General features: G+C 34.4%; 4 protein-coding genes across 5 annotated transcripts; all 4 read left to right on the top strand.

Moving 5' to 3' along the window:
* The first annotated feature begins 9466 nt into the window (after positions 1–9466).
* LOC141300648 (uncharacterized) lies at positions 9467–13546 on the top strand. Its single transcript, XM_073830943.1, has 2 exons — positions 9467–9665; positions 10218–13546. Exon 2 carries the CDS (start codon positions 10936–10938, stop codon positions 12142–12144), a length of 1209 nt encoding a protein of 402 aa, XP_073687044.1. The 5' UTR covers positions 9467–9665; positions 10218–10935; the 3' UTR covers positions 12145–13546.
* A 25764-nt stretch (positions 13547–39310) lies between these two features.
* Positions 39311–48743, top strand: LOC141300748 (cryptochrome DASH). Its single transcript, XM_073831046.1, has 14 exons — positions 39311–39464; positions 40159–40331; positions 40417–40510; positions 41696–41826; positions 42453–42601; positions 42846–42934; positions 43691–43764; positions 43853–43942; positions 44036–44115; positions 44242–44301; positions 45648–45805; positions 45891–46010; positions 48035–48211; positions 48292–48743. Exons 1-14 carry the CDS (start codon positions 39402–39404, stop codon positions 48391–48393), a joined length of 1560 nt encoding a protein of 519 aa, XP_073687147.1. The 5' UTR covers positions 39311–39401; the 3' UTR covers positions 48394–48743.
* Positions 48744–50693: 1950 nt separating this feature from the next.
* Positions 50694–56694, top strand: LOC141300094 (myeloid differentiation primary response protein MyD88). The gene is made up of 5 exons (XM_073830403.1): positions 50694–51220; positions 51460–51582; positions 51667–51847; positions 52689–52780; positions 54657–56694. Exons 1-5 carry the CDS (start codon positions 50917–50919, stop codon positions 54821–54823), a joined length of 867 nt encoding a protein of 288 aa, XP_073686504.1. The 5' UTR covers positions 50694–50916; the 3' UTR covers positions 54824–56694.
* Positions 56695–58059: 1365 nt separating this feature from the next.
* LOC141300095 (serine/threonine-protein kinase OSR1-like) lies at positions 58060–134710 on the top strand. 2 transcript variants are annotated; one of them, XM_073830404.1, is made up of 19 exons: positions 58060–58272; positions 77642–77754; positions 89960–90068; positions 109724–109865; positions 120382–120437; positions 122295–122404; positions 122729–122830; positions 122963–123096; positions 123760–123808; positions 124514–124579; positions 126049–126171; positions 126340–126408; positions 128183–128218; positions 130489–130611; positions 130728–130786; positions 130880–130932; positions 131766–131834; positions 133342–133406; positions 133492–134710. In XM_073830404.1, the coding sequence occupies exons 1-19, from the start codon at positions 58203–58205 to the stop codon at positions 133564–133566; spliced, it is 1623 nt and encodes a 540-aa protein (XP_073686505.1). In that variant the 5' UTR covers positions 58060–58202; the 3' UTR covers positions 133567–134710. The 2 variants fall into 2 exon arrangements, with proteins under 2 accessions (XP_073686505.1, XP_073686506.1); XM_073830405.1 differs by lacking the exon at positions 126340–126408.
* Positions 134711–135924: the final 1214 nt, after the last annotated feature.

Below are 135924 nucleotides of genomic sequence, written 5' to 3'. Positions count from 1 at the left end.
CACATAAACAAACAGTGTTCCAACCAATCAGCGTCAGGGGTTTGGTGTTGTGGACTTCAGGTCAGCTGAAATTGACACTTTATGTTTTAGGCTAGAAATCGCTGATACAACCTTTAAACCAGTTTCAGGATCTCATCGGTATTACAAAAAGGTAGAGACAACAATCTGCTTGGATATGAATAATTCAACATTTTTTGTCTTCATTTTAGCATTCATCTTCTTTAGTACAGCCCTAAATCTTAAACATGCATCTCTATGAAATATGTGATGTATTGATATGAAGCGTCTGCAAACAAACCTATAAATTACTATGAACTGTTGCTGCTCCAAAGTTATATGCTGCATACATGAGAGTATAAAGTGTGAAAAAAGGTCTGTTTTACTGGTGTTTACTTGTAAAAAAAAAAAAAAAAAAAAAGCAAATGGTCAAGAACCGTAACCACTTAGTTCTCTCCTAAATATCACCCGGCACATGTCGATAGGGGCCCTTCAGAATATAAAGGTCACTTGTCAGCACTCTCGGGCGACATGCCTCTCCCGCGGTGGGACACCCTGCGGTCACACACGTTACTGATGCAGCAGCTGAGATTGGAAATGTATTTATTGCTGAGACAGCCTCGTTTCTGCAGCCCTTGTGCATTGAATTGAAACAGCAAAGTAATCACATTGAGCCACTAGGTGTATTTTTTTGTGAATTAAAGTTTTAGTTTATTAATATTTTGACAGTATTGCTAATCATAACGGACAGAAAAATAATTTAAATGTAAAATGTATGTTTTTTATTTTTTATTTTTTTTGCATGTTTCTCACACTTTAATGTTTCAGATCATCAAACAAATTTAAATATTAATTAAAGATAACACAAGTATTTTTATTATGAAGGAAAAACAAAATCCAAACCCACATGACCCTGTGTAAAAAAGTGTGGTCACACTTTATATTAGGTGGCCTTAACTATTATGTACTTGCATCAAAAAAATAAGTACAATGTACTTAATGTGGTCATATTGCATTGCAAATCACTTTTGCTTCTATTAAGGTGGGATATGGGTAAGGTTAGGGACAGGTTTGGTAGTATGGGTAGGTTTAAAGAAGGGTTAGGGTGTAAGGATGGGACAACAGTGGTAATTACAGAAATTAATTACAAATGTAATTACATATAGGTTTAAAAAAAAAAGATAAGTACAATGTAAAAACATGTATGTACACAATAAGTACATTGTACCAAATGATTCATTTAAATGTAAGTACATAGTTGTTAAGGCCACCTAATGTAAAGTGGGACCAAAAGTGTTTGCCCCCTAAACTTAATAACTGGTCGGGCCACCCTTAGCAGCAAAAACTGCAATCAAGCATTTCCGATAACTTGCAATGGTTCTGTTACAGCGCTGTGCAGGAATTTTGGCCCACTCATCTTGGCAGAATTGTTGTAATTCAGCCACATTGAAGGGTTTTCGAGCATGAACTGCCTTTTTAAGGTCATGCCACAGCATCTCAACAGGATTCAGGTCAGGACTTTTACTAGGCCACTCCAAAGTCTTTATTTTGTTTTTCTTCAGCCATTCAGAGGTGGATTTGCTGGTGTGTTTTGGATCATTGTCCTGCTGCAGAACCCAAGTTCGCTTCAGCTTGAGGTCACGAACAGATGGCCGGACATTGTCCTTCAGGATTTTTTGGTAGACAGCAGAATTCATGGTTCCATTTATCACAGCAAGTCTTCCAGGTCCAGAAGCAGCAAAACAGCCCCAGACTATCACACCACCACCGCCATATTTTACTGTTTAACTTTTGTCTCATCAGTATTTTCCAAAAAGTCTTGGGGATCATCAAGATGTGTTCTGGCAAAACTGAGACGAGCCTTTATGTTCTTTTTGCTCAGCAGCGGTTTTCATCTTGGAACTCTGCCATGCAGGCCATTTTTGCCCAGTCTCTTTCTTATGGTGGAGTCATGAACACTGACCTTAACTGAGGCAAGAGAGGCCTGCAGTTCTTTAGATGTTGTTGTGGGCTCTTTTGTGACCTCTTGGAAGAGTCGTCGCTGTGCTCTTGGGGTAATTTTGGTCGGCCGGCCACTCCTGGGAAGGTTCACCACTGTATCATGTTTTTGCCATTTGTGGATAATGGCTATCACTGTGGATCACTGCAGTCCCAAAGCTTTAGAAATGGTTTTATAATCTTTTCCAGACTGATAGATCTCAATCACTTTCTTTCTCATTTGTTCCTGAATTTCTTTGGATCTCAACATGATGTGTAGCTTTTGAGGATGTTTTGGTCTACTTCACTTTGTCAGGCAGGTCCTATTTAAGTTATTTCTTGATTGCGAACAGGTGTGGCAGTAATCAGGTCTGGGTGTGGCTAGAGAAACTGAGCTCAGGTGTGATAAACCACTGTTATGTTTTAACGGGCAAACACTTTTTCACACAGGGCCATGTGGGTTTGTTTGTTCTTCATAAAAAAAACCCTTCATTTAAAAACTGCATGTTGTGTTTACTCATGTTAATTTTGATTATTATTTAAATTAGTTTGATGATCTGAAACATTAAAGTGTGACAGACATGCAAAAAAAAAAAAAAATCATTAAGGGGGCCAACACTTTTTCACACAACTGTATTTACGGTATTCACATCACTGTAATTTACAAAATGTCTTCATGAAATAAAAGATCTTTACTTAATATCCTAATGATTATTGGCAGAAAAATCAATCATTCTGTGTATTTTTTGCTACAAATATACCCGTGCTACTTAAGACTGGTTTTGTGGTCCAGGGTCACATATTTAACTTAAGTGCAAAATTGGAATATTGCATAAAACATTTGCGAATTAGCACCATTTTCATCCAATGAGTCAAAGAGAATTAAATTGTTACTTCTTAATAAACTGGCACTAAATATCACTAAGAAAAGTTAGAGAAGCCAATGAATATAATACATTCAATATATAATAAATTACTTGCACCATAGAGCGAGCAGACTAAACAGTCATTGTTTTTGGAGGTGGGTGCCTGGTGTTTGGGAACACCGTTGTGTAAGACAGTTCTGGTAGACAAATATACAGAAATACTTTGGTGACAGACTTTGCTCGGGCATTTAAGAATGACCATGACAGCATGTCAGATGCTGTGCAACAAGATAACATGACTTTTTTGATTGAATTTATTCAATAAATGCATTTCCATCTCCCATTATTCACATTAACCCTTTTTCGCACAAGTCAAAAAACACCTCAAGTGAGCATATTTATTTATCTTTTTTTTTAAGTAAGGAATTATTTTTCGAAATTTGGCTTTTCGATCACTTGTTTCTGATGTGATACCTCAAAATGCGAGTAAAAACAGGGTGATGGAAACAGCTAATGTCTCATTTACATAATTGTAGTGGTGTCCTGCATGGAGACCAGCAGGCTTTGCATTTCAGGTCTTATAGCAACATATCTAATCACACGTGGAGTGCTGAACGGTACGGTACAGCCTTCATGCCTCCTCAGCACATTGACTCTGACTGCAGAGGGATATATGACCCGCGGCAATAAATGGATTGAGCCATCAGCTCATGTTGGTCTCTGCTGGTTATAATTCTGAAAACCATTTACTGTAGCAATACAGCTTTATAGGAAGGTTTCATAACGAGATAGTCTGAAAGGACCTTTTATACAAGACTATTTGTTTTTAAAGGTGAAGTGCATGATATGCATATTAATCAGTGCATATTATTAAAAAAAAATTAGATTTACTGTATATAAAATATAAATAATATATTTTAGAATATCCCAAAATCACCCTTGTCTTCAAGTGAAACTCCCAGTCATGAGAATTAGAGTGTCTGTGATCCTCATTCTGATTGGTGGATTTCACTTCAGAATTGTGGGTAGTGTAGTACTAATGTACCTGAAATTCTGCTACTGGAAATTTAAGTTTCTTTTTGGATTGATGTCACCCAGGTTTCTTTGTTTGATTCAACTGATCAAATTCATCGCAAGTCCTGCATTGACTTCTTTCTGTCCGAATATCCAGTTTCACTTGGACTTGGGCTTGCATTACATTACGGAAGTAATTTAGGTTGTTAATTCAGTTTCTCATAGACTTCAGCTTCACAGAAATCACTCTCAAATCGAGCAGCTGTTTGTTGGTCAATGCATCGAATTTGAATGACCAACTTGAACATAAGTGAAATGTTTCGACCAGAAGTGAAACTTTTGAACGTGCAGATTTGTAGTGGAATGACTGGATTTAATTTGCGAAATTTTGCCGAGCAACCTTAAAGGACTAATTCACCAAAAAAAGGTGCATTCGATGAAAATACTCTTACCCTCAGACTATCCAAGATGTAGATAAATTTGTTTCTTCATCTGAACAGATTTGGAGAAATGTAGCATTTAATCACTTGCTCACCAATGGATCCTCTGCAGTGAATGTGTGCCGTCAGAATGAGTTCAAACTCGTCATTTTAGCTGTAAGCAGCGGCTTGAAGTCAAAGATGTCAAGCTTTTTGCTTCACAAGGCATTAATTGTGTTTGGTGTGTTAAAAGGTGTAGATTACTTGTGGATTATTGTGACGATTTTATCAGCTGTTCAGACTCTCATTATGACGGCACCCATTCACTGCAGTGGATCCATTGGTGAGCAAATGATGTACTGCTACATTTCTCCAAATCTGATGAAGAAACAAACTCAGCCACATCACAGATGGCCTGAGGGTGAGTAAATGTTCAGCAAATTTTCATTTTTGGATAAACTACTCCTTAAAGTCACACAGTCCCAGTTTTGACGTTGACTGATTTCTCTGTTACTTTGTGCTCACTGACTAGAGTAACCAAACAAATTAAGTAAAGCACCAAGCATTTTTATCAGGCCAGCATGAACCAGAGTGAACGAGGCCAGTCAAGGTTACTGTCTGCCCCTGCAAATTACCTTGGGATAGTGAATATCTCCCCTCATTACTCAGACACAAGATCTGAAGGTAATAGCTCAGAAGAGACAGACTTAGGAGGGAGCGAATGAGATTTTAAGGAGCTTGTATTTCCTTCATCTCAGCTTAGAGACCAAACAGAAACCCAATCATTCCCCTTGAAACAAAGTTTGACTTTGAGAACAGAAGGACATTGGGGAAGACCTGACACAAAAACAAAAGGCCCCATTCACGTCAAAGAACCAATGAAGAACTTGCCTTGGATTCATTTCGTACAGGTCGGTCAAGGACTGTCTGTCTACAACATGCAATCATTGTAGAGGCCTCACTGAGTTGTGGAAGAAAGATTTGAGTACTTGTATAACAAATGTATAATTTAGTTTGGCTATAATAACTGATCTGATCAGTATATTGGTCTGTCACCAACTTAAAGTTGCAAAGGGTGAAAATATAAGGTTGCTATTCTGCGGTGTATGGAGTCAGGCTGGTTGACAGGGATGGAGGCCTGGCTGTTCTTCTGTCACTTCAAGCTTTCATCCACACTCCCCATGAAATCACTACAAAGAACTCAATTAGCACTTGCAGCTATGTTCTCTTCCTTCCCAGCTGAGGAAAGCCTTGGGATGAAAGCGTGGAGATTACGGGGGTCTCGTGTGGCTCAGGCTGGAGGATGGAAGGAGAATATTCATTACCATTTGGTGTGGCTGCTTTTGGAATTCTTGAAAGTCTTTTGGGAATCATGAGGCCAACTGACAGCAGGAACTGTAGATATTTGGATTAGATACAAATCTATTTTTTAATTTCTTGCCAAAGATCTAGTAATGCCCTAGCAACATAAACAACCACCACCCAGAATACCCTAATAGGATTTGCCTAGAAAAACCACAATTTCACTACTTGTCAAAAAGTCTTTGGTGCCATTCAAACACAGTAGCGTCCTAGAAAAAGTAGATGTTTAAATTTAATTTTAGGGATTTAGGTTTGATTTTTGTTTTAATGAAACTATTTAATTAAAACAACTGAATCTTCTATTCTTCATTGTTATATACAAAAGTGGGCACATCGGGGTCACCAAAAGAGAATATATGCATCTGAAGACCTCTGACGTCTTTGTACATATGTGTTCTAGTTTGTTGACATTTCTGAGGGCTCTTCTCCCTGTGCTGAATTTATTATCTTATGTGTCATCCCCTTGGGACGTGTGGAGAATGTTCTTTGCAGTTTTTTTTTTTTTTTTTTCAAATGTCATGTATGTTAAATACGTGACTGCTTTAATGTGCAGGTGCGCAGTGTCCTACATATGAATAAGTAAATAGCATATGAATGGGGAATAAAAATAGAATCAATTTGCCTGGCTAACCTATATCATGTTATATATCAAAGTTGTCAGTTTCACTTCTTTTTTTTCTTTTTTTTTAATCTGTAAAGCTCGTGGTTGGTGTTTTAAGATGTGTGTATGTTTGTATATTTATTTTCCCACATATTTTAGGATTTCTTTCTTTATTCTTTTCCATACATTTAGAGTGAAAGGAGATCACTGACAAAATGACACCATTTAATTATTATTAAAATAGCTCATGATTTTGGAATGTCAGATATTGTGGCATGTCAAAATTTGGAATCTCAAATATTTTTAACTGTCACAATTTGGAATGTCAGATATTGTGGAATGTCAAATATTGTGGCATGTCAAAATTTGGAATTTCAAATATTGTGAAATGTCAAAATTCAGAATGTCAGACATTGTGAAATGTCAAAATTCGGAATGTCAGACATTGTGGCATGTCAAAATTCGGAATGTCAAATATTGTGAAATGTCAAAATTTGGAATGCCATATATCTTATTATGACAAAATTCAGAATGTAATATATTGTGGAATATGAAAATATTGTAAAGATATTGTAAAATGCGAAAATTAGGAATAGTTAATATCGTAAAATGTCAAAATTTGTAATGTCAGATATTGTAAATGCCAAAATCGGAATTTCATATATCGTAAATTGTCAAAATTGGGAATCTCAGATATTGTAACATGTCAAAATTAGGAGTGTCAGATATTGTTAAATGTCAAAATTCCGAATTTCTGATATCATAAAATTATAAAATTAGGAATGTCAGATATTGTAAAATGTCAAAATTTGGAATGTCAGATATTGTAAAATGTCAAAATTCGGAATGTCAGATATTGGAAAATGTCGAAATTCGGAATGTCAAATATTGTCATATGTCAAAATTTAGAATGTCAAATATTGTCAAATGTCAAAATGTGTCTTTTTTTGTGGCACACAGAACAAAGAACCTCTTTTTCTTTTGGAAGCGTAAATGACAGAATTTACATATTTGTGTGAACTATTTCTTTAGCACGCTGTACTCTCTCCTGCCTCGACTGTGTTAATAATAAGGCTTACATATTAATGAGGTGCTAGTGTACTAATGAAGCTCCATCAGCCTGTTTCGAGGGGTCAGGGGTCAACCTCTGCTCTCTTGCTGCTAATTACAAAAAGTACATGCCGTGCAGGTGAAAATCTGTTCCTCTGGGTATGTATTAGGAAATAAAATGAGGTTTTCTGGAGCACTGAAAATTCTGATCAATGTAAGTCCAGTGATGCATACTTCGAAAATACCTTAAGTAGGCACTTTTTGACATTGGTGGACCAGGCGTTCCAACAATTCACTAAAAAATGTTTGGCTGTTAGGCTCACTGACTTAAACTGAATTAGGATAAGAAAATAGTGTATTTTATTTCTCAGTATCGTACATGATGACGATGATAATGAGTTGTATAATACATTAACTGAAAAAAAAAGAATTCAATCAATCCTTAATTTCCTTAATTTAAAGTACTGTCTCTGTAATTCAGAGTTGGTTTTCTGAATGTGATGACATTGTTGAGAAGGAAAAACAGTGGCTTTGACTACACTTTCACTCTGGAACATCTTTTAGGAAGTCGTAATCTGTCAAAATTCTGAATGTCAGATATTGTGGAATGTCAAAATTTGAAATTTCATATATTGTGTAATGTCAATATTTGAAATGTCAGATATTGTGGCATGTCAAAATTCGGAATATCAGATATTGTGGAATGTCAAAATTCGGAATGTCAAATATTTTGAACTGTCACAATTCGGAATATCAGATATTGTGGAATGTCAAAATTTGAAATGTCAGATATTGTGGCATGTCAAAATTCGGAATATCAGATATTGTGGAATGTCAAAATTCAGAATGTCAAATATTGTGGCATGTCAAAATTCGGAATGTCAGATTTTGTGGCATGTCAAATATTTTGAACTGTCACAAATCGGAATGTCAGATATGGTGTCAAAATTCGGAATGTCAAATATTTTGAACTGTCACAATTCGGAATGTCAGATATTGTGGAATGTCAAAATTCGCAATATCAGATATTGTGGAATGTCAAAATTTGAAATGTCAGATATTGTGTCATGTCACAATTCGGAATATCAGATATTGTGGAATGTCAAAATTTGAAATGTCAGATATTGTGGCATGTCAAAATTCGGAATATCAGATATTGTGGAATGTCAAAATTCAGAATGTCAAATATTGTGGCATGTCAAAATTCGGAATGTCAGATTTTGTGGCATGTCAAATATTTTGAACTGTCACAAATCGGAATGTCAGATATGGTGTCATGTCAAAATTCGGAATGTCAAATATTTTGAACTGTCACAATTCGGAATGTCAGATATTGTGGAATGTCAAAATTCGCAATATCAGATATTGTGGAATGTCAAAATTTGAAATGTCAGATATTGTGTCATGTCACAATTCGGAATATCAGATATTGTGGAATGTCAAAATTCGCAATATCAGATATTGTGGAATGTCAAAATTTGAAATGTCAGATATTGTGGCATGTCAAAATTCGGAATATCAGATATTGTGGAATGTCAAAATTCAGAATGTCAAAATTCGGAATGTCAGATTTTGTGGCATGTCAAATATTTTGAACTGTCACAATTCGGAATGTCAGATATGGTGGCATGTCAAAATTCGGAATGTCAAATATTTTGAACTGACACAATTCGGCATGTCAGATTTTGTGTCATGTCACAATTCAGAATATCAGATATTGTGGCATGTCAAAATTCGGAATGTCAAATATTTTGAACTGCCACAATTCAGAATGTCAGATATTGTGGAATGTCAAAATTTGGAATGTCAAATATTGTGGCATGTCAAAATTCAGAATGTCAAATATTGCGAAATGTCACAATTCGCAATATCAAATATCGTGAAATGTCAAAATTAGGGATGTCAAATATCATTACATATATAAAATTTGGAATGTCATATATTGTTAAATGTCAAAATTTGGAATGTCAAATATTTTGAACTGTCACAATTCAGAATGTCAGATATTGTGCAATGTCACAATTCGAGTGTCCAATATTGTGAAATGTCACAATTCGCAATGTCAGACATTGTGAAATGTCAAAATTTAAAATGCCAGATATCATATAATGTCAAAATTCGGAATGTCAGATATTGTGGAATATCAAAATTTGGAATGTCAGATATCATGAAATGTTGAGAAGGAAAAACAGTGTATTTGACAACACTTTCATTCTAGAATATCTTTCAGGAAGTCAGCACACAGTGTATTCGCTTCTTAAATGGATTTAATCACGATCTTTTCCTTTTACAGCCAACCAGCGAGGATGATCTCTGCCCGATCTGCTATGCACACTCCATATCAGCCATCTTCAAGCCCTGCTCACACAAATCCTGCAAGTGAGTTGCTGCCAACATCCTATCAACAGCTCCGGTCTTCCATTCACTTCTCCATTTAAGAGATTAACACCATGCCGTTAAATGCTTCAATGGCCATTACTTATATATACCACAAACACTGCCTAAAATACTAGGGTCATGTTACCGTTGTAATTAGAATTACTGTAATGTTGCATTACAGTAATTCCACTGGCAGTGCTGGGTATATTACAAATTGTAGTCCATTACTGATTAGAAATTGCATGACGGAATTTGTAGTTTGTAATGTAATCTATTGGATTACTTTTGGTTTAACATGTAATCAGTTACTACCCAGTACTGTCCACTAGTAACGCTGTGGTCTCAGGACTACATTGAATTTGGTGCAGTGCCAATCATATACATCAAAACTGCTCTAAACGAATCATTTTGTTTTTGAGTTGCTTGACATATATCATGAAGAGTAGCACAGATAACTCACACTGTGACGTGACTCAGCACTCTTTAAGTGATTAAATGTCACTGACGGACCAGTCTCTCGCTCCCTCACTCACTTTGTCTTTTATATTTCAGGGCCTGTATCAATCAGCACTTGATGAATAACAAGGACTGCTTCTTCTGCAAGGCCACTATCACTGGAGTGGATGATTACACCAAACCAGCCAGCTCTTAGTGTGCCCTTCACACACACACACACACACACACACACACACACACACACACACTCACACACATGTACACGCGCACATATTTGGTGTTCAAAAATCCACATTATGTACACTTTCCCCAAAGACTTCACTTCAAAAACACATATTCAGGTTGGACTCATTGTTTCCACTCAGTCCATGTATGGTCACCATCCCGTCGCTGTTGGTTCTGCCAGCATTGCCCATCTGCACTGGTGTATCATAACACTTTGTCCTCTGACGAATGGAACGAGGCCTTGCAAGGCAATAGTTCTTCCCAGGCGTCTTTGTGATGAATGGATGAAATCCTGTTTAGAGCCACGCGCTCATGGTGCTTCTGAAGGAGCAGCAAAAAAGCTGATGGTGATGTCTCAATCCTTTCTCATTTCTTCTCACCTCATTTTCTCCTCTTTGCTTATTTCTCTTCTCTTCTATAGGCTCCTCTTTTCTCTATTCCATTTTTCTGATCTCTTTTTCTCGCTTCACCTCATATTGTCTCATTTCGTTTCATCTCAATTCCTCCTCTATATTCCTATCACCTTGTATTGTCTCATCTTCTCTCCTCTCATTTAGTCTTTGCTCATCTTCTCGGCTGTTTTTATCTCATGCTTTTTTGTTTTCTGTCCTTTAAACTCACCTATTTTAGTCTTCTGTTTTCTTCCTTGTCTATTCTCTGTGTTCAGCTCTTCTGTTTTGAACTCTTTTTATGTCCTCTCCTCATCTCTCCTCTCATTTCATCTACTTTAGTCTTTTTTTATTCAGTTTTTTGTCTCAATCTCCTCTCTTCTCATCTCATTCTCTTCTCTTTTTGTGTTATTTTTTCTCATCTCTTCACATTCTCTTCTCGTCTCATCCTCAACTCCTCTTTTCTTGTCATTTTTGTCTTTTCTCGTCTCATTTTCATCTCTTTCTCTTCTCGTCTCATTCTTGTTTTATTCCCAACTCCTCTCCTTGTGTCATTCTTGTCTTTTCTCGTCTCATTCTCATCTTTTCTCATCTCATTCTCATGTCTTCTAATCTCTTCTTTTCTCGTCTCATCTCTTCTTGTTTTCTCATCTTATCTTATTCTCATCCCTTCTCTTGTCTCATTCTCATCTCTTGTCTCATTCTTGTCTCTTCATGTCTCATTGTCATCTATTCTCGTCTCTTCTTTTCTCTTTGTCTCATTCTTGTCTGCTTATCTCATTCTCATCCTTTTTCTTCTCGTAGCATTCTTATCTCTTTTCTTCTTGTCTCCTTCTCATCTTTTCTTGTCTCCTTCTCATCTCTTCTGTTCTTGTCTCATTGTCATCTCTTCTCGTCTCATTCTTGTCTCTTCTTGTCTCATTTCTCATCTCTTCCCATCTCATTCTTTTCACGTCTCATTCTCATCCTTTTTCTTCTCGTATCATTATCATCTTTTCTTCTTGTCTCCTTGTCTCATTCTCGTCTCTGCTTATCTCATTCTCATCCTTTTTCTTCTCGTAGCATTCTTATCTCTTTTCTTCTTGTCTCCTTCTCATCTTTTCTTGTCTCCTTCTCATCTCTTCTGTTCTTGTCTCATTATCATCTCTTCTTGGCTCATTCTTATCTCTTCTTTTCTCTTCGTCTCATTCTCGTCTCTTCTTGTCTCATTCTCATCTCATTTCACGTCTCATTCTCATCATTTTTCTTCTCGTATCATTCTCATCTTTTCTTCTTGTCTCATTCTCATCTCATCTTGTCTCTTCTTTTCTCTTTGCGTCCCTTTCTCATCTCTTCTCATCTCATTCTTGTCTCTTCTTTTCTCATTGTGTCTCCACAAGCTCTGGTTATATTATCATATCAGGAAGTAAGATATAAACTCAGTACTAGTGAACAGTTTTTCACATCACTCTCTGTATTTGCTAATGTTTTTATACTCAGAACTGACAGCCATATTTGACATAGATGACAACATGTAGTGTCACACTAAGCAGAACCTACAGTCGCTTCTGATTGTTGTACATGATTTTCTACGTGAAAGAAACCGAGGAAAAAGAAACGCATCTACACAAAGCTGTAACACACACCTGTCATATAATATGTGATAAATGTCTTTTATTATGGATTTATAAAGCATCATACAGGATAAAGAAGACTGCTTTGGGACATGGACAGTTTACACCGAGACGTAAATGCAATTTGATCTGTGAGACGGTGATAACAGTTTCTGTTTGAGAGAAATGCTTTGATTTCCCACCAACACTTGTTCGTTCTGCTCTCCACTTCATCTTTTCCATTCGAACGGCTTTCACGTTTGATCTGTCGTTATAATGGTGTGCTGTATTTGTGAATGTTCTCAAACAAGCCTCAGCTTTCTTCATACCCATACCCTTTCTTCATTTCCTTCAGTCTGTTCCATTAGGAGTGCCTAGACTGCTGTTTTTGTTACAGAACACCAACAGACATCTAGATTTAAGTGCTTTGCTGTCGTGTGCATGGGGTTATCTTTCCCAGAATCCTTTGCTAATGGATTATGTTGCAGCTTAGGCTTTGCCTGCACTCAGAATCCATTGCCTTGCCACAGCTCCCTTAAAATGATATTCAGCCATTGACAACAACAAGCAATTTTCTACGCCAAATAAAAGTCTAGCAGTGCGACTTAGTTTTAAACCCCACAAAAAACTAGATGGAGTAAGCCAAGACCGGAGGTGGACCTCAGCTTTGACTGTCACAATACAGTACGCAATTGTTAAAAGAACTTGTATAGAATTCATCATACGCTTCTTACTAATGCACACAGACTGTTTATTAACACGCAGCCAATTTGCTACGACCGATGTACCACTGAACTTCCAAACACTGTATAAAACTGATAATAAGTATGAATTATCAAAACCAAAAGAGTATTTAGGTCACTACTTCTCTCATTTGGACTGTTAAAGCATTTCTCACAGTGTGGTGTAATGTTGTTTTTAAAAAGGGGGTGCATGATCTGAATGTAGGACCCCCCTCTATAGTTTACTTAAAGTGTGTGTGTGCGCGTTTGCGGTGAGCGTGTGCCGACGACTTTAATTTAAGGGTTTCCACTCTCAGGCATCTGTTATTGTTGTCAAAGGGAATTTTAGATTAGTTAAGCAATATTTAAAGGACTGTTGATGTTTTTTTTTTTTGTTGTTGTTTAGAAAGAGAGGACATGGCAATTTTTGGTTCTTTCACTTTTTGTGAGAGTGTACATGTATTGATGTAATATTAGCATTAAATTATTTATCCTAAGAGCTGTCTGGTGTGCTTACTTTGTAGGCACTTTTCAATGCATATACATTTCAGTGTGCATTTATTCAAACCTGTTATTGGATGATCTCCCTGTTTAAAGAAAATGTGAAAGTGTAAGTACAAACATATAAGCATTTTGTTTTCTCAATTTGTTTTCTTTAACATAAAAGATTTTTTCTAGTTTTTATGCTAGTCTAAAATGTGGGTAACAGGGTTGAAAAATCGCCAAACTCTTATAAAATTAATTTTATGTTAAAAACGTATAATTATACAATGGATACATAATCATACTGAGTTCATATATAAATATAATATTTTGTTTGACCTCCTGAGTTTGAGAAACAACATTCTTTCACTTAAACATTGTTGTTAAAAGAGTAAAACTGCACATTTTTAAAGAGTTTTAAGTCATATTTGTTTTACATACATGTTTTGTATATTTTAAAGCTGACAGCTAGATAATGAAATCAAACCAATCATGGTTTTATACTATTTATATTTGTCCAAAATATCAGTAACAGAGTTGAAAAAGCACCAAACTCTTATAAAATCAAATGTATTTTACAAATTTTTAATTATAGAATTAAAATGTAAATCACTTTGGGTTTGTATATGATAATAATATTTTGATTGACCTCGCAAGATTGGCAAAAACATTGTTTTACTTAAACCTTGTTGTTAAGAGAAAAAATTTACATTTTTACATATTTTTAAGCAATATTTTGAATTTAAATGCACTCTGAATTTCATTAATGTTTTCGATATTTATGTTTATTAAAGCTGATTTCCAGATATTAAAATCCAGTAATAGTTACTCATATATGTCCAAAATATGAGTAACAGGGTTGAAAAATCACCAAACTCTTATAAAATCAATTTTATATTACAAATATATAATTATATAATCAAACTATAAATCACTTTGGGTTCATTTATAAATATACTATTTAGTTTTGACATACTGACATTGACTAATGACATTGTTTCACTTAAACATTTTTAATAAAGAGTAAATATGCAAATTCTTAAAGATTTTCTAAGCTATAATTTTTATTAGTGTTTTATCCTTTATGTATATTTATTAAAGCTGATTGCTAGAAAATAAAATCAAACCAAGCATGGTTTAAACTACTAAAGTATGTACAACATATGGGTAACAGGGTTGAAAAAAAACCACCAAACTTTTTTTTAAATCAATTTTAAATTGCATATTTATAATTATAGAATGAAAATGAAACTCACTTTAGGTTCATTAATAAATATAATATTATGTTTGACCTCCTGAGATTGACAAACAGCATTGTTTCAGTTACACATTGTTGAAAATGTGAACTACAAAGAATGTCAAGCCCTATTTTGTAGCTTATTTGTCTCCATTATAATAGAGTGTATGACAGAATTTTTTGTTTGACTGTGTGGCAATTGATTTGTACTACTTTGTTTCATCAGCTTATGTTCGTCTCCAACATCACAGAGATCTATCATCGCTGTGTCAGACTGAACTACATCTAATTTTAATGCCAGCATCTTTGGCACAGTAGCTGGTGGGCAAAACATTCCTGCTGTCTGTTCCAAAACAGGTTTTGCCAATTCAAGGCTGTAAATAAGAGATGGTGTTTGTATCCCAAGGAGGATGCCACGCTCTTTTGAACTAGTCTTTCTTCCTGACCCAGAACCCAGCATACTTCACTAATTCCCTTCCCCCAGCATAAGGTTGGTACAGCATTGTATATTAAAAGAAATGTCTGTGTCAAGCGGCTTTGAATTTATTGAGCTGCACGATAATGTTTTTTTTTTACTGTGAGAGAGTCTTTAATAGGTGTACAGTAATGAAGGATCGATTGTAAAAGCCTCCTGTTATGTTGGCTTCACTGGGCCGCGTCGCCTATGCCCCAGAGGTCTTGAATTAAAAAATGCGATTTAACAGCTTGCTTACGTACACCTTGCTATAAGGTTTGAAAAAGATAAGACCTATAAGTCAAATTACTTCTATTAAAGGTTTGTAAGAGTGTTGTGCTGCTTTTAAGCAAAAAAGGTTCAATACCCAACATTAAATTGTATGTACTCAGTGTTTACAAAATGTCTCTTTGTAAAGTTTTCACAGCAATAGCTATGAATACAAATGAGATGACCCTGCAACATCAGTATGGTTCTTTCACTGTCTCTTTCTTTTTATGAGAGATAGATGAAAGATTTGAAGATTTAACTCTTTCAACCTGCAGAGAAAGAACAGGGTCTTGAGTCCACGGGTGGGTTGAAGTGGAGCGTCTTCCCTCACCGCCATCAGTTCTGCAGCTTTCCATTGATCTACAGCCTAGAACCTGAACCCCGGGCCGGCAGGGTGCCGGGGGGCTTATAGATCGCCTTCAAAAATAGCCTGTCCGGAGGGAAGGAGGACGGGATAAAGGGTTGAGAGAGAGAGTCTGGCAACGAGAGAATCCTCGCTCCTCAGGCAGGCCACCGATAGCACCCCGTGTGTATTTATAGATGAACGACAGCAAACCTGAACCTGGATCAATACGCTCTGGGATGTGACACGATCTGCCCGCTGCAGGGCCGGCAACCTGGCTGAGAGTACGGGCCCCTGGGACGCAAAAACAGGGAAAAACCTCAGGACCTGTGAGAGAAAAAAAAAACAGTCAAGGTGAATGGCAGAGAGAAATCTGAAAGATTTTTTTGGGCAATCTCCACGTAAAACTGATTGTGTAGAGCAGGGGTGCTCAACCCTGTTCTTGAAAATCTACCTTCCTGCAGAGTTCAGCTCCAGCCTTGATCAAACACACCTGAATCAATTTTGATCCCAAAGCAGACCCTGTTTGATTAGGGTTGGAACTAAACTCTGCAGGAAGGTAGATCTCCAGGAACAGGGTTGGGCACCCCTGTCGTAGAGACTTGAAACTTAATGCCTACAATGTCACCAAGGCTCGCCACAATCGGCCTGATGGGGGCGCTACAGCAAAGTACGAAATTGCTCATAACTCCTAAACCGTCAGTAGCAGGCTCCAAGTGTCTTATGTCATTAGAATCCTGGGCAATTTTCGGGTATTTTTGGATTTTTTGCAAAACCTACTTTTGCGAACTAGTCCTAGGTTTTCCACCCAATCGGAATCAAACCAGCGCAGAAAGATTAGCTGGAGAGTGAATATAAATAACTACCAAAAAAAAGTTGAACTTTCGACTCACTGTCGCAAAGGGACACCAAAACGTTTGAAAGGGGCCAGGGCCACTTTTAGTAAAATGCCTAAAACTCCTGAACAGAATGAAATATCTTTGCCAAACTCAGAACACTTATGTAAGAGCTCAATCTAAGGTTACAAGACAAAAATTGTGGAGTTTGGTCACATGGTAGTGCTGTAAGGGGGAATAAACATAAAAATGGCTATACCCACGCCAGAGGTCGCGTTACCCAAAAATTGTCCGTCACTGACAGAATCTTTTTATCAGTGACCAAAAAATCTGAAGGCCATCCGTCAATTTGACAGATTACACTGAGGATGATCTATTGTAACTTTGGGTGTTTTGGATTTTTTGCAAAAGTTGCATACTAGTCCTAGGTTTTTCACTCAATCGGAACCAAACCAGTGCAGAATGATTGTCTGGAGAGTGAATATCAATAATTCTCAAAAAAAGTTGAACTTTTGACTTACTGTCGCAAAGGGATGCCAAAACGTTCAGAAGGGGCAGGGCCACTTTTAGTAAAATGCCCAAAACTCCTGAACGGAATGAGATATCTTCTTCAAACTCAGAACACTTTTATGTAAGAGCTCAATCTAAGGTTACAAGACAAAAATCGTGGAGTTTGGTCACTTGGTAGTGCTGTGAGGGGGAATAAACATAAAAATGGCTATACCCACGCCAAAGGTCGCGTTAACTGAAAATTGCCTGTCATTGACAGGATTTTTCAATCAGTGACGGAAAAATCGGAAATCCGTCCATCAATTTGACAGATTACACTGAGGATGATCTATTGTAACTTTGGGTGTTTTGGATTTTTTGCAAAAGTTGCATACTAGTCCTAGGTTTTTCACTCAATCGGAACCAAACCAGTGCAGAATGTTTGTCTGGAGAGTGAATATCAATAATTCTCAAAAAAAAGTTGAACTTTCGACTTACTGTCGCAAAGGGATGCCAAAACGTTCAGAAGGGGCAGGGCCACTTTTAGTAAAATGCCTAAAACTCCTGAACGGAATGAGATATCTTCGTCAAACTCAGAACACTTATGTAAGAGCTCAATCTAAGGTCACAAGATAAAAATTGTGGAGTTTGGCCACTTGGTAGTGGTATAAGAGGGAATAAACATAAAAATGGCTATACCCACACCAGAGGTCGCGTTACCCAAAAATTGTCCGTCACTGACAGAATGTTTTTTATCAGTGACCGAAAAATCTGAAGGCCATCCGTCAATTTGACAGATTACACTGAGGATGATCTATTGTAATTTGTAACTGTATTTTTTCAAGGGCCTAAACGATTGTACATTTGCATTTTTCACACATACACACGATATTCGTATTATATGATAGAACTCATTCTGGACAAATTTGCCTCTAGAACCACTGCTGTCAATCAAATTGTTCATTAATTAAATGATTAAGAAGATGTAAAAACCACCAACTTTTGTGAACTAGTCTTAGGTCTTTTGCTCAATCTGGAAAAAAACAAAACAAAACACTGCAGTACAATTCTCTCTGGGTCAATAATTATCAAAAATGTTGAAATTTACTCTTTGGGATGCTATAACGGGGTCGTTTAGAAAAGGGGACTGTCCAAAATTACCCAAATCTTATAAAGCACAAAGGTAAACTCAAAATATCACAAAACAAAAGTACATGAGACATAATATAAAAAACATAATATTTATATGGTAAATTACCTGTATTTGCCCAAAAAAATTTAATCATGGATTAAGATGGTTTTTCTAATGTGCTTAATGCCTTCAAGTGCTTGATCCCCGATTATTGCTGCTTGCAGCTGTATTTAATATTTATGTTATTGCAGTGCAAATTGAAAGCTAATATTGTAAAAGAATTGTTCCAGTTCTATTGGTCAGTTTCAGCATTAGTAAGATTACTTTGGAAAGTATGTTACACATTACTCTATTTTTTACAGTACTTATTGCATCTATTTTAAAATGCAATAAGTACTGTAGCTACTTCAGTTACTTTATTGAAGTACAACTGATTACATTTTTGATTACTTTTCTAAATTTCTAACAACTGTTAATAAGTTAATCAACTCTCAGACAAATTGTAGCCTAAAGCTTTCAGCAACAATGTTGAATTGATGTAATTGGCTTACTTAAAATGGCAGGAGGCGTCATACACATCAAAAACTTGTGATCTTGTAAAAATATCTACACATCCATCCTAAAACAAGATTACCCAAGAACCTAAACTTGCAAACACAGCATCTTGAATGTAATTGTATTTTGGGGTATTTTAATTAGCAGATTTGTCCTCATTCAGTTCTTGTTTCCATCATGTTTGCCATATGTACTATAGTGTAACCCAATGAGCAATACAAATCTGGGCTTTGCTTCAAGCAGATCTCAGTCCTGAGGCTCTAGAGTTTGTCATTCTGTCCTCAACACAGATGTCAACAAGATGTGTTAAACTGGATAATGCTTCCCTCTAGAGGTAAAGGTAAGACGTTGATCCCTTTTCTCTAGCTGTATGCTCACATTTAAGGCATAGTTGAACAAAAATGAAAATTCTGTCATTTATTACTCACCCCCTGTTGTCGTTCCAAACCCGTGAAATCTTCGTTCAATCTCGTAACACAAATTAAGATATTTTAGATGAAGTCCAAGAGCTCTCTGACCCTCCATAGACAGCAAAGGTAAACGGTGAAGGCACAGAAACACAGTAAGGACATTGTTAAAATAGTCCATGTGACATTAGTGGTTCAACAGTCATTTTACAAAGCTACGAGAATACTTTTTGTGCGCAGAGAAAACAAAAATAACGACTTTATTAACCATTTCTTCTCCTCCGTGTCACATTATAGCGTTTTTGGAGGAACTATACCTTTAATTATACTGCAGTCAAACAACGAATTAGAAAGGCCTGTTGAGTTTTCGAGGCCCAAAACCAACAAAACAAACTATTTTGAATTCCTTATGTATTCTTTTTACATTATTTAGCTAGACGTGTTTAAACCATTGAACTTACATGACAAGTTTGATAACAATAAACGTTCATAAACTGCCTAACAAGTCGCGAGAGGACGTAAACAGCTCTTCTTTAAACTTTTGCCGTTCGAACTGGATTATTATGGGGTGGTTCATCGACGAAATGTAGTTAATACTTAAGAGTATCAATATATAACAAAACTACTTTAGTGTATTTTAAACTATCTTTAGAATAGTCCATAGTTATCCTTAGGTGCTGAGGGAGCCAAAAGACGTCGAAAGTCCCTAAAAGTCACTGAATGCACGTTACAGCAACAAAAGTTTTTTTTAAAAGGTTCAAGTATAAATAGCTGTAGAATGTTATTTACTATTGACCCTGGACCACAAAACCAGTCATATGGGTATTAAAAAAATTATTCATACACCTGAAAGCTGAATAAATAAGTTTTCTATTGATGTAGGCTATGGTTTGTTAGGATAATTGGCCGAGATACAACTATTTGAAAAACTGGAATCTGAGGGTGCAAAAATAATAATAATTATAATAATAATAATGAGAAAATCGCCTTTAAAGCTGTCTAAATGAAGTTCTTAGCAATGAATATTACTAATCAAAAATTAAGTGTTGATATATTTACGGTAGGAAATTTACAAAATATCTTCATGAAACATGATCTTTACTTAAAAGTAGGACAAAACCATTAAACTTTCCTAGTGAGAAAATCAGCCTAGGCTGGTTTTAGCTGGTCAACCAGCCTGGTTTTAGCTGGTCATAGCTGGTCAGCAGGCTGGTTTTAGAGGGGTTTTGGCCACTTTTCCAGCCTGGTCTTAGCTGGTCAGGCTGGAAAACCACCAGCTAAAACCAGCTACTTCCAACTTAAACCAGCCTAGGCTTGTTTTAGCTGTTTTTTTTTCAGCAGGCTTACATGACAAGTTTAATAGACTGCGTGAACAGACACTCGTGAACCGACTGAAGGTAAACAATGCTCTTCTTGAAACTTTTGCCGTTCGTACTGTTTCATTATGGGTTGGTACATCGACAAAATATAGTTAACACTTATTATGTAAGTGTATCAATATTTAACAAAACAACAAGAGTCACTTCTTCAGGTATGAGTAGCTGCTGAATGTTAATTACTACATACATTATCGTTTTACAATGAATTTTATAATGTGTGACTGGAAAACAAGAAGGAAGTCTAATTCTGAATAGAAAATCAATACATAAACTATCTTGGTATATAAATATCATCATTCAGTGCTGGTACTATTTTATAAACATCTGACTCTTTACAGCCCTCTGCTGTCAAACAAGGTGAATCTCACTAATACATAATGTAAGTATTAATAGGCCTATTGGAATCATTCTGTTCAGACACAATGGTTTTTATTAAAATCAGCATAAATGAAAAGCTGCATAACATCTATAAACATAAATGCTTTTTAATTTAAATATTACTTTCATATATTTCATATATGCATAACATGAATGAAAATTTGGGGAGAAATCTGCTAAATTATCATGAAAATAACTTTAATAACCAGTGTAATTTTATTTATGAAAAATATAATTTTGTATGCTAAATGTAATTCTGAGGCAAATTATAATCTGGCTAACTCAAACATGTCAAAAATTGTTATAATGCATAACACACTTAATAGGCTGTATATAAACTAACCTATTCTTATCCATTGTTATAAAATCATATTTCTGACACAGTTCTGTATGCAATCACTTCTGCATGTAGGATAATAAGTGAAAGGGCTCAATATTAGTCTCCAGTAGATAAATAGCAGGCGCTGTCCATGGTGCTGAAGAAACTCACATCATTAAACTTTACACTGATGTTTCTATGCAGGCCAAAATTTTACCAGCATGCTTGAAAACTCTTTTAATCTCAATTAATCACTAAAAGACCTTTATACAAAATTAAATTACATTATAAGCTTAAAAAAACACCAAATCATCACCATCAATGTCATCATGACTCATGATTCACTAGTTTCTTCTTGTTCTTCTTCCTCTGCTCAAATTTAATACCCATGTCAACAGAAAGTATGTCAGTGTTCAGTCATATTAGTGGTGGTAAGTGTTCAGTGAGAGTACATTCAGTGCATGTGATATGTAGTTATTTAGTGGAATGACAGGAAATTTGAGTCATCTTAGCAAATCTCACTTTTGAAAGATGCCAGCCCAAGACCAATGAAGACGATAAAACTGTCTAATCATGACTGACTGCAAAGTACAAACATAAACAGAGCATTGAACGATAAAACCAATGCATTACAACGTCTGAATTTAAAGTTTGTTTGCTCTCCATTTTGACTCAGCATTAGTTTTTATTAAGTCAAAAGAAGTTTGAGTTCCAAGAAGAAATCAAATCAATATCAGTTTATGTATTTATTTTATTTTGTAATTAAATATAAATATCTGTGCTAAATTGACCTTTTTCTGGTTCAGCTCAGCTTTTCAACCCTGTTACCATTATTGTATTAAAAGTATATTGTGTTATTGTAAGAAGAGTGGTTATGTTTTCTTTTGTTATATATTTGTCTTAAATTTACTACTGTATATGTGTGTGTTGTATGTGTACAAGTTGTTCATATGTCCCTTGTTTGTCCTGAACAGTTAAACTGCCTGCTGTTCTTTAGAAAAAATCCCCACAGATTCTTTGGTTTTTCAGCATTTTTGTGTATTTGAACCCTTTCCAACACTGACTGTATGATTTTGAGATCCATCTTTTCACACTGAGGACAACTGAGGGACTCATATGCAACTATTACAGAAGGTTCAAACACTCAGGTTCAAAAGGAAAAACGGTGCATTAAGAGCCAGGGGTGTAAACTTTTGAACAGAATGAAATGTGTACATTTTCTTATTTTGCCTAAATATAATTTTTTTGTTCATTTAGTACTGCCCTTCAGAAGCGTTTCCTTTACAGCTGACAAAAAATAACCTTTGGGTTTTTTGTTATTAAAAACAAATAAGCAAACCCAGCCCAGGTGACTAAAAGTAACACTAAAGTAAAGCAATGTATTACATTACTAAAAAGTAACTAATACAATCAGTTACTTTAAGTAATGCAATGACTTTCTTGTTTGTCTTTCGTTTAAGCAATGAGCTCAAACTGATGCCGTGAAGATCTCCAGCTCCAGACTGAGGCCATCACGAGTGATTTTTCTCTTTTATGTGCCTTTTATGGGAGGGATTATGGCTGTAGGAGATGATAAGTCATTTTATTGCTTTCCACTTCACAGATAATAAGAGAGGAGTTGAATATGATCAGTCTTTAGAGAGCGGACTCAACTGCAAAGATGGAAAAACTGCAAACGTTTGCTCTGGAAGAAGTTACCACAAAACCTTCACGAAAACACTTACATCAGTGGTTCTCAACCTTTTTTTGGGCCAGCGCCCCCCTACCCATTATTCAGGTCCCTCACCGCCCCCCATCAAATAAATCATAGTCTAATTGTCCTCGCTGAATATTAAAGTTGATTATTATTAGTATTTTGTGTTTATAATAAGGACTGTTATTGTATTTATAGTAATTCAAATGTATGGGGTCATTACAATTTTTACGAAATTAATTCAAGGATGCATTGAATTGATCAAAAAAAGACAGTGATGTACTTTTTTACAGTAAATTATATATATATATATATATAAAAAACAGTAATAACATTCATTTACAGAGTTTTTAAGCAAATTGTTGATTTTCATTGCTACAGCTTCAGTGTTGTTGTGATGCTGATATACTTTATTGCCCCAAATTTAAAAAGACTCATTAAAAATTCCTGTTTAGAACATATCCAAAAGGACATTTTTACGTAAGTGATTTTAGTTTGTTCTTCCATTTCTGGAACTCTTGAACACCCTTTTTACTGTTGTGATATGTTTGGATATTTTTAATTAGCTTTCAGTAAAAAAAACAAAACAAAAAATTATCCCTTGGAAAATACCCTCCTTTTTGAGAATTTATAGATATCAGGTATGCCATCAGGTGCGTGATTTCACGTTGAGCCGTATATACTACACACAGCCGTTGTTTACCGACGAGCTGCACAAATCAATGTTCATTATCAGTGTGAAAGTGCGCAGCTCGTCAGTGAACAACGGCTGTGTGTAGTATATACGGCTCAACGTGAAATCACGCACCTGATGGCATTTACCGCTGATTACAGAACCGGCTTTACTGACAAAACGCGCAAGCATGATCGGCCGATTCGTATCGGAGGATTCAGCTGCGGGATCGGAGTGCCACCAGTGCAGAGCTTGCTCAGGAATGGCAGCAGGCAGGTGTGAGCGCATCTGCACGCACAGTGAGGCCAAGACTTTTGGAAGATGGCCTGGTGTCAAGAAGGGCAGCAAAGAAGCCACTTCTCTCCAAAAAAAAAACCCACCAGGGACAGATTGATCTTCTGCAAAAAGTATGGCGAATGGACTGCTGAGGACTGGGGCAAAGTCATATTCTCCGATGAAGCCTCTTTCCGATTGTTTGGGGCATCTGGAAAAAGGCTTGTCCGGAGAAGAAAAGGTGAGCGCTACCATCAGTCCTGTGTCATGCCAACAGTAAAGCATCCTGAGACCATTCATGTGTGGGGTTGCTTCTCATCCAAGGGAGTGGGCTCACTCACAATTTTGCCCAAAAACACAGCCATGAATAAAGAATGGTACCAAAACACCCTCCAACAGCAACTTCTTCCAACAATCCAACAACAGTTTGGTGAAGAACAATGCATTTTCCAGCACGATGGAGCACCGTGCCATAAGGCAAAAGTGATAACTAAGTGGCTCGGGGACCAAAACGTTGAAATTTTGGGTCCATGGCCTGGAACTCCCTAGATCTTAATCCCATTGAGAACTTGTGGTCAATCCTCAAGAGGCGGGTGGACAAACAAAAACCCACTAATTCTGACAAACTCCAAGAAGTGATTATGAAAGAATGGGTTGCTATCAGTCAGGATTTGACCCAGAAGTTGATTGAGAGCATGCCCAGTCGAATTGCAGAGGTCCTGAAAAAGAAGGGCCAACACTGCAAATACTGACTCTTTGCATAAATGTCATGTAATTGTTGATAAAAGCCTGTGAAACGTATGAAGTGCTTGTAATTATATTTCAGTACATCACAGAAACAACTGAAACAAAGATCTAAAAGCAGCTGAGCAGCAAACTTTGTGAAAACTAATATTTGTGTCATTCTCAAAACTTTTGGCCACGACTGTATACTTTATTTATAATACATAGGCTTATTTTAAAAGCATGTAACCTATCTAAACCCATAACACAGCCCACATTAACCCATACATCATTTTATTTCAAATATGAGTCACACTGAGTCAGAATCTTTCGTCTGAATTTTTCGCACGTTCAAAAATAAAAACCTCACGTAAAGTTAATCACACTTGCACACTGCCTCCTTAATTTTCGTCCATCATAAAAAAAATTGGATCGGGTTTGATTTTTTGAGTTTTTCGCATCTGTAGCAAGCATTTTGAGAGGTGTTTTGACAGTTCAGAGCCACCGTACAAGCGAATGCCAAAATCCAGAATTGCGTCTGCCAAGTTCATTCACTTTGTCCCGCAGCACAAGCACTGTAAAGGTCATTGTATGCTGAGTTCGCAAAAAATTAGTGGTCTTCTTTAATATGTGGCTCCAGTAATGCTAGCAAAGCATTAAAGATTACTGACAACCTGAAATAAACTTTGAATCACCAGGGATAATCCCGCAGTTTATTAATAAGGAGGTGCACCTTAAAAGTATTCCCTCATTCCTCTGTTTCTCTTTTTAAGAAGAGAGCGGACAACAACATCGTTCTATTTCGTGTTGTTTTGCATTTTTTTTTAACAACGGATGAATTAATACCCATCGGACTTTCTGTGTGTGACGAATTTTTAGGATTATGAATACGAAAAAACGCACACGAAAATTTCGGACTTTAACACTGCTACACTGGCCGTGAACGGCGCAACAAGTTGCGTTAAAGCACATGGATCCCGTTATAACCTGTCATTCAGTAACTGAGCGCGAGCGCTACAGTAAACGCGCATTCCGTGCGCTTATGCTGCAGACAAGTTGACAAATAGATATAGAAAGTGCACTTTGATGCATCCAGTGTAGAAATGGCATTAGGATGTGGCAGACCGTTTTCTTCTGCAAGTTTCAGCTCAAACATATTCAGTTTAAACTCGTCTTAACCAAACGCCCCCCAAAAACACCTCAACACCCCCCTTTCAAAATTATTGCTTTCAGCGCCCCCCAATGCTCTCCCAACACCCCCTGGGGGCGGTACCGCCCCTGTTGAGAAACACTTGCTGCGTCCCAATTCGCATCCGTCCTGAATAGTATTCGAAAATAGAATTGGTATGTCCCAAATCGTAGTATGTTTAAAAAAGTATTCCAAAGATTCCCGGATGGTGTACTACTTAACTTCGGATTTCGAAGTGCGGATCAATGCACACTCTAACGGCTAATATTGCCCACAACACATTGCGCTGTGAACGAGGATTCGATTAGAACTACAAACACGCATAAAAAGTGTTAAAAAAACTACAAACATGGAGGATATGCGCGACCAACGAACAGGTAGAGAAAGGTTTTTGAGTGATAAATAATCAATGTGTAACCTGATAAAAATATTTATTTAATGTTATCCGCGTTATATTTCATGTGCAGCAACATTATGAACTTTTATAATGATATGTTTGGTTATTAACGTTTAAATGCATCATTATTGCAAACACAAGAGCAGAGTTCTCGGCATGAAAGACTCTTGAAAGAACATGCCTCTTCATTTCTCTCTAATACGGTAGGAAAACAAATTAAACGAAATGTAGATAATGTTAACTGTGATGATTGACAGGGCAGTTTAAATAGTGACAGGATTCAGGTAACTAAGCAACAGAGCGTCCGTTAAAGAAGCAGTTATGACGAAGTAGTATGTCCCAAAGCTTGCCTACTATTCTGCTACATACTCAAAAGTATGTACTTTTTCTTTACAAAAAGAGTACATACTTTTAGTGCATAGTATAAGTAGGCGAATTAGGACGCAGCAACTGACTTACATGAATCAGTAAGTATTACAGTTAATTATGAAAACATTTACCACATTGCATCTTTTGCTCTTCTTTCTTCACATTCTTCTTTTCTTCTATATGTTTTGATCCACAATTGTCTCTGGAAAGGAAATGTGGATTAGAAACACTATATAATGTCAAAACATGTTATTGCAGGGTTGGGGTCAATTCAGGAATGAACTCAACAATTCCAGTTCAAAGAAGGAAATGGAATTGGAATTGGAATTCAACAACAATTACAGGAAACAGAGTTGGAATTGAATTGGAATTACAGGAAGTGGAATTCAATTCAGGGAAATTCCACTGAATTCTGTTTATTGCTGTTTCTGAGCATTTATTTGTGATTACATTTAGAGACATAAATTTGAACTTTATGATGCTTTACAAATACCATGTATTAAATAGAGTTGATCAAATGCAAGTAAATAAAAATGAGAACTGTACATTATGAATTAATAATTGAATGACAGTGGTGATGAGTTTCTGGATGTACTATACATTCAATATATGATTACCACATATATTATGTCTCACTCACAAAAAAATTAGTCATGTTCATTCATGTATTTCATTCACTTTTTATTGCATCGAATTATCATCATTTCCTGAAATTTGGCATGTGAAATGATCACGCTTAACATACTAAACATACAGCACTTTGTGTTTCTTTTATGTGTTTGTTGTTTATGTGATTTACAATATTTAATGTACTATAAACTATTAAGCAAATCAAGTCAAATTGTTTTATTTAGCAACTTTAGTGGAATTTATTTGAATTCAATTCTGTTTCCTGGCATTCCAATTCAATTCCAATTCCATTTCCTGTCAGCTGCATGCAATTCCAATTCCAATTCCATTCCAGGAAGTGAATTGGAATTTACCATTCATTCTCAATTCAATTCATGAATGGCCCCAACCCTGTGTTATTGATCGCCATCGCTTACCGTGAGATCTTTGTCTGAGCTGATCTGAGATTGACGTCATTTTCGCCTGTACAGCATGACAGATATTCACTCAGGACAAAGGATGATTGTAGTGTTAATGCAGTGACTCCCTAAGGGCCGCACTGCATTATGGGTGAAGTGAAATTAATGAGAATGATGTCACAGCTGCCTCAGATAAAGCTGCTGTATATTTAGCTATGAAATGCCACATGACTAATGCTCATGACACAACAGCTGTTCCAGATGTGCATCGCTTCCTCAAGCCTCCTGAGACGTCTCGTTTCAGCTGAATTCAGCCAGCAGAAAAAAATCTATTTACTTTCAATTAATTTAAATCAATCACCCAAACAAACCCGACTGACTCTATAAGAAACCATTTGAACCCAAAAATGACAGTAGTTGAATGAATCTCTTATTAGTTCCCCACTGCGAACTGAGAAAAACTGAGATTTTTGTGTGAAATCTCAGTTTTGGTTTCATCAGTTCATCTTCCTCTTGTTTCCACTGGGACCCCAGCTCATCCTACAGTGACCCACAAGATGCATGTTGACATCCCGCTGCTGGTAAAAGCATCACCCAGCCAATCGCGGTCCGACACGGCTGCGGTTCCAATGTTCTGCCTCACGGAGCGGGACGGCGTCTCTTTCCAGACGGGTTTGGGCCGCTGGGAAGCTGCAGTATTGGTGGCTTCCCTCCATGCAATGTAATGGATAGTAGAGGCTTGAAGACTTCACGCTTTCTGAGCGAAGGCATTGTGTGTGGCCAAAGAGAGGCAATATCCTGCCTGGACACCCGGCTGACCCTGTTGACAGCTGAATGAAGGTGTTTTTAGAGCAGCTGATAGGAGGCTGAGTGGATGATAGAAGCCTGAGACTGTGGATGGGTTGGGACGTGTCAGAGGCTTTGTATTTGGACAGTGTGAAACTGTCATTATTGCTCGCACATGAAGTTAAGCTACTGTAGAAGTGACGGACCATGTCTCAAATTAGTGGTATTGTTAGTCATACACTCTCAAAATAAAGGTGCTTCACGATGCCATAGAAGAACCTTTTAAAGCACCTTCATTTTTATGAGTATACTTAATAAAAACCATACGTTTTTGGCACCTATGATATGAATGATACATTAATTTTTCTGGCTAGGCTGTCTATTTAGATTATATGTGACCCTGAACCACAAAACCAGGCAAAAGGGTGCGTTTTTCCCCCCTGATTTTTGGTGTTCGTCATCCTTTACTATCGAAATGCTTGCTACGGATGCGAAAACGCAGAAAACCGAACCTGATCTTTTTATGACGGACGAAAGTTTCGGAGGCAGTGTGTAAACAGGATTGACACAACATGAGGTTGTATTTATTTTTTAACGTGCGAAAATTTCAGACAAAAATGTCGGACTCAGTGTGCAATGACCTTTAGGATAATATACAGGGTGGGCCATTTATATGGATACACCTTAATAAAATGGGAATGGTTGGTGATATTAACGTCCTGTTTGTGGCACATTAGTATATGTGAGGGGGCAAACTTTTCAAGATGGGTGGTGACCATGGTGGCCATTTTGAAGTCGGCCATCTTGGATCCAACTTTTGTTTTTTCAATAGGAAGAGGGTCATGTGACACATCAAACTTATTGGGAATTTCACAAGAAAAACAATGGTGTGTTTGGTTTTAACATAACTTTATTTGTTCATGAGTTATTTACAAGTTTCTCTTTTTTCACAGCCATTGACATGTCGAGGTTAACACGTGAGGAGGTTAACACGTGAGGAGCAGATCGAAATTGTGTTGATATCTGGTGAACGCAGTAACCGGGTCATTGCAGCAGATTTCAATGCAAGACACCCTACGAGACCACCCATCTCCCATGCTACAGTTAGCAAACTGCTTGCTAAGTTTTGTGAAACTGGTTCAGTGTTGGATTTGCCAAAATGTGGACGCATGAAAACTGTCACTAATAAAGAAACATCAGTGGCTGTCCTAGCTTCATTCAGCAAGAGCCCACAGCGTAGCACTCGCCGCATCTCACTGGAGAGTGGCATTAGTCGAACATCCCTTCGGCGGATATTAGCTACTCATAAATGGCACCCTTACAAACTCCCGCTACTGCAGCATCTCAATGAGGATGACCCAGATCGGCGCACAGAATTTGCAGAATGGGCAAACCAAAAATTGGAACAGGACCCTCAGTTCACGCGGAAGATTTTGTTCAGTGATGAGGCAAACTTTTATGTGAATGGTGAAGTTAACAAACAAAACTACCGCTATTGGTCTGACACTAACCCACATTGGATAGATCCCTCCAAGACTGTTGGGACAAAAAAAGTGATGGTATGGTGTGGTATATGGGGTACAAAGATATGGGCCATTCTTCATCAATGGAAACCTCAAGGCCACTGGATATTTGAAATTGCTACATGATGATGTGTTTCCCTCTTTATGCACTGAAGCTGGCACGTTCCCTGAGTTTTCCAGCAAGATGGTGCACCACCACATTATGGGTGTCAGGTTCTTAGATGAACAGTTTCCTGAAAAGTAGATTGGTCGTCGTGGGCCAGTTGAATGGCCCCCAAGGTCTCCCGATCTGACCCCCTTAGACTTTTATCTTTGGGGCCATCTGAAGGCAATTGTCTATGGTGTGAAGATACGAGATCTGCAGCACCTGAAACTACGGATACTGGAAGCCTGTGCTGGCATTTCTCCTGCGGTGTTGCTATCAGTGTGTGAAGAGTGGGAGAAGAGGGTTGCATTGACAATCCAACACAATGGGCAGCACATTGAACACATTTTATAAGTGGTCAGAAACTTGTAAATAACTCATGAAAGAATAAAGTTACGTTAAAACCAAGCACACCAGTTGTTTTTCTTGTGAAATTCCCAATAAGTTTGATGTGTCAAATGACCCTCTTCCTATTGAAAAAACAAAAGTTGGATCCAAGATGGCCGACTTCAAAATGGCCACCATGGTCACCACCCATCTTGAAAAGTTTGCCCCCTCACATATACTAATGTGCCACAAACAGGACGTTAATATCACCAACCATTCCCATTTTATTAAGGTGTATCCATATAAATGGCCTACCCTGTATATGAATGTCATTGCATTACATAAATTAAATAAAAATAGCAAACAAGTGACATTCATTTTAAAGAAACATGACACAGTCACTTTTTAAAGCAGAATATTTCACAAAAAGTTTTAAAATATTTAAAAATAAAATATATAATGTTTGAAAATAAATTTTTACATTTACAGTAAAAAATGTTCAAAAATATTGTTAGCATGTAATATTCAAAAATCAAACATTACAAAACAGTAAAAGGCCAGTTGTGGTTGTCAGAAATTGACTGTGGCAGTGTTTCAGATATTACAGGATGGTATACAGTGCTTGTATGTTTTATAGTCCTGTCAAATTGATTAATCATGATTAATCACATCCAAAATAATGTGTGTGTACTGTGTATATTCATATGTATATATAAATATATACACATACATACAACTTTTATTTTGGATGCGATTATTCTCGATTAATCGATTTGACATCGACCGCATATTTTAATTTTGATAATAATATTAATATACTACGTTACTCAAAATGCTTTTAACCTTAAATGACAGTTAATAATATATATAATAATGGGTTCAAAATGAAATCTAAAATGTTATTGAAAATACATAATGTAATAAAACACTTTGTTAAATTTACAGTAAAAAATGGCAGCTGTGGTAGCCAGAAATTGACTGTAAAAAATACAGCGTACTTGTATATTTTATCGTGCTGTCAAATCGATTAATCACATCAAAAGTAAAACTTTGTGTTAACATAATATATATGTGTTTACTGTGTATATTTATATGTATATATAAATATACGCACACATACATACAACTTTTATTTTGGATGTAATTCATCGTGATTAATCGATTTGACAGCACTAATATTTAAATGAAAGTTTAATTGACTGTTCATACGCAACATAATAATATAAACAAGAAACCTAATAAAATAGGAATTAAAACTATTTATAGAAAATATAATCATATGCGATGCATCACACTTTTAGTGTCATTTATATGGCATTTCATAATTTTTACTTGCAAAATCCACAGTTTTTGACTGTTTACTGTAAAATTGCATTTTAAAAACTAGGACTGTCACTAATTATTTTGGTAGTGGAGTAATCTGTCGATTAATTGAGTAAAATGGTGATTAATCGAGTAAAACGACTTAAAATCCATATATAAAAGCAATGAGGCAATAATAATTAATTTAAAATAAAATATAGAAATTGTTATCTAACTAAACAGTTAAAATACATAATGTAATAAAACATTCTACTCGTAACTTGTGTATATTATAACCTGCAGTGCATATATTTATTTAGTTGAATCGCAGCCTTAGAAAAGCGCAATGAATAGCACTATGCTTTATTATGATTTTTAAATGGTTTTAATATTTTGTGCAGCCTTGGAAAACATTCTATTAATGCTTTTCATTGATTCTCATCTGTGAAATTCTGTAAAATTAGCTGATTAATCGTCCAATTGACTATTTCTTATAATCGAGTACTAGAATTTAATCGAGGAATCGTGACAGCCCTTGTTAAAACATTTATAGTTTTTCACTGTAGATGGTAAGATCAGGGTTTTTTCAGGGTTTTTTTTTTTTACTATATAATTTTTGTAAAATTGGTAAATTTTTCAGTGATGATTATAGATTGTATAGTGTTAAAAATAAACAAAAAAATTTACAAATTGGTGGGATATCCTCATACTTGGTGTGATTGATTTATTTATATTATTTAGTAATTGTATCAGAATGTTTCAACTAACGTTCCAACAACATTTGCAAAACTGTTATTTAATACAATTACATTTAGATATTTTAAGTTTGTCCAAGGCAACATACTTTCTCTGTCATTCCCATAACAAACTGAAGATCCCCTATTGGAAATATCAACAAGAAGTATGGTCTGCAAAGGAAGGAGTCTCTGTCCTCTCATATTCTGTCTTAATTTTCCGTTCACAATACACTCAGACTTCCAGGGTGTGGAAATCTTGTGGCTGGCGGGAATTAGTCACTACTCAAACAAGCGCAAATCTCACAGGCAACACGGCTAAAGCAACGGAAAATCACTCCGACTAGAAGCGTGGGAAGAAAGAGTGTGTCTCAAACTTCAAACGCCGTCAGCCATAGGCAGCTTATAATTTTATGCAGTTGTCATCATTGGTCAGACAAACATCTCGGCCGGAGTAACTCAAACTACATGTGTTTCCTCGCAGGCGCTAACATTCTGAGGGACTCCTCGGGAAATGTGAAGCTGGGAGATTTCGGGGCTAGCAAGCGCATTCAAACCATCTGCATGTCCGGGACGGGAATCAAATCGGTCACCGGCACCCCCTACTGGATGAGCCCGGAAGTCATTAATGGAGAAGGCTACGGACGCAAAGCAGATATCTGGTGAGATTTCATTCAATTTTAATTAACTATAATAACCTTGCCTAAAACTAGCTAACAGTCCCATGCATCCCTCTCTCCTCAGGAGTGTTGCCTGCACAGTTGTAGAGATGCTAACCCAGAAGCCACCATGGGCTGAATATGAAGCAATGGCAGCCATTTTTAAGATCGCAACCCAGCCGACTAAGCCAAATCTGCCTGAGGGTGTGTCTGACGCATGCAGGGACTTCCTGCGGCAGATCTTTGTGGAAGAGAAATGGCGGCCCACTGCCGAGGGGCTTCTCAGCCACCCTTTTGTCCAGGGCAGCTTCTGATCGTAAAAATTTGGGATTTCTCTGGAATCCCCAGGGAAAACCACACACCTGCCCGCGGACAATCACCACTCTGCCTTCCAGGGTCCGGAGAAACCCACCAACCAGCCAACTAAGAACAAACGCGACCATAACAAAGGGGTGTCTATCTCCCCAACGCAGCTTGAAAAATATCAGAAGGGGGAAAGTATGGACAGCAAAACCTTGTAGCACTTCCCATATTATTAATCAGAGTCAAAGCCCTGTCCCAAATGACGCACTTGACTTGAGACCGCAAGGTGTCTTATTTCTTAATTCATGAGCTACCCACTCTTTTTTCTAAATGAACCCTTCTCACATTTTCAGGGTTTCTCAGAAGCAGACGTTGTCATAGTTGGATGAACTTCCACAGCAAATATAATTCTGCATTAGCTCCAAAAGCAAAAGAAAAGTCCATGATAGCATTTCCACGACTTTCCAAAAGAGGAGAAAATGGAGAGATTAATTATAGCGGTCAAAAGAGAGAATGATGTGAAATGTCAACAGTATTAATTCATGTTTTGTAATTTACCGTCAAGGTAATATAAAAAAAAATTATAGCACTATAAATGTATAATAGTTTTTTAAATGAAAATATGACAGATTTTACTAGATTTGCAATCTAATCATCACAGTCACAAGGGACCATCGTTTACAGCACACTATTACCCAGCATTCCTAGTGACAAATTGCATAAACTTTTTTTTTTGGCCAAATCCATTAATTTATCTGAAAAAATACATTTACATTAATTAATTCAAGACAGGTGTTCTTATAATTAAGCTTCATTAAAATAAATTAAAGTTTTGGGGGGAAAAAACTACTCAGTAGTTAATTAAGTAAGAATGATTAATAATAATAAATAGTGCTGCAAACGATTAATAGTGATTACACATACAGTATATATTTTGAAAATATTTACATATGACTAATATTTTTAATATACCAACATCATTTTATTAAATATATACATGCATGTGTGTGTATTTATATGTACATAATAAATATACACAGTACACATATATTATGTAAACAAAAACTTTTGTATGCGATTAATTGTTTGCCAGGACTAATAATAATTAATAAATACTTGAACAAAATACATCAGGTTTCAAAATGTCAATGTGGTGTGATTTCACAAAACATTAGTATTTGAATAATTTTTGATATGAGTTCACATTAATCACAAATAACTTTATTATGATTAAGATGTGTGCATATTTTAATAAAAAAATAAATATATATTATTAATTGATGGTTACACCACATGACATTTGTGTAGGCATTTTTATTAAATGGTTTAGAAGTTTTATTTTTTAAACCATATGAAACCAACATGAATACATAATAATTAGTGTTGTCAAATCGATTAATCGTGATTAATCGCAATTAATCACATCCAAAATAACTTTGTTTGCATAATATGTGTGTGTGTACTGTGTATATTTACATGTGTATATATAAATACACACACATACATGTATAGATTAAAGAAATGTATGTAATAATAAGTGCTGGCAAATCGATTAATCACGATTAATCGCAATAAATCACATCCAAAGTAAAAGTTTGTTTACATAATATATGTGTGTGTACTGTGTATATTTAAATGTGTATATATAAATACACACACACGTATACATTAAAGATATATATTTAACTATAATTGGTGCTTTCCAATCAATCACGATTAATCGCAATAAATCACATCCAAATTTAAAATATGTTTGCATAATATGTGTGTACTGTGTATATTTATATGTATATATAAATACACACACATACATGTATAGTTTAAAGAAATGTATGTAATAACAAGTGCTGCCAAATCAATTAATTGTGATTAATCGCAATAAGTCACATCTAGTAAAAGTTTGTAAGTAAGTAAATGTTTGTTTACATAATATATGTGTGTACTGTGTATATTTAAATGTATATATAAATACACACATGTATACATTTAAGAAATATATCTAATAATTAGTGCTCTCAAATCGATTAATCACGATTAATCACAATAATTCAAATTTAAATATGTTTGTTTACATAATGTGTACATACTGTGTATATTTATATACACACATGTATATATAAATACACACACACGTATACATATATGGTTAAGAAATAAATAATATATAATATAATATATATTTATATTTGTGTATAATATAAATTACATAAAAATATGAATATATATATACACACATGTAAATATTTCTTAAATATATACTTTCTGTGTGTGTGTATTTATATATACATAATTATATTACAGTACATATAAATTATGTAAACACAAACTTTTATTGTGGATGTGATTAATCGATTTGACAGCACTGATAGAATTAATTTCTAAAAATGTTTATAGTTTTATAAACTACATTTTTAACATTTTGTTTTTTTCTTTATTATGGACACTCCTATTTGTCATTTGGGACAGAGTTTTGGCTTGCAATGCAGTGCCAACATTTAGTATACTGGCACAGATTGGCACATGAAGTGTCACTGCCCAAACAGTACTGATTACAAACGCTTCGTTTACATGCATTACTGCCGGTTGACTGTATCTGATCCCCTGATGCACTTGAAACCAGCCCAAGCGCTCTGAAGCGATACTACAGGGGTTGCTGGACAAATCACATGCGGTCTGCATTTGTCACAGATGTATTAAGAGTGTCATTATAAGGTGGCAAGAGTGGTATTTTGTTTAACAGAATTCATTTGGTCATAAAAGAGAGTTGATTTTGATTATGGCTCATGTACCTCTGTATCCCTGGGTCCAATCCTGAGTGTCGCTGAAAGTACATAGAAAAGACCTCATGGAGCAATTATAATGATATATGTACTGTACAATACTCGTTCGAGTAAGTTTTTGTTAAGATTACTGTGTTTGATGGTTAGAATCTAACCAAATGAGAATGACACAGAGTAAGACATATGCAACCACCAAAGTGGTATGAGACAAGAGAAATGTGTCTTTTTTTTTTTTTGAAGACTGTATAAACACATTTTTTATATCATGTAAAGTTTTAGTTAAAGCACTCTTTACCCAGAGATAATCACTGTAAATACGTTCCCATTGCACTCTTGGTCTCATGCATAGAGCACATAGGATAATCAGCTGAGATATTTTTATACATTTTTTTAAATTCGCGTTTGGAATGACAATACCAAACTTTTTGTATTATTATGAAAATTACCCTAAAGTGTCGAAGCAATATTTCAGAGAAGACTACTACGGCTGGTGTGTTAGCATTTCTTGTACTGTTTACTCAGTCGAATACAACCAAAGAGTGAGATGCTTGAATTACGAATTTGGTCAGAACTGTTGAGTGTTGCTGAAACAGTTGCTGTCTTGATTAGTAACCAATATGATGAGTTTCGTTCTTTTGTTGAATCAAATGGTTTGCTGATATGCAGACATTTCCTTGCCATTGTGAAAGTGAACACAAAGTAACAAAAATGTTAAAGGAATAGTTAAAAATGAAATTTTGCAAGGATGTAGATGACTTTGTTTCTTCATCAGAAAAAATTAAGTGTTTTCACTTGACACTGAAGTGAATGGGTGCCGTCAGAATGAGAGTCCAAACAGCCCATAAAAACACCATAACAATCCACAACATTACAGTAAGGCAAAAAAGCTGCTGTTTAATATTTGAAATAAACAAATTCAATGTTAGTTTTGGACTCATTCTGATGGCACCCATTCACTGCAGTGGATCCACTGGTGAGCAAGTGATGTAATGCTAAAATATCTATTCCTTTCAACATGCATTGTTTTATGTGACATATTATTTTCATCTTGTCCAAATGTAAATGTTAAACTTTAAACATTTGATACTATGATTGCTGTTTTTATGTTCTGAACTCGAGAAATACACCAGCAGCAATTGATGTTGCAATTAGTGCCTTCTCTGATGCCCTTATTCTGAGAGGTCAGTCATTTTAAAAACGGTGGAATGTGTTTTCTGATGTCCTTCAGATGGTTTCAGTATCACGCAATGATGCTGTCAAGGACATTTGCTGAAGATCGTTGATTGTATTGTAAATACATACTGTACCGAGCTGTCATGATGTTTCATTATATTCAAAGTACCTTAGTCACAGTATATTATTATTGTTCTGATTGTGGAGAGGTCTGGATTTCAGATGACCTCAACTGAGGGTGAACAGACCACGCTGGTTTTTGAGGGGCTAAGAATGACGAATTCTGTGCTGCCTTGATGAAAAAGCCTGGAAACATTTATCAGTGATTTTGTACATTTGAATAAATAAATTTATTGTCTAAAATCAGCTTCTGTGGTGGTATATTGCTATTTTTTTTACATGGAAAAATGTAAATGTTATTAATTCCTCAGTAGTCAATAGTAAAATCCTTCTCTATTTGATTTAGCAGCTTCCACACATTTTTTTCTGTGGTTTAGACAGCATAAATTAGCAGAAAAACGTATTCAGTAGTACATTAACCATGCAATCATTGCTGTTTTTTACATCCAAGTAACGTTATCTCCAACATGGCTGTGCATCGGGCTAACTGACCCAACTGTGATGTACGTGCACATTCCTCTATATTCTGGTTCAAATAAGTAAGGCTGGACAAAAAATTGCAAGTCATCCTCTGTCGAAAGCTTCATACGAAGAATGTTTTATGTACAGCTTTGTTAACAAAGAGTAGTGCATCTGGGTTTTATGTCAGTACGTATGAGCTGTGTACTCTCTTGAAAGTGCGTTGAAGTCTGACATGGAAGAAATTGTTCAATAAAGTCATTCGTTTTGTTTTTTTCATGGGCAAAAAGTATTCTCGTAATTTCATAAAATTAAGGTTGAAGCACTGATGTCACACCCTATTTTAACAATATCATTACTACCTTTCTGGGCCTTGAACATAGTAGTTGCGTTGCTGTAAATTTAATCCTACATAATGAAGCATACAGACGTATGTATATATATTTAATTCCACTAGACATAAAACCAGGTGGCATCTGCAAAGTAACAAATGATGCTGGAACTTCACTTTTCTATAGCCTACTTACATCACGGTTTGGTCAGTTACCCGGATGTGCCACCCTATTGGCGATACTCAGATGTAATTCGGTTAATTTATGCCTAAACCACAGAAAAATAATGTGGAAGCTGTTAAATCATATAGAGAAGGGCTCAGTAGGCAGGAAATGGCGCAATATTTTGACAAACTAAAGTTAATAGGCGGTAAAGATAGATACAAGCAGTATTAATTAAGATATTAGCCTAATACTACACCTACCTGACCGGAAATGATAAGAACAAACACGAAGATTCTTGCCCTGGAAATCCTGATTCAGTTTAGCCAACCACAAACACCTTTTGTTCCTTAGAGAGTTTCTGCACTCTTCTCCTTGATTTGTTCTAACTTTTGGCAGTCTATAGTACTCCAAATGTTTTTTTCTGGTCCGATTAGTACAGGGCAAAACATGACAATAATTGACCGTTTTTAGCAGCAATAATCAGCAAAATATGCGAGTTTCGATCGGTTCAGTGCCGCTAGTGAAAACATTAGTTGAACAAATGTTCTCAAAACGATTTTTACCACTCTGAGACACATTTATCGTTTTAGCTTGAACCTAACCATCTTTTTTATTGTATTTTTTTATAATAAATAATCATTATGTGTTACTTTTTGTTATATCGTGTAGACATATCTGTTCACATTTAAACTTTTTCTAAATACTTATTCGTTATTATTTTAAGACGTATTGACAAAGTTAGTTTGGTAAGAAGAGCACGTGATCTTTCAGACTGCGTGTTTGGTAACAACACGCTTGTGTGTTACCTAAACGTGCCCATCGTCACACTCCCACCGCTGCTCTGGACTGTCTGCTTGCCTTGCTCGACATAAACACTACTGCTTGAGACTTCTTTAAAGACCTATTTCCCCTCCAGGATGTCCGCTTCTCGTACGGTCATATGTCTGCTAAGGAACGACCTGCGTCTGCATGATAACGAGGTACTGTAAATATGACAATCTTTCTAATCTATACGAGCGTAGAAGCGTACAGTCTTTGCAAACCACTCTCTAGCCATAATCCATACGTTTAAACATTGTAACATGATATCCTGCTCGAGATTTAGGAAGCCGCAATGATTCTTGTACGAATATACATTTTTTAGACATTAAACGGAACGCTTGATAATAATAAATGGAGTTTGTTACATATATTTGAGTTGTAAAACATAATGTCCATATGAAGCGAAATCTGGGCGCTCATTGGGTGGTTTGTCTGTAATCGTCACGGAGGGGCGTGGTCACATGCTTGCGCTTCTATGGAGGACTAAACAAAAATTTTAAAGTCTCTTCTGCTCACCAAACCTGCACTTATTTAATATTTAAAATAACTGTTTTCTATTTGAATATGTTTAAAAATGTAATTTATTCCTGAGATCAAAGCTACATTTTTAGCATCATTACTCCAGTCACATGATCCTTATTATCATGAATATTTATTATGACACATAGCATATATGTCACATATATGACACAAAGCAAACATTGTTTACTAGTTAATTTAGTAAACAAATTTTAATTCTATGAATGGGGCAAATGAACAGTGATTTTATGAACTGTAGTGCTTGATTTGAAGTTAAGCTTTGTTGAACCTATTAGAAAAACATGACAAACCGGTTTTACCTCATTCATCCAGGTGTTTCATTGGGCTCAGAGGAATGCCGATCACATCATCCCCCTCTACTGCTTCGACCCGCGCCATTACCAGGGCACCTATCACTTCAACTTCCCTAAGACCGGTCCCTTTCGTTTACGTTTCCTCCTGGACAGTGTCAAAGACCTGAGGGCCACACTGAAGAAACGGGGCAGGTGGGAATTTCATTAGCCTACACACTGAATGTACTTTCTGTACACATACTGATTAATATATCTTTGCCTTATATGCTTTGTGCAGCACACTGTTGGTGAGACAAGGGAAGCCGGAAGAAGTTGTTAGTGATTTGATTCAGCAACTGGGCTCAGTCACAGCTGTGGCTTTTCATGAGGAGGTGCGTTTCAAAGCCATCAACAGCCATTATTGACCATTTAAGCTCTGTGGCCACATACAGTTGAAGTCAAAAGTTTACATACACCTTGCAGAATCTGTAAAATGTTAAGTATTTTACTAAAATAAAAGGGATCATACTAAATGCATGTTATTTTTTGTTTAGTACTGACCTGAGTAAGATATTTCACATAAAAGATGTTCACATATAGTCCACAAGAGAAAATAATAGTTAAATTTATAAAAATGACCCTGTTCAAAAGTTTACATACACTTGATTTTTAATACTGTGTTGTTACCTGAATGATCCAAAGCTTTGTTTTTTTTTTTTGTTTTTTTAGTGAAAGTTGTTTACAAGTCCCTTGTTTGTCCTGAACAGTTAAACTGCCTGCTGTTCTTCAGAAAAGTCCTTCAGGTCTCATAAATTCTTTGGTTTTTCAGCATTACTGTGTATTTGAGCCATTTTCCAGCAATGACTGTATGGTTTTGAGATCCATCTTTTCACACTGAGGACAACTGAGGGACTCATATTCAACTATTACAGAAGGTTCAAATGCTTACCGATGCTTTAGAAGGAAATACATTGCATTAAGAGCCAGGCAATGAAAACGTTTTGATTTTGAAGATCAGGGTAAATTTAACTTATTTCGTCTTCTAGGGAAGTATCTTCTGTAACTTCTGAAGGGCAGTACTAAAAAAAAAAAAAAAAAAAGATATTTAGGCAAAATAAGAAAAATGTATGCATCCTCATTCTGTTCAGAAGTTTTCACCCCCTGGCTCTTAATGCATAATTTTTTCCTTCTGAAACATCAGTGAGCGTTTGAACCTTCTGTAATAGTTGCATGAGTCCTTCAGTTGTCCTCAGTCTGAAAAGATGGATCTCAAAATCATACAGTCATTGCTGGAAAGGGTCCAAATACACAAAAATGCTGAAAAACCAAAGAACCTGTGGGACTTGAAGGACTTTTCTGAAGAACAGTGGGCAGATTAACTGTTCAGGACAAACAAGGGACTCATGAACAACTATCACTAAGCAAAAAACACAGCTGTGGATCATTCAGGCAACAACAAAGTATTAAGAATCAAGTGTATGTAAACTTCTGAACTTTTAAACTTTTGCTATTTTTATAAATTCAACTATTATTTTCTGTTGTAGACTAGTCTGACAATTTCTCTCTATTACCTGAAGGTGGCATCAGAGGAAAAGTCAGTGGAGAAGAATCTAAAAGACATCTGCTGCCAAAACAAAGTCAAAGTTCAGACTTTCTGGGGTTCTACTCTTTACCACAGAGATGATCTGCCATTCAGTCACATTAGAGGGTAGGAAAAGTGTTACAGCGTTAGTTTAGATATTTTAAATAAGCTTATTACTTTATATTTTCAGTTTTAATAGTGTTATATGCATTTGTCATGTTTATTAGTTTTAGTTTGTTTTCCATCTAGTATTTATATTTTATTTTAGAATGATGTCAATTACCAAAATATTTAATAGTGTTACAATTCTAGTATTAACTTACGTTAAGGGATTTAATGGGATTTGGTCCGTTCGAACTGTTCATTCTTAGTTCATGTTAACTAAAGAAACTTAAAGTGTTACTGTTTTATTTATTTATTTTTGTTACAATGGTTTAAACTACACAGTTTTTTCATTAAAATAAACTTTGGTGCTGACATATAATAATAATAATAATAATAATAATAATAATAATAATTTAATAATAGCTTGAGCCGATCTATGTTAGTAACTTTAACAACTCATTCAACTTTCCTAGGAAACTTTACAGGAAAGCCCTGGAAACTACTTTGCAACTACTGCTATTGTAACTTCTTGTTTTTTTAGGATTTGATTAGTAATTGCAGTTTCAGTTTCAGTGTTTATGAGGTCAGCTATTTGTCTGTGTAACTTAATTTCCTGTTTACGCTTGTACATTTCTGTCTTTTGTAAGGTTACCTGACATTTACACCCAGTTTAGAAAAGTAGTTGAGGGACAGGGCAGAGTGCGACCTGTCCTTTCCACCCCGGTCCAGTTTAAATCTCTTCCTCTTGGACTGGAAGAGGGCAACATCCCGACATTTGAGGCCCTGGGACAGACAGGTACCTTGATTTTAGAGTAAACTGCACCAATATCTCAAGATCTAAAACGTGACACAGTCAGTAAGACAGTGAAAAGCTTCAGGCTGAATGAGTTACTCATATTTCCTTTTTCTTAATATAGCAATATTACATAAATTGTGCTGTGATTTCCTCTCATATAACTGTACAATCCTTAGAGGGATATTTGAAAGATAAACAGAGTTAATCAGAATAATCCTGATATATTTCCTGTCTGTGGTTTCAGAGCCAGTGGAGGACTGCAGATCGGCCTTCCCAAGCCGTGGTGGAGAGACCGAGGCTCTTGCTAGGCTAAAACATTACTTTTGGGATACAGTGAGGCCTCTTCCTACAGTTTTCCAAAAAAAATATTTAAAGGAATAGTTCACCCAAAAATGAAAGTGGCTGAAAATGTAATCACCCTCAGGCTATTCAAGATGCAGATGAGTTTGTTTCTTCATCTGAACAAATTTGGAGAAATTTAGCATTACATCACTTTCTCACCAATGTGTGAATGGGTGCCGTCAGAGCGAGCTGATAAAAACATGACAATAATACACAACAGGACTCAAGTCAATCAGTTAACATCTTGTGACGCAAAAAGCTGCCTGTTTGTGATAAAGTAATCATTAAGAAGTTTTTAACTTATTAACTGTTGCTTCTGGGTAAAATATGAGTCCTCGATCCATAATATTGCTTTCTCCAAAGATATACAGATCAAGCACTGTTTACAAGTGAAAAAAGGCCTCTGATCTAAACAAATACTGTGTATTTGTGGATTTTGATGTGAAAGGAAAACAGAGCTTTATGGATTATGGATTATGGACTTGTATTTTGACCAGAAAGCAAAAGACTTTGCAAATGGATTGCTTGTGGATTATTGTGATGTTTCAACAGCTGTTTGAGCTCTAATTCTGACGGCACCCATTCCCTGCAGAGGATCTATTGGTGAGCAAGTGATGTAATGCTGAAATCCTCCAAATTTCTTCAGATGAAGTAACAGATTCATTTACATCTTAGATGACTTACGGTGAATTCATTTCCAGCTAATTTTATTTTGGTGAACAACTTGATGTTTTTGTTTTATCACAGAATGCCGTTGCAACTTATAAGGAGACCCGGAATGGCATGATCGGAGTTGACTACTCCACAAAGTTTTCTCCTTGGTGAGTCCTCAAATTGATGTATTCATAATGCATGAGCAAAGTACAGACTAATGCTGAGCAGTTGTGGTTTTTCATCCTCCTCCTTCAGGCTTGCGTTGGGCTGCATATCACCCAGGTACATCTATGAGCAGATTAAGAAGTATGAGGCAGAACGAACCGCCAACCAAAGCACATACTGGTGAATATCATATCGTGGTTAGAAATATGTTTTCAAATAAAATGAACTTGTGTCAGGTTTTTTATGCGATAATACAATTTTTATCTTCACCAGGGTGATATTTGAACTTCTCTGGAGAGATTACTTCAAGTTTGTGGGTTTAAAATATGGAAACAGAATATTTCATATGAATGGTAAGTCTGGATTATTATTATTATTATTATTATTATTTTTTTTTTAATCTATGTTGGCTTTAGTTTCTTGTTGATCATTTGTACATTTTTAAATGATTAAACAATTTCTTCCTTCCTGAATTGAAGGTCTGCAAGACAAGCATGTGTCCTGGAAGACAGATATGACATTGTTTAATGCATGGAAAGGTATGTGACTATACATCTTCTCCTACAGTTTTAATTTTGTACTTACTTACATCAACCAATTAATACACATATTAACTGATTTTCTCTAATTATATTATTATTATTATTATTATTATATATATATATATTTTTTTTTACATTTTATGTTGCTGCCTTATGTTAAACTGTTTTAAATGACTTTTTTCCACATCAACCTACACTCCATGCACCATAATGCCAAAACAAAAACAATAGTCACAACTTCATAAATTTATATTAAAAAAAAAAAAAAAACTGAAATAAGTGCATTGCATAAGTATTCATACCCTTAAGTCAGTACTTAGCTGAAGCACCTTTACAGCCTCAAGTATTTTTGGGTATGATGAAACAAGATTTGCACATCAACATTTGGCAATTATCTGCCATTCTTTGCATCACCTCTTCACCTCTCAAGCTCTGAAAGGTTGGATGGGAATAGACATATACATGGTACTCTGAGGGGATGAGTAGTGCCTGTTTTCCTTCATGGATGATGCTTGGAATTGAGGTTCATCAGACCAGAGAATCTTGTTTCTCACAATCTGATAGTTCTTTAGATGCTTTTTTGAAAATTCCAAGTGGGTTTTCATGTGTCTTTACTGAGAAGAGGATTGAGTGTTGCCAAACCACCATAAAGCCCAGATCCATGGAGTGTTTTAGGGATGTTTTGCTCCATATATGACCATTAGGTTCTTGTTCACCACCATTCTCTATCAATTGCTCAATTTGGCCAGAAGGCCAGCTCTAGGAAAAGTCCTGGTTGTTTCAGACTTCTTCCATTAAGGGTAACAGTGACTACATGCGTCTGTAAACCTTCAATGCAGCAGATTTTCTTCTCAACTCTTCCTCAGATGTGTGGCTTGATGCAGTCCTGTCTCTGAGCCCAGTAAACAGATTTGTTTTTACCTCAGGGCTTGGTTTTTGCTCTGACATACATTTTCAGCTGTTAGACCTTTTATTAAGATGTGTGCGCCTTTCCAAATCACTTCCATTCAATTGAATTTGCCACAGGTTAACTTCACATGAAGTGTAGTAACATCTACAAGCAATATGAATGCTCCTGAGGTAAATTTTAACTGTTTCAGATAAGGGTATGAATACTTATGCAATGGAATCATTTAAGTTTTTATTTTTAGTAAATTTGCAAATATGTTAAAAACCTGTTTTGCTTTGCCATTATGGCATATGGAGCGTAGATTGATGTGGGAAAAAAGTTATTTAAAGCAGTTTACCGTAAGGCAGCACAATAAAAAGAATGTGGAAAAAAATGATGGGGTATGAATACTTTCGCAAGGCATGTTAAAAGTCAATATTTTTCTCTCATTCAGAGGGGAGAACTGGAGTGCCGTTTGTAGATGCGAACATGAGAGAGCTTGCGCTGACAGGATTCATGTCCAACAGAGGACGTCAAAACGTGGCCAGTTTTCTGACTAAAGACTTGGGCTTAGACTGGAGACTGGGCGCTGAGTGGTTTGAATACCTGCTGGTAGGAAACATTTGCTATATTTGATGGAATGGTGCGGTCTGCTTTTGCTGTTGTTTAATGCTCTATTATCTTTTACTGGCATCAGGTGGACCATGACGTCTGCAGCAACTATGGGAACTGGCTCTATAGTGCTGGAATAGGAAATGACCCACGAGAAAACAGGAAGTTTAATATGATCAAACAAGGACTTGATTATGACAATAACGTAAGTAGTAGTTTTTTTCAGGTCTCTTATTGTAATGACACGTTAAACCAAAAACACCTGTATTCTGATTCATACATTTTGCTAGCACGTACAAAAAAGTAAGAAAGCAGTCTAGTTGTCACACTTTTTACCTGAGTGAATATTTTTCAGACTAGATGTATTTTTAAAAGTTTATTATTGTTTTTAAAAGAAATATTAGTCATTTGTATTTTTAAAAAAAGGATAATCTTGAACTTTTGTGACAACCTCTTCTACCAGTTCTTGAATTACAGGTTTAAAAATGCTTAATTACACTGTGATATTAGCAAATAACTTATGTAAATCATATACTTATAGGCACATCCTGGTATTTTCCACTTTTATATATTACGTAGGTTCTACTATCAGTTTAACATGCCTCAAAAGGACTGCATACTATAGGGGTTAGTTGTCACAGTGGAACATATCAATAAATAACCGTAATTTAAATAGTAAAGTAAAATAATTGTTAAAAAATATAAAACACCAAAATTGGTTCGGGAAGCATTAAAAAATCCAACCGTTGTTTTAGAATGGTGTAAATAATATAAATAAATAAATAAAAACACTCACCAACTCTGGAATTAAAAGGGCATAATTTCACATTATCTAGCAAATCAGCAAATTAAATGAATGTTTAAACCATTAAAATGACTATTAAAATTAAATTAACAGCTGCTTTTAGTGTCTAAACACATGTAAATCATATTCATAAAGGCACATCCTGGTATTTTCCACTTTAAAAAAACTCTTTTTCGATATTAAACTGAACAGGTTCTATCGTTTTAACATTCCCTAGTAGCATTGCATACTATAGGGGTAAGTTGTCACAGTGGAACATGTCAATAAATAACCATAATTACAATAGTACAGTTATTAAAAAAATCATAAAACACCAAAAATTGGTAAGGGAAGCATAAAAAAATCTAACCATTGCTTCAGAATGGTTTAAAAATTAAATAAATAAAACGAGTCATTCACCAACTCTTGAATCAAAAGTGCTTAATTACATGGTATCTAATATCACCTAATTAAATGGATGTTTAAACAATTAAACTTATGTAAATCATATTCATAAAGGCACATCCTGATATTTTCCACTTTTAAATACTCTTTTTCTATATTTAGGTGAGCAGGTTCTGCTATCTGTTTAACATGGGGTAAGTTGTCACAGTGGAACATGTCATTAAATAACCATAATTAAAATAGTAAAATATTTTTTTAAAAATCATAAAACACCAAAATTGATAAGGAAAGCATAAAACCCAACAATTTTTTTAGAATGGGTAAAAAAATAAATAAATAAAATAAATCATGCACCAACTCTTGAATTAAAAGTGCTTAATTAGACTCTAATATCAGCAAATTAAATGGTTGTTTAAACAATTAAAATGAACATAAATGACAAATTAACAGCTGCTTTTTGTGCCTAAACATATTTATAAAGGCACATCCTGGTATTTTCCACTTTAAAATTCTCATTATTGTTATTTAAGTGAGCAGGTTATATTATTATTTTAACATGCCTCAATAGGACTGCATACTATAGGTCTAAGTTGTCACAATGGACCATGTCATTAAATAACCATAATTTAAATAGCAAATTAATTAAAAAAAATAATAAAACACCAAAATGTGTAAAGGAAACATAAAAAAATGAAACCATTGTTTTAGAATGGTTTAAAATTAAAAATAAATACATCACCAACTCTTAAATCAAAAGTGCTTAATTACACTCTAATATCAGCAAATTAAATGGATGTTTAAATCATTAACATTACTATTACTATTAAATTAACAGCTACTTCTAGAGCCTAAACTTATGTAAATCATATTCAAAAGGCATGTTCTGGTATTTTCCACTGCTGTTCATTGTCACTTAAGTGAGCAGGCTTTACTACTATGAGTGTAAGTGTAAATATAGGAAGAGGAAGTTACACATGCTTCTGAGAGATGATAAGGCAAATTTTGACACTAAAATTGACACTAATAATGTATCTGTGAAGGGAGACTATGTGCGACAGTGGGTTCCAGAGCTTCAGGGTATTAAAGGTGGGGACGTTCACACACCATGGACCCTCAGCAACTCGGCACTCTCACACGCCCAGGTTTCGCTCAACGAAACATACCCTTCTCCTATCATCATAGCGCCCGAGTGGAGTCGCCACGTCAACAACAAATCAGTAAGATTCTTTGCAACTTGACTTAACAAAGATAAGCTTGTTTTCAAAGTAATTACACAATCTTATTGGTTTCTTTTCAGTCTGCTCCTTCAGGAAAAGGAAAGAAGGGATCATCTCACACACCAAGACAACATAAAGACAGAGGCATTGACTTCTACTTTTCCAAGAATAAAGGTTTCTGAGGAGGAGGTTTAATGGAAAAGTGCTTTTTCTTCTGCTGGGGATCACAAATAGATGCGAGGCATCTGTTTAGGTCACAAGTTACACAGTGGAATGAGGAAGAGGAAATGAAAAATAGCATGGGTTTGTGTTGCTCTTTCTGAATCTGTTTTCACATGCAGATACAGAAACCGCTGCTCACATTCTGAGGACTTTATTACAAACCTTAACTCAGATTTTCTTGTATTTGTGTTGAACACATTTTTTTATTTAAATAAATCCCTGCAAATGTTCTGGTTTGGTTAAGGATGATACAAGTTTTAGAGTTGTTTTTTAGGCTGTTACACCTAAAAATAAAAGGATTGGGATTTTTTTTGGTGACTTTACCCATTCTCAGATGAAACGGTGATATATACTGAATGAAATTATAGGAGATCTAAAAAAGTTTGAATAATGTGCACATACTATTTTTTTTTTTTCATTTATTCAGAAATAGGAAGTGCCAACTGTTTCAGTTTCGTTTTAAAAACTGAGGGAAAACGCTGTAAAAGACAGCTGTGTGTTCAGAATGCTAGTGAAAAGCTATAAAAAAATTATTTGTAAAAAATATTTTCTGTGCGCATGCACCTTTTTTTTCTTCCAAACATATTTTACATTATCATTAATAAATTAACAGCTGTTTTTAGTTTCTAAACATATTTGAATCAGATTCATAAAGGCACATCTTGGTATTTTCCACTTTTTATTTAAGTAAGAAGGTTTTATTATAATTTTAACATGCCTCAATAGCACTGCATACTATAGGGGTATAAAATAAATTAATAAACCATGCACCAACCATGCAATGAAAAGTGCTTAATTACACACTAATATTAGATTGATGTTTAAACAATTAAAATGATCATTAATAATAATTTAACAGCTGCTTTCAGTGCCGAAACTTATGTGAGTAATATTTATAAAGGCACATCCTGGTATTTTCTACTTAAAAAAACCTCTTTATTGATATTTAAGTGTAATTTTAACATGCCTCAATAGCACTGCATACTATAGGGGTAAATTGTCACAGTGGAACATGACATTAAATAACCATAATTTAAATGATAAAAATAATTGTAATAATATTTTATTATTTTTTGGGATCGTTTTAAAAATCATAAAACACCAAAATTGATAAAGGAAGCATAAAATCAAACCATTGCTTTAGAATGGTTTAAAATAATAATACAAAAATAAATCATGCACCAACTCTTGAATTAAAAGTGCTTATTAGACTCAAATTAAGTCTCAAGTCTCAAATTAAATGGATGTTTAAACAATAAAATAATTAAAACAATTTTTAAAAAATAATTAAAAAACAAAATTGGTAAGAAAAGCTAGAAAAAAATCAATCCATTATTTTAGAATGTTTTAAAATAAATTAATAAACCATGCACCAACCATGCAATGAAAAGTGCTTTATTACACACTATCAGATTGATGTTTAAAAAATTAAAATGATCATTAATAATAATTTAACAGTTGCTTTCAGTGCCGAAACTTAAGTGAATAATATTTATAAAGACCCTTAAAAAAAAACTCTTTATTGATATTTAAGTGTCATTTTAACATGTTTCAATAGCGCTGCAAACTATAGGGGCAAGTTGCCACAATGGACCATGACATTAAATAACCATAATTTAAATGGTGAAATCTTTTAAAAAATTCATAAAACACCAAAAACATTTTTTCTTCTAAACATACTTTTGAGACATGAATATCAATGACTTTTCTTAGAGTTACTCCATTCATAATTTAAAAAATCTGTTAAAATAAAATCACTTGTCAAAAACATTGCTTCCTGTGTGTTGGTCAAACCATTGATTTTGTGTGGACAATAATATTAATATTTTACAGCTTCACAATAAGCCAAACTGAACGCAGACAATGCTGCAAACATAATTAGCCAATTATTAACATAAAATTCTATACACTGAACCAAAACGTTTCTGTAAAGAAACCATTTTACGCACTTTTCCTGTGTTGTGCCGAATTCTGACCCCCGACGGATTACTACCCGGGGAGGGGTTAGGATTCGGCAATAAGGAAGCGCTTTCAACGAGAGGGGGCGATAATTTGGCAGGGGTCTGCACTCCGCGAAAACGTTGCGGAAATTGCCCATATTTGGTGTTAAGCCCTGCACCATTGTAAGCAGATCTCAGATCAATGTTTGACAAATCTTTCTATTACGCACAAAATCCTGGCGCAGATCAGGAAACAGCCGCTCCTGCCTGTTTACGTAAACTTCCCCTGCTCATGACTCCATTGGCTGTACGTTTGTTTCGTCATTTCTCTGCCTCACGTTTTTGCGAGCATTTCCTCAATCCTCACTTAAATATATGTGGTTGTTTCGTGTACTGGACTGCGTAGCGTGTTACAGTTCGTGACATTTTGTTTCCTCCAGTTTATCGGTAGCCTCAGAAAATGACACTTCAAAGTTTTTAATTTTTTTGTTTCTCGAGTTAAACGTGGAGATTGACAACTTGAGCTGTGATTTTGCCATAAAAATGGCATTAAAGTTAAGTATGGACTATGAGGCGATTCCAGTAACAGCTTTAAACTGCAGTTTCCGAAAGAAACTCGGTCTGTATTTGAATCCAACAAACACAGTGGCAGCAGACTGGAGGACAGTCGCCGAAATGATGGACTTTACCTACCTGGAGATCAAAAATTTCGAGAAAAGAGACTATCCTTTTGAAAAGGTCCTGACGGAGTGGGAAACTCGTCCGGATGCAACAGTTGCAAATTTACTGGCGATTTTAGAAAGAGCTGAACGGAAAGATGTTATATCAGACCTCAAAGAAATTATAGGTATGTCACATTTATATATATATATATATATATATATATATATATATATATATATATATATATATATATATAATTACACTTACTAAAAAAAAGTCTATTTATTGAAATACTTTATCAGTAAATTACGCCAAAAATGAATGACTAATTCTGAGTACAGGAGGATGTGACCATTTCACATATATGAAAACATCAATCTCCAACTAAGTGATATTGTTGTGTGTTGTGGTGTTTGCTCACAGATGATGACTGCAGAAAGTATTTGGAAAGACAGCAGAGGAAGCCTGTCCAGGTTCCAGTGGTGGACAGCTGTGGGCCCCGCACACAGGAGCGGGAAGGTATCACGCTATTGGATGATCCACAAGGTGAGTTTTACCCTGTTCTGTACACGAATACAATTATTTGTCTAGCAGATACCAAACTAATCATGGTCTTCACTGGACTAACAGGAATAACACCGGAGACCTTTGATGCTTTCATCTGCTATTGTCAGAGTGACTTCCAGTTTGTGCATGAGATGATCAAACAGTTGGAAGAGACGGAATGCAACCTGAAACTGTGCGTCTTTGACCGAGATGTCCTTCCTGGCACGTGTGTGTGGACCATCACCAGTGAGCTCATAGAAAAAAGGCAAGTTGGTTTGGGGTTATTTATCATTTGATGCTCACTTAAAGTTTGTCTTTAAAAAATATAACTGTAATAATAATTTATTAACACCTGTAGTTAATATAGTAATATTTGGCAAATATAAAAATAAATATTCTGTCATAATATTGCTTTTAATATTTAATAGAGGGTTTGCACTTACGTCACGATTTGGTCAGTTACCCGGATGTGTGGCTGTATTGGCAATACTCGGATGTAAACAACAGCACAGATTGCATGGTTAATGTAATACTGAATACGTTGTTCTGCTAGTTTATGCTGTCTAAACCATGGGGAAAATGCGTGGAAGCTGCAAAATCATATAGAGAAGGACTTAATAAGCAGGAAAGGGTGCAATACTTTGACGAACTAAAGTTGATGGTAAAGAAATGCACAAGCAGTATTGATTAACATATTAGCCTAATATTTCCGGAAATGATAAGAACAAACACAAATGTTGTCAAGTAATTTAGTTTGGCCAACCACAAACGCCTTTTGTTCCTCAGTTTTTTGCACTCTTCTTCTTGATTTGTTAAAGCTTTTGGCAGTCTGTAATACTCCAAAAAATTTTACAGGCCAAAATGTGACAATAGTTGACCATTTTCAGCAGCAATAATCAGCAAAATATGTGAGTTTCGTTCGGTTCTGTGGCATTGTTTACGTTCAATGGCGCCAATATGGCCGATTGATGGTGTGTCTTGAAAACACTCTGTGTTTGTGCATCCCTAGTTATTATTATTACATGTGTTTATACATTTTTTTGTGGAATTGTCTAATATTGTTAAATGTTTGTAATCAGTTGTAATAATGTTTTTTTGCACTTTAGGTGCAAGAGGATGGTGGTGGTCATTTCTGACGACTATTTGGACAGTGATGCATGTGACTTTCAGACTAAGTTTGCACTCAGCCTTTGCCCAGGTACAACCTTTTTCTTAACATTTCATTGAGTTGCATTGGCATTTTTATTACTAGCTTATTAGGGCCCTAATCACTGTTTAAAAAGGCCCTATTGTTCTTCAAAGATTTTTTTGTCAAGGCACTAAACAGAGTTGACGGTCATAAATTTGTGTCACACATACATGCTCAAAAAATGGAATTTACTGTGTATAATGCGGAATGTCACAGAATTAGCCACATTTGGGATAAATAAATCGAAAGTATGTCTGTACACTTAAATCAAAACACGGTATGGTCTATTTTCTGTGAATATTAAGCCACAAAGTAACTATTTAAATATGAATCCTGCATGTTCTGTGTGTCTCTGTGAAAAAATGGCACAGACATGCTGTCTAAATACACAACACAGTATTTCAGAAAAATAAATACATAAATAAAATTATATATATATATATATAATTTTTTTTTTTTTTTTTTTTTTTTTTTTTTTTTAATAAATTTAGTTAATTACTAGGGATGCTTTTTGATTATTAAAATTTAATGAAACCATTCAAATTAAAACCATCCTTTTTTTTCTTTAAAGTGGAATCTAGAAAGTTAAAGGAAAACACAAAATCTGATCAAATTAAATTGTATACCTTTTATGATTTCTGTAAATGCTTTTTAACATTTTTAATTTAACCGTTAAAACAAAGTCTAGAAAAATTCAAATGGAAAAAATTGAATTTTGAAAAAAATAAAAATAAAAAATAAAATGGAATTTGAGAAAAAATCAAACAGATTGTATAGGGCCCTACTAAAGGTGCAGTCACATTACCCAAATACAATCAAATGAACTCTCACAGCAGTCACTTAAAAACTAAATTCACATGACCAACTTGAAAATGAACAAAATCTACATGGGTAACTTTTTCGCCCTTATGTAAAACTCCCAGTCACACAGGTTCATTTTGAAATGACTGGATTTCACCTGCAAAATTTTGGCCGCACCTTCATAGCTGCATTTTGCGATAATGTAAACAATTAAGCAGTTAAGATTTGCTATGTAGGATGTATCACTTTAAGTGAGTATATGTGTTGAAAGTTGAAAATGCTTATATATCAACCTTTCTATAGAGGTGGGTGATAATATAGTTTACATTTGGTGATGATATAGGCTAAACAATTAAGCAATTGAAAATCACTATACAGTATATATCAGCATTGAGCAATTACATCAATTTTGCCACGCCAAGGAAATAAATGTACAGCAAAAGAAAGAACAACAGGATGTCTCTTGAGTGATTTAGAGCAAACTTGAGCTGTAGATTTGGTCATGAAGAGCTGATCACATGGACTTTACTATTGTGGGTAACTGTCATAGGGCCACCTGGCAGCAGGAAGTGTGTCAACTGCAACATGTTTCTCATATTTTACCTGCTTAAAAGGATAGTTCACCCAAAAATGCAAATTCTGTTATTAATTAGCCGACTCACCCTCATGTCGTTCCAAACCCATAAGACTTTTGTTCATTTTCGGAACACAAATGAAGATATTTTTTGATGAAATCCGAGAACTTTCTGACCCTGCATAAACAGCAACACAACTGACATGTTCAAGACCCAGAAACGTAGTAAGGACATCATTAAAATAGTCCATGTGACATCAGTGCTATAAAGTTATGAGAATACTTTTTGTGCGCAAAGACAACAAAAACTACTTTATTTAACAATTTCTTCTCTCCCATGTCATCCACGATGCATGTAGTTGCTGTGATAAGTCTCTTCTAAGCTGTGCTAAAGTATGCAGTTCATGTAATCGCAAACAAAGGATGTTGCAGCTATAAAAGCAGCATAGAAACTCTTATTTCCTCTTTGGTTCCTAATATCTAACAGTTTGATCTTTGTCTCTACTGCAGGAGCTCGTTCTAAACGTCTAATCCCTGTGGTCTACAAAGCCATGAAGAAGCCTTTTCCCAGCATTCTCCGTTTTCTGACCATTTGTGATTACACCAGACCCTGCACACAGGCCTGGTTCTGGACCCGGCTGGCCAAGGCGCTCTCAATGCCCTCATGTCCTCTATAGACACTGTTAAAGGTTTACAATGCAGTCATCACTAGGTACATCGATTCTCTGGAGTATAAAGGGAAAATACCTTAAGTGATTCATGCTTGCTTGGGAGAGTTTCTCAGACTCAGTAGCGAGTCCAGCTTGTGAACATTTCAAGAAAGGTACTTTTGTGGTATTTACGACAGACACATCTGCCTTCATCAAAAGGTTGCTCAGCTTTCCAAAGCAAATCCGTATAGATGGTTTCACACATAGTTTCTTGTCTAGTTTGAATATGCATCAGCGATTTCAGTTTATATACGATTTGCTACTGCTAAACTTTAATTAAAGCTTTTTAAAGTGATGTATGTAGTACTATGGGGTAGGGCACAAAAGAAACACTTTTGCTCCGATGGAAACTGTCTTTCATTTTGTGATATATTTTCATGTGAATGAAATATATTTGTGTGTGTTATGTTGGCTCTATTTCCTCAACCTATTTTGTTAAGTTAGCAGGTTAATACAGATTTACAGATCTGGATTTTTATCTTGGTCACACGGTCGTGGTTGGTTAACCACGTTTTTACGTCTTCAACACCTCAGTCTTCCTTTGACGGGATGTGCTTTAATCTGTTAGATCAGATATTGTTTTAAATGAAAGCAACAGAACTTTTACATTGTGTTCACAGCTATTTGACAGCATTGTACAGACAAATGCAGTTACTCAAAAGCAAATTCTAATTTCATAGGTCATTTCTGTGTATATAGAACAAGTTGCCACATTTACCACACTTCCTGTTCGGGGAAACTGTTTCTACTGAAGCAGTGAGAAATTCTTCAGAAAAATATCTTCTGAAGCTGATAAGAAAAACAAACGAGTAGCCTCTGCTGCAAACCTTGCAGATTTTAAGATAGAACGGTGAAACTGTTTGCACTACTAAAACTTAGTATTAAATGAATATGGTGAGACACCAGTTTGCGATATCAAGCAGCAAAACTAGTTTTTTTTGTACAAAAAATAGATGGGCGCGGATGAGACCGGAAACTAGACCCATAAAATGTACAAATGGCCATGCCCACTCTTACAGGAAAAATAAGGTGCAATATGGAAGTTATTAAGGCATTCTTGAGAATATTGTTGTCATTGATCCTCATTTAATAGGATTTTCCTGTGTCTTCAGTTTTACTTTTTATTCTAATCTTTTGTAAAATCACTTTAACTCGCATGACAGTTCCTTATTACAGGAATAGACAAGTTTTGATGAATTCTGTTTTTATTGGCTAGTCTTATTTACCATTCCATCCAGCATTCGATAATGAATTTAGAAAAATTAGTATTATGAAAATCTTAAAGGATAAATAACAGAATTATGTATGTTCTTCGATTAGAAATGTCTACATTTAGCACTGTATATACCATAATCAAGCTGTAATTTATAGAAGAGATTACATTTTTAAACCTGGTTTATGTCTAGAAGTTTTATTAGGGTCATTCTGTGTCAACTCAACCAGAGGTCCCCGGCTCAAATTTTAGATTTTGCTAATATTTTTTTCTGAAGAAAGATAAACATGTATAGTGATGAAAGCCAAAGTATGAAATGTCTTGGATGTATATTAACTGAGTAATCCACTATTTTGTAGAGGGAGGTCAAAATGCCAATTTCCACCTGAGAATTAAGAGCAAATGGACAGGGGGGTAAAAATGACTTAAGAATGATGGCAACATCATAATACTATTTTTTACAGAGAGATTGGTAGTTTTATTAGTAAAATCTGTTGCCTTTAACAGTCTTTGTTACATTATGTGTCAATGATGACCATTCAAAAATAGGGGAAACAGCATTTTTTTTTTTTTCAAAGTTTGCATGTCTGTATCTCAAGACGTATTAAAGATATTTTAATGTCCTTTTAGATTTTGTCTTAACAAACTTTCCTTTTGGTATCTTCATTTTTAAGGCCCTTGAGGTTCGGTTCCAGAGATATTGGAATGTCAATGGTTCCGGGGTAAATTGTTCAATTGTAGACAGTTTCAGTACTCAAAAACCAATTTCAATTTCCAAAAATATGAAACTTATTTTCTTTTAAAGAGGAATGTCTGAAGAACAAATAACATTGAATCTAGAGATGTACCTCGTTTCCTTCTGTCAAAACAACTGCTTTGAACATACCTGTGTACCATAAATATTCTTTTTCCAAAGTTTGCATGCCTATAACATAGGAAGTATTAGAGATATCGCTATATGATTTTAGATTCTAGTTCTTAATGAACTTTTCTTTTGGAATCTTGATTGCAAGGCCCTACATCATTCAGTCCCAGAGATTTGGGCATGTCAATAAGGCTCCATGTTCAGATTGTTGAATTTTACCCATTTTCAGTGGTTGAAAATCAACATTTTTAACACTATTAAGCTGTCATTGTTCTTAGGTCATTTTTAACCCCTTATAATTTGGCTCTGAATCTCATGTGAAAATTGCCATTTTGACCCCGCTCTACAAAATAGTGGATTACCCTGTGAATATTCATCCATGACATTTAATATTTTGGCTTTCATCACTATACACTATACAAAAAATATGAGCAAAATCCAAAAATTTGAGCCTGGGAAGTCTCTGAATTTTGTTAGAATTTACACTGAATTACCTTATATCATTATACGTTTTGAAGATGAAAAATGGTCCATGTACTGTTTATTCCACGAGATGGCAGTAAAATAAACCGTTAAAAATGGGCAGCGGCCATAATGCATTTTATTACAATACAAAATTAAAAGTTTAATGGAACTAGGGCTGATTTGTTAACAGTTATTGCAAAAATTCTACATTAGTAAATGTTGTGTTCCTTACATTACTACACTGACGTTTAGGTTAAAACCGTTTAGTTTGAAATATTACTTGCAAATGTGCTTTCCCCCTGTATTTCACAGTTTGTGTAGTTTGTATACAGAAAAAAAATAATAAATGATATATGATTATTCTACTTAGCTGTTCAAATACTTGTCATCAAATTTTCTACTTAATATATCATAGTTATAACGTTACATTAATATCATAGTTATACGTTAATATTGTAAAATCATATTACAAATAGCACACATTTTTAGGGTAATATTAACCAGTAACCGATATTTTGGCGGAATCTACGGTTACAATGCTAATAGATAAGCGGGTAATTATTCCACACTCAAAATGGCCGACTATCGCGTCCGTCAGTGTGTAGGAATGTGGTGGGCGGGGCTTTTGGCGCTAGTGGCAAAGTTTGGGAATGATAGAAAGGCTGTTGAAGATAATCGCGGAGAGGAGCTGGAATGCTACTGCTTTGCGGATTACAGTAACATTAACACGTTGTTTTCTGTAAGCACCCGTCTCTAGTGCTCGGATTCGGCAGGATATAAACAAAGGTACGCAATCCTGAGACATGTCGGAGGACCTGAGCTCCCAACCCTGGTCCATCAACAAGGATGACTATGAGCTGCAGGAGGTGATCGGTGAGTCAGTGTACCTTTATGATAGCCGGTGAATACATGCCACTGTCTGCCTATAGAAATAAGTTGTATTTTACAGCAAACGCTGCCTGAAAATAACTTGGGATTGTTGTTGTTCGGGGTTACTGTTAGGTTGCTGGCGGTTCTGTAAGTATGAAGCGGTAAATAATGTATTTGAATCGGGATTTGGAGTTTTAAACAAATTAGCAGTTGTTAAAAGCACATGTCAGTGGATTTCAACGCTGGTAAAAGTCTTAAAGGCTAATGGGTTAAATAGGTGTCTGCAAAAGACTCAAACCTCCACCTCAGTTGTCAAGCCTGTCACGTATGCCAATTTCAACTTCAACTCTCTCTCTCTCTCTCTCTCTCTCTCTCTCTCTCTCTCTCTCTCTCTCTCTCTCTCTCTCAATGAGCATATATTTAACCGTTTCACCACCTTACTGAAATTCAGAAGCTGTCGAGGAAGTTTGACGTAAATAGCTGGTTAACATATACTTTGCATTTCAGTATTTGCCGTACAGTTCCACATAGAGTTTGCATTTCAAACTGCCACAAAACAGCTAAATTATCCTGTACTCGACAACGCCTCATTCTGCTGATAAGCCTGAACACGTGCTGTAAGTAACGCTCCTTCAGTAATGACTGCATTTTTTTTTCTGTAATATATATGTGTGTGTGTGTACACACACACACTTATTTAATATTACATATTAAAATTATAAAATACACACACACACACACACACACACACACACACACACACACACACACACACACACACACACACACACACACACCTATTGGTTGACAACATTGTGCAATCTATAATGCAGGTACCGCCCACTTTTGCTGCTGGTTAAAAAACAGCTTACTGACTAATGTTCAGCATTAGTTTAACACATGACTGTTAAAACATTTCGAAGAGTGAGCATAGTCTGCTTAATTTAGAACCGAGTCAAATGTCAGACCGGTGAGAAACCCCCTTTTCATTGTGGGCCTCAAAAACCCACAGAGTACAACATATACGGTCATAAACCAGTCATAAACCTCCTTTTACGAACCTCTGTAACATTCCATTCATAAGGGTTTGACTGTACTTTATTAACACACATACATGGGCCATTCTACAGAATTGGTGCAAAGTCAGAGTTGGAAACATCTTGAAAAAAATGTCGTTTTCCACAAATATTTGTCACCGTAAAACACGGCAATATATAATTTAATAAGAAGGGTTACATTGACCTTTTAAGATTTTGCTTACATCTGCCTTGTTTTGCTATTTCATTAAAAGGTTTACAGAGGTAAATCAATAACAGTTGCAATTTTAACAGTATTTCAAGTAAGATTTATAAGATTTGTTGTATTTTGAAATCAGTTTTTCTATGTAAAAGGCAAAAAGTTGATCAAACTGATTTCAAAGCTAAGGATTCATTAGTTTGTATATACATTGAACCAGACACTTTCATAGCATCTTAGTTGATAATTCAGTATACTTTATTTTTTTGACAAAACATCCCATGTTTCGGTTGTGACTGCACATTTCTGGTAGTGACAGTAATGCTTTGGTAGCAACCACATTACATTACAGGATTTTAACTGTACTGAAATTTAGCTTATTTCCTCAAAATAAATGGTTATGTGTTCTACTTTGTCACTTCCGAAACAGTGATGACATGTTTTGCTCATGACTGCTACAGTAGTGACAATTTTATTGGATAACACCCAAAAAACAAAAACAAAGATGTCACTACCGAAACTTCACCAAATAGTTTCGGTAGTGACAATTTTAGATACTTTTGAACCTAGCTCAAATATGCTACACACAAAAATTTTTTATACTTTTGAAAAATACTATGTTATGAAATATTGTTACAATTTTTAAATACATTTTTATTATTATTTATTTAAAAATATATATATTTTTCTGTGTTGGCAGAGTTGAATTTTCATCATCATTACTCCAGTGTTTAGTGTCACATGATCTTTCAGAAACCAGATTTGGCACGCAGTTATTGTTATTGAATATTATTGCTATGCAAATTTTAATAAAACATTTATTTTAATAATACTTCAAAATATTACTATTTCTAATGTGTTTTTGGTCAAGTAAATGCTGCCTCGTGAGTCGTGAAGCAGAAGAGACTTCTTTCTAAAAATAAAAAAATGTATTCCAATTTTATGAAGACTTTTCTGCTCATCAAGGCTGCGTTTATTTGATTAAAAATACAGAAAAAACAATTAATATTGTGAAATATTATTGCATTTTAAAATAGTGGTTTTCTGTTTTAATATACTTTAGAATAGAATTTATTCCTGTGATGCAAAGCTGATTTTTCAGCATCATTACTGCAGGCTTCATTGTCAAATGATCCTTTAGAAATCATTTAAATATGCTGATTTATTATCAGTGTTGGAAACAGTTGTGCTGCTTAATTATTAATTTTTTTTTTTACCTGTGATCACAGTAAAATAAATTTTTTTCCAGGATTCTTTAATCAATGAAACATTATAAAGAACAGGGTTTATTTAAAATAGAAACCTTTTGTAACAATATACACTACCGTTCATAGTTTTTTCTTTCTTTGTTTGAAAGAAAGTAATACTTTATTCATCAAGCATGTGTTGTATTGATGTAAAGTTATCATAAAGAGTTTTGTTTTTAGAAAAAAAAAATCCATTTTGAATAAATGCTGTTCTTTTGAACATTTTATTCATCAAAGAATCCTGAAAAAAGTATCACATGTTCCAAAAAAATTGAGGCAGCACAACTGTTGCCAACATTGATAATAAATCAGTATATTAAAATGATTTCTGAAGGATTGTGTGACACTGAAGACTGGAGTAATGATTCTGAAAATTCAGCTTTTCATTTGAAAATTCAATAATATCACGGTATTGCCTTTTTACTGTTTTTTGATCAAATAATAGAAACGTTGATGAGCGTGAGAAACTAATTTAAAAACATAAAAAAATCTTACTGATTTCAGACTTTTGAATTACAATGTAGACTGGTGATTAAAGGTTTGGTCTGGAGACTAGAAGGTTAAAGGAAGAATGCACTGAACACGATATTTAACACTAGGTTTCTCCAGAGGGACTTTTCCTGTAATAATAAATGCACCATATGAGGTTTAACAGAGTCCACCACCCCCTTCTTTTGTGGCCATAAAGACAGAGTTATATGCTGTAATTCGTTTTGATGATCCATGACTCTGTCCAGAGAGTGAGTTTTACAGCCAGCCAGTATAACGGCACTACAGAGGTTCTCCAAATCTGCTTTCTAGGCATGATCTACTCCCAAGTGTAACTCTCTTCATTCTCTAAACGCTTTATTGTCTGTATTGTTTTGGTTACTGGTTGATTTAATCTTGTTACATCGCCGAGTTTTAGCATGAGATTACCTCTGTGTTCAGTCACACGAGTGCTGGAAGAGTCATCTGATACCTGACATATTTCTTTCCAGGGCTTTAGACCCCAAAGGGAGCTTTTCCACACAGCTTTTTTACATGTTCAATGTTTGGACAAGGTTTTACTAGTTTTCAAAGCTGTAAAGCTCTTGCCAGAGTAACTCGTAATACAGTTCAAACATTTACCACTTTTAGTATAAAATTAGGGTTATTAAATAATGTTAACTTAATATGCTCCAAAAAGTCATATTTTAAAATACAAAATGCAAAAAAGGGTTATAATAATCTACTGCTAATTGCTTTATTTGAACAAATTAGTAAAATTAAGGTTTTTGGCAACTGCTTGCCTTTTCACAACAAACAGATGTTTTAAAACTTGTCTTGTTAACCAGTGTAATTTAAAAGTAAAACATTAAAAATGTAAAAATTTAATTTGAACAGGAAGATTAAAAAAAAAAAAAGAAGTCTCTTCTGCTCACCATTCCTGCATTTATTTAATCCAAAGAGAGCAAAACAGTACTTTTTTTTTTTTTTTTACCATTTTAAATAACTTTTCTATTTGAATATATTTTAATATTAAATTTATTCCTGTGATGTCAAAGCTGAATTTTTAGCATCATTACTCCAGTACTCTGTCAGAAATCATTCTAATATTCTGATTTGCTGTTAAAAAACATTTATTATTATTATTATTATTATGTTGAAAACAGCTTGGTAGAATTTTGTCAGGTTTCTTTGATGAATAGAAAGTTCAGAAGAGCAACATTGATCTGAAATAGAAATATTTTGTAACATTATAAATGTCTTTATCGTCACTTTTGATTAATTTACAGCATCCTTGCTATTCTTAATAAATAAATAAATAAATACAAATTTTATTGACTCCAAGCTTTTGAATGGTATTGTAGTGTATAATATTACAGTAGCTTTTTATTTGAGATAAATGCTGATCTATGGATCTTTCTATTGATTAAAGAATTCAGCAAAAATTTACTAGACTGTTTTAAATATTGATAATAATAATAGTAAATGTTTCTTGAACAGCAAATTAGCATATTAGAATGATTTCTGAAGGATCATGTGGCACTAAAGACTGGAGTAATGAAGCTGAAAATGCAGCTTTGATCGCAGCAATAAATTACATTTTAAAATATATTAAAATAAAGTGGTTATTATTATTTTAAATTGTAAAAATATATTACAATATTACTGCTTTTGCTTTATTTTGGATCAAGTAAATGCAGGCTTGGTGAGCAGAAGAGTATCTTGATTTAATTAGTGAAGAAAAAACTATGTTTTTAAGTAATAGTAATACTTATATAATTATAATTTTGTGAAACATTTCGATTGATTGTGACTGAACATAAGACGATAACATGATATAATGTACTAGATAATGACACAAATTTCAACAAATAGAAGTGTTTTTTTCTTTAAACTGCTGCGCATTAGGGCCTAGCCTCTGTCTAACATGCGTGCGTGTGTGTGTGTGTGTGTGTGTGTGTGTGTGTGTGTGTGTGTGTGTCTGTGTGTGTGAGAAAGAGATAGAGAGACTGGTCAAACCTGTCTGTGGTGCCTCCTCTTTTGACTCATCAGCTCTAAAGTACCCCACACCTTGAATATTTCAACTCGTGGAGGAAAAGTATATCATCTTTCATGCTTTACATATCTGAATTCACACGAATCAGCTTCGATTAGAATGTAGCCTTAGCCTGGACTTGTCTTTTAATAAGTTCTCTTTCTTTTTAAAGCGTTTATCGCAGTGCACCAATATACAGACCTTAACGTTTCTGGTTTGTTTTGGTAAGCTCTAGTTTCCTCAAAAGATTTACTTATTACCCCCAAATTCTTGGAAGGACTCTCTGTATGTGTCCCTGTGAGGATATGTTTTGCCCTCTAGCATGCACCTTCAGAATTGCCTCTTTGTTGAAACCAGGCATGTGACGTGCCAAAACAGGAGTGCAAGCTAGAGGCGAGTTTGATTGTAGACCTTCTAGTTCAAGTTTAAGCTTGGACACTTTAAGCCTCAGTGCTTTTTTGTCTTGCTGTAGTCTGTACTTTAAACAGTCTCAGTTTTCATTCTGCTTTTGAAGTCAATCCCAGGTGTCTCTAAATATCTAAGCCGTTAAGTATTTAAATATCTCAAAGGGACAGTTTACCCAAAAATGAAAATTCTCTCGTTAGTTACTCACCCTCATGTCGTTACTGTAAGACCTTTGTTCATCTTCAGAATTTTGTTGGAATTCAAAAGCTTTCTGACCCTGCATAGACAGCAACGCAACTACCACGTCCAAGGCCCAGAAAGGTAGTAAGGACATTGATAAAATAGTCCATGCGTACTCTTGTCATGGTACTTTTGTAAATGGCAGCAGAGACTGACCCAGAAAAGAAAAAGTCATTGAATAAAGTCATTATTTTAGTTTTCTTTGGGCACTTGAACTTCCAAAATGCAGTTTAAATGAAGCTTCAAATGTCTCTAAATGACCCCAGCCGATAAAAAGATCTTCTCTAGCGAAGTCTACGTGAACTTTTTTTTTTCCAGTTCAATACGGTCAACACAGTTCGGGTATATCAAAAACTCTCGTCTCGTTTTCTTCTTCAGCGTCCTACAAAATCACATTGCTGTTGCTGTTTTTTACCTTTTTTTGTAAAGGGCATTTGATCTATTTTGCAAGTTCACTTTGTAAACACTGGTTACTTCTGCAGCGATTTATAATGATTTTGAAGTTGGGGAAGAAAATTAGATGTTTTTTTTTTTTGACATACCCTAACTGTATTGGCCAGAAAAAAACAGTACACACAGACTTACACCGCGTTCCAAATTATTATGCAAATCATATCTTTCTCTGGTTTTCATAATTAGTCAATGCAAATGACAGTCAGTATAATTTTTAAGTCATCAACCATTAGGGTATAATTCGAATTTTATTGAACAAACCTCCTAATGATAACAGTATTTATTTCAAAAATAAAAAACTGAAAATGCACTGTTCCACATTATTATGCACAACAGAGTTAAAACATTGTATAGGTTGTAAAGAACTGAAAATGGGCATTTGCTGAATTTGCAGCATTAGGTGGTCATATTTACTGAAATCTAAATCTATTTCAATCAAAAACATCCTAACTGGGCAAGTTACATCTTACCATAGGACCCCTTCTTTGATATCGCTATCACAATTCTTGCATCCATTGAAATTGAGTTTTTGGAGATTTTATGATTGAATTTGTTTGCAGGATGCCAGAATAGCCTCACAGAGCTGCTGTTTTGATGTGAACTGCCTCCCACCCTAATAGATCTTTTGCTTGAGGATGCTCCAAAGGTTCTCAATCTGGTTGAGGTCAGGGGAGGATGGTGGCCACACCATGAGTTTCTTATCTTTTATGCAGACAGCAGCCAATGACACAGAGGTATTATTTGCAGCATGAGATGGTGCATTGTCATGCATGAAGATGATTTTGCTACGGAAGGCACAGTTCTTTTTTGTACCATGACAGAAAGTGGTCAGTCAAAAACTCGACATACTTTGCCGAGGTCATTTTAATACCTTTAGGGATCCTAAAGGGGCCAACCAGCTCTCTCCCTATGATTCCGGCCAAAAACGCCACCTCATTGTTGTGGTTGCAGCCTTGTTGGGACATGTTCCATCCACTACTCCATCCATCTGGACCATCCAAAGATGCACAACACTCATCAGTAAACAAGACTGTTTGAAAATGAGTCTTCATGTATGTCTGGGCCCACTGCAACCGTTTCTGCTTGTGAGCATTGGTTAGGAGTGGCCGAATAGTAGGTTTATGCACAACTGCAAGCCTCTGGAGGATCCTACACCTTGATGTTCGCGGGACTCCAGAGGCACCAGCAGCTTCAAAAACCTGTTTGCTACTTTGTAATGGCATTTTAGTAGCTGCTCTCTTAATCTGATGAATTTGTCTGGCAGAAACCTTCCTCATTCTGCCTTTACCTGCACGAACCTGTCTGTGCTCTGAATCAGCCTCAAATCTCTTCACAGTACAATGATCACGCTTACGTTTTTGTGAAATATCTAATGTTTTCATACCTTGTCCAAAGCATTGCACTATTTGACGCTTTTCGGCAGCAGAGAGACCTTTTTTTTTCCCATAATTGCTTGAAACCTGTGGCCTGCTTAATAATGTGGAACATCTTTCTTAAGTACTTTTCCTTTAATTGGGCTCATTTGGCAAACTATTCATCACAGGTGTCTGAGATTCATTTCAGTGATCCAAAGAGCCATGAGACACAATACCATCCATGAGTTTAATTGAAAAACAAAAAACTGTGTGTTTATGACACTTACATCCAATTTGCATAATAATTTGGAACGCGGTGTAGACAAGATGAGCGTTGCCGTTTGAGGTTAAAAAGTATATAAATTGTCAATTTGTTATGAAAATGGCCGATTGTTTTGCTAGGTAAGACCCTTCTTCCTTGTCTGGGATCGTTTTGAGCCATTTGAAGCTGCATTTAAACTGCATTTTGGATGTTCAAGCTTGGGGGCACCATTGACGTCCATTATATGGAGATAATTCCTGAATTTTTTCCCTCAAGAAAAATAATTTCTTATCAACTGAAGAAAGAAAGTCAAAAACATATTGGATGACAAGGGGGTGAGTAAATTGTCTGTACATTTTTGGTCTTGAAGTTCTTGAAGTGGAATTCTTCTTTAATCAAAAAAGTGCATGATAAAGATATTCTCTCTCAAAAAGAAAGAGCCGGCTCTGAACCTGCCCACAAACACTTCCACTAGTTAGTTAGTCGAGAAGGTGCTGTGTTCTGCGCTGTGAAAGCAAGTTTGTTTTGTTTTCATTGCCAAAAGATGATGATGTGAAGAATGAGTAGTTAAAATTAATTTATTCCACAATACCACACCAATAGAGTTCGAATGTTTTGTTGTGTGCTCGACTGCTCATCATTTTACAGAGGACTGCTTCTCTAAACTTGGCGAGTTTAGTGCGGGATTCCCTAAACGCTTGTTCATGAAAGATAAATCTGTACCTTCTTTGTTTAGATACACAAGTGTCTCCGAACCACAGTTATGTGTACATTTTCAATTGAGTGCTCAAAAAATATTACGTTTTTGCAGCCTTAGGTTTTCAGGTAAGCCACGATATTTCTGAAATAGTTCTGATAATTCGCTGTGAACCCACTCTTTTCTAAGAATGTGTCGATTTAATGTAGACTATCGTTTTAATAGGACAGAATATAGGCATATTTTGGTTTACAAACTGTTCTGTTTCATCAGTTAGTCACGTAAGCACTCAGCTAAGGTATCCACCGTTATTGTTTTGTGAAGCATTTACAGTTTAGCAGCTAAACTTTAGCTGTGGGCACAATTTGCTTTGTTGTATACGGAAAGACCAATCACAACAGACTTGGCCAGCTGACCAATCAGAGCAGAGTAGGCTTATGAAGAAAGGGGTTTACAGACCTTGAACTCAGAACTACTTCAAACGAATTGTTTAGAAAGCATTGCAAAATGATTCTAATATTAAATGTAAGTTCTCAGAAAATTACAATGTTTTCTTACTTTAGATCCATTTAAGCTTCTTGTAGCAGACTCCAACACAATATTAAGACACTTTACAATTCCACATGACCTGCTCTTTAACAATGTCCTCGTATCTTTCTGGGCCTTGAACGTGGTAGTTGCTTTGCGTCTATCCAGGGTCAGAAAGCTAGATACACATAGACTAGGAGTTACTTGCTCTTCTGTCGCTTCATTGGCTTCTTTTTATGGTGCTAAGCACTTCTGTGTATCTGAATCCTTATGTAAACCGGCCAGCGGTGTTGAGCCCAGCTGGAAGCTGTAGTTGCTGACCAGAGCAGCTTTTATGAAGGCCCTGTATTCTTATATTCCAATTATTGCTTCTGCTGGTTTAGAGAAATGCACTGGAAAAAAAGAATGACCTCATGTGAAATAAAAGAAGCAGTTTGTTTTCATCATCCACCTTATAATTATTAATGGTGCTCGCTAAGCAAAGCATTACTATTAGTATTGCTCATACTTGCGGTTGGAGATTTGAACACACCCCTAACAGTAAGTATTAAGTCTTAGTGCATAAATCATCCTGCACCATTTTGCTAGACATAAATGACACTTTAGATAGTTTGTAAGCAATTAGACCACTGACTTTTTAACCTACTTAGACTAGGTTTAAAGGGATAGTTCACCTAAAAATTAAAATTCTGTTATTAATTACCCACCGTTATGTCGTTCAAAACCTGCAAGACCTTTGTTCATCTTCGGACCACAAATTTAGATATTTTTGATGAAATCTGAGATAGACAGCAGTGCAACTGACATGTTTAAGGCCCAGAAAGGTTGTAAGGACATTGTTAAAATAGTTCATGTGACATCAGTGGTTCCGAAAAAACATTCTTCCCTGAAAAGAATTGCAGTGTTGTATGCACTATACATTATGTTTCACCTCCCATTGCTTTTACGAGAAATCATGAGCAGCTTTCAGTTCGCGGAAATGGAGCTCAAGGCACATGTTCTTTCCATTAAAAGCGTGACTTTTTGAATGGAGTTGAAATTAGTCAACGTTTCCTTTTGTCTTCCAGCCAAGGATGGGTTTGTCCGATTCGCTTCGACCCTGTTACTATTGATTACAGACAAAGAGTTGTTTTAACTGGATTCCACTGTATTAAAGCATATAGTCCAGGAGGATTTCCCAGGTACTTCTGTTTCTCCAGTCTCCTCTGGAAAGTTGACCGTGTGAGTTTGGAGCACACTCAGCAGAACCATTGTGTTTGTATCTTCCCAGAGGAATTGGAGTCGTGTTGTTGCACTGATCCTAGCTGTTCTTTCCACCTCAGAGAGCAAAGAGTCTCATCGGACGGAGTCAGACCCATGGAAAATGGACCGTGCTCCATTTCTCTGTTCTAGACTTAAAATGTTTGATTGTTAGAGTTGTCTAAAAGGTAAAACGGAAACTGTGTTTATCACTGTTGACTGAGACTCCTCCTGCTTGTAAATAATCACATAATATGGGCCATTTGATTGATTCAAACGTTAACCCCTGAGTTCGAGAATCTTTTTGAATGATTCATTAAAATGACCAGATAAGTAAATGTCAGTAATTTCTGAATTGGTTCGTAAATCACTTTCTTTGTGAATCAAACTTCACTGGTTGTTCTGTATGCTTTTGGTTCAGTAAAAACAACAGGTTCACAGTCATTTGTTTGTGAATCAGGCTACACTGAACCGCTTAAAAGAATCAGCTCATTTGAGACATTTTCTTCATGAATTAAATTCTGGTTGTATTGCAGTCGCTTTGGATTAAGTTAAAAGGACCGGTTCAAATGAGTAAATTGTTTGTGATTCAGGCTTCATGTGATTCATGCTTCATGAGATTCATGGCCGAAGCAGGAGCAGTAATACCACGCAGCACATGTGCAAATGCTAAACTAGCTGGGAACTCATTTCTGATAATACTCCACCTGCTTCGTACGGTGGCCGACAGAGGCCAACGCGCTGCAAACAAGAAAACACATGCAAACAGAAAAAACGACAACAAATTAAGAAAACATCTCCATCAGTTTGACAACACAGGCGCTGCAAATCCTCGCAACGCAAACACAAATACGGAAACGCGCTGCAAATTCTCACAACACAACCAAACTCAGAAACGCGGTGCGAACACACGAGGGTGCTGCAAACTAACAAACGCGCTGCATATAGCACGGACCACAACGGAAATGTTTCAGGGGGACCTCAAAAAGTGACGAACTCATCTTGGACCTGATTATTTCTATCACTATCACCTTTAAGTGATACTATGCTATCACTAAAAGGTAATAGTTCACCGATAACACCTCTGCTCTGACCAACAGCCACTGAACAAATAATCAGGTCCCAGATGGGTTCGTCACTTTTTGAGGTCCCCCTGAAACATTTCCGTTGTGGTCCGTGCTATATGCAGCGCGTTCGTGTGTTCGCAGCGCGTTTCTGAGTTTGGTTGTGTTGTGAGAATTTGCAGCGCGTTTCCGTATTTGTGTTTGCGTTGCGAGGATTTGCAGCACCTGTGTTGTCAAACGAATGAAGATGTTTTCTTAATTTGTTGTCGTTTTTTTTCTGTTTGCATGTGTTTTCTTGTTTGCAGCGCGTTGGCCTCTCTCGGCCACCGTAGCTTCGGCCATATTACGGCAGCAAACTTCCTTGACTATTACGCCGGAATGGGAGTTTAGTTCCTAATCTTATCAGCCTAGAAACTCGCAGCTTTGCATTTCCGCCGGTCTTAGTACACAATATAACTACACAAGAGTCAAGTTTTAAATAGGACAAATATGGAAACTCGTTGGTCATTTTTGAAAGCGATGCTATTGGTCTCATAGGATTCAATGATCTATGCTAAGCTATGCTAAAAGTGATATCGCCTGAACAGGAGAACGGCTGAATGGATTTCAAAACGGTAAAAATCAACTTATTAACTCGGGGGGAGCTGGAGAATGAGCCTATTTCCAAAAAAAGTGGAGTGTTCCTTTAATGTTTTTTTTTTTTAATCAAAAAGCCTGTCTAATTAATTGAGTTTTACAGTTTTATTTTTACCAAAGTCTTTTTCATTATTTTCTGGATTCCATTTTAATGGTTAATTTTTTTTTTTGGTGAACTAACCCTTTAATTGGACTAGACTGGATACACGGTATGCTTTTGATTCATTAAAGAGCATCGGTTTACGTGAATCACTTGTTCAGGAATTGGACTACAGTGGTTGATAAATGTTTTGCTATTATTTTGTGGTTCAAGAATGTAGAAGGAAGGTTTTGCGAAAAGTACACTTAGTCATGCTACACCACAAAAAAAATCCAATTTGCCCTCAAAGTGAATCTTATGCATTCCTGTGCATCAAGTGCTCCGTCAGAGTGGGAGAGTCTCTAGTACGCAGCGCCCTGAGTGTGACATGTCTCAGTGCGGCCCAGAATAGTGTGAGGAATGCAAGCCCAGGAAATGTAATAAAGAGCTCCTGATGTGAGAGAACAGGCTGGCTCAAGGTAGCACAAACAGACAACTATGCATGAAGGAACACATTCAATCCACTCAGCCTATTTCAGATGCTTGGGCCATCCACCGCAAAACAAGTCAAATTTAACTCTTTGTTTATTAATTAGCAGTTGATTTCGATTCGGATGCATAAAGATTCAATACTTGTTTTTCCAAAATGGACTTACTCCCTTTTAGACCATTTAACTATGCTGAATAATATAATTCCCTCTTCATTTTAACACAAGTGAACCAAATGAACTTCTTTTTTTTCTTGACAAGTGGCTTTGAATTGAAAATAGCTAGTTAATGCGTGATACTGGAAAGTAATTGAAGGCTATTAACCTTTATCTCCTCTTAAACTCCCTCATGAAGTTAACATCCTCTTTACTGAGAGACATCAAGTTGAGGGAGGAAGAAATGAAACATTATTCAGACTTCATAAGACCTTGGATCAGATACATTAAGCGTTTTTTTCAGTCTTCAGGCGCGTATCTCATATCTCAGTTATTTCGGTAAACATTTGGCTGTATATTACTGTAGATCGTTTTCTAATGCTGTAACCTGGTAACGTAATATTGAACCATTCAATTCAGAAACCAATAACAGGCCTCCATAAAAACGTGTTGCAGATGTACGTAGAGACTCTTCTTCTGCTGTATTTTCATTTAAATCAATGGAGTCTGTGACTCTTGAGAACTCTTACAAGACAGCGGCACTTATTGCACCCAACACAACTGCGGCTAATAGCTGACCAGATGAAAATATCTTTGATGTTCACATCTTGAATGTTATCAATACTTTATTGTGTTAATATAATGAAGTAAAATGACTTTATTGTATTTGTTATTGGGTTGCTAGGCTGCTGTTGCTTTTGGATTACTTCCTTCTGTGTGACATATTTGACACGTTTATTGGAGACAGAAGGAAGTTAAGAAACCCTCAACAGTTAGAGAGCGGTAAAACAAGATTAGTTATTTGAAGTTTTTTAGACACTAACCATTCAGAAGTATTTATACATATCTGTTTTCTCTTTTTTTGTAATTTATTCCTAATGCAAAGCTGCATTTTCAGCATCATTACTGCAGTCTTCAGTGTAGGGCTGGGCGATTAATCGAAAAGTCATCGAAATCGACATTCAGAAAAACAGTTGTGCTGCTTAATATGTTTGTGGAAATCAAATTTATGTATGTGTTTGTTTATTTATTTATTTATTTATGCAGAAATTAAGAAATTACTGTGGCATGCAATGTGTTATGTAGATTTAGAATCACAAGCATATTAGAATAGTTTCTGAAGGATCATGGGACACTGAAGACTGATTAAAATATAGTTTAATTAATTAAAATTTAGTATAACATTTTAGTATTCATTAATTTTGCTTTATATTTATGTAAAGCTAGCTTGTGATTATTTGCAAATATATTTTCATAATATATACTATATAATATACAAATTCAAATATATTACTAGAATGAGTGAGCTTTAGATAATGGCAAAGATCTCTTTTAATAAGAATGTAGAACATTAATGTGCATAATTAACTGACCAATGCTGATCATTTAAAAAAGAATACTGATAACAGATATGAAATGAATATATTGCTAAAATTTTAATAAAAAAAAAAAATAATTAAATACAACATTTATATTTATAAAATCCATTTAATTTAATTTTGTTTTATTTTTACTTTTATTTATTTTCGCCCTGTGAAATATATATATATATATATTTTCTCAAATTCTGTTTTATTTTTATCAAATTCTGTTTTCCATTAAATTTCTGGTTTCGATTTTCATGGTTTTATTCAATTTTAGTCATCAAAAGCATGTCTAATTAATTGATTTTATATTTGTATATATTTTAATATTATAATATTTATATATTTATATATTTGTTCCCAGATTCTGTTTTACTTTTTCCCCAAATACCGTTTTTTTTTTTTTTTTTTTTTTTTTTTTCTGGATTCTGTTTTTTTTTTTTTCCGTTTTTAATTTTTATTGATTCTGTTTTTGGTTAAATAAATAAAATAAAAAATATAAAAATGTATAATTAATTGAAATTCTGAAACTTATGCAATTTAACAGCAATTTATTAAAAGTTTAACAAATATTTAGATTATTAATTAATAGATTATTATAAATTAATAGATTATTAATAAAACATAATTTAAATATATATATATATATATATATATTTAAATTATGTTTTATTAATAATCTTAGCAATTACTGTAAATAGTTTTCACCAGTTTTAACTTAAAAACGTAAATTCAGCAGCTGCCTTAAAATGTTAAGTTAAATCCACTTAAGTCATTTCAACTCATAAATTAAATCAACTAATTTTTATTGTAATACATTAAAATGACCTGTAGTTTTAAGCTGATTCAACTTAAATTTTTAAGGCAGCTGCTGAACTTAGGTTTTTAAGTTGAATCTGGTAAAAACTTTTTACAGAGTAGTAGTAGTAGTAGTAGTAGTAGTAGTAGTAGTAGTAGTAGTAGTAGTAGTAGTAGAATTACATTAAGTAATATATTTCTATTTCAGTTAAACCAAACTTTGATTTTGACTGGTTGCTGTGAAGACCTTAAAGTTTCAGTATGTGTGTGTTTGTACATGACATGATATATGTATGGCATAGGATCTCAAATATAGCTCTAGACTCTGATGAACGTTGAACATCCCGACTGACCTGTTACTCACACCTGGCACTGTGAGGGCCGTACTGGGGACCAACATCCTGCTGCAGGCCATAGCATGCAGGCCAGGATGTGATTAATGGGATTGCCATCAGCACATTTTAGTTACATTTTAGCTATACTACTACATATTCAATACAATTCAAAAACTGTATTTTGGTGTACACTAACTAGTCAGGAGCATTCAACACTGTAGTTTGTAACTGAACATGATTTGTTGTTAGCTTTTTTCCTCTCTTCTAATCGATGGTGCCCTGCTGGTGCAATCCAAATGCTAAACAATGAGGACTTTGTTATTATTAGCCCATATGAAGTTTGGGCAGATGATTAAAAAAATCCCTCTGCCTCATACCAGCACAATATGTCATTTACAATCAGCTGGCAGTGGAAACATAGGTGCGCGCTGATTTACGAAGGCCTCGGCTCCTGTGGAGTCTCGTCTTCTATTATTCAGGATGTGTGGACCTGGACGACCTTGCTTTCCCAAGGATAAGCGTCTCTAGAAGTGTCTTGTCTGCTTTCTCTCTTGTGCCAGTCGGTGGTGCCATGAGCAGAACCTCATTAATGCACTCTGGAGATTAACCTCAGCAGTAAAGTTGAAAGCCAAGTATAGCTCAAATCCTTTGACTTATAGTCTGTTAGGATTTAATAGTCTTCTCGCATGAATGTCCAATGCTGCAGTCACAGAGGAATGTTTTGATTTAGCATTTAGCTGTCAGCTCATCTCCAACACTTTCTCAGGGAGTAAGTGCATTGGCTGGAGATAAATGCCATTGTTTAATGAGCAATTATTTTTGTGTTAAAGGTTCTAAAAACCAATATGCAGAACCAATCATGGTTGTTTTTCTGCTTTTTGACAGTAGTAATAATTCTTTATTCATGCAGCGGTAAACTGTAAAGTTTTTGATATTGAAACATTTTAATATAACAATGCTTTTTGAATAATAATACTAATACTAATAACAATATAACAATGAAATAATGATGACACATTGTTTATTAATATTTTTGTATTTTTACTTTTTAACAGTAATAGTCATTCATCATCCATAGAAATGTAACATTTTTATTAAGTATAACCATTTTAATATAAAATAATAATAGTTATGATGTTTAATGATTTTAAAATAATTTAATTATTGTTAATTGTTTACATTTTTTATTTTTCAGAGTAATAGTTTCAGAGTAATTTGCCATTCATTTGTAATATAACATTGCTTTATGAAAACAACAACAATAACAAAAATAAAGATTATATAGTTTTTTATTTTTTTTTAATTAACGAAATATATCAAATATAATGCAACATAGAATTATAAAACTAATAGTGATTATTTTTTAGAGTAATAGCCATTTGTCATTTATGCAACACCAAAGTATACAATTTTAATAATATTGCTTTATGAAAATAATAATAATAATAATAATAATAATAATAATAATAATAATAATAATAGCAATGAAATGGTTAGTTTATAAATTATTTATTATTAATATTTTTATATTTTTACTTTTTGACAGTAATAGTCATGTATCTTTAATTTTTTTGTTAACAATTGTAACAATTTTAATTTTAAATATCTTTATGACAATAATATTGTTGTTATAATTTTCAATGATTTTAAAATTTAATTATAATATTTACATTTTATTTTTTACAGTTATAGTCATTTGTCGTTCATAGTATGCTATTTGTAATATAACCTTTTTTATGAAAATAATAATAATAATAATAACAACAGTCAAGTATAACATTATCAAAGAATTATGAAAATAATAAGTTATTATTATTACTTTTATTAAGTATTTTAAAATAATTAAAAATTTTTTTAGATTTTCACAGCAGTAAAGTATACTGTTTGTAATAAAACATTGCTTTATAAAAAAATGATGATATTAATAATAAAGATGATAAATTTTTACACTGTCATTTATCATCCATAGATATAAATATAACATTTTTATTAACAAGTATTAATATTTTAATATAACATTATTAAAAAAATAATCGTTTTTAATAATATTTTTTTCAGAGTAATAGTCATTTGTCATTAAACAGTAAAGTATACCATTTTTAATTTTACATTGCTTTGTGAAAATAATAATAATAATAATGAAGTAATTACTGATCATAATTTATTTATTATTAATATATATATTTTTTACTTTTTGACAGTAAGTTATTTGTCAATCATACAACAGTAAAGTATACTTTTTTAATATAACACTGCTTTATGATGATGATAATAATAATAATAATAATAATTAGGGCTGTGCGATATGACGATTTTTGATCGTGGACGATTAAAATGTCTCCACGATCTGCTTTTGAATAAATATCGTAGTATCGTGCTACAGTGTGCCTCCGTCTTAATATAATGTACATTCACTCACGGGACACTGCACTTATTCATATTCGCGATCACAAAAGTACATTATTTGAATGTGCTTCAAAGTCTTGCCGGTAAAATAACGCCATTTGGTCCGCGCGCTGTTCTGGCATGCGCTTCATGAGCGCGTAAACCTGAAGCACGTGCGCTAAAAGCCTGTCAAACAGCACCTGATTACTAAACTGAGCTATCTTTGGCGTTTAATTTGCTTATACTGTCAAAAACACGCAAGGATTACATATAAACACAGTCGGTTGTCTAAAGTGAAACTAAACAGTTAAGAGAAAAACGGATGCGCGTCTTGTAAAGATGCGTGCAGCTCTGCGACAGAGCTAAACATGCTGTCGATCGTTATTAAAGGGACAGTACACCCAAAAATGTTGTCACTCACATGTCCTAAATTTTTTTTTTCTTGTGCTTAACACAAAAGAAGATATTTTGAAGAATGTGGGTAACAGTAGCTGGTCCCCACTGACTTAAAATAAATAAATAAAATATATGGAAGTAACTGGGGACCCAGCAACTGTTTGGTTACCCACATTATTCAAAATAAGTTTTATGTTCAGCATGTTTTATGCTTAAAAAAATGCGAGAATGAGTAAATGATGACAGAATTGTCATTTTTGGGTGATGATACACTAATAAAACAAAACACAAAGGAAAATCACTCACTGCTCTTGACTGAAGAACTTTAATACAGTTGCTTTAAATGTTGCTTCTATGTATAATTTATGTATATAATGTATATAGTGTTTTATTTTTATATTTGTTAATTAAATTTCTTGAATGCTACTGATAAATACATGGACTGTACCTGAAGATTAAAGCACTGTTTGTTTTATTTGTATAGTATGTGTATTTAGCTTATCTTTGTTCTTATTTTTAAAAACAAAGAAAATAATGACAAAGATTTTTTGTCTTCGCCCACTTTGGCTTAAATATCTGCCATTCTTTTTATTTTATATTTTGTTACCTTGTAAGGTTTTGGTTTTAAAATAGAAAAATTAATTTGGCTGTACTACTCAGACAACTTGTAAAAAAGTAAAACCAACATGACAAAGAATCGTGATAAAATCGTGAATCGTGATATTTCTTGAAAAAATCGTGATATGATATTTTTACCATATCGCCCACCCCTAATAATAATACTGATCTTAATAATAATAATAATAATAATAATAATAATAATAATAATAATGATGATAATGAAATAATTTATAATAGTTTTCCTTTTTGAATGTATCAGCCATTCATCAACCATAAAAATATAACATAAGTATATTAATTTATTAACATAAGTAAAACAATTTTAATATAACATAGCATTATGAAAATTGTTTATTATTATTAATATTAGTAGTAGTAGTTTTACCATATTAAGTATAATATTTCTTTATACTAATAATAATGAAATAATAATGATTATGAATTATTTAATTATTTTAAACATTTTATATTGTCGTCATAGTTATTTTTATCATTTACGATATTAGTTTGCGTTGTAGTCCGATTTTTATTTCCTCCTCTTGACATAGTGACTTGTTACTATAATTTCTTTGTCTTGTAAATGCAAGAGAATTTATAACCTCATTAACTTTACTAGTCTTAAATTTGATAAATACATGACAACACATTTTTATTCTTTTCAAAATGAATATTTTAAGTGGACAATAAAAGTGGACTTTTGGGAGAAAATGCTAGTATATATTTACTTTATTTTGGTGACTTACAATGTCATAGGTGTAACATTTTATGTATTATGATTTGAGTTGTCTGGTGGGTTCAGAAGGTTTTTGTGGCTATTTGTCCTGACTTCATGTCCCGTTTAGCTCCTGATGTATTGAGTTTAAAATGCATTCTTGTATTTTGTAGGAAGTGGCGCTACAGCTGTGGTCCAGGCTGCCTACTGTGTGCCCAGGAAGGAGAAGGTCGCCATCAAACGCATTAATCTGGAAAAATGCCAGACCAGCATGGACGAGCTCCTGGTATTTACTCTTCTTCCACATATTTACACAGCAAATTTGGTTCATACTAGATATTAGCACAAGAATGGAAGTCAAATGGGTTATGAAATCCATTTCATGAATATTCATCTGATATTGGTAGGGTATTGGCACATAAAAAAAATCAAGTTTTGCTTAAACATATATAAGAAACCTGTTTGACAAGATCCCAGTTGTGCAACATTTAAAGGCTAGATGTGAGCAATACCACTATATAAGTCATGGCTCATAAATGCCAACATCTTTTATGAGTTGACAGTAAATAATGACTGTACAAGACTGATTGTAGCACAAACTTACTAACATATTTGTTATGTGTCTTCTGACAATAACTTTAGTTTTTAACAATATACACACATACATAGATATCTAAGCACAAGTATAGAATTAAGATACTCTAAATTAGGGCTGGGTAAAAAATATAAATTTCTCGATTTTAATTGATTCTCATTTTTAAGAAATTAGATTAGATTGTTCTTAAATTTCAAGAATCGATTATTCTAGCCTGTTTTCAGTAAATGAATCATTGTAGCTCACCTCACATCTATTAAATCGCAATAAGCTTTATGCTTAAAGTCTCCGATTTCAAATTCTGTCCATTTTATTACAATATTTAAACAATAAATACGGTTTTGGCTCTGTTCAATGTGGAGTGACAGATCGCTGTAGCGCCTCAGTTCAAGTGAAGCGGCACGTGAACCACACATGATTCATCTCCTCCACTTTAATACCAGTTTCAGCACGAAATAAACATGAATAAACATATTGCCATATTTGGTGACCATAAACTCATTAGTCAGCTACAAAAATTAACTCTAGAAAGGAGCATTTTGCTCAATATATGCTCCATGTATAAGGCCCTATGAAAATTGTTTTATTTTTTCCAAATTTCATTGTATTTTTCCAAATTCTTTTAATTTTTCTGCATAATTTTTTTTTAAGCATGCCTAATTAATTAAAATCATGAAACGTATACAATTTCACATCAAATTATTAAAAGTTTAACAAAAAAAGTACATGTTTAGGGCCCTATGAAATGTTTTATTTATCTCACCATGTTTTATTGCTATCAAATTCTGTGTTTTGCCATGTTAATTATTTGAGCGCATACTTAATTTATTCTTAAAATAGCCTTATGAAAAAAAAAAAAAATTCCACCTCAGAAAATTTTCTGGTTATCAAACGATAGCATAAAACATCAATTTCAACATCAAACATTAATTTAATCTTTTAATTATTGAAAATTAAGCAAACTTTTTTCTTTTTGGCAATCAAATGGGATTTACTATTAATATTAAAACATTGTGTGATTGTACCCTAAAAAAATAATGTTTTTCCATTTTAGTAGTAGTAGCAGGCTATGTAAATTCTACTGAACAGTAGTAATGTATTTTGTATGTCTTCAAGTTAAACCAGACTTTTATTTTGACGGGTCGTCGTGACTATCTTTACAGTTCTGTGTGTATATGACATGACGCTAGTTTTCCTCAACTGGAACAGTCAAATGCTCATGAAGTGACTCTCAGAGCAGTTCTGGAGATGTTGTTCATGTATTTATGTCCTCATTTAGCGAGTCGGCAGACCCTGAAATCACTGCGAGTGTCAAACGTGCTTCTGTCTGTGTGTGTGTGTGTGGTAAGAGACATGCAGAACATGCAGGATTCATATTTAAATAGTTTTTTGTGGCTTAATATTTACAGATACAGTTCATATCACGTTTTGATTTAAGTGTAATGGAATTTTTTTTATTAACTCATCAAAACGTTGACAAATTCCGTGACATTCCGCGTTCCATCTGGATTCTGCAATTCTCTTCAGGTTTTCCGCATCGTAGAAGTCATAGGGCCCTACATACACCATATTCATCATAATTTTTTTTTATTTAAAAAAACAAATTGTAGTGGAATTATAATTATGTAATTGTAACTTTATTATTATTATTATAAAAACTTAATTTAAGTGTTAATATACAAATCAGTTAATTTTTACATTCAATATTATAGTAATGTGGTAATAGATGACTCTCCTGTATACTTTACAGCATTACTTACAGTTGCAATCAGAATTATTCAACCCCCCAGAGACTGCAGTACTTTACAAATAAAAGCTTGTCTGAAGTTTCAGGACTTTATAAAAAATGCATCTACAACAGTTTACTGGCATATTAAAAGTGACAATGTCAATATATAATGTAATGTGTTGGAGTTCTAGGATTTTTTAATAACACAGCTATGTCAGAATTATTCAACCCCTTTTCAACATTGCCATTTTAAGTCATTTATTTTTGTGGTAGGGAACAAAATTATCCTAAAACACAACACAAAGGCTTTAGAAACTATTAAAAAAACTGAATCAGCTTGAGATGTTACACATCTATACATTTATCCCATGCATGTGCTGAAGTTGAGTAGCAAATATGGTAAAGTCAACAGAGCTTTCACAAAAGCTATAGAGAAGAAATAGTTTTATTGTATTAGAAAGTCTAAGGCTACGTGAAGATTTCTAAGACATTAAAAGCCTTATTCCTTAGTTTAAAGTGTGTTGTACCAGAAAACCTTTGAGGGTGTTGAACCAAAAATGCACAATTTCATAAAATGTTCTATCAGAGCAACTGAGAAATACCTGCAATGTACAGCCAAAGACTTGCGAGATGACCAGACGAAAGGAGGAAAAATATTTCATTCCAGAGTAGAAGATGAACATAAGACAGGCATGGCTTTCATGTTGGGGCATCTTGGCGAATACCATTCTTGATCAAGAAGAACAAAAAGGTCAGCTTGAATATCCTAAAATTAATTTGGATAGACCTGTGGAGTTCTGAAAGAATGTTTTATGGAGTGATGTGACCAAACTAGAACTTTTTGAACGTATAGATTAGCGGTATGTCTGGTGCAAAAAAGGGAAAACTAATGAGCAGAAGAACACTATCTCCATGGTCAAACATGGAGGTGAGCTGATCCAATTATGGGGTTGTTTTACTGTAGCATGAAGTGGAAAACATGACCGTATGAAGGAAACCATGGATTCTTTGAAGTATCAGGCCATTTTGCCAAGAATTGTGATGCCTTTGGTGCAAAGACCGAAGATGATGATCGATGGACTTTCCTGCAGGACAATCATGCCAAAGTAAACATCCAAATCTACTTATGCTTGGTTCAGGGATCAGTCACAGAATGTTCTTGAGTTGCCTGTTCAGTCTCCAGATTTAATTCTCATTGAAAATATTTGGTCGAATTTGAAGAAAGCAGTGGCAAAGTGAAAACCAAAGATTATCCATGATCTAAAAGCTTTTTCAGCCGAGGAATGGGCCAAGATTGCAGTAGAGAGGTGATCAACGCTTCTAAAAACTTTCAAACAGCGTTTATAGGTGGTTTTAAATAATAAAAGATTCTGCACCAAATTTTACTTTTGGGGGTTGAATAATTTTGAACATGAACGTTTAGAGCCAATTTGTTTTTTTCCCCTCATTATTTATCAATTTATGTTCTCAGAATAACTCAAATGTGTATTAAAATACTTTATCTAATAGTGTACTAATGCCTTTGTAGATTTGTTTCTAGAAAAACAAATTATCTGGAACGAAATGTCTTGCATGTCAAGGGGGGTTGAATAATTTCGAGTGCAACTGTAGATTTTTTTTTTCTTTGAGAAAATTTGGCATGTACTCTGCCTGATATATATATCCAAAACAAATATTTGATATTGAATCAAATCGCAAGCTTTTGAATCAGACTCAAATCGTATAATTTGTGCCAAAACCCAGCCCTATTTTAAATGTATGGATCAGGTGCATTTTTATCTTAAATTTGGGGAAAAAAGAATAAATATGTAAGTACACTTCCGTTTGGGGTTATTTGGGATTTGTTTAGTCAAAAATACAGTAAAACAGTAACATTGTGAAAAATTACCACAATTTAAAATAACTTTTCCATTTGTCTCCTTGCTGAATAAAACTATTAATTTCTTTCCAAAAACAGAAAAAATGTACAAACCCCAAACTTTTTTCATCTGTGTAAATGTGTGTGGTAGCACTGTCAGTAAATGAGAATCAGAATGGCTTTATACGAGAAAAGGAGTTGACATACGGATTATACCATTTCCAGATTGCCTGGAAACCATTATTAACTGGACCAAAGGGATTCCCTGTGCTGTTTTCCAGTTTAATAGCAGGGTTTTATTTCTTAGTCAGAATTCCCCTTGCGCTTTTTTGTGAATCACAGCATTGACTAATTTAAGACTTCATCCCAGTCATTAAAGAACTTTTTTGCCTCTCTTCCAATTGTAAAACACCAATTTCTGTTTGAAGGATTTCCAGATTGCCTGTATGTTACATTCTTGTCAAGTTACAGCCAAGTTATAGTTTCCATTCATGAGTCCTTATGTTTCTACACAAACTCTTTCCCCTTCTCAGCTTATTAACTTCATCTGTCAACTCCTCAAGGAGCTCAAAAGGTCATACTTTCATTCCTCGTGACCAGGCGGAGCGCATTGTGTCGTTCACTGGGAAAGCTCATATTCCCGATTTACAAGCTCACTGCGGGAGGCTACCAGAAACTCAAGTTTTCCCACATCCAGGTGTCTTACAGAAGTTGATATTATCCCTAGTCCTGCCTTTGGTGATTTCAGTAAATGGAGACTTTCTTCCAGCTGGACTGATGTAAACCCTTGGGAATGACTTAGGTGAAAGTTAAAGGGAGATTCTTGCAGAGTCAGGGTCACATGGAAAATTTGCAGTTCGTGTTTCCTCGATGCTTTCGCTGCCTTTATGACCTGCTGAGCGTTCTCTTCAACACAGAGGAGGCATTAAATTAAAGCCAGATTGCTCCCGTAATGAGCGGGAGCAGCAGGGAGCTATTGCATACAATCTGCATCAAGGGCTGCACTCCGAGGAAATTCTTTCCAGAGGTTTGGGTCAATTTCACTTCTGATCAGGCCAATTTGCTGGAGTGTAGCATGCTCTAGATAGCTGCGGAAAAAAAAGAACAGGACAGTCCAAACAAGTCACAACGCAGAAGCCGTGTGACTCTTGTGGTGGGAGGAACAATTTTGCTCTCTGACTGAGCTGCGATCCTGTCAGTGCCACTGACGTCAAGCTGAATCTATAGTGACCCCAGTGTGTACCACTGCAGCGTTTATTCTACGGGGATGTGACAAGACCTCCCCAAGGCCTTCTCAAATCACATGACTTCAGTGTCTGCCAATTGTCCATCAGATGACGGTGCTTGAATGCACTGCATTTCTCTTAGATAGATTAGCTGCCTAAAGCATGGCTTCATTTCATATATCTTCTTTTTGATGAACTGGAATCTTTTAGTCTGTACTGTTTTCAGTTGATGAGCGAACAAAACTTGACCAAATATAAGGTTGAGGTCAAAAGTTTACATACACCTTGCAGAATCAGCCAACTGTTCATTATTTTACCAAAATAAGAGTGATCATTCAAAGTGCATTTTATTTTTTATTTAGTAATGACCTGAATATATTTCACAAAAAAGATGTTTACATATAGACGTCCACAAGAGAAAATAATGACCTAATTCAAAAGATTACATCCCCTTGGTTCTTAAAACTGTGTTGTTACCTAAATGATTGAATGATGATTTTTTTTTTTTTTTTTTTTGTGATAGTTGTTCATGATTCTTTTGTTTGTCCTGAACAGTTAAACTATCGGCTGTTCTTCAGAAAAATCCTTCAGGTCTCACAAATTATTTGGTTTTTCAGCATTTTTGTGTATTTGAACTATTTCCAACAATGACTGTAAGATTTTGAGATCCATCTTTTCACAATGAGGACAGCTGAGGGACTCACATGCAACTATTACCAGAAGGTTCAGCAACTTCAGGACAAACAAGGGACTCATGAACAACTATCACTAAACAAAACAAAACAAAACAAAACAAAACAGCTGTGAATCATTCAGGTAACAACACAGTATTAAGAGTCAAGCATATATGAACTTTTGAATGGGGTCATTTTTATAAATTCAACGATTATGTTCTATAATAAATAAAAAATAACATGCATTTTGTATAATCCTTCTCATTTTGGTAAAATAATTAACATTTTTCAGATTCTGCAAGGTGTATATAAACTTTTGACATCAACTGTAGTGCGCAATCCATCCAGTAATCGCAATATAAGCTTTGTGCTTTGTTACTTTTGATATGAAACAAAGTCTGAGCTTAATAAAACTGCTTGTAAACAATGTCACGTAAAGTTACATTTACCCCAGGAAGGCCATTAAATGCCTATAAATGCCAGCTAGAAAAAAATAACTCTAGAGAGGAGCATTTTGCTGTCTGTTTGAATAATAAATAAGTTTTTACTACGTTTGCTTAACTGTTTATTTCTATAATGAACTGTTGAGATAAATACTAAATAATTAAAACATCAATATGATACAAGCTGTTAAATTATCAAATAACAAAACGATCAAATCAAAGATTAAACTGCAATTGTAATACTTTAAAAATAGCTATTATGTTTTTTTTTTTCAACCAAAACATGCAGGCCTTTTTTTGGAATAAAGGAATAGTTCACACAAAAATGAAAATTACCCCATGGTTTACTCACCCTCAAGCCATCCTAGATGTATATGACAAATACAATCAGTATTATATTCAAAAGTGTCCTGGCTCTTCCAAAATTTATAATGGCAGTGAATGGGTGTTGAGATTTTGAAGATTTTGAAGTCTTTCTGAAGCAAGCCGATGCGTTTGTGTAAGAAAAATATCCTTATTTAAAACTTTATAAATATTAAATCTTTAGCTTCCGTTAACCGTCAGACGTGCATTCACAAGCTTTCCAGCAGACGACGTAGGATGTAGGCGTAACGTATGCTCCGGTGAGATTATGCTAGTCTCGTGAGAACCAAGTTTTGTTTACAGCAAAGAAAAAAAGTTTTGTTTCCTTCTGGTTTATATTAAAATCCTCCAACATTTTTATTTACAAATCCTCGTTTTGTACTTCTAATTCATCACCGGAGTTTTGTTTTGCTTTCTCCTCTGCGCTTCCGTGTTTGTTGCACCCTACGTCATCCGCTGGAATGCCACTCTCTCGTGAACGCGTGTACGACAGTTAGCAGAAGCTAGAAATTATGGTTTGTAGAGTTTTAAATATGAATATTTTTCATACACAAATGTATCGATTCACTTCAGAAGGCCTTTATTAACCCCTCCGGAGCCATGTGGAGGGCTTTTAATAATGGATAGATGCTCTTTATTGGACTCAATCTCAACACCCATTCACTGACATGTATTAAGCTCTGAAGAGCTAGGACATTTTTTAATATAACTCAGATTGTATTTGTCTGAAAGAAGAAAGTCATATACGTCTAGAATGGCTTGAGGGTGAATAAACAATGGCGTGATTTTCATTTTTGGCTGAACTATTTCTTTAAAGGAACGCCACTCTCTTGTAAACACACGTACAACAGTTAGCAGAAGCTAGAGATTTCAGTTTATACAATTTTAAATATGGATATTTTTCTTACACAAATGCATCAATTCACTTCAGAAGGCCTTTGTTAACTGTCTGAAGCTGTGTGGAGTACTTTTTATGATGGATGGATGCACTTTATTGGACTTCAAAGTCTCAACGCCCATTATAAAGCTTGAGAGACAGGATATTTTTAAAACATAACTCCGATTGCATTGGCTGAATAAAAAAAGTCATATACACCTAGAATGGCTTGAGGGTGAGTAAATCAAAGGGTGATTTTTATTTTTGGGTGAACTATCCGTTTAAGGTAGCTGAAACTCACATTCTGAGATGTAAATGAGATTGTGTTTCTGATACATTTCTGCAACAGAGCAGTTTCCTTTTATGGATCTCCAAGGAAATGTGCTTAAAATTGATTGTTCTTTTCTGAAAGTGAATCAGCTAAATATCCTGCTGACCTGTTTTAATCTGGTTTTCAAGCTAATGGAAAAAAACTTGTTTCTGGTGGCATATTGGTAGACTGTGTGTGTGTTTGTGTGTGTGTTTGGGTAATGAAGGATCAGGGCACTGTGACAATATCTTCCTGGATATTTTTCCCTGTCATTGCCATGGATTAAATTAGATACTTGTCAGAGTGGATAGTTTCAGTGCATAAGAATTTGCCTGAGTAACCAAATTCACAAACGTTTACCCGAGGCTTTAACGTAATTTTGATTCAAATGGAAATGTTTACTAGAGAGCGTCGTATGTCGAGTGAGAAATTTGCCCTGAGGAAGACGGAAAGTGTTTTTTCCACTGGGCATGGAGGCAGAAAGGCAGTGACATAACCGCAGACAAAGAGTCTCAGTGCTTTCCTTTGCTCATTGTCCTCTGGACGTCCACGAATCGGGTGGCAAACAGTCTCTTGATGTCACCCTCCCTGTTCAGGCCATTGTTTTTGTCTTTCTCGGGTAGACGCCGGCCAGCCAAGCCGAGATGACCCTCGGCTTCTACTGTGAGAACGCAGATAAAGCGCTAGCCAGCGAACGCCCAAAGCCCGCCCCGTGTGTTATTGTTTTCATATGCCCTCAACCTGGTGTCCGTCGTGGAACTGGACGCAGGCTTTGTGGAGCCAGCCAAAGCTGAGTGAATTGTTGAATGAAGTCCAGCTTTGGGACATGCCCAGTGGTCCAGTGTTGGGGTGTCAGTGACCCCACGGTGTTGGCACGGGAAGAGCTTTGTGTTGACTGGCATACATGATTGCACTCGTAGGTTTATTTTTTTGGGTCAGTGGAAAACATGGCTCATGTTCACAGGGTCATTTGAGGACTCGACTTGGAAAAGTTCAATTGCCGTGAGTTGTTTTTCAAAAACTTCAAATGGTGTGTTTTCTTATTGACTTTTTATCTAAATATTGGAGGAGACTGCTGCAACCCACCCCATTTACTTGAAGCAGAGTGGTGGACTTAATTATAACATGGCTGTATTTTTTGCTTTGTTTCATTATCATACTTGCCAGGATTACAAAGCGGCATATGCTTATATTCAAAGCTTAGTTCATTTAGAAGGGAAGTGTATGTGTAAATTGTACGTGGTGCAAAGGCAGGCTTTTAAAACGGGTTGAGTTGAGGCATGCTGATTTCATACTTGGGGCTCTGCCATTTCTGTCATTCCTGTAGTACTGGACTATTGAGTTAGTGATTGCAAAAGACTTTTGTTGGCTTGTTAGGTTTGGCTCTTGCACATGACTTAAAGGTGCTTAAACGTAGAACTTCAATGTTTTTGTAAGTTTAATCCTTATAGTTTTTTTAAGTATTAAGTATTATTTTATTTTATTAAATGGAATAAAATAAACTATAATTATTTTGTTAAAAAAACACTAATTTTTGTGTAAATGAAATGAATAGGCAGTTTTATGGTGCCTTTGCATCCTTTTTCAAGCTGTTTTGCAGATATAAATAATAATACTAAATAATCAATAATAAATTTTTTATTTGAATAAAAAGCAGTTTTTTCATGTAACTGCAAAGAAGAGAAGAGACCCTTTTGTTGTGGTTATTTTTAATTGGCTTATTTATTAAATTTATTATTTATTAATTATTTATTAAAATACTTTTTTAATATTACTTTTATATAAAATAACAAAAATGTTTTTTTTTTTATATATATATAATTTTCTATTTTTATATAAAATAATTAAAAAAATAAAACTAGTTTTATATATAAAATAACAAAAATATGTTTTTTTTAATTTATTGTGTTTTATTTTTATATATATTATTTTCTATTTTTATATAAAATAATAAAAAAAATAAAATTTGTTTTATTTAAATAAAAAAGCCATGTGTTTCTGTGAAACTGCAGTGTTTGCACCTTTGCATCTTTAAAAAAATAATAAAAAAAATAGATCAAAATATATATACAAATGGGCACTTCTATAGAGCTCTTGCATATTTTCTGAAGCTATTTTTTGAATAGTGAATAGGTACGTTTTATTGTTAAAAACTATTTTAATATGTTTTAAATATATAAATATATAGATCAAAATACTTTTTTAATATTACTTTTATATAAAATATCAAAAATATGTCTTTTTTAATTTATTGTATTTTATTTTTAGATTTATTATTTTCTATTTTTGTACAAAATAATAAAAAAAAAGTTTTGTGTAAATGTAATGCATTTAATTTTTAATATAAAATAACCTTTTTCTGTTTTTGTTTGAAATAATAAAAAACAAAAATTTAGATGTATTTAAATTATGCCAAATGTTTCCATGAAACTGCAGTGAATGGGTACTTTTATTGTGCCTTTCCATATTTCTTGAGCTATTTTAAGCTTTCATATATGTATATTCAAATAAGCCACTCTTTTCCCTGTGACTGCAAAAAATGGGCACTTTTATAGTGCTCTTGCATACTTTTTTAAAGTTATTTTTAAAATTTTGTTATAATATAAGTTTTTTTTTATTAATTAAAATCACATTTTGTGGGCACTTTATGGTGCTTTTGCATCATTTTTCAAGCTATTTTGTTTTGCAGATATAAAATAAAGCTTTTTTTTTTCATTTAAATAAAAAGCCATTCTTTTTCATGTAGCCTAACTGCAATGAAAAGGCCCTTTATGGTTTATTTATTTAGTTTTTTTTTTTTTTTTCCAATTTTAATTTAAAATAATAATAAAAAATAGTTTTATTTAAATAAAAGCCACGTGTTTCCATGAAACTGTAATGGTACCTTTATTGTGCCTTTGCATCTTTTTTTAAGCTATTTTTATTTATTTATTCATTTTGTTTTAAATATAAAAAATAGATCAAAGTCAATGTTATTTATTTTAAATAAGTCACTATTTTCCATGTAACTGCATCGAATGGGCACTTTTATAATGTTCTTGTGTACTTTTGTTTAAATTCTGTTTTAAAAAAGCCACTTTTTTCCATATAACTGCAATAAATAGGCATACTTTAAAATTTAGTTTTATTAAATAAAAAAGACATGTTTAATGAATGAGTATCGTGCCTTTGCATCTTTTTTAAAGCTTTTTTATTTAAATGTATAAAAATAGATCAAAAATGTTTTTTGTTTTTAAATAAATAACTATTTTCTGTGTGACTCCTGCATATATTCTAAAGCAGATTTTTTTTTCTAATATATATTTTTAATTTAAAAAAGCCACTTTTTTCATAGAACTGCAATAAATGGGCACTTTTTATGTTGCTTTTGTATCCCTTTTGAAGCTTGATCTCTTTGGTCCCCATTGATTTTAATTTGAACAAACCAGCACAAGACTGTGTGAAGATTCAGTGTTATAAAGGTATGAAGTCATCCGGCGATTCATTACCATTAACCCTGCAGTTTTTTTTTTTAGTTCCTCTTACTGATTGCTTTGCATTGCATGTAACAAATTGAACAAGCCTAGACCTGGCAGCAAAACAGAAATGGCAGAATTGCTTTGTAATATCATTAGTAAGCCCCCACCATCAAATGACTCGGGGAAAGCTCAGGGTGATGGATTCGGCCGCAGTCCCAACATTACCTCAGCTGTCAATCTCTTCAACTGCTCCGTCAACTGGAAAGACTACCAAATAAACAGCGGATGGAGAGGAAAACTACTTGTTTTTCTTTCAGGTTTTCAAATGCATAAAAATCTATCTTGCAGTGGGGTTTCTCTGATGCATATTGACAGTTACATATACACCTATTTATTTGGATTCCTTGCTTATTTGGAACAGGCTGTAAGGCAGTCAGATGAAGGTGTCATGGTGTTTACAGCATGCTTGGATGGATCTTGTTTATTTTTACAGTTCGTACGTGCTTTGCGGTCAGTGGAAGCCGCTGGAGGTGCTTCTTACACGAGCGAGCTAATAAAAACTACTATTTCACCTGAAGTACGTAAATATCTGCGTTGATCCTGAAGATTTGCCAACTGTGCAACTGAGCCAGACTTGTTTAAACATTAATCCAGATTTGGAATGGCACCATTGTGAGGCACCACAGTTATTCGGTTAAGCCATGAGGCCCAGTGCATTCTGAACCACATAGTATGTGACTGCATACACAGGAAATGCCTTATGGAGAGCTGGGTTAGCCTGTAACCAGCACATGTGCTGATTACCGTGTGTAATGCTGTTTCGTACTCCCCTGAAGGAAGCAAATTGTTGTTTTGTCCAATTATTGCACACTCTGAATCATTTAGAAAGGATATTGGTTGAATCAGGTTACTGTCAATGAAGAGTGATCACCTCTCTTTTGTTTCTTTCTCTCTCTAGAAAGAGATTCAGGCGATGAGCCAGTGTCACCATCCCAACATTGTGTCCTACTACACCTCGTTTGTGGTGAAGGATGAGCTGTGGTTGGTCATGAAGCTGCTCAGTGGTGGTAAGTCCCGCCCACCTGTTCTTTTTCATCCAATCCACACTTCAAACACTTCAAACACTTCAAACCTGAAAAATTCAATATTTATGTTTTATCCGGTCTTCTGAGAGGACTTCATTTGATCAGCATCTGAAGCTTTGATAGAAGCAAATTAAAGGATTGGTTCAATCCAGAATTAAAATTTCCTGGTAATTTACTTCCCCCATGTCATCCAAGATGTTCATGTCTTTCTTTCTTCAGTTGAAAAGAAATGGTTTTTGAGGAAACCATTCCAGGATTTTTCTCCGTACAGCGGACTTCAGTGCACTGTAAAAAGTTTTCACCAGTTTCAACTTAAAATCTTAAGTTTAGCAGCTGCCTTAAAATTTTAAGTTAAATCAACTCATTTTTATTGTAATAAGTTAAAATGACTTGTAGTTTTAAACTGATTTAACTTAAAAATTTAAGGCAGCTGCTGAACTTAGTTTTTTAAGTTGAATCTGGTGAAAACTTTTTACAGTGGAAGGTCCAAATTGCAGTTTCAATGCAGCTTCAAAAGGCTCTACACAATCCCAGCTGAGGAATAAGGATCTTGTCTAGTGAAACGATTGGCCATTTTATATAAAGAATAAACATTTATATACTATTTATCCACAAACTTGTCTTGCAGTAGATCTGTGTCCATGACTTCACGCATTACATAGTCATGTTTGAAAGGTCACGTAGGCAGAAGCACCGACCCAGTGTTTACAAAGCTAACGTACAAAGAAAGTCAAACACCCTTTACAAGAAAGTTAAAACAACAGAAATAGTTAGAGAAAGTGAGATGCAGTTTTTTCGCCCTACCCTATCTTTAAAAAGTATATACATTTTATATATACATTTTACATTTCCCCCTTTTTTTTTGGCTAGATAAGACACTTATTCCTCAGCTGGGATCGTGTAGAGCTGTTTAAAGCTGCACTGAAACTGCAATTTGGACCTTCAACTCACTGATCCCCATTGAAGTCCACTATATGGAGAAAAATCCTGAAATTGTTTTCCCAAAAACCTTAATTTCTTTTTGACTAAAGGAAAAAAATAAGACATGAACATCTTGAATGACATGGGGGTGAGTAAATTATTCAGGAATAAACTAATCCTTTACCTCTAAAATGGTTCTTTGAGAAAGATACGCTGTTAATAACTTCAACAAAACAGGAGAAATATAAAAGGGCCAAAGACGAAAAAAGGTTTAAGCATGAAAACTGTAGGTGTAATAATACTTTAAAATTTATTTATCCGTTTTTAAATATAAAATGTATATGCGGCCTTATTCTTTTATGAATTTTAATATGTACAAGTCAGAATAAGCATGTTGTTTGAATTTTTACATAAATATTGTGTTACACTGAATGACAATGTAAAATTATTTCAACCAAATTTCGACATTTTGTTCTCCAAAAACTTATTTGAAACCTTAAAGGTAGACACCTGACTTACATTTAATGTGCTTTTTGTGGAAATAAATAAAATTACTTCTGTAAATTTCTTTTTTACAGAAACAACAAAATTTAAATATAAATCATTTATGAATAAATGAACTGTTTGCCATTTCGACAAACAAAGCATAAAATCCCGCCAGCCTAAAAGAAATCTGTTTTTGAGCAATGAGCAATTCAACAACATACATTACCATTCAAAATTTTTGAGTTTTTTATATTGTTTTCAATAAGAAGTCTTTTATGCTGTACAAGGCTGCATTTATGTAATCAAAAATACAGTAAAAACTGTGATATTGTCAAATGTAAATGTACAATTTTAAATAACGGTTTCCTGTTTAGATATATTCTAAAATGTAATTTATATCTGCAATGGCAAAGCTGAATTTTCAGTCACGTGATCCTTCAATTCAAATTTAGGGCTCAAATAACAACAAAACCGTGCTGCTTAATATTTAGTAAATTCCTTGATTAAGAAAAGTTCAAAAGTTGAAATGGAAATATTTTGTAACATTATCAATGCCTTTACTCTTACTTTTAATTAATATAATGCATCCTTGCTGAATAAAAGTATTTTCTTTCAAAATTCATTACTGACCCCATACTGAACGACATCTGAACAATATGTCATAACTTGAGTGAATAAAATCATAAACTGTAGCTCTTCTTTATTTAAGTAAAATTAAGTCATTTTCTGAGATTTACTATTTTAGTACTTTGCAATTTCATTTAATTATTTATTTTTAGTATTTATCTGTTTAAAACATGGGAAGTAAAGTCTGTTGTGGACATGCATGTGTTCATTTGCTAGGCTTTGTGGAGTCACTTATTTAAAAAAAAATATACAGTATAAATATTGTAAAATATATATTTCTCCTCATTGTCCCCTTAGAAATGAGTTTGTGATTAATTATGGTGACCAAATTTGTTTCCCTCATGATGAGGATTCTTTGCTGGCTCTTTGCATATACAGTTCATTGAGTCTAGATCATGGAACAGTTTGACTTTGAATTTTAGTTTGCCTAAATTATACAGTATAGATGCTTTCTGTTGGTAATAGAAATGCATTTATGCATTTGTATTTCAGTTTTGAGTATTAGCCACTGATTGGGATCTCAAATGACCCGTTAGAATGATAATGGAGTCTGCCAGGGGCTCCCCTATGGAGTTAATCACAGGCCGCTGGTAATTACAGCAGATGCATTAGTGCTGCGGCAGCCTGAGGCTGTCAGGATGCAGGATTTCCTAGCGCAGTATTGCATTATGACTGGCTGCTTCCAGGATAGATATCTTCTGATGATCATGTAGAATTGCACAATTAATCGAAACAAAACCAAAATATAGCTGTATGGCTTAGTGTGATTATCAAATCACAAGGTGAATTACGTAAATAATAAATAAATGCACTAAAAGTTATTTTAGTACTAAAAGCATGTTTAGTCATTTAAAATTTAAAAAAAGGAAAATATTAATATTGAAATTTAACAGTTGGAGTTTAATGTAAAATTACCATTATAGTATTTTTACTTGATTTTAATTTGATTGTACTGTGAAATATTACAATAATATTTTATCTTTTCCATTTTTTTAATTATTATATTTTTATTTATTATTAATAATCTCAATACTAGGGAAGCCTGTTTCCTTCACTGAATTAAAGATAAAAAGGTAATTATGACTTTTTTTCTCGCAAATGCGAGTCTCGCAATTCTGACTTTTTTCCAGAATTGTGATTTAAAAACTCGCTATTGCGAGTTATAAAGTCAGCAGTGAGTTTATATCTCGCAATTCTGATTTTAATTCTCATAATTGCGAGTTTATATCTCACAATTCTGAGAAAAAAGTCAGAATTGTGAATTGCGAGTTTATATCTTGCAATTCTGACTTTATTTCTCATCTATTTTGCCGCTGTGAAGGTGCTGAGTGACTGTAAATAGTTTATTTCAAAGTTTTAAACAGAACGTTCCTCGTCTTGATTTCATTGCGTCCTTAAGCTCCAGCAGTGCTCCTGTCTTTTCCAGACCCCACTGTGTAAAGCTACTGCTGAGAGTGTAATGATATGTTTCAAGCCAGCGTGTAATGTTCTGTCCCAGACGCAGCCAAGTGCTGGACAGGGAGATTATAGTCTGGCTCGTGCTGACACTGACAGCCGTGGGACGCGGCCTTTTTTCCCCCGGTGCAGAGCTGAAATCACTCTGCCTGGATAATCGCTGTTCATTTTACGCCTGTCATCAGCTGCCGTGCCCTCCTCCTTCTGCTTCTGCCAACTGAAGATGCCCAGGTGGCACGCTGCCCGTCTTAAATATGAAGGTACGACACAAGCATCCAGGCAGGCACACAGGGCACATCTCGACGGGCACCACCTTAAATGATAATGGTTCTCTTATCGAGAGGGCCAGGCAGCTAGTTTAAATGTAATAGATATACAAGAGATTATAGAGATTTGTCAAGATAAATATGGGCAGCTGCTGTGTTTTTATTGTGTAAAAAGGGATAGTTTAGCTAAAAGTGAAAATTGTCATTATTTACTCACCCTCATGTCATTCCAAACATCTATGGCTTTGTTCAGGAACTTATCAAGGGATCAAGGGTTGAACCGCTGATGTCACATGGACTTTTTTTTATCAATGTCCTTGCTAACTTTCTTGGCCTTGAATGTGTAAGTAAAAAGTCAGAATTGCAAGTTTATGTCTCACAATTCTGACTTCATAACATGCAATTGGGAGTTAAGTCAGAATTATGAGAAATATTTTTCTTTTTCCCCCTTAAAATCGGACTTTATAATATTTATAAGAAGAAAAAGAAAAAGTCAGAATTGTGAGATACAAACTTGCATTTGTGAGAAAAAAGTCAGAATTGCGAGATACAAACTTACAATTGCGAGAAATAAGTCAGAATTATGAGATATAAACTTGCAATTCTGAGAAATATTAGTCTTTTTTTCCCCTTAAAATTGCACTTTATAACTCGCAATTGCAAGTTCATATCTCACAATTCTGAGAAAAAGTCAGAATTGTGAGATGCAAACTCACAATTGTGACAAATAATTCAGAATTGTGAGATATAAACTCACAATAGCGATTTAAAAAAGTTGGAATTGTGAGATAAACTCACAATTGTGAAAAAATAAGTCAGAATTGCGAGATAAAGTCACAATTGTGAGAAATAAGTCAGAAATGTGATATATAAACTCACAATAGCGATTAAAAAAGGTCAGAATTGCGAGATAAAGTCACAATTGTAAGAAATAAGTCAGAATTGTGATATAAACTCACAATAGCAGAAAAAAGTCAGAATTGCGAGATACAAACTCACAATTGCCAGAAAAAAGTCAGAATTTTGAGATATAAACTTGCATTTGTGAGAAAAGTTGTTTTTATCTTGCAATTCTAACTTTATTTCTTGCAATTATGAGTTTATATCAAGCAATTCTGAGAAATATCAGTCTTTTTTCCCCTCAAAATTGGACCTTATATCTCGCAATTGCGAGTTTATATCTCACAATTCTGAGAAAAAGTTAGAATTGTGAGATATGAACTCACAATAGCAGTAAAAAAAAATCAGAATTGTGAGATACAAGCTCGCATTTGCGAGAAATAAGTGAGAATTGCGAGATGTAAACTCACAATTGAGAGAAAAGTCAGAATTGTAAAATATAAACTCACATTTGCAAGAAAAAAAAGAATTGCGAGATGTAAACTCACAATTGCGAGAAAAGTCAGAATTGTAAGATACAAACTCGCATTTGCGAGAAATAAGTGAGAATTGCGAGATGTAAACTCACAATTGAGAGAAAAGTCAGAGTTGTAAAATATAAACTCACATTTGCAAGAAAAAAAAGAATTGCGAGATGTAAACTCACAATTGCGAGAAAAGTCAGAATTGTAAGATACAAACTCGCATTTGCGAGAAATAAGTGACAATTGCGAGATGTAAACTCACAATTGAAAGAAAAGTCAGAATTGTAAAATATAAACTTACATTTGCAAGAAAAAAAAGAATTGCAAGATGTAAACTCACAATTGCGAGAAAAGTCAGAATTGTGAGATACAAACTCGAATTTTTGTGAGAAAAAAAGTCAGAATTGCGAGATACAAACTCACATTTGCGAGAAAAAAGTCAAAATTGCATGATATAAACTCACAATTGTAAGAAATAAGTCAGAATTTTGAGATCTAAACTCACAATTGCAAGAAAAAAGTCAAGAATTGTGAGATATAAACGTGCATTAGTGGGAAAAGTCAGAATTGTTTTTATCTTGCAATTCTGACTTTATTTCTTGCAATTATGAGTTTATATCACACAATTCTGAGAAATATGATTCTTTTTTCCCCTCAAAATTGGCTCTATATCTTGCAATTGCGAGTTTATATCTCACAGTTCTGAGAAAAAATGAGAATTGTGAAATACTCGCATTTGTGGAAAAAAAGATGGTCAGAATTGTGTGATACAAACTTGCATTTGTGAGAAAAAAGTCAGAATTGCGAGATACAAACTTACAATTGCGAGAAATAAGTCAGAATTATGAGATATAAACTCACAATAGCGATTTAAAAAAGTTGGAATTGTGAGATAAACTCACAATTGTGAGAAATAAGTCAGAACTGTGATATATAAACTCACAATAGCGATTAAAAAAGGTCAGAATTGCGAGATACAAACTCACAATTGTAAGAAATAAGTCAGAATTGTGATATATAAACTCACAATAGCAGAAAAAAGTCAGAATTGCGAGATACAAACTCACAATTGCCAGAAAAAAAGTCAGAATTTTGAGATATAAACTCATAATAGTGAAAAAAAATCAGAATTGTGAAATATAAACTCATAATAGTGAAAAAAAAGTCAGAATTGTGAAATATAAACTTGCATTTGTGAGAAAAGTTGTTTTTATCTTGCAATTCTAACTTTATTTCTTGCAATTATGAGTTTATATCAAGCAATTCTGAGAAATATCAGTCTTTTTTCCCCTCAAAATTGGACTTTATATCTCACAATTCTGAGAAAAAGTTAGAATTGTGAGATATGAACTCACAATAGCAGTAAAAAAAATCAGAATTGTGAGATACAAGCTCGCATTTGCGAGAAATTAGTGAGAATTGCGAGATGTAAACTCACAATTGAGAGAAAAGTCAGAATTGTAAAATATAAACTCACATTTGCAAGAAAAAAAAGAATTGCGAGATGTAAACTCACAATTGCGAGAAGTCAGAATTGTGAGATACAAACTCGAATTTTTGTGATAAAAAAAGTCAGAATTGCGAGATACAAACTCACATTTGCGAGAAAAAAGTCAAAATTGCGTGATATAAACTCACAATTGTAAGAAATAAGTCAGAATTTTGAGATATAAACTCACAATTGCAAGAAAAAAGTCAAGAATTGTGAGATATAAACGTGCATTAGTGGGAAAAGTCAGAATTGTTTTATCTTGCAATTCTGACTTTACTTCTTGCAATTATGAGTTTATATCACACAATTCTGAGAAATATCATTCTTTTTTCCCCTCAAAATTGGCTCTATATCTTGCAATTGCGAGTTTATATCTTACAATTCTGAGAAAAAGTTTGAAAGACATGTGAAATACTCGCATTTGTGGAAAAAAAAGGTCAGAATTGCGAGATACAAACTCACTTTTGCGAGAAAAAAGGTCAGAATTGCGAGATATAAACTCACTTTTGTGAGAAAAAAGTCAATTGCGAGATATAAACTCACTTTTGCGAGAAAAGTCAATTGCGAGATATAAACTCACTTTTGCGAGAAAAAAGTCAGAATTGCGAGATATAAACTCACTTTTGCGAGAAAAAAGTCAGAATTGCGAGATATAAACTCACTTTTGTGAGAAAAAAGTCAGAATTGCGAGATATAAACTCACTTTTGTGAGAAAAAAGTCAATTGCGAGATATAAACTCACTTTTGCGAGAAAAGTCAATTGCGAGATATAAACTCACTTTTGCGAGAAAAAAGTCAGAATTGCGAGATATAAACTCACTTTTGCGAGAAAAAAGTCAGAATTGCGAGATATAAACTCACTTTTGCGAGAAAAAAGTCAGAATTGCGAGATATAAACTCACTTTTGCGAGGAAAAAAGTCAGAATTGTGAGATATAAACTCACTTTTGTGAGAAAAAAGTCAATTGCGAGATATAAACTCACTTTTGCGAGAAAAAAGTCAATTTGGAGATATAAACTCACTTTTGCGAGAAAAAAGTCAGAATTGCGAGATATAAACTCACTTTTGCGAGAAAAAAGTCCGAATTGCGAGATATAAACTCACTTTTGCGAGAAAAAAGTCAGAATTGCGAGATACAAACTCACTTTTGCGAGAAAAAAGTCCGAATTGCGAGATATAAACTCACTTTTGCGAGAAAAAAATCAGAATTGTGAGATACAAACTCACTTCTGCGAGAAAAGTCCGAATTGCGAGATATAAACTCACTTTTGCGAGAAAAAAGTCAGAATTGCGAGATACAAACTCACTTTTGCGAGAAAAAAGTCAGAATTGCGAGATACAAACTCACTTTTGCGAGAAAAAAGTCAGAATTGCGAGAAACTCACTTTTGCGAGAAAAAAGTCAGAATTGCGAGATATAAACTCACTTTTGCGAGAAAAAAGTCAGAATTGCGAGATATAAACTCACTTTTGCGAGAAAAAAGTCAGAATTGCGAGATACAAACTCACTTCTGCGAGAAAAGTCAGAATTGCGAGATATAAACTCACTTTTGCGAGAAAAAAATCAGAATTGTGAGATACAAACTCACTATTGTGAGAAAAAAATCAGAATTGCGAGATATAAACTCACTTTTGCGAGAAAAAAGTCAGAATTGCGAGATATAAACTCACTTTTGCGAGAAAAAAGTCAGAATTGCGAGATATAAACTCACTTTTGCGAGAAAAAAGTCAGAATTGCGAGATATAAACTCACTTTTGCGAGAAAAAAGTCAGAATTGCGAGATATAAACTCACTTTTGCGAGAAAAAAGTCAGAATTGCGAGATATAAACTCACTATTGCGAGAAAAAAATCAGAATTGTGAGATACAAACTCACTTCTGCGAGAAAAGTCCGAATTGCGAGATATAAACTCACTTTTGCGAGAAAAAAGTCAGAATTGCGAGATATAAACTCACTTTTGCGAGAAAAAAGTCAGAATTGCGAGATACAAACTCACTTTTGCGAGAAAAAAGTCAGAATTGCGAGATACAAACTCACTATTGCGAGAAAAAAGTCAGAATTGCGAGATATAAACTCACTTCTGCGAGAAAAAAGTCAGAATTGCGAGATATAAACTCACTTTTGCGAGAAAAAAGTCAATTGCGAGATATAAACTCACTTCTGCGAGAAAAAAGTCAATTGCGAGATATAAACTCACTTCTGCGAGAAAAAAGTCAGAATTGCGAGATATAAACTCACTTTTGCGAGAAAAAAGTCAGAATTGCGAGATATAAACTCACTTTTGCGAGAAAAAAGTCAGAATTGCGAGATATAAACTCACTTTTGCGAGAAAAAAGTCCGAATTGCGAGATATAAACTCACTTTTGCGAGAAAAAAGTCCGAATTGCGAGATATAAACTCACTTTTGCGAGAAAAAAGTCCGAATTGCGAGATATAAACTCACTTTTGCGAGAAAAAAGTCCGAATTGCGAGATATAAACTCACTTTTGCGAGAAAAAAGTCCGAATTGCGAGATATAAACTCACTTTTGCGAGAAAAAAGTCAGAATTGCGAGATATAAACTCACTTTTGCGAGAAAAAAGTCAGAATTGCGAGATATAAACTCACTATTGCGAGAAAAAAATCAGAATTGTGAGATACAAACTCACTTCTGCGAGAAAAGTCCGAATTGCGAGATATAAACTCACTTTTGCGAGAAAAAAGTCAGAATTGCGAGATATAAACTCACTTTTGCGAGAAAAAAGTCAGAATTGCGAGATATAAACTCACTTCTGCGAGAAAAAAGTCAGAATTGCGAGATACAAACTCACTTCTGCGAGAAAAGTCCGAATTGCGAGATATAAACTTGCATTTGTGAGAAAAGTCAGAATTGTTTTTATCTTGCAATTCTGAAAGAAATATCAGACCTTTTTCCCCTCAAAATTGGCTTTATATCTTGCAATTGCGAGTTTAAATCTCATTGTTCTGAAAAAAAGTCAGAATTGCGAGATATAAACTCACAATTGTGAGAAAAAAGTCTGAATTGTGAGATATAAACTCACAATCGCGAGGAAAACAAGTTGCGAACTCGCAATTTGCAAATATAAACTTTTTGTTTGAAAAGTCAGAATTGTTTTTATCTTGCAATTCTGGCCTAATATCTTGCAATTATGAGTTTATATCACGCAATTTTGAGAAATAGCTGTCTTTTTTTGCCCTCAAAATTGGCATTATATCTTGTAATTGCGAGTTTATATCTCACAACAAAAAAGTCAGAATTGCATGATACAAACCTGCATTACTACCTTTCTGGGCCTTAAATGTGTCAGTTGCATTGCTGTATATGGAGGGTCAGGAAGCTCTTGGATTTGATCAAAAATACCTTAATTTGTGTTTTGAAGATAAACAAAGGTCTTAAGGGTTTGGAACGACACAAGGGTGAAAAATTAATGACAGAATTTTCATTTTTGGGTGAACTATCCCTTTCAATTTACCTTTCTGAAACCTGCAGAAACCCTGTATATTTCTTTGAACACATTTGGAAAATGTATATATGTTTTTGTTTTGTCCATTCAGTCCAAACAAAATTGTTTTGCACCCCATTGACTTCTATTAAATAGATTAACTTGTTAGCGTGCCAAAATTTTTTACATAAATGCTATGGGGCTAAAAAAAAAGGTAAAACATTACTTAAAATAGCTTTTTTGGTGTTTTTACATAAAAGCAAAGCCATACCGGTTTTGAACGACATGAGGGTGAGTAATTGCTGACAATTTTCAGTTTTTGGTGAACTGTCCTTTTGATTTTGAAGGCAAAATTGTGTCTGTCCCCTTCAGTGAACTGTTAAAGAGCCGTACTGCTCAAAGCCAGCTGTTGGGTGGTGGCCTAAAGCTGTCCTTGAAATGTGACTTCAATGTGTTTATCCGCCCCGTGTCGAGAGTGATGTGTGTGATATTTCCTTTGACAGCTGTCGGAAATCATGATGTAAATATGAATGTGATTTCTGATTTCCCATGAAGCTGCTTGGTGGCATTCCACAGTGTCAGCACAGGAAAGAACGACAAAACAAATGATCTCAGTATCACATTTTTTCAGTTTACTAGGAAAATTGGTATGTGTTTTAGCAAAACAATAGTTGACATTCCCTCTACTGTCCTGCACCATGAAGATAAAAGGACCTTCAACTGAATTGACTTAAAAAGAAAACTAAATCTCATAAATGCTTTGTTTACTTGTGGCATTTACAGGAAGGCCGGAAAAAAAGAAAGGCAGCTTCTCAGCCTGGCTTGTTTGTAAGGTACAAAGGTATGTGAGATAGGAACACGATCAATACCTTCATTAGCGCAAAGCACAAAGGAGGCTGTGCTCTCCGGCCTCTGAACAGCACTTGTGAGTAGACCTTTTACAGCTAGATGAGAGTTTTACAACTTCACCACACATCGTTGGCTGTTACCTCTGCGCTGTACTGGATGTAAATGAGTCATTCTGCAAAACAGATGCCATTTGTGTACGTTTATAAAAAATAATTAACTGAGGAATTTTAAAGAAAAGCTGTAGCCAACTCCACATTTTATGTGATAATAGACATTTTCTAAACATCAGTTGTTCATTTATTTATTTATGTTTGTATTTATTTGTGACCCTGGACCACAAAACCAGTCTTAAGTCACATATTTGTAGCAATAGCCAACAATACTTTTTCTTTTATGCCAAAAATAATTAGGATATTAAGTAAAGGTCATGTTCCATGAAGATATTTTGTAAATTTCCTACTGTATCAAAACTTAATTTTTGATTAGTAATACGCATGGCTTAGAACTTCATTTGGACAACTTTAAAGGTGATTTTCTCAATATTTTTTTTATTATATTTTTTTGCATCCTCAAATTCTAGATTTTTAAATGGTTGTATCTCGGCCAAATAGCATCCTTATTCATGCAGCTTTCAGATGATGTATAAATCTGTCGTCCAGGGGCACATGTATGTATGTATGTATTTATTTATTTATTTATTTATTTGCATCCTATCATACATTAAAATCTATTAATTTTCCATTAGAGAATAGAGATAGTGAAGTTAACACTTAATAATGCTTAAACACTTAGTTTGTCTAATAGAATATTTAAAATATTACAAAAAAGTCTTGACCACATACTAAGTTGATTTTCAACTTTCAATTTTGAACATCAACAAAATTCCAGTAATTCCATATTTAAGTGTATTAAATTTGCATAAAATTGTGTAATATAATTCAGAAAATCGTTTGAAATTCATTTTATTTTTTTCCCAATTTCTGTTGTCATTTTTTTTAGACTCTGGTTTAATGGTTTAATTAAACATAAATTAAAAGCATGTCTACTTAATAGAAATCATGAACTTTACACAGTTGAACAGAAAGGCCCTATAAGGCCCTATAAAATACGTTTTTTACAGCCCAATGAAATAGATTTATTTTGACCAAATTCTGTTTTCCATCAATTTTCTGATTCCATTTGAATGGTTTCATTAAATTTTAATAAAAAAAATATTTCTTTCTTTTCTGAAAATTCATTTATTAGTAGTACTAGTACTATCACTACATTAAGTAATATATTTCTGTCACAATTTCTTCAAGTTAAACCAACTTTTATTTTGACGGGTTGCTGTGAAGACCTAAGTTTCTGTTTGTATACGATATGACATTGAGTTTTTCTCATAAGAAATGGTCAAATGCTCATGAAGTGACTCTTCGTGAGTTCTAGAGACTGTTTATCTGTTCATGTTTTCATATATTGAGGTGGCAGAGGCTGAAAACACTAGTATGCATGTAGTAAACGATACTGCGCATTTGCGCCATTCATTCACACAGAGACACGCAGAACATGCAAGATTCATATTTAAATAGTTTTTCTGTGGCTTAATATTTAGACACAGGTCTAGCATTTTGGTTTAAGTGTACTGACCTACATTTAATTTATTCATCCAAAGTTTGGCAAATTCGGTTACATTCCACTTTTATACAGTAAATTCAAATTTTGTAACTGGATTCCACGAAATCATAGGGCCCTACAAATTTATTTATATGATAGAGTATCTAAAATGACTTTAAAAATGACCTATTTAAGCTATAAAAGGCAGCCTTTTCATAGGAGCCAAATGTCGTCCATCTAGTACTAAAAGTAATGACTGTCTCACAGGGTCAAGATGAACAATCCACTTAGCAGATAAAGTTTTGGACACTTGGCATATTAATATACTTGATCAAACACAGACATAAGAGTATGAACACACACACGCATTAAGGAATTTCAACAAAAAATCCATTCTTGAATGTAAAGTTACACTTTTTTCGAGTCTTGACTGTTTTTTTTTTTTCATCCATCAAGCGGATTACTCAGAGCAATTGAAATTCTTTCTGCATTAATATTTTAAGCTAAAGCTTTTGCTGTCTTGTGGGTTTTAAGCATGATGTTTTGAAATATGGCATTGTGCCCATAGTCACAGCCCACTGAGAGACAACAGATGCTTCCTATCTTCCCTTTATTCCCTCAGCTCCTCCACCCTTATTTTCTTGGAGTAATCTTTCCCTCACCATCAGCTCCGTATGGCCCTGTGCCCTTTGGCCCAGTGGGCACGCCATGGCATGTTCCACCCACGCCAGTGCAGGATCTTTAGGAAGCCAGCAGTGTCAGATAGTCTGACAACTGTCGGACAAAGAGTCATTTTCTTTTCCTGTTGTGGAAGCGTAATTGGAATTACAGAATGGGCATTGGGGAGATTTCCTGGTGATACTTTTCTTCGAAGTGTCACATGAGAATATCAAGAATGCTTTTGTGCCACATCGTCACAGTTACTTTCAAGGAAGTTTGGCTCATGTGAAATTGATTTATATGGTATTTAATGAAATGAGAAGCATTTACGGTCACGTCTCAATCACACCTCAGCATGGGGCTTCACATGATTGAGGCGTTCCAGGATGAGCAGCATTCTTGGGATCTGACACGGGACAAGTTTTGTTGATGACCCTTTACATTCATAGTTAAAGCATTAGTTCATACAAAAATGAACATTTTTGGATGATTCACCATGTTTTTCTTAACCCAAATGAAAGATGTTCAAGTTGCTTGTTTCTATACAATGAAAGTGAATGACAAAAAAAAAAAAAAATGACTACACTCCCAGTCAAAAGTTTTTGAACAGTAAGATTTTTAATGTTGTTTTTAAAGAAGTCTTCTGCTCATCAAGCCGGCATTTATTTGATCCAAAATACAACAAAAAAATAAAAATAAAATAAAATTGTGAAATATTTTCACTATTTAAAATTTTTTTGTGTATTTGAATATATTTAAAACGTAATTTATTCCTGTGATTTCAAAGCTAATTTTTTGCATCATTACTGCAGTCACATGATTCTTCAGAAATTATTTTAAAATTCTGATTTTCTGCTAAAAAAAATTATTATTATTGTGTTGAAAACAGCTGAGTAGAATTTTTTTTTCGAGATTTCTTTGATGAATAAAAAATTCAGAAGAACAGCATTTCTCTGAAATAGACATTTTTTTAACATAAATGTTTTAATCATCACTTTTGATCAATTTAAAGCATCCTTGCTAAATAAAAATATTAATTTTTATAATTTACCCCCCCCCCCCCCCCCCCAAAATATATATACTGGCTCCAAGCTTTTAAATGATATAGTGTATAATGTTACAAAAGCTTTTTTTATTTCAGATAAATGTTGATCGTTGGATCTTTCTATTCATCAAAGAATCCTGAAAAAGTGTACTCAACTGTTTTGAATATTGATATTAATAAAAATAAATGTTTCTTAAACAGCAAACCAGCATATTAGAATGATTTCTGAAGTATAATGTGACACTGAAGACTGGAGTAATGATGCTAAACATTTTTTAGCTTTGATCACATGAATAAATTAAAAATGTAAAATATATTCAAATTAGGGATGCACCGAAATGAAAATTCTTGGCCGAAACTGAAAACTGAAAAAGAGAAACCAAGGCCGAAAACCGTTTTTGGCTATGACTGTGTACTACTCTTACTAAAATCAAGGCATTGCAATTTCATAAATTAATATTAAAGTTTCAAAAAATAAATCAATTATATTAATTTAAACAATTACTATCAATCAAGCATTATATAACTTAAATAACATAATACATATATTTTACTGCCTTTGTTTAAATTGTTTAATAGTTTAAATTTTTATAACACATTGTCTTGTGGATCCATCAGTTCACATTTACAACTCTACATGTTTCTCCTCCAGCAGGAGGCGCTGTCAGAATGGAACACAAAGCAGCGCAGCAAATGACTTTGAAACATGCAGCGCTCATATTTTGGATAGCCTGGATAGCCTGTAAATGGATATTTATAAAAATACAGTATATAGAAAAGACATCTTTAAAATATTGCGACGTAACACCAGCGTAAAGCCATTGTTTTTCACTCACTGAAAGCTACATCTGTCTTGATCTCTGCTCTCATCACTGCTGCACGCACGACTGCAGACACTGCCCCTCTTGAAATTTTGGCATTACAAGTTTTGCAAATCTCTATCCGTGGGTCTTTCTCAGGTATACTGAAATACGTCCACACCGCAGAAGTGTTGCTTCAGGCAAGCACATGCAGGCTGCGGTTTCTGTTTGCGTCAACATACTGTTTCGGCCGTGTTGTTTCGGTGATAAAAGTCTTTTGACATTAACATTTTCGGTGGCCGAATATTCGGTGCATGCCTAACTCAAATAATAAACCGTTATTTTAAATAGTAAAAATGTTTCAAAATTTTACTGTTTTTGCTGTACTTTGGATCAAATAAATTTAGGCTTGGTGAGCAGAAAAGACTTCAAAAAAACATAAAAAATCTTACTGTTCAAAAACCTTCGACTGGTAGTGTATATTTAAGTTGTGGCTTCAGAAAGAAAATAAAGTCCACAAATCATATTTTCAGAGAGGTTTATGGTGCTTTTTCATCTCATTAAAATTTTTGTAGTGGGACAACTCATGGAAAAGAGCCGCATGAACATTCTGCTAAATATCTCCTTTTGTGCTTGAAGAAAGTCATTATTTTAAAAAGAGCATGAGGGTGAGCAAATAGTGACAGGATTTGTATATTTTTGGTTGAAATGTTTGGTTGGTCTTTTTAAGTTAATATTAACTCTAGAGCTCAAGATATTGAGGGGAGTTGTAGGAAATTACTACATTTTTATCTCTCCTGACGCTAAGCATGTTTGCTGGTTTTACTCAACAACCCCACCCGTCAGCCTCACACGGGTTTGTAAACTAACGTAGTGTCGTTTGCCAAGATCTCTCTCTCTCTCTCTCTCTCTCTCTCTCTCTCTCTCTCTCTCTCTCTCTCTCTCTCTCTCTCTCTCTCTTAATCCAGGTCGTAGCCAATTTGATGTGCTGTTCGCTCAGTCAGCAATGCGCGGGCTTCATGCCACTCACATGCCCGCACATACACGCTTTTGCTGTCTTGTTTTTCTTTAATTCGAATGCTCACTTATTCGAAGTTTTATATGAAACAGCCTTCTGGCTACTTGGAGGTCGTTGATTCCCCTTTTTAATCTGTTGAAGAAGAATGAGCTGTAGAAAGAAGAAAAAAAGAAACCAAAATAAGAAAACACATGAGCCCTTTTTCTGTTTCTTGGAAGCAGTTTTACCATGAACTAGGGTGTGGGTGTGATAAACTACCTTGATTTCCTAGGCTATGATCTCTCAGTTTTTCCTGGTGAGTCATGCTGCACTTTGAAAATACGGTATTCTTAGCCTGTGCTAAATTGTATATAGGTATGTTTCACCCTTTCGACTATATTCAGTGTGTTTCTTTGTATTTGCTCTGAAATGGCTTAAAGTGATTGTTATTTAAACTACTAAAGCAGTAAAACCAGTAATATAAAATATTATATTTTAAAACAACGGTTTTCTATTTTTATATATTGTTTCGATTTTAAATGGTTTTCATGGGAGTCTTAAATCCCAAGAATTGATTGGTCTAGCCTGTTTTCAGTTAATGAATGGAATGTTTTAGCGCACCTCTCATCTAACAAATCACAATAAGCTTTGTGCTTTGTTACTTTTGCTATGAAACAAAGTCTCAAATTTCCAATTCTGGTCATTTTATTACGTTATTCAAACAATAAATAGCGTTTTTGCCCCTTTTAATGTGGAATGATAGATTGCTGTATCACCTGAGTTCAAAGGTGGCAGCACGAAGTGCACGTGAACTAATCGTCTCCTTCATTTTAATAAAAGTTACAGCACAAAATAAAGATCAATGAACATTCAAAGGTATTTTAAAAGAAAAAATAACTTACCGAAATCCGTATCCTGTCTCATGTAATCACTTAATCAGTTTTTTAACCGTGCAAATACGTCAGTGTAACAGCTTGTAAATAATATGTCATGTAATGTCACATTTACCTCAGAAAAAACTGGTCTCAGCATTACCTATAGCAAGTTTGAAGTCTCTACCTCAAACCTAACCAAGGTTTAGTTTTTTCGCTGTTTGTAATAATTAGAAAAACCTACTTTTTCTAACTCGTCCTAGAAAGTTTGTCTGATTTTCTCCAAATTAGGTTTAGGTCATCTTCAGACCATGACGGCAAAAAGTTGTGGAAAGAAAATTGATTAATCGAACTGTTCTCGAATAACGCGTAAACAAATTTGACGAAGAGCACGCAAAAATGGATGTGAGGCTATATTTCCGCAACAGTTTGGCATATTAACACTAAACTTGGTGTGTGCTATAACAACCATGACCTGAGGCTGTCTGCACTGTTTGAGAGCAGATATAAAAATGGTTATTTTTGCTTATAACTTCTGAATGGTTTGGCCAAAAATCACAAAACTGGTATTTTTAAATTTGAGTCGAACATACCCAACTTTCCCATATCAACCATTTTTGGCATCGGCAAATTTCAGTTTTGTCATAAAATGTTGTATTTTACGAGCGCTTTGGCATATCCTTACGAAACTCGGCATGTATGCTCGGCACCACTCTTTCACAAAATGTGGTGGCCAAAAGTCATGTCAAAAAATGCTAAAATTTTTTGCCATAGTCAGCCAAAGTTCCTGTCCGCCATTTTTATTCATGTTGAAAACCTACTTTTTTAAACTCCTCCTAGACTGTTGGTCCAATTTTCACCAAATTTGTTTCAGATCATTTTCAGACCATGCTGACAAATAGTTGTGGATTTTGTGTCGAAATGTGAAACTGTTATCGTTTAACACATCAACGAATTTGCTGGAATCATGCCAAACAGTGTCTGAGGCTGTATCTCTGCAAAACTTTGACATTAAACTAAAATGTGTGCCATTGTCACCTCACACTGACCATGCCACATCAATTTGGTAACAGCGCCACCTATTGGTCAAGAGTGATAAACCATTCATTAACGTTAATAACGAAGTTTCCAAAAATGCTAATAGCTTTTGATCGCAATAGCCTTTTGTAATGAAACTGGTCTCTAAATATTCTTTGGGTCAAGTGAACAACATGGATGCCAATTATGCCATTGTCAACCAAACTTTTTCTCCGCCAATTTAATTTATGTTGAAAACATACTTTTTCTAACTCCTCCTTGACAGTTGGTCCAATTTTTTTTAATCAAAATGGAGTCAGATCATCTTCAGAATATGCTGACAAAAAGTTTTCTTGTTGTTGATAGACAAAACCGTTTTTGTATAGCAATGCAACAAATTTGAGGCATGATGCCAGACTACTTCTGAGGCTGAATCTTTGCTAAGCATTGACATATGGACACCAAACTTTCTGTGTGCTATTTTCACCTCACACAGCACACACATCGATTTGATAACAATTCCACTTATTGGCCAAAAGTGATATCCCATTAAATCATATTACTAGAGGTTGTGAAAAAAATGGCCATGTACTGTACCTGATATATATCCAAAATAAACGATATTGAGTCGAAATCGGAATCGTTACTCTAGTATTCAATGTCACATGGTCCTTCAGAAATCATTCTAATATGCTGATTTGCTGCTGAAGTAACATTATTATCAATGTTGAAAACAGTTGTGCTGCGTAATATTTTTGTGGAAAACTTTTGAATGGTACTGTATAGACAAGTTTTTGTTGTTGTTGTTTTAATTCATTACTATTATGTTTCCATTCAAAATAAAAATATCCTGTCCACTCAACCTCCTCTCCCTCCTGAGGGTTTAAAGTTCTGTTTTTGGCGTCAGTGAAGAGAGCCCTGTGATGCCACAGCAGTTCACAATTCTGGGAACTCAGTTTCTCTGAATTTCATTTCAGAGAGTTTTGATTACTCAAGCTAAGTGGGATAAAATTTTATTTGCTGTGTTTACTCCAACTTTTCACATGGATAGGAATTACATATACGACTCTAGGGCAGTTGCATGAACAGACTGTCTTTGTCTTACCAATGTCTGAAATCAACCCATTCATAGTGTTCCCTGACACATGGAGGCCAGACCAGCAGTTTTTTGGTGTACGCCGTTCACCTCCCTGAGGATCTTTTGTCAGTGTGCACTGTTTGCGGGAGGCGTTGGCCATCCTCCAACCTAAAAAAATGGCTTAACTGGTTAATAAAGTTCTGATGGAACATTCTCCTCATGGACTCTTGAACAGGGCTTAATTAAATGTCATGGGAAAAATAAGGATTGACAGCTTGTTTTCCTACTGTAAAACAGTTGCTTTGGTGTCCAAATTTCTGTGCCTTAGAATTAAAACAATAATGGTTTGTTGGGTGTCACATAATCAAATTAACTTGTGTACATATAAACAACACAAAAAAAAAACGTGTTTTTAAAAACAACAAAGATTCTTGGGAAGCAGCCAGGGTCATTTTGTATAGATTATGAAATTTGTGTCTGACCTTCTGAAAAACTTTCAGGCATGCAAGCCAGTCGCACAAGCATGAAGCTCATTGGTCTTTGAAGTTTAAAGTCCACCACAAAACGCCCTTCGCAGATGCTCTTCTAGTGTTGGCAGTGGCACTTGTAATACTAATGACTGTATCACATTATGCCTGCTTACAGTTCTCTCTTTTGTCTTTGTTGCAGGCTCTGTGTTGGATGTAATAAAGCACATCATTTCAAAGGGGGAACACAAAAACGGTGTACTGGATGAACCCAGTATAGCTACTGTGCTGAAAGAGGTCCTTCAGGGTCTTGAGTACCTTCACAAAAATGGACAGATCCACAGGTAATGCACTTTTGAAAAAGTTTTGTTTCCTTTTTAACAGTGACCACGTCTTTGAAACTCCACCAATGACAAAAAGAAACTCATTTAGATTAATGTTATCAGTGCAGAATCATTCAGTCCAATTTGTGAACCAAATCAACTTATTCCTTGAAAAGAACTCGCTTGAAAGAACGATTCATTTACAAATCAGACCAGTCTGGCAGAGTTGTGGTGCTTGGAGTCTTACTCAGACTCGGACTGTAATTATGAATGAACTTGGACTTGGACGCACTCGTGTAAACTTGGAAAAATACATTTAAATTTAAAATACAAAGACATCTCCCATTCAAACTCAATTGGTTAAAGGGATAGTTCACCCAAAAATGAAAATTACTCTATGATTTACTCATCCTCAAACCATCCTAGGTGTATATGACTTTCTTTTTCTCGGGCGTATACATTCAGAGTTATTTAAAAAATGTCCTGGCTCTTCCAAGCTTTATAAAGGCAAGGCAGTGAATGGGTGTTGAGATTTGTCCAGTAAAGTGAATCCATACATCATAAAAGTACTCCACACTGCTCCAGGGGGTTAATAAAGGCCTTCTGAAGTCAATCACTGTGTTTGTGTAAGAAAAATATCCAAATTTAAAACTTCATAAACCGTAATCTCTACCTTTCACTAACTGTTATACTCGTGTTCATGATAACATAGGACGCAGGCTTAGCGTAAGCTCTGGTGGGAACTTACAAATGTGAAAAGAGAAAAATAAAACCCTAGTCACAAATTTAAAGTGCAAAACGAGGATTTGTAAAGATAAATGTCGGAGGATTTTGATATAAGCCAAGAGGAGATTGGTGTTCCTTGCTGTTGACAAAAATTGGTTTTATGTGAGTAGGGTATTGTTTGAATGTTATCGATTCTGAATCTGCTTATCGTTTCCGATAACATAGTCAATAAAAAATTAAGTTAAACATTTTTATTCTTTGTTTTTACAAAGCTTTCTGTTGCAGCTAAATAACATGAGCAAAAATCAGTAGCCTGCAGAACACTTTGGCCTAAAAGGAACTTAAGAGAACCTAAGAGGAGCCTGTGGTTTAAAAAAAAAAAAAACCACAGCAAAAACAACTAGACTAATAAATGTCAAACATTAAGTTGTTAAAGTCAGTCAACAGTCAGTAATAAAACAGGAACAAGCAAATAAATTAGCAATAGCAGAACAAATTGCAGAAGTTAACATCAAAAGTTTAAAAAGACTGCATAGTTTTCTTACCATAAATAAAATCTAGATGAATCCTCATTGAAGTTCTGAAAGATATTCAGTCAAGATCAGTGGATTATTTTTTTGTTCTTGGATTAACATTAAAAGGGTCCTATTATGCTTTTTCACTTTTTGAATTTTGTGGTGTACATGTTTGTGCATAAAATAGATCTACAAGACTAAAAAAGTCCACTCCAAAGGTATATATATATATATATATATATAATTATAATATAATATAATATAATATAATATAATATAATATAATATAATTTATTTTTTATTTATTTATTTTTTTTAAATCCCTTTTCAAGAACTACAACAAACGGGCTTGTTTGGAATACACAGCATTGTTTTGAATGGTTCGAATGGTTAGGGGGTGGGTAGGGACGAAGTGGGGGATTAACTTTAGCGTGCAGCACGGAGAGCCGCTTCTGGGACACTTCAACGAGCCGTTGAACACAGGCATTGAATATAGTGGCCGCGCTCTGCTCCAGTGGTCATGTCGGAGCGTATGCCGCAGACGTGTGCAGTATAGGGGGGTCGAAACACATGCGGACGCGCGGCTGGTAAAAACACAAGCGTTGATTAGAGTGGCGATCAGCTCCGATGGCCGAGTCAGAGCTGGACGCACCACAGATGTGTGCAGTGTATCGTAAGAGATTTATTCATCATACAGTGTAGATAGCTTCACTTATAACACAAGTGTTTTTTTTTGTTTGTTTTAAATTCATAAACTTGCACTAGAATAGGCTAGGCTAATCAGTGATAGGGGTGCAACGGATCGCAGATGATCCGTGATCCGTATGGACCGGACCCCACGGTTCGGTACGCATGTGGTTCGCGGATTAACTGTTAAATTGAACCTTCATAGAGTAAAAGTGTATAATTTGCATATGTTTTGTCTTGCCAATTTAACCATTCAAACTACTTAAACTGCTGCAGCAAAAGAGAACACGCGCGCTGTTTCTTTCTTCTTCTTTTTTTTTTCCCGTTGCCGCACATACCTGAAGCGAGCACGAGCACAGAGAGAGAGAGACAGAGAGAGACGCGCGATTCAAACTGCGTGATTCACAGATTGATTCCTCTTTAAAACTTCTCTTAACATACATACAAAGTTATGTTTAATACCCGTTTTGGTATTCGTATTTGAGTCAAACGTTCAAAATAAAGATATTTATCTAGATGTAACAGCTATTTATCCTTTTCAGCACTCATTTTCTATACCTTATTGCAATGCTAAACTAATTATTTTACCCGAGTCAAACGTTCAAAATACAGCTATTAATCTAGATGTTACAGCTATTTATCCTTTTCAGCACTCATTTTCTATACTTTATTGTTAAACTAACAACCTCAGTTTTGAAACAACTGACCTAAGTGCGACAGGAAGGTTAACTTGTGCTCGTGAGAGAGAGCCATTCTCCACGATGATATTGGTTGAGAAGACGTAAGATTGGATGAAAGACATGCGTTTTACGTTCACGTTCACGTCTCCTCACAATCATGAAGGTAGACGTAGGATCCACACAGCTAGATCTTTGAGAATAGAAGCTCTATAATTACAACGACCATGGTGTCACAAAATTCTGAAATTATCGTACATTGTGGTATTATTGATCGTACATCGTACAGAGGTCGAAATTATGGTACAAATACGATAATTATCGTACGTCTGGCAACACTGGTCGGTTATGTCTTTAGTAAACCGAAACAGCTGAGAAAGATGCGTGCCAGTATTAGAGACATGCATTAGGTCTTAAAGAGACAGCGTCCTATTTATACCTGCAGTGAGAAGCACTAGTTATTTTACAATTAAATATTACATTTCTGCACCTGAATACTAGTGTTATTGATTTTATTAGTACCTTTATGTTGTATTCATCTACACTTGTCATTTTTGTAATTTACTTTATTAGTTCAGCTAGTAGTTTTTGCTGTGGATTAGAAGTACTTAAAGTTAGCATTCAGTAATTATTAAAAAAAAATTGTTTTTTGCTGATCCGAAAAATGATCCGATCCGTGACTCCAAATCCGTGATATGATCCGAACCGTGAGTTTTGTGATCCGTTGCACCACTAATCAGTGATGATGTTGATGCTGATAATGTTAATGTTCATTGCTCGTTTTCTGTAGCTGCTTTCTGAATAACTAAGGAAATGTAAGCATTATAATTAGTAACTTACAATGTTTTAATTCAATTATTGTCATGTTAAATACAAATTAAAGGGATAGTTCATCCAAAAATGAAAATTTGATGAGGGCATCCAAGATGTAAATTACTTCAGTAAATGTTTCTTCAGCAGAACACAAATGAAGATTTTTAACTCAAACCGTTGCAGTCTGTCAGTGGTTTACTGGCAGTGGATGGACACCAAACCTTTGAAAGTTAAAAAAAAAAAATTACACACTGCGGCTCGTGACGATACATTGATGTCCTAAGACACGAAACGATTGAAACTGAACAGTATTTATATCTTTTACCTTTGATATACAGCCATGTCTAACTACTGTCCCGAGCGCGTGCTCCGCGTCCGGCTCGTTACATGTGTACACGCTCTGGCGTAGTATATGCAAACACCGGAAGCGATCTGTCGCGTGTATACGACACCGATTGTTTACACAGTGCACAGAGATTGTGGGTATAGCGGCTATTCAAAACGGTATTTACTTGCGCTTATCCTGATTGTTCAAACCGATTTAAAGATAAAAGATTATGTTTGCTTGCGCAAACTCATTCGGGACTGTTGACTTTTCACCGATTTCCCCTTACGGCGTTTACGTATACTACGCCAGAGCGCGTACACGTGTAACGCACTGGATGCTGAGCTGAGTTGGACATTGCTGTGTATCAAAGGAAAAAAAATGATATAAATACTGTTCAGTTTCTCGCAAAAAAACGATCGTTTCGTGTCTTAGGACATCAATGTATCGTCACGAGCCGCAGGGTGTAATTTGGATTTGTCTGTGCATGATTTTTATTTATTTTTTTACTTTCAAAGGTTTGGTGCCCATCCACTGCCATTAAATCACTAACAACGGTTGCAACGGTTTGAGTTAAAAAATCTTTGTTTGTTTTCTACTGAAGAACCTTCATCTTGGATGCCCTGGGGGTAAGCAGATAAACATCAAATTTTCATTTTTGGGTGAACTATCTCTTTAAGTCATATTATAAACATTTGGCTGCTTTTAGCCTTATGCTGGAGCTGGTTTCAGGCAATGAAACGAAGCATGTAAATAAATCAATAAATAATATCATGTATCGGCGATCTGGCAGGCTGACGATAGGACCCAACACTACTGTAGGGTCAACTATACCTTAATATATCCTTAACTATAAGGTAGCAGACGAAACTTCCTGCTTTAGACGCCGTCTTAGCTGTTCGCCAATCACAACGCACTGGGACAGCTAACCAATCACAACACATTTGGTTTTTCAGAAGGCGGGCCTTCATCAACCCCGGAACTAATCGAGCCATTTGTGGCAGGCTGGGGAGAAAGGTATTGCAATTTATGTGAAAAATAATGCGTTTTTCGAGCCACCAAGCATGAGAGCATGTTCTAGTACACCCCCAAAACAAAATAAAGACTTTGAAAAAGAGCATAATAGGACCCCTTTAATGACGGGCTGCACATGTTTATTAGACTGCTGTATTTTTAACAATAAACACACACTGATCTAAAAATACTGTTACACATGCGTTTTCTTTCTCAGCTGTTTACTTTCACTTAAGACAAAAAACGTCTGTGTTTATGATGATATACTGATGTAATATTGTGCACATTGGGCGGTAAATGTAAAAGAAAAGCCAGATCAGGGCCTGAAAACCCTTTTATGCAGTGAAAATGCACAGAAAGGTTCGAGAACGGACACAGGCTGGGAACCCGCACTAGGACCGCTGTTCACTGTGCTTGCGCTTTAGGTGTGTGCACTGCATGCAAACAGTGGGCAGGTTCTTTAACTTTTCTGCACTTAAATCATTTGATTTTAAACTTTAAAATGCAAATGCGGGAAATGTGAAATGCACGTGTCTTATTGAATGCTCAGTTCTTGAAATTTGGAACTGTTTCTCGATACCCAGGCATATTCTCAGGAAGCTAGAGATTGCAGCTTATAAGGTTTTAGAAATGGATATTTTTTACACAAATACATCGATTTGCTTCAGAAGGCCTTTATTAACCCCTGAAGCCATGTAAAGCACTTTTATGATGGATTTATGCACTTTATTGGAATTCAAAATCTCAACACCCATTCACTGCCATTATTAAGCTTGGAAGAGCCAGGACATTTTTTAAAATCATTCTGATTGTATTTGTCTGAAAGAAGAAAGTTTTATAAACCTAGGATGGCTTGAGGGTGAGTAAATCATGGGGTAATTTTCATTTTTGGGTGAACTGTCCCTTTAAGGCTTTGGACTCGAATTGATCTGAGCAGGTTCTTCTTGGTTTCGGTCACAGCTCACTGGAAGGTTATCATGGAATAATAGCTTGAATTTTGATTCAGAAGACTGAATATAATCAAAACTTAATATATGAACTGTTTTCATTATAGTTTAATGGTGCTGTGCAGACTTTTGTTGCATTTTAAAGATCTGTGTGGGAATTGGGAAAACAAACCTTTAGTGTACTGCAGTTAAACAAACAGCATGCCGGTTTGAAATGACATTAGAGTGCGTAAATAATGATGCAGTTTCATTTCTTTAGATGTTAAATGAACTATCCCTTTAGGACTGGACTGATTTCAACACAAAGGAGGTTTGTAGGATGCCTGTGGACCGAGACTCCATTTTAAATCAGCTTAATCTCAGTCGACGAATGATAGAGTTAATGAATTATGTTTTAGAATCAACATCAGCTTGAGTTTCCAATGGAAATCCATGGAAAAACTGAGTGAGCCGTCCAGTCTAATTCGTACCCTTCGGTCTTTTATCATTAAATCTTTAAATCATACAAATCTCGGTTGATGTAGGCCGAGCGTATACGAGCGATTCGTTGGCAGTCTTTTAGTAAGCTCATCAAAGATTCCTTTGCTAGTTTATCGGAGACATTCATCTTCCGACGTCAATACTGTCTTTGCGGTGATGACTCACTGATGGTTAATTTAAATCATCTGTCAGTTTCTCTCTCTCTATCTCTCCCTTTTTATATTAATTGCTTTCTTCTCATATCCCTTGTTCCCTCTACACACGCATGGGCCTGTTAAAGCAGACAGTGTAAATAATTCACAGGCTTTTAGTCTGGTTAAGTACCCATGACTTGCAAGCTTGACTCTGAATCTCAATGAAGGCGACCTTGTCTTTTTGCTCTCTGCTGCGCCGCCAGTGCGACTGGAGGTAATTCTGGAATTACTACAAGCTTTTGAGTGTTTTTTTTTTTTTTAGATGTCTCACAAAAATATACAAGCAAATTTAGTTTATTATTTTCAGACCGTTTTTGGATGAAGGACTGAGTTTTATCATGAAGCCAGATTTTTTTTGTCCCATGTTGACGTTTAGATGTTAAATTGAAGTTAGATGGGGCATAGACTTGTAGTCTATCTACAGACTATCATGAATATGTATATATACATAGGCTTAATTTACAGGTGTCCCCGCCACTTTTTGGTTAAAGTTTTTTGCTGAATGTTCGCTGGGATATTATTAGTGACAGACATAATTTTTTTCCTATATATTGTTACAATAAAATATTAAATATTTATTCAACATTTTATGTTATAGCAATTTCACACACTGTATAATATAAATTTTTTTATATGTTGTAATACAATATTACATATTTATTCAACATTGTTTTCTTCACATTCTATATAATATTTTAATATTTTTTATATATAATTTGTTAAAATAGATCATTTTCATCTCTGTGTGTGTGTGTGTGTGTGTGTGTATTTTTTTATATATATATATATATATATATATATATATATATATATATATATATATATATATATATATATATATATGTATATGTGTGTGTGTGTGTGTGTGTGTGTGTGTGTGTGTGTGTGTGTGTGTGTGTGTGTGTATATATATATATATATATCATGCGAAAATCGACCGATTCCGATCACTAGCCGATCAATCGGTGCATCTCTAATTTTTATACATATTATGTTGTTATAATACAATATTAAATATTTTTTATATGTAGCTAGATAGATAATTCAAGTTAAAAACTTGCTGTACATTATCATATAACTAATAAACATGAACTAAAAGTCTCAAGAGTCCTCATGTGTGAGGCCTGTAATCTGAATCAGGGAGTCATTTGTTACTCTCCACATCGCTCCAGGATGCAATTAGACCCTGTGCCTAAAGACTGGCATGAGGTCAGTTGTCGAAAGGGAGCGAAGCAGCAAAATTCTTCATCATCCTCACTGTCCCGTGAAGTCCAGCAGATGGGCGTAAAAATCATCGCCCATCTACTTTCTTCTCATTGAGTCTTGTAAAGCTCTGAGCTTGTTTCTGCACTGGTGTGATTGGACTCCAATAGACTCTTTGGGTCTGTCCTCACACTGAGACTCTCTTTGTTATGAGTGTCAGCTGGGGAAACCAGAACACGTTGTCATGGCTCCCACAGAGGGTGACATCATTGCTCGGGCTGTAAGTGATCTGTATTGCTCAGATCTCAGGAAACCGTTCCGCTTTTGTTCTGACATTCTCCGGATTGCCTAGTACCAGTTTTATATGGTGGTGATGCGGTTGCATTCTGGAAAGTTTTTGAATACCTGATCCCTGGAGTATAATTATCAATGTCTAGTTAGTCTAACTTGGAGACTTGTCTGTTTTGTGGGTGTTTCTTCAACTATGGGCACTTTTAACTGTTGATTTGAAACTTTTTTTTTTTAAATAAATAAATAGAAAAAAAAAATATATATATATTTTATATTTACATTTATATTTATTTATTTATAAAAAATAATAGGTAGATCAACTCGCATGAAGTTGTTTTTTGAACTAGTATGTACACTTTTGACTTGACTTGAAGAAAAAAAAAATGTATACATGTACATGTGCGTGTGTGTGTTTTTTTTTTTTTTTTTTTTTTCTATTTTAATATTCATTAAAATCTATTTCATTTCTGTAATCAAAGCCAAGTTTTCAGCATCATTACTCCGGTCTTTAGTGTCACATGATCCTTCAGAAATCATTCTAATATGCTGATTTATTATCAGTTCTGGAAACTGTTGAAACAGTTGTGCTGCTTAATTTTTTTTTAACCTGTGATACTTTTTTCAGGATTCTTTGATAAATAAAAAGTTAAAAAAGGACAACATTTATTTAAAATAGATTTTTTTCTAACAATATACACTACCGCTCAAAAGTTTTGGGTCGATAATTTTTAATTCTTCTTTCTTTTTTTGAAATAAATAAATACTTTTATTCAACTCACATGATTTTTTTAAACTATACTTTTGGCAGTCTGTAAGAAAATCATTTTAATATATTTTTTTAAATATTTAAGTATTATTAAGTATTAAGTATTATTCTTTTTATTATTATTATAAGTATAAAATAAATATATAATTTTAAGTATTATTTTTTAACAATTTATTTGTTGTTGTTATTGTTGTTGTTATTATTATTATTATTATTATTATTATTGTGTAATATTTTTCATTCTTTAAATAATTTCACAATTGTTAAGTGTGATGGAAGAAGTGTCATTAATATAAAATATTTTCCACACAATAAATATTTAAATGGTATATTTTATCCTAGTTTCCTAGAAACATTTCTTAAATTATTTTTATTATCAATATTTAAAGCAGTAGAGTACAATTTTATCCAAAGATCAGCATTTATCTAAAATAAAAAGCTTTTCTTACATTATATACTATACTATTGAAAAGCTTTTTTTTATATTTTGGGAAATAAATTATAGAAATAATACTTTTATTTAGCAAGGATGCTTTTTTAAATTTCTTCTCAACGTTCTATTCATCAAAGAAACCTAAAAAAATTTTACTCAACTCTTTTCAACAACAACAATAATAATAATAATAATAATAATAATAATAATAATAATAATAATAATAAATGTTTTTTTTTTTTTTACAGGACATCAGAATATTAGAATGATTTCTGAAGGATCATGTGACTGGAGTAATGTTGCTAAAAATTCAGCTTTGAAAACAAATAAATTACATTTTAAAATATATTCAAATTGAAAACAGTTATTTCAAATAGTAAAAATATGTCATAATTTGGCTGTTTTTGCTTTACTTTCGATCAAATAAATGCAGGCTTTGTGAGCAGAAGAGACGTGTGTGTGTATAAAGTATTGTGTCATTCACACACAGATCGATCCCATGTGCAACCCTCTGCATCTTGTTCTTGAATATTTATATCTCGTTTTCCAAATCTGACGTGTTCTCTCCTCTCATTGCCCTGTCTAAGAAATATGCAAGCGATTATTAGTCATGTTCACGGACAGCAGGAGTGTTACCAACCACTCTGATCGTCTCCAAACATCTGTTACACTTCAGGAACACCTCCAAATGCGCTTGAGTTTGGAGTGGACATGTGTTAGTGTGTTTTGATTTGCCCAGCAGGAGTGAACAACTGGGGCCTCTGTGTGTGTGTGTGTGTGTGTGTGTGTGTGTGTGTGTGTGTGTGTGTGTGTGTGTGTGTGTGTGTGTGTGTGTGTGTGTGTGTGTGTGTGTGTGTGTGTGTGTGTGTGTGTGTGTGTGTGTGTGTGTGTGTGTGTGTGTGTGTGTGTGTGTGTGTGTGTGTGTGTGTGTGTGTGTGTGTGTGTTTGCACTGCAGAAAATTATGTTCAAAAGTTAATTTACTTTACTGTCTCTCAGCGGCTTTAGTTTCATTCATATCTCTGCTGCCCCCAGCTGGACTGTAAAATATAATGCAAGAAATAGGAATTACACTTACAATAATAAAGGCTCTTGATGCAGGATTTGTCTTGTAATTAGTAATTAATAATGCAAATAATACATTAATGTGAGCTAACTTTAATCATGTTATTATATTCTTATAGGTTCTTATAGGTTCCAGTGGCATCTTTAGTCTTTAAAATAATTTCACACAACGGTTCTGAAAATTCAGTGTTTAATACAGAACAACATTCAACGTTTCTGGTTAATTTTTAATATTCTTTTATTACAATTGAAAATGATTAAATTTTAGTGCACTGTAAAGACTCTGTTCTTTTGGTCATTTGGGTTACATTGTTAGTAGAGACGGCAATCTGTGTGATCCACATCTGTATTCCTGCACAGCTGTTCGTGTGTCTAAAGACAGACTCCCTGTGTTTGTCCGCAGGGATCTCAAAGCTGGAAACATCCTGCTGGGAGAGGATGGATCAGTGCAAATCGCAGGTACCAACTTTCTATTTAACTGCACTTACTTTCTTTTTAACAGTAAAATATGCTCATTATAGTTCACATTATGCAAAAAGCACAACCATACAGCTTTTTTCTTTTGCATTCCGTTCTTTAATTAATGTTTTTGAAAGAAATATCTTATGTTCACCAAGACTACATTTATTGGGTTAAAAATACAGTTCAGACTGTAAATAATATTGCAATTTAAAATAACTGTTTTCTGTTTTAATATATTTTAAAATGTAATTTATTCCTGTGATGACAAAGCTGAGGTTTCAGCATCTTTAGTGTCACATGATCCTTCATAAATCATTCTACACTGCAAAAAAAAAAAAAAAAGAAAGGAAAGAAAGTTCGTGTTGCTGCTGCCTTAAAATGTTAAGTTTACTCAGCTCAAATATCCACGTTTTCATGTAGTACAACTTAACATTTCATGTTGACTAAACTTAAAATTTTAACATGGCACTTACTTTAAGTAAAAAAATTTTTTTTTTATTATTTTTTTTTTTTTTACAGTGTAATATGCCAATTTGGTTCTCAAGAAACATTTTTTATTATCATTGTTTAAAAACAGCTTAATTGCAAAATATTTTTGTGGAAAGCATGATGTTTTCATGTTTCCTTTATGAATAGGAAGCTCAAAAGAACAGCATTTATTTAAAATAAAAAAACTTTTTGTAACATTATAAATGTCTTTGCTGTCACTTTAAATCAATTGAATGCATCCTTACTAAATAAAAAGTATTAATTTCCTTATATATGTAATAAAAACATACTGACATCAGACTTTTGAACGGTGGCTTATACAACTAAATACTTAAATGTAAAATTTTCATGTAAAATTTTTCTTTCTTTCTTTCTTTTATTTATTTATTGTTTACAGATTACAGTTGTTATTATAACATACTTTTCTCTTCTAAGTCTATTATGCTCACCAAGACTGCATTTATTTGATTAAAAATACAGTACAAACTGTGAATAATATTACAATGTAAAATAACTGTTTTCTGTTTTAATATATTTTAAAATGCCATTTATTCCTGTGATGGCAAAGCTGAGGTTTCAGCATCAATACTTCTGTTTTTACTGTCACATGATCCTTCATAAATCTTTCTGCACTGTAAAAAAAATGAAAAAGGAAGTTGTTCCTTAAAAGTAAGCTGCTGCTTTAAAATTTTAAGTTTACTCAACTCAAATATCCACGTTTTCACAGTACAACTTAACATTTCATGTTGACTAAACTTAAATTTTTTGTCACATTATAAATGTCTCTGCTGTCAGTTTGAATCAATTGAATGCCTCCTTACTAAATAAAGTATACCTTTCTTTATATATGTAATATAAACATACTGACCTCAGACTTTTGAACGGTGGCTTATACAACTAAATACTTTAATGATACATTTTTATGTTTATATTTAAATTTGTTTCTTTTATTTATTTATTTATTGTTTACAGATTACAGTTTCCTTATTGTTATTATAACATACTTTTCTCTTCTAAGTCTCTTCTGCTCAGCAAGCCTCTATTTGTTTGATCCAAAGTACAGCAAAAACAGTACAATTTTGAAATATTTTTACTATTCAAAATAACTGTTTTCTATTTAAATATATTTAAAAATGTAATTTATTCCTATGATTTCAAAACTCATTTTTTTAGCATTATTACTCCAGTCACATGATCCTTCAGAAATCATTCTAATATTCTGATTTGTTGCTCAAAAAAACATTATCATTATATAAATTATTATATATGTTAAAAACAGCAGTAGAATTTGTTTCAGGTTTCTTTGATGACCAGAAAGTATTTATTTAACATTTTGATGAGTGTTTTTTTTTTTTTAATCTTTAGATTTCGGCGTAAGTGCCTTCTTAGCCACCGGTGGTGACATGACGCGAAATAAAGTGCGAAAGACGTTTGTGGGAACGCCATGTTGGATGGCTCCAGAAGTCATGGAGCAGGTATGAATTTCCTCCCAACAACCACTTCTCATTTAAAGCCATGCAAGCCAATGAACAACATGCACAAAAGTCCAGTGAAGATGATGGAGTAGGGTCCAAAGGTCCTGAGATCACATGATATTAAATTGGAAAAATGCTAAATAGAAGCATTTTCTCTAATAGCCTCAAACCTCACTGTATATGGACTGAATTACATGGACAATTAAAGCTCTTATTTTGTCCTTTTAAAGTCTAAAGATTTCAGTGTGGTGTAAAATTACCGGTAACTGCTGGCATATGGATGGATCTCTCGTGTTAAACAAATCTGTGACTGTTTGTGTGCAGGTGAAAGGTTACGACTTCAAAGCAGACATCTGGAGTTTTGGGATCACAGCCATCGAGCTGGCCACAGGCGCCGCTCCTTACCACAAATACCCTCCTATGAAGGTGAGGAAAGAGCAGGAGATACAGTCCCATACGAGCTCTAATGAAGCTCACAGCTGTTTTAAGACAGTCATGCATCACTCTAATGAGAAACATGCTGTTTTTATTGCATGTGGGCTGTGTTTGTGTTTGCAGGTGTTGATGTTGACCCTGCAAAATGATCCGCCTTGCCTTGAGACTGGAATCACAGATAAGGAGGTAGTAAAGAAATATGGGAAATCCTTGAGGAAGATGATCTCGTTGTGTTTGCAGAAGGACCCAGAGAAAAGGTGCTGAGCAGAGCCAGTATAATTTTATTAAGTCGTGTGAGATTATATGTTTATGTTCAAAAGTTTGGGGTTGGTAAGATTTAAAAAACAAAGTTGTCTATTATGTTCATCGAGATGGCATTTGTTTGATCAAAAATACAGTAAAACTGTTTTGAAATATTATTACAATTTTAAATAAATATATTATTTCTGTGATTTTTCACCATAATTTCTAGTTTCAGGGTCACATTATCCTTTAGAAATCATTCTCATATGCTGATTTGTTGCTCAAGAAACATTTCTTATTATTACCAATATTGAAAACTTTTTTGTTCTGGATTCTTTGATAAAGAGGATTTTCAAAAGAATGGTTTTTATTTGTAAAAGAAAGATTTTGTAACATTATAAATGTCTTTACTGTCACTTTTGATCAATTCAAAGATTCCTTGTAAAAAAGTATATTGTTTTAGGGGGGGAAAAAAACTGACCCCAAACTTTTGAACAGTAGTGTATGTTTTATATGTTGAGTATTATTTAGCTGGTCATGTGATCTAAAACAGACCTGCTCAATATTAAGTATGTTGAGTTTGAATGAGATTTTGTTTTCAATGACTGTGAATGCTGATATCGCCTGATAAGACTGTAAGTTACAACAAATGTATTTCAATAGTGTTTGCTTTTTAGGCCAACATCATCAGAACTCTTAAAACATAAATTCTTCCAGAAAGCCAAGGTAAGAATCTTACTTCCAGAATTAATTTTATTGTTCCATGTAATTGTCATCATTTATTCGCCCTCATGTTTTCGCAAATTTGTATGACTGCATTTATTCTGTGTAACATATACGTTTTTTATATATTCAACAATTCATACTCCAAACAGGACACAAATACATTTTAAATTATACTTTTTATGGTTCCTATTATCTTATTCTTGACATTGTTAGAGTTGTGTAATGATTCTTCAAAGTCTCTATTTTTGTACACTGCCAGTCAAAAGTTTTTGAACAGTAAGATTTTTAATGTTTTTTAAAGTATTCTCTTTTGCTCACAAAGCTTAGTTATATTCTTAGTTATTTATTACCTGAAATAAAAAGCTTTTGTAACATTATAGACTATATCATTCAAAAGCTTCAGTATGATTTATAATTTTATAGCATATTTTTTTTAAATAATTTTGTATAATTTTTTTAGTATAGATATTCTAGAAATGAATACTCTTATTTAGCAAGATGCTTTAAATTGATCAAAAGCATCCCTCTTCAACTGGCTGATAAACTCTTTGCCAAATGGAGTTCCCTGTCTGCAGTTTGAATCAGTGCCCAGTAGGGGGCTGGAGTTGAATCTGAGTGTCAGCTCATGTTGTGATTCCACCATAATTGTGGTTATTACTATAATTTAGTAAAATATTAATCTTTCTGTTCCATTTTGTTTGGCAGAATAATGAATTTCTGCAGGAGAAATTATTACATAGAGCGCCTACAATTACAGAGAGAGCGAGAAAGGTGAGGAACATGTTGCATAATGTTTTATTAGGTATTATTTCTGCTGTTTTACGATGTGGTAATTTTTATTGTATGAGATGTTTATATAATATTATTGGTAATACTTTACAATAAGGTTCATTAGTTAACAACTAAGAATGAACAATACTTCTACAGCACTTTTTTTCAATTTTAGCTAATGTTAATTTCAGCATTTACTAATGCATTATTAAAATCACAAGTTGTGTTTATTAACATTAGTTAATGTACTGTGAACTTACATGAACAAACAATGAACAACTGTATTTATTAACTTTATTAACAAAGATTAATAAATAGTGTAACAAATGTGTTCATTGTTCTTTCCTGTTAGTTAATGCATTAACTATTGTTAGCTAATTTATTATATTATTATATGATTCTCATATTTATATGCTTTATTTATATTTAGCCGTTTTTTATGTATATGCAAAGCACTACAAATTAAAATACTTTCTCAGGTATGCTGTGTTAAAAAAAAAATCTTAATATCTTACTAGATAAATAAATACAGTTTTGCAGAATCTGCAAAAGGTCAATTATTTTATCAAAATAAGAGGGATCATACAAAAGGCATATCATTTTTTTTTTATTTAGTACTGATCTGAATAAGATATTTCACATAAAATATGTTTACATATAGTCCACAAGACAAAATAATAGCTGAATTTATATAAAAAAAACATTCAAAAACAAAATGCATTAAGAGCCGTGGGGTGAAAACTTTTTGAATTTAAAGATCAGGGTAAATTTGACTTATTTTGTCTTCTGGAAAGGGCAGTACTAAATGAAAAAAAAAAAAAAATTATATTTAGGCAAAATAAGAAAAATTTACAAATTTTCATTCTGTTCAAAAGTTTTCACCCCCGGCTCTTAATGCATCATTTTCCTTCTGAAGCCTAAGTGAGTGTTTGAACCTTCTGTAATAGTTGCATGTGAGTCCCTCAGTTGTCCTCAGTGTGAAAAGATGGATCTCAAAATCATACAGTCATTGCTGGAAAGTGTTCAAATACACAAAAATGCTGAAAAAACAGAATTTGTGGGACCTGAAGAATTTTTCTGAAAAACAGCAGACAGTTTAACTGTACAGGACAACAAGGGACTCATGATCAACTATCACTAAATAAATGTAAAACTGTATTCAAAATCAGGTGTATGTAAACTTTTGAACAGGGTCATTTTAATAAGTTCAACGATTATTTTCTCTTGTGGACTATATGTAAACGTCTTTTATGTGAAATATCTTATTCAGGTCAGTGCTAAATAAAGAAAATCACATGCATTCTGTACGGTCCCTCTTATTTTGGTAAAATAATTAACATGTAGGAGATTCTGCAAGATGAATGTAAACTTTTGACCTCAACTTTAGATGAAAAATGTAATAATGGCAATAATAAAAATAATAATAATCAGAATTAGTTAAAAATTGTAACTTTTGTGTTTGTGTGTAGGTTCGGCGAGTTCCTGGCTCCAGTGGGAGACTCCATAAAACAGAAGATGGAGAATGGGAATGGAGCGATGATGAACTGGATGAGGAGAGCGAAGAGGGCAAAGCTGCTGTTGCTGCCTTACGGGTAACACACACTTAACACACACAAGCAGAATTTCAGATCCTACTGAACACGTCATTTTGAGAGTTCGAGCACTGGTTGTTTGCACTTTTTGTTTGTGTGTGGTGTTTGTAATGCTGTTGGCTGTTGCACCTCTCATCCTTGGGCTCTGTTTTGTGTTTGCCGCTAAAGGAGCAGCAGTCCAAGTCGACAAGGCGACAAGTCCGTTTCTCTCATCCTCTTGAGCTGCCCCCACCCAGGGTTGTTCAGTTTTCCCACTGATACAGATGGCTCACCTTAACAAGGAAGCACACTCAGTCAGACACAACATTAGGACATGCAGAAACTGGAAGTGCTAGATAATGAGGAGAGAAAATTTGTTTAGCGAGTCTAATATATCTGCTAATATGAGTTATCTAGCTTTAAAGACCTAAAACAGTAAAGTTACTAGAGTTCAGGTTGGATTAAGGATAAACATTGAACCTTCACCCGTCCGTGATAATCTGTTTCTCTGCATGTCTATGCAAGAAATAATCATGTACAGTATAAAATCATTTAGATTGCTTATTGCGATAACTTCTGCACAATATCTCTGCTTATTATGAACCTATAGCTCACATGTGCTACAAAATTACCTACTTACCTGGCTCTTTAAGCTTGACCACATATTCTAATCTCAATGACTAAACCGTGGTAAAGCAAAAATAGTGTCACCAAACTATTCTTGCTGGAAAAAAAACAGAGACCGACTTAATACTAGTGATGACATGTGCTTCCTGGATGCCATCTGTATTGTGTTTTATTTGTAACTTTGACATACTGTACTGACCAAATCAATGATATCTAATAACCACCCAGATTTTTTTAACAGCCTCGTAATGAGATTTCTGTTGGTTTAGGCACTAACATGTAATGTGGTCACTTCTGGTTACTACATGATCTTTGTGTTTTGGTATAAAAATCACTTTTGTCTCTTCTGTCCTTGCTGATTAAATAAATCTTACTGGTCTTAAACATTTTAAATGGTAGTATATGTGTTAACACACTTTAGGTTAGGTGGTATGGTGTAATTCTTTCTGTTTGGTTAGGGGTTTGGGAATACATTGGATGTATGTAGTTCATACTATTGAATAGAATATGTTCTAGGCAGATATTGTGTAATTTGTTTGCATATCTTAAAGGAACAGTTCACCCAAAAATGAAAATTACCCCATGATTTACTCACTCTCAAGCCATCTTAGGTGTATATGACTTTCTTCTTTCAGTTGAATACAATCGGAGTTATATTAAAAAAAATGTTCTGGCTCTTCCAAGCTTTATAATGGCAGTGAATGGGTGTTGAGATTTTGAAGTCCAACAAAGTGCATCCATCCATCATAAAAAGTACTCCTCACGGTTCCAGGTGGTTAATAAAGGCCTTCTGAAGTGAATCGTTGTGTTTGTGTAAGAAAAACATCCATATTTAAACTTGATAAACCATAAAGTCTAGTGAACAGTTAGCGGAAGTTAGAGATTATGGTTTATAAAGTTTTAAATATGGATATTTTTCTTACACAACTGCACTGATTTGTGTTAGAAGGCCTTTGTTAACCCTTTGAAGCTGTGTAGAGCACTTTTTATGATGGATGGATGCACTTTATTTGGACTGTAAAAACTTAACACCCATTCACTGCCATTATAAAGCTTGAAAAAGCTACGACATTTTTTATTAAAAAATCTGATTGTTTTCGTCTGAATGAAGAGTCATGTACACCTAGGATGTATTGAGGGTGAGTAAATCATGGGGTAATTTTCATTTTTTGTGAACTATCCGTTTAAAACATCCTTCAATTCTTGAATAATACTGTATTTTACTAAAACTTTAAATCATAGCATAAGTGTAAAATAAAAAAAAACTGATGAAGGACCTTAACTCCCTGCTTCATTCCTTACTACAGTGCGTTCAAATCCAAAGCTGAATTACAGTAACCCAAACCATTATATATTATTATAAAAGACTTGAGCTTGACCTTTGACCCTTTTATCTTTCTCACAGTCACCAAGAGTAAAAGAAGGACTCCAGAATGCAGAGGTATGTAGACCATGAGGAACCTTTCCAGTAGCCATATTAATGAACTATTGTATTTGCAGTATGCACTGTGTATCATATAATGCATTTTTATATGCATCAAATACTACTGACTTACTGTATTTGGTAAAAATGAAACATTTTATGTGGAAATTTTTTTATTTTTTATTTATATTGCACTGTTAAGTCCCAAAATTAGTTATTTTTTAATTAAGTGGAATTAAAATGCACAACATTTTATTTCTAAACAATAACTAGATCCCACTCAAATGCACGTATACTTTGTATACAATATTCTTCAAACATTTACTGTGTAATAATGCGTCTAATAATGTATTTTTTTGTTATTATGACCAGAGATTATATTTCTATGGAAGCCTGTTTCCACCACTGAATAAACCACTACTGTTTTTGCTACTTTTTAGATCATAATTCTCACTTTTTTCCCCAAGAATTGCATGATACAAACTCAACTTTTTTTCACACGCAATTGTGAGTTATAAAGTCAGAATTGCTTGATATAACCTCACAATTGTGAGAAAAAATGCAGAGTTGTGAGATAAAAACGTGCCATTGTGAGAAATAAAGTCAAAATTGCAAGATAAAAATGTGCAATTTTTACTTTTTTTCTCCGAATTGGTTGATGTAAACTCTTAATTGCAAGAAATAAAGTCAGAATTGATGATTTGAATTTTGAATTTTGATTTTTATTTTTTTTTTCAGAATTGCGTGATATAAACTTTCAATTCTCCCTTTTTTTCCTCACAATTGCAAGTTTTTATTTCGCAATTCAGAAGTTTGCTCATAATTGTGAGATATAAACTTGCAATTGCAAATTATAAAGTTGTGAGAAATAAGGTCAGAATTCTGATAAAAATTAGCAATTTAACTTTTTTTTCAAATTGCTATATAAACTTACACTTAGAGGAAAAAAAACCTCACAATTCTTACTTTTTTCTACGAACTGTGATATAAACTCAAATGGCAAGAAATAGTCAAAATTGCGATATAAAAATGTGCAATTTTGTCTTTTTTTTCCTCAAAATTACTGGATATAAACTCAGAAAAAAGTCAGAATTGCGTGATATAAACTCACAAGTGTGAAAAATAAAGTCAGAATTGTGAGATAAAAATGTCCAAATCTGTCTTTTTTCTGAGAATTGTGTGGAACTCCCAATTGTAATTAAGTCAGAATTGCGAAATTAAAAACTTGCAGTTGTGAGAAAAGTCAGAATTGCAAGATAAAAACTCACAATTAAAAGAAAGAAAATAAATCACAATTCTAACTTTTTTCTCAGAACTGCGTGATATAAACTCAAATTGCAAGAAATAAAGACAGAAATGCAAGATAAAAACTCACAATTCTAACTTTACTCCCCAAACTGCATGATATAAACTCAAATTGCAAGAAATAAACTCAGAAATTCAAGAAAAAAAAAATCACAATTAGAAGAAAAAACCTCAGTTCTGTTATCAATTGGTTGATATAAATTCATAATTGTGAGAAATAAATCAGAATTGCGAGATAAAAACTCAAAATTGTGAAAAAAAAAAGTGAGAATTGAGAGATAAAAACTCACAATTAGAAGAAAAATACTCACAATTCTAACTTTTTTCTCAGAACTGCGTGATATAAACTCAAACTGCAAGAAATAGAGTCAGAATTGCAAGATAAAAATGTGAAATTTTTACGTTTTTTTTCTCAGAATCGCATGAAACTGTTAAACCGTAAGAAATAAAGTCAGAATTCTGATAAAAACTTGCAATTGTGAGGTGAAAAGTCAGAATTGCAAGATAAAGACTTTTTATCATAATTGAGATATAAACTTGCAATTGCGAATTAAGTCCAATTCTGAGGGGAAAAAAAGACTGGTATGTTCTCAGAATTGCGAGTTTACATCTCACAATTCTGACTTAATTGTGTGTTTTAAAGTCTGAACTGCGATATAAACTCACAAATTCTGAGAAAAAAGTTACACTTGTGAGATAAAACCTCACAATTGTGTTTATATAACGCAATTCAGACTTAATTTCCCAGAATCGCAAGTTTCTTATTTTTTTTTGTTTAGTTTAGTTTTAGTTTAGCAAGTTTTTTATATTTCGCAGTTCTGAGAAAAGAAGTCCGAATTGCAAGTTTGTATCGCAATTCTGAGAAAAAAGTTAAATCTTAATTTTTAATTTAGTGGAGAAAACAGGCTTTCATATATTTCACTTTTTATATATTTATAATGTGATTTTTAAAAGTTTACGTGGGTCTTCACATGTATTTGTAGCTATTCCAGCCTTACGGCAGTCACCTCCAGCCTGAACTACCTCAAGCTGCTGGCCAGGGTCCGGCCAGCACTCAAAACACTGCCCCAACCACAACACCAACCCCAGCTGCGACCCCTGCGCAGGTAGAACACCAACAACAAATCGGACTTTAGACACCTCTATTCCAATCAAAGCTGTTGTATCAAGCATGAAGTTAATAGGCCAATGAGAAACGCTGATCATCTGCTTCCATCTGTAGGCCCCAGTTCCTGGAGGCGATGCCTCACCGTCCCCCATCAGTTTAGTATTAAGGCTAAGGTAAGATTCATTTGGTTTTTTATTCATTTATTAACATTGATCCAGTGTTGACAGGAGCAGTAGATGACTTATATTTGTCCTTCTGTCCTATAGAAACTTGAAAAAGGAACTGAACGACATACGATTTGAGTTCATGCCTGGCAGAGGTAAGAGTGTAAAGATGTGGCTAATAGTCAATAATAAATCAAGCAATAATTACTCTTAATAGGACACTACAAAGACTCCTAAAGTGTTTTTTTTAAGTGTTTTTTCACAACTTTGCGATGTATACCATCTTGTAGTCTTCTGAACCATCTTTATTGTTTGGTTTCTGCGTAGACCTGCGTTTGCCTCTCATTATTTACACTACATGCTCGAATCGGTGAAGTGATGTAGAAGCAGGTGTTGATTATCTTCTGTGAAGGCTGTGTTTTGAGAGAAAGTTAGCCTATGTCTTTATAGTACAATGGTCTTTTATATTTCAGAAGATCAAAGGATTTTTGAATTCTCAGTTCGTGACCTCTTTAACAAATCAATTTAACATCCTTTTAAAATCAGTTCCTGTTTATCTCAGCTTTCTGCCCTCCAGCAGAGGCCAAAGCAAGAGTAAATTATTTTTTCTACCCCATCAGATGTCAAAGAGCCCTAACTCTCTGCATCTGCGTTTTGTCAGTGTCTTATCTTATCTTTAAGAATCCCAAAATAAAACTTTTAGTGTCATGGCTCCAGGGGGCATGTCCATTTCTGATGGCCTGATGTAATGTGGGAGAATGCTCTTCTGCACGAACACGTCTTCATTTTGCTCTCTGCTTGACTATAGTATGTTAGCATGATGTGTAGAGCTGAGCAGTCATTAAGTTGTCAGCCTCATTCTGGAAGATCTACAAGCTTGTCAGTTCAAATATGGAGGAGGTTGTAATTTGCCAGACTCAGTTTGTTGGTCTGAGCAAGCCATTTTAAAGCAGAGTTAATGCATTACATGCATTTTTCTTTTCTGTAGACACAGCAGATGGGGTTTCTCAGGAGCTGGTATCGGCCGGCTTGGTAGATGGGAGAGATTTAGTTATTGGTAAGGATTTTTTTCTTCTGATTATTTTTTGTTTTCTTTAAAGAAATAAATACTTTTATTGAGTTTGAATGCATCAAATTAATCAAAAGTGACAGTAATGCCATTTCTAATGTTACAAACAATTTTTTTACATTTCTGTTCTTTAAAGAATACAGATCCTAAAACAAATGTATCACAGTTTCCACCAAACTATTAAGCAGCACAACCATTTTCAACATAGATGATGTTTTTTAACACCAAATCAGCATATTAGAACGATTTCTGAAGGAACATGTGACACTGAAGACTGGAGTAATGATGCTGAAAATTCAGCTTTGCATCACAGATATAAATTACATTTTAAGATGGATTCAAATAGAAAGAAGTTATTTAAAATTGTAATAATATTTATTGGTTTTACTGCATATACAGTATATAGATAGATAGATAGATAGATAGATAGATAGATAGATAGATAGATAGATAGATAAAATAATGCTTAATTATAATACAGTTTAAGTCAAAAGTTTATATACTCCTTGCAGAATCTGCAAAATGTTAATAAATAAGAGGGATCATACAAAATGCATGTTATTTAGTACTGACCTGAGTAAGATATATTTCACATAAAATATACATATAGTCCACAAGAGAAAATAGTAGTTGAATTTAAAAAAATGACCCCGTTCAAAAGTTTACACACCCTTGATTCTTAATACTGTGTTGTTACCTGAATGATCCACAGCTGTGTTTTTTTTTTTTTTTTTTAGAGATTTGGAGTTGTTTATGAGTCCCTTGTTTGTCCTGAACAGTTAAACTGCCGGCTGTTCTTCAGAAGGTCCCAAAAATTCTTTGGTTTTTCAGCATTTTTGTGTATTTGAACCCTTTCCAACAATGACTGTATGATTTTAAGATCCATCTTTTCACACTGAGGACAACTGAGGGACTCATATACAACTATTATAGAAGGTTCAAATGCTCACTGATACGCCAGAAGGGAAAACAATGCATTAAGAGCCGGGGGTGAAAACTTTTGAACAGAATGGAGATTGAGACAGAATTTAAAGATCAGGGTAAATTTAATTTACTAAATTTAATTTTACTTATATTTCACTTATTTTGTCTTCTGGGAGTAGCTTCTGAAGGGCAGTACAAAATGAAAAAAATATGATATTTAGGCAGAATAAGACAAATGTACACATCTTCATTCTGTTCAAAAGTTTTCACCCCCTGCCTCTTAATGCATCGTGTTTCTATTTAAAGCATCAGTGAGTGTTTGAACCTTCTGTAATAGTTGCAGTCCCTCAGTTGTCCTCAGTGTGAAAAGATGGATCTCAAAGCATACAGTCATTGTTGGAAAGGGTTCAAATACACAAAAATGCTGAAATAAAACCTGAATTTGTGGAACCTGAAGGATTTTGTGTAATTGTGTTATTTTTATAAAATAATTAACATTTTGCAGATTCTGCAAGGTATGTAACTTTTGACTTAAATCATGTTCCTAAACCTGTGTTTTATGTCATTTCAGTGGCTGCTAATTTGCAGAAGATAGTCGAAGAGCCTCATTCCAATAAAAATGTCACATTTAAACTGGTGAGTGACTTCTGGTTTGGTTAAAGCCACTGTGTCAGTCTTCATTGGTGTTTTGCAGTAACACGTCATGCTTGGTGTTTTTCAGGCTTCTGGCGTCGAGGGCTCTGAGATTCCTGATGATGTCAAACTCTTGGGATTTGCTCAGCTGAGCATTAGCTAAACTCCGGCTCTGTGCGGGACCATGACTTGCCTACAAATGTGAAAACAAACCAACACTACCAACAGAATGACACATTGATGTATTTTTTCCCCTCTTTCAAATGCCCTAAAGAAACCACTGTTGCCAAAGAGAAAAGTACCATAGCGCCAGCCCATAGGATTTCAAACGGCCCGACGGAAGAGTTGCACAAACGTGAAAATGATCAGAATTTGTAGGAACCGATTAAAATAAAGTTTACGATTTATTTGTATAAGGATGCAATTATCATAACCTTATATATATATAACCTTAATAATTCTCTTTCTTTTCTATGTTTGTCCTAGTTTTGCACAATCTGAACGGACACCCTTAAAATGAACAATGCAAAAATGCCTCAAATGTAACTACTGAGCGCAAAGGAGTAAAACATGGGGTTTATAGAGGATATGAGTAAATGGGTTTAGCTATAGTTATAGCTTTTTTTTTAACCTATGGTTTTTCTATGCTTTTGAAGAGAAGCAGCTAAGCATGTTTTATCACACCGCTTGCATTATTTACTTGCGTTCAAATCTTGTTTCGAAAACAGCTTTTACTTTCTCTGCTGTTATACACAGAGCTTGATTTCTTCAAGCACTTAAATTCAAACACTTCAATATTTCAGAATTAGCCATTAGTCATTGAGCCCTAATGAACACTCCTGAAGGCTGGATTTACTGCTTTATCCATATTCTTTTGCTTTTACTTGGCATATTTGCATAAGTCACTATCCCATGCTGCTCAAAGATATTGCCTTAAAATTTCTACACAGTTTTGCATCAAACATATCTCTCCTTTTTTTTAGATTTCGCATTAATTTGTGAACTTTGGTTTTAATTTTTTGACATTATCTGTGACTTCTCATTTTTATAAGTATCTCTGTAAGTGATTTAGATTTTTGGAAAAGGTAGAAGTACCTAAGGTACCTGATGAAACTTTGGTGTTTGGCTTTTTCCTGCTCTGGAATTGAACTCTTAAGTATTCATGTGTATTTCTGATGTGAGTGAACTCGATTGAGCATGTAAATAATGTAATTTGCCATTGGTTTGATTTTATATGGGATGTTTCACTCATGGCCTTTGTGTTCTTCATAAATAAGGTGATGGGAGGTGGTGTCAGCTAAAAAAGACACTTTGTGAGTTCTGTTGGTTTGTCTTTTCGCCTATAATCACAGCGGGAACTTAGGTAGCATAAATCTGCTTGGAGTTTTTTTAGCAGTGAGAGGTTTACTTCACCCAAGAAATCTCATTTAAACATATCGCTACCTGTGTGCAACAACAGCCTGGAATATTTTTAAGCAATTTAAAGCAGTGTTTCAGCTTATTTTTATTATTATTATTCCCCTTTGCCCTTTTTGACAGTTTAATATTTTATAGATATATATTCAACTAATTATTAAATAATTAAAAAAAATGTTCCGAATTTATTTTCCAGTTTTATTGGGAGGATTCAAAACATAGGAGGGAAGTAAAAGAAAGATTTGATGCACAAGTATTTTCTTTTCACCTCTTTGCAATCACAACAAAGCTGTCCACTAAAATATTAATTAATAAAATCGCTTGCGTTGAAAAGGCAAGTTTATACGTTAAAGACAAGTTTATTTGTATTAAGTTAATTTCCAGTCTTAATAATAATGCATTTCATAAGGTTGCACAAGTGTCCTGACTTTTTGCCAAAGTGTTGTACAGGGACAGACGCCTTCACAGTCAGTTTACTGTAAGCAATATACAAAATTAAAAGGTAAATATCAATTTATTTTTCTTTATATTTTCGCTTAATTTTCTTTAGCTTGTGTTGAATTTTAAGGCATGTTTTTAAATGCTTTAAAATCAATAAAGAACGACCTTAAAGGTGCCTAAAATGCCTCCTTGTTGGTTACAGTATATATTACTGTATTTGAATATTATGCTTCTGCAGAGCTGTATTATATAAAAATTGTTTATTTTGATTCACATAATAGAAAAACTACTTAAGATTTTTTAATGAACGGATAAAACCACCCGATCTTTTGACGAAGACGTACCTGTGGGAACTTTTTCGCAAGTTGCAAAATAAGTACTAATAAGTTTATATCACTGTTTTCCAACAGAAATGTCCATTAGAGGTGGTAAAACAGCCACCGTTTTGATTACAGCTCCATATGTTTCAGTTTCTGGATGTAACAAGCTTGCTTGGTAGCTCAGCCAGCATGGAACTGGAGGATGCGGAATCCTTGGGTACGAATCTCATGAAAAAAAAAAAAGACTGAAAAGATGAGAGATCAAAAAACAAGCTAAAACTATGGCAAGCCATTTTAGCCTAAAATATACTAAGCGTTACTCGTCGTAATTGCATTTTTACTAG

Source organism: Garra rufa, chromosome 24 (genome assembly GCF_049309525.1).
Source record: "Garra rufa chromosome 24, GarRuf1.0, whole genome shotgun sequence".
In the NCBI taxonomy this organism is placed as follows: Eukaryota; Metazoa; Chordata; class Actinopteri; order Cypriniformes; family Cyprinidae; genus Garra; species Garra rufa.
Note: the sequence above shows the minus strand (reverse complement) of the source record. Positions and strands in the feature narration are given on the sequence as shown.

Bases quoted from the DNA above. Each gene is read 5' to 3' on its own strand.
- LOC141300094 (XM_073830403.1), top strand. From the start codon at position 50,917: ATGGCATTAAAGTTAAGTATGGACTATGAGGCGATTCCAGTAACAGCT. The intron at 51,221-51,459 runs GTATGTCACATT...GTTTGCTCACAG, and splicing joins AGACCTCAAAGAAATTATAG to ATGATGACTGCAGAAAGTAT. The intron at 51,848-52,688 runs GCAAGTTGGTTT...TTTGCACTTTAG, and splicing joins AGTGAGCTCATAGAAAAAAG to GTGCAAGAGGATGGTGGTGG.
- LOC141300095 (XM_073830404.1), top strand. From the start codon at position 58,203: ATGTCGGAGGACCTGAGCTCCCAACCCTGGTCCATCAACAAGGATGAC. The intron at 90,069-109,723 runs GTAAGTCCCGCC...TCTTTGTTGCAG, and splicing joins CATGAAGCTGCTCAGTGGTG to GCTCTGTGTTGGATGTAATA. The intron at 123,809-124,513 runs GTAAGAATCTTA...TTTGTTTGGCAG, and splicing joins AATTCTTCCAGAAAGCCAAG to AATAATGAATTTCTGCAGGA.
- LOC141300748 (XM_073831046.1), top strand. From the start codon at position 39,402: ATGTCCGCTTCTCGTACGGTCATATGTCTGCTAAGGAACGACCTGCGT. The intron at 39,465-40,158 runs GTACTGTAAATA...TCATTCATCCAG, and splicing joins TGCGTCTGCATGATAACGAG to GTGTTTCATTGGGCTCAGAG. The intron at 42,602-42,845 runs GTACCTTGATTT...CTGTGGTTTCAG, and splicing joins TGAGGCCCTGGGACAGACAG to AGCCAGTGGAGGACTGCAGA.
- LOC141300648 (XM_073830943.1), top strand. From the start codon at position 10,936: ATGCTTTTTTGTTTTCTGTCCTTTAAACTCACCTATTTTAGTCTTCTG.